Source organism: Geotrypetes seraphini, chromosome 16 (genome assembly GCF_902459505.1).
Source record: "Geotrypetes seraphini chromosome 16, aGeoSer1.1, whole genome shotgun sequence".
Lineage (NCBI taxonomy): Eukaryota > Metazoa > Chordata > Amphibia > Gymnophiona > Dermophiidae > Geotrypetes > Geotrypetes seraphini.
The window spans coordinates 51,592,222-51,712,474 of NC_047099.1; the positions used below are offsets into that span (position 1 = coordinate 51,592,222).

General features: G+C 44.7%; 3 protein-coding genes and 1 long non-coding RNA gene across 9 annotated transcripts; 3 read left to right on the forward strand and 1 right to left on the reverse strand.

Moving 5' to 3' along the window:
- Positions 1-21,667: 21,667 nt before the first annotated feature.
- Positions 21,668-81,964, reverse strand: LOC117349989. The gene is made up of 3 exons (XR_004537219.1): positions 81,905-81,964; positions 78,682-78,808; positions 21,668-21,930 (listed from the first exon to the last, which is right to left on the reverse strand). It is a non-coding gene; the product is annotated as an uncharacterized LOC117349989 (long non-coding RNA).
- LOC117349986 (zinc-binding protein A33-like) lies at positions 23,443-36,328 on the forward strand. Of its 3 annotated transcripts, none has more exons than XM_033923823.1 (7): positions 23,443-23,594; positions 25,074-25,365; positions 25,735-25,830; positions 25,949-26,185; positions 29,143-29,165; positions 32,264-32,379; positions 35,193-36,328. In XM_033923823.1, the coding sequence occupies exons 1-7, from the start codon at positions 23,467-23,469 to the stop codon at positions 35,726-35,728; spliced, it is 1,428 nt and encodes a 475-aa protein (XP_033779714.1). In that variant the 5' UTR covers positions 23,443-23,466; the 3' UTR covers positions 35,729-36,328. The 3 variants fall into 3 exon arrangements, with proteins under 3 accessions (XP_033779714.1, XP_033779716.1, XP_033779715.1); XM_033923824.1 differs by having other exon boundaries at positions 23,444-23,594; positions 25,952-26,185; XM_033923825.1 differs by lacking the exon at positions 25,735-25,830 and having other exon boundaries at positions 25,952-26,185.
- LRRC8E (leucine rich repeat containing 8 VRAC subunit E) lies at positions 52,261-76,881 on the forward strand. 2 transcript variants are annotated; one of them, XM_033923821.1, is made up of 3 exons: positions 52,261-52,462; positions 66,967-67,109; positions 72,965-76,881. In XM_033923821.1, exons 2-3 carry the CDS (start codon positions 66,972-66,974, stop codon positions 75,233-75,235), a joined length of 2,409 nt encoding a protein of 802 aa, XP_033779712.1. In that variant the 5' UTR covers positions 52,261-52,462; positions 66,967-66,971; the 3' UTR covers positions 75,236-76,881. The 2 variants fall into 2 exon arrangements, with proteins under 2 accessions (XP_033779712.1, XP_033779713.1); XM_033923822.1 differs by lacking the exon at positions 52,261-52,462 and adding an exon at positions 52,697-52,777.
- A 3,540-nt stretch (positions 81,965-85,504) lies between the features above and the next one.
- Positions 85,505-117,026, forward strand: LOC117350212 (butyrophilin subfamily 3 member A1-like). Of its 3 annotated transcripts, none has more exons than XM_033924326.1 (16): positions 85,505-86,340; positions 87,917-88,024; positions 89,002-89,349; positions 90,442-90,723; positions 94,868-94,996; positions 97,128-97,148; positions 97,614-97,634; positions 97,970-97,990; positions 104,795-104,815; positions 107,039-107,059; positions 107,519-107,539; positions 107,833-107,853; positions 107,999-108,019; positions 113,662-113,682; positions 113,763-113,789; positions 114,743-117,026. In XM_033924326.1, the coding sequence occupies exons 2-16, from the start codon at positions 87,928-87,930 to the stop codon at positions 115,273-115,275; spliced, it is 1,605 nt and encodes a 534-aa protein (XP_033780217.1). In that variant the 5' UTR covers positions 85,505-86,340; positions 87,917-87,927; the 3' UTR covers positions 115,276-117,026. The 3 variants fall into 3 exon arrangements, with proteins under 3 accessions (XP_033780217.1, XP_033780216.1, XP_033780218.1); XM_033924325.1 differs by having other exon boundaries at positions 85,506-86,340; positions 87,893-88,024; XM_033924327.1 differs by lacking the exon at positions 97,970-97,990 and having other exon boundaries at positions 85,506-86,340; positions 87,893-88,024.
- Positions 117,027-120,253: the final 3,227 nt, after the last annotated feature.

A 120,253-nucleotide genomic window follows, 5' to 3' on the forward strand; every position in this document is an offset into this window, starting at 1 on the left:
ACGGGGATCGCGGGAATCCCGCGGGTCCCGCGGGGTTCCCGTGGGAATCCCCCCTAACCCACGGGACTCCCACGGGGACCCCCCTCTGGGATGGAAGGCTTTGGAAGCAGGGTTCGTCCATATAATATAATGGACACGTCAGCCTTAGTAAAAGAAGGGATTTATAAGTTAATTACCTGAACAGAAAACAAAAAAAAGGGTTCCACCAAAGAGATTCCACAGGGAAAACAGCAGCGCAAACACAAAAGAAACTGTGGAATTGATGATCCTGTCAGAAGTAATTGCTGCTTTTTAGGGGGACGGGCAGGGATGGAGGTAATTCCTTGCGGGGATGGGTGGGGACGGAGAGGATCCTGACGGGGATGGGTGGGAACGGAGAGGATCCTGGTGGGGACGGAGAGGATCCTGGCGGGGACGGGTGGGGACGGAGAGGATCCTGGTGGGGACGGGTGGGATTTCTGTCCCCGCGCAACTCTCTAGTCTCGATCTCTGAAGTCGAGACTGACCTTCTTAAGCACAAATTTGATCCGTTCCAGAGAGCAGTGCACAGCCTAAGGTTTAAGAAAGGACCCCCAGTAAAAACAGGACCGCAGTGCATAGACACAGAAGAGAAAGACGAAAAAGAAGACGAACGAAAGGAAGGGTCAGGAACGATGTTATTGAGAAAGGCGCAGGGCAGGGTGGAGGTTTCAAACTTGCATCGAATGATCTCGGTCAGCTGGCATTAATAATCATCATAATAAAATGGGATTTTTTTTATACCGAAGTTCCTCTCAGTTCTATGTGGGTAACAATAATGAAAAGCTGAACAAAAACAGCCATAAAGTTTCATAATAACATCAGACAAATTTATCAAAGAGATAAGTTAACATTTTTCTTAAAACTTGGGTAGGAGTTAGATGCCATAATCAGGCCACTTAGGGGTCCTTTTACATTATATCCTATGGACGCGTTGCCACGCGTTAGCGCTTAGCTTGCGCTAATTTCTAGCGTGCGCTAAGACGCACTAGCGTGCCTTAGGCCCTCTTTTACTAAGAGGTGAAAGAGGGGGTTAGTAAATAGCGTTGTTAATGCCTGATTAAATAGGCCAGGTTTTTTTTAGTTCTGGTTTAAAAGCTTTGAAATGATTGTTCCAGGCGTACGGTAACAAAAAAAGCAGCCAGCATAACGGCGGGATCTGGATAGGCCCTGCTGTCCGTCTATATACTCACAGCCCCACCCTTTTCCCCTCATGACCTTCCCCCACTCCTCTTACCACAAACGCACCACCGTCTTCGATGGTAAAAATTAGCCGCAGCTCGGTTTATTAATCCAAAACACAGTAACATATCATAACTGCAATTAATTATCATAACCAAAGAGCTCCCCCCTGAGCTACCAAAATACTTAGTTCAGTGCCCTCGACCCCGCCACCTCAGCAAGGGTCCGAGGGGTGGCGTTTCCCTCATGCCCCTTTTATCCGGGTCACCTGATCCACCAGGCACGGCTCCCTGCCGGTCTAACTCCCATCACCTGATGAGCCCATGACCCAGTAGCTTGGGAGATCCGCACCTCCGAGCTATGATCAGCTGACAAAACAACGGGCGGGCGGGTGGGAAAAAGCTGCCCTGGAGGACCTCGGAAGGAGCTGAGTCCTCCACAGTCCCGGCTTTAAAACTTCGCCCCCCCGTGCGCTTCCCTGCCTCCCACCATTCAATTCAAAATTTGCCTACATTGAGGGGACAATGCCCAATCCTTGCTCACTTACTCCCCCCACCTAACAAACCCCGTCCGATGGGCAACACGAGGACCAACCGTGTTATATTCCGCCCATCAACGCGGTGGTCTCAGAGCTCCCATTTATGTCCCGTTAATTCCAACAGTGCTATTTTGGGACTTGATAGTACTAGGTGCCGGTCATTTCAGGAGCACAGGGAGGGGATTTGGTTACAATCAAAGCAGTTTAAAATATTATATCCAGGTACTTATTACCTTGGGTAATAGAGGGTTAAGAGACTTACCCAGAGTCACAAGGAGCTGGGATGGAAATCAAACCCTAGTTGATCTGGTTCTCGGGCCACTGCACCAACCACTGAGCTACTCCCTCCACGCCAGACTATGTTCTAAACCTGCCGTTAAAATCCCGTAATGCCGATAAATTTTCTGATTTGATAAAGAGACCAGCGACGCTGCAGAACCTTTGCATGCAAACAAGCTCCGCAGAGGCCTATGGAATTCCCATCCGACCCGTCATTGAAGGAAGTGACCGACATAAGGGGGAGAGGCAGTGAACTACCAGTAATCCAGGCACTGCTTCTGCAGGACATACTCTTCTCCCTCCGTATTCGCTGTGATAGGGGATTAACAGACCCACAAATAACTTTTTCATATGTTATTCGCTGTTTTCTATTATAAGAACATAAGAACATAAGAACATAAGCGTTGCCTCTGCCGGGTCAGACCAGGGGTCCATCGTGCCCGGCAGTCCGCTCCCGCGGCGGCCCCCCAGGTCCATGACCTGAAAGTGTTCCCTACCTAACCTGAAATATCCATACCCTATTCGCTCAATGTCTTGTACGGTAAACCTCTATCTGTACCCTGTTATCCCCTTCGCTTCCAGGAAGTCATCCAGTCCCTTTTTGAACCCCAGAATTGTACTCTGTCTTATTACCTCTCCGGGAAGCGCGTTCCAGGTGTCCACCACCCTCTGAGTGAAGAAGAACCTCCTTGCATTCGTTATGAATCTGTCTCCTCTCAGTTTTTCTGAATGACCTCTTGTTTTAGTTGTCCCTGCTAGTCTAAAGAATCTGTCCCTCTCCACCTTCTCTATGCCTTTCATGATTTTATAAGTTTCTATCATGTCCCCTCTCAGTCTCCGCTTCTCCAGGGTAAAGAGCCCCAGCCTGTCTAACCGTTCGGCATATGAAAGGTTCTCCATACCCTTTATCATCCTCGTTGCCCTCCTCTGGACCCTTTCGAGTATTGCCATGTCCTTCTTGAGGTATGGCGACCAGTATTGGACGCAGTATTCCAGATGTGGGCGCACCATTGCTCGATACAGTGGCAGGATAACTTCTTTTGTTCTGGTAGTGATACCTTTTTTGATAATGCCCAACATTCTGTTCGCTTTTTTTGAGGCCGCTGCACATTGTGCCGCCGGCTTCATTGTGTTATCTACCAATACCCCCAGATCTTTTTCCTGGCTGCCTTTCCCGAGTACCCTCCCTCCCATCGTATAGCTGTACATGGAGTTCCCCTTCCCTATGTGCAAGACCTTACATTTCTCCACATTGAAGCTCATCTGCCATTTTTTTGCCCACTCACTCAGCTTGTTCAGGTCGCTTTGCAATTCTTTGCATTCCTCAACAGTTCTGGCCCTGCTGGAGAGTTTTGTGTCATCCGCGAACTTGATAACTTCGCACTTTGTCCCCGTTTCTAGATCATTAATAAATATATTGAACAGCAATGGTCCCAGCACTGACCCTTGCGGAACACCACTTGTGACCCCTATCCAGTCAGAGTAGTGCCCCTTTACTCCTACCCTCTGTTTCCTGTCCGCCAGCCAATTTTTGATCCATCTGTACACGTCCCCTTCCACCCCGTGACTCCACAGTTTCTTCAGTAATCGTTCATGGGGCACCTTGTCAAAGGCTTTTTGGAAATCTAGATATATAATGTCTACTGGGTCACCTTGGTCCAATTGCTTACTTATCCCCTCAAAGAAATGCAGTAGATTTGTCTGGCATGATCGGCCTTTACAGAAACCATGCTGGCTCGATCTCATCAGATTATTTTTTTCTATATGCTCATTGATACCTTCCCTGATCATTGATTCGACCATCTTCCCTGGAACGGAGGTTAAGCTCACCGGTCTGTAGTTTCCCGGGTCGCCTCTCGATCCTTTTTTGAAGATCGGTGTAACATTCGCTATCTTCCAGTCCTCTGGGATTACCCCTGTTTTCAAGGACAGGTTGCAAATATGCTGCAGTAACTCTGCTGTTTCATCTCTGAGCTCTTTCAGTATTCTCGGGTGGATCCCGTCTGGGCCCGGAGCCTTGTCCGTTCTTAATCTATCTACCTGCCTAAGAACGTCTTCGAGGCTTACCTCCATGCATGATAAAATCCATCGTGAATAGGGTGAAACCGCGAATAACATGGTGGGAGACCTGGCCTGTTCCTGAAGGAGGGGCAAAACACGGTGAAAAAAGTGCCGGGAATCGGCGATTTTTCTCTGTAAACGCTTGGAATCGGCGATTATGCAAGCTGATGAAATTTGGGGGGAGGAACTAGCAATCTAAAAACCGTGCATAATCGAAACCGCGATTGCTGAGACCGTGAAAACGGAGGGAGAAGTGTACAGTATATGCTGCCCCTATATATATACAGTATATATATATATATATTTCAACCTCCACCTCTCATGCAATTGGCAGCTTTTATCGGATGCACGTGAGGTGCGCCTTTAAGACACCCGCGCATATGGCGTCCCCCTCCCTTCAAGTATGATAAATGCATTTTCATCTCTCATGCAATCGGCAGCCCAGACCTGTCGGTGCACATTTTTCACATACATTAACACAACGTGCTTTTAACACACTACCAGCAGCTCCTGGCCTGATGGTAATTTTGCAGCGGTACAGGTCAGCGCTTCATTTCGGGCATCGCCTGGAGTGCTCATTTTAATATTAATGACCTCGTTGTTCTACATTTGCATAGCGTTATTGGAGGGTGCTACGAAGCACGGCAAAGACTGCGCAGCCGTGATGTACGCTGGAAATTAAAATACGTTGATGCTAAACTGGCATAGCGTCAATCGTTAAAGGCACGGTGGATTTAGGTGAATAATAAATAATCTGGGATAGCTGATCCAGTGGCATAGTAAGGGGGAGGGGTCGGCTCCGGGCGCCGACACCCCCACCTCTTCTCATTCCTCCCTTCCAAGCATACGCCCCCCTTCCCTTCCCCCCTGCCTCCAGTTGAAGTTTGCGGCGGTCAACCATGTGGTCCTCGCGACCCCCGTCGGCTCTCCCGCTGATGTTGTCACTTCAAAGTGCCACGCATAGAGTTAGGGTCGCAAGGAGCACGTGGTTGACCACCACGAACTTCAACTAGAGGCACGGGGAAGGGAAGAGAAGAGGGGAGGTGGGATCTGGGAAGGAGCAGGGGGCAGAGATGGGGGCAAGGCGCCTCTCACCCTCGCTAAGCCACTGAGCTGATCCTCTGTTCTACAGGCAGCCAACGATGTTTTTATTTTTGCAGTAAGCGAGTTATATGGTCTGAGCGACGTACATGACAGAACGATCTAATGGCCGCATTTTGGAGGGTGGGTTTTATTTTTTTTAAAAACCAACCACCCAGCATAAGCTATATCACAATAGTCAAGTCGTGATTGAAGGGATCAGAGTCCGTTTCTTGGTCCCAAAACCGCCCTGCCCACACCCTGTCGCCTGGGTACAGATATCTGGAGGCATTCTCCTTAGAAAGAAAGGATACGCAGACAGTGTCCTAAAGAGTTTGCCTAATCTTTTATTAGTTTACATCCAGCTTTATATCTTTTTTTTTTTGTACAAGGGTCAGTGTAACCAATACAGGAAAAGGGGGTTGGACATGAGAGGGGAGTGGGTGGATATGTGCTTCATTGTTTAAATCTAAAGGTGTTAAAGCTTCCCTTATCTCTCTCAACTGATTGGATCTGGCGCTCAAGGTTTCCGTGTGGCTTGCATTGTGCGCACATGTCACCACGTGCACGCAAGCTAAGGAAGAGGGCACTGAGAGACTTCATGAAGAGAAGTGAGGCCCAAGAATCTTCCTCCAGCAGCCATCCTCATCGGAGCGTAGCAGCGGGGGATCCACAGACGAATCCGGTGAGGAGCCTCCAGGACATCCTGGCTCAGTCAACCCCCCCGACTGCAACTTGCCCGGTCGAGAAATCTCTCCCGGAGGTCCTGCATGCTGTCGCTAGCCGCCAGCCCCTGCAGGAAGCCGATAGGAGTCTCACCAGACCGAGAGATCTCTCCAGGAGTTCCTGCATGTTGCTGCTTACAGCCAGCCTCTGCAGGGCATGAAGAGAAGTGAGGCCTGAGAATCTTCCTCCAGCAGCCATCCTCATCAGAATGGCAGTGGGGGGGGGGGGGGGTCGAACCTCCATTGTCTCAAACAGCTAACTTCATTAACAAGATTAAATGGCCTTTTCCCAGAACATTAAGAGAACAACCACACACACACACTGTCTGTGTTTGAGCACCTCCAGCACAGACAGAGACAGAAGACTTATCCTTCCAATGTGTCCTGTCAGTGATGCTTGACTCGCGTTCGAGTTCTAGCGACTTGATGAATTACAGATCTAAAAAGAGATGGGTTTCGAGCTGGGTCGGTAAGGTCTGAGATAGGAAGGATAGTGATGAATCCAAGATGGTCCCAAGGGAGCGGAAACTTACGACCGGGGGGGGGGGGGGGGGGGGGGGGGGGAGGGAATCAGAGTTCCAAAAAGATTAACTATGAGTGTAGGTTGCAGTAAGGATTTGGTGAAGCAGCAGGCCATGGGTTTTTGTCCTTATTCAGACTGACCGTGCATACTCAAATATAAGCCAAAGTAACCAGAAAGGTTGGCGCGGATATAAACCGAACCCGCGACTGTCTCGCGAGGTTACTGTGGGAACCTGTGCCAACCGTTTTGAGTAGCGAGACTGCACGGGGCAGGAGCATAGCGAGATCGCCGTTGCCCTGGCTCGCCACTGGACCAACAGGGCTTAAGGTAGGTCTGGGGGGAGGCCTGCGATGGGTCCGCTTTATCATTCCCTCTTTGAGAAATTCCCTAACCCCCGTTTGTCTGTTTTTCTTAGACTGTAAGCTCTATTGATCAGGGATTGTCTCTTATGTTTAATGTACAGCGCTGGGAATGTCTAGTAGCGATATAGAAATGATATACAGTAGCAGTTGTAAGTCTCAAATATAAACCGAGACACCCCCCCCCCCCCCATTTTTGGGCCGTTTTTGTGGTCCAAAAATCTAGGTTTATTTCTGTATTTAGTCCAGTCTCTGGGCTCCCTTGAAGTCTCTTAGGGGCAGTCACTTTCTCTTAAAATGGGTTTTAATCTCAGGGTAAATTCGATCAAAAAGGCTCATTGGCTCCCTATAAAATACCGAATCGTATATAAACTACTTCTTACAACATTTAGGGCTCCTTTTAACATAGTAACATAGTAGATGACGGCAGATAAAGACCCGAATGGTCCATTCAGTCTGCCCAACCTGATTCAATTTAAAATTTTTTTTTTTTTTCTTCTTAGCTATTTCTGGGCGAGAATCCAAAGCTTTACCCGGTACTGTGCTTGGGTTCCAACTGCCGAAATCTCTGTTAAGACTTACTCCAGCCCATCTACACCCTCCCAGCCATTGAAGCCCTCCCCTGCCCATCATCCTCCAAACGGCCATGCACAGACACAGACCGTACAAGTCTGCCCAGTAACTGGCCTAGTTCAATCTTTAATATTATTTTCTGATTCTAAATCTTCTGTGTTCATCCCACGCTTCTTTGAACTCAGTCACAGTTTTACTCTCCACCACCTCTCTTGGGAGCGCATTCCAGGCATCCACCACCCTCTCCGTAAAGTAGAATTTCCTAACATTGCTCTTGAATCTACCACCCCTCAACCTCCAATTATGTCCTCTGGTTTTACCATTTTCCTTTCTCTGGAAAAGATTTTCTACGTTAATACCCTTCAAGTATTTGAACGTCTGAATCATATCTCCCCTGTCTCTCCTTTCCTCTAGTCTAGGGTATACATTTACTAAGCTGTGCTTAGCGTTTTTAGCGAACGCTGAATATTGGCACGCGATAACCCCTGCGCTGCGTGGAAAATACCAACGCCAGCTCTGTGGAGGCGTTAGCGCGTACTAAAACTGCTAGCGCAGCTTAGTAAAAGGAGCCCTTAAGATATTGGGAGCAGATGAGCGATTGTATCCAGCACATTTGCTGAATCCATATGTAGCGGGTAGGAATTTGAGATCTTTTTTTAAAAAAAAGCAATTGTTTATAATTTCATCGTACAAAAGAGATGCAACTTTTGCTGTAAACGGGAAAGGAAATCTTTTTTTCTTTTTTTAAAAATTCTTTATTCATTTTATAACTTACATCAAGTACAATTCACTTGAGATTTTACAATTGATCTTTATCAAATTAAATTTATCCCCCTCCCTCCCTACATTTTATATTTCATAAAATCATTGTCTTCAGTAATAAAATCTCCCCTCCCCCGCCCTATTTTTATATTGGAATTCGATCCCATCAGCAACTAAAACCCAATAACCTCAGTAGCTAAGTTTAAGGACTTATCTTTTCTCTGATGCTTATTCGCAGATATAACGGGTAGCGCTGGGACGATCTTGGGAGACTAAAGCATATCATTGATGTTAGTTTTTTGAATTTAGGTTTGTATTATGTGTTGATTATTTTCTGAATATTGTGTATTTTCAATATGGGTGTTGGAATAGGACGGATTGAGATATCCGGGTTTTTTGCATCCATTGCTTTCAACGGATGTATGGAGGACAGCGTGAAAGCAATGGAAGTAAAACCCGGATGGTTCAAGCCGTCCTCCTTTCTCTGGAGCCATATGGTAACCCTAGTGGGTGTGAGGAATGAATAAGATGAGAAAATGCAAAGTCGAGGAAAGCTCTTTAGTGGTGGGCAGGGCAAGTGAGAGGCAACGTCCGGGATGGGCACAGCCATAGGAGGTTGTGAGGGGGAAAAATCAAGTCCGACAAGGTAGTGGTGTTGCCAAAGGAGGGGGCCACGGAAGTAAGAGGGCTAGATGGGCCTTTGCCTGCTGTCATGTTCTCTCCCCAGCGAAGAGACTGCTTTTGCGAGAACTCCTACGAGGCCTACTTTGTCTGGAATTAGGTGATATTTCCTCCTGGGAGGCAGAGATGTGAGTCATACCAGAACCAGGAAGAAAATTGTTGGGTTCCTGCTGCCAGATTCCTTCAGGTGAGGCTCCCCCCTCCTTGATGGGTGGGGGTAGAGCAGAAAGATAAAGAGATATGACTAGGTAACGTATGATAGATGCCACTTTCATTCTGCTTCCCCCCCCCAGTTGCTCCACCTTGGCCCGGAGGCTCAGCCAGTTTTTAGATGACTGCATGGGTGGACCCAAGCACTTCCTCATTCTTTCCACCTCCTCCTCACTTTCTCTCTGAGCATCTCTGCAACTTTTTCTTACTCCCTTTCCATCCCTTGCTCCCCCCCCCCCCCTTCCATCTGACCCTTGATTCTGTCTCTCGTCTTTACTCCGTCACATGCCTTCTTTCCTTTGGACACAACATCCCTCATTCATTTGAGGAGACCCCGAGAGATACATTTCATAACGTGAGAGGCTTTGGATCTTTACGGGTCACTCCACCTCATCATATGACACCAGAAACATGGAGGGTAGGCAGTGCAGTTGGTTGGGATGAGGAAAGGGGAAAATGGCAAAGAGTCACGAGCCCTAGCAACTGGACTTTGGCTAGCAACTAGTGAACACGCAGACTGAAAACCAACCAAATGCTTCAAGAGACTTGGGTCACTCTATCATTAGTGTCAGAGCCCCCCCGACACTGGTTGGTCCAGTCAGACTTTGTTCTTCCTTCCAGTGTGTATAGAGATCGTGCTATGGGAGGGAAAACCCTCAACTACAAGTCCCAGAATGCAGTGCAAAGGATGCTCACATAAGAAAACCAGGACTGGACTACAAATTCTTGAGCCGACTTCTTTTCGGAAGGGATGCAGAAGAAGTCTCATCCTGGAATTAGTCACCTATGGCTGGTGTCATGTGCCGTGGATCAAGAAGACAACCTGGACTTTGCACTCTATTGCCACTTTGCAGTACCTGGATGTAAAAATAAAAATGTCAGGAGAATTTAAAGGGCACTTAAAGTAGATTCAAGCCGGGAGTCACGGGGAAGGGAAGGATGACACAACCTTGTCCCCTTGGGGACATTTCGGTTCCTTCGGTTTGGCTCTCCCATGTTCTCTTGCCACTTTTGAGTATTTTCCTAGTGGTGGTCATCTGTTCCTACAGAAACACCTCACAATCTCCTTCTAGTCAAGGTGTATGAACCTGATATAGAAATCTTGATTATTGGACTACTCCCTATTCCCCACTAATAATAAAACCAGGGGATGCAGCAAAACACCTTTCTTAGTTGGAGGGAAGCAAACATATCATCCTCCTCTTCTTACTTTCCTATTTCTACTGCCATTGGGGCAAAAGGTTGGTCATGCCAAGGGCTTGGCAATCAAGTCCTGTCACCTCCCACCATTTTGACGATATCACAATGCACACAGTGATGTCACAGAGCAAGTGAAAGTTCCAAAACCTAGTTTCTGGTTAAATGTAAGATTTTATTTTCAAGAATTGCAGCCAACGTAAGAATATTTGGATTTTCACTGAATATTGTATGCCTTTCAGTGCAAATCTCACACATCCTATGGCTATTTTTGGAAATAAATAAAAAAAAGTACTTAGGTTTTGGAATTCACCTCTTCAATTTTAAAAGCCTGGATTTGCCGTGCAGAGTAATATTACGGAGAGCACGCAAAGGGTTAACTATCTCTTTAGCAGATGTTCAGACCAAATGACGTTTAAAAAAAATCAGTTTAATAAAGGAGCAATGTGCAGTACAGGGATAATGTTTAATCAGGTGTGCTGCGGAGAGGAAAGAGAGATGAAACGTGTTAGTACAAACAGAGAAGGCGGAAACCTTCCCGGGAAGAAAGGTGTGGGGGGGGCGAGGCTGGTATGCAAACAGGAGTCTGGAAAACTGAGGAGGGGGGGGGGGCGGATCTCTGGAACCCCCTTCTAAGTATCCTCTCCCCCCAGCTGGGAGATGGAGATGTGGGAAAGGGGATCCCTCCCCGAATCACTGTCCCTATTGAGCATCCCCTCCCACCCCAAGCATCCCTCAGCTGATCTGTTGGAGATGTGGGGACAAGATGACCCCCCCATTTACCGTAAGAGAAATACCTTGCATTAAAGAATTGGAGGGTATGCTTTCTTGCTGTTTTGCAAGGGGGGGTGAAAGAAAAGTTCGGAGAAGAGAGGGGAGGGTGTTAACCGAGAAGAAGCAGGTCCCCCTATTTAGAGGAGGGCATGGGACCCAGGGGCTGGTAGTCCATAGCGCGAGAAGGAATGTTTCAGGGGATGCTGCTCTCAGACTTGGCGAAAAATCACTTATCAAAAATGTTTACGCTCACTCGGCTACTGCACAGCGGCAATGGACAGGAAAGCTCAAGATGTGTTTGCTTCTGATATTCCGTAAATCAGGATATCAACACAGCAACTGAGTATCTCTTATGGTTTAGAGTATTTATTTTTTTTACAGCAGATAACCTTGTTCGGCATGAAAAAAACAATAGAAAAATGAAAAGCTAGAAAAAAGTTAATAGCATAGGGATTGGGAGGGATGTCTCTTATTTTGTATAACAGAAGTTAATACAGGCAGGGAGGGATGTCTCTTATGATGCATAACACAAGGTAAACACCGTAAGACCTTGCCAGGAGGTTCACACTCTCTCTTATGATCTGAAGCTGTCTGATTTGTTATTTCTCCCCAGAAGGTATTTTTCAGTGACACATCATGGAAAGAACCTACCGAGACAGAAAGGGGAATGTTTTTTGGGGGGTTGGTGGCAGGTGTCCAGGTTGTGAGGCTGATTCATTCAACTTTTCTCGTCTAGGCAAACGGCTCCATTCCTCCCCGCAGCTGTAATGCCGTCCTTTGCGCCAGGAACTTCCAACCCCATGGCTCCTCCACGGTGTGTAAACACCGAGGAAAAGTTTGGGGATGCACGTGCCTGTGCGTGAGTATACACAACGCTTCTGTGTGCACGTGGGTGCGTACGCATACACATGTGAGTGCCTGTGGGTGTGGAGAGGTGGGTGGAAGGGCTGTACCTAGCCATCGGTATCTTTTATACTATTACCCAGGGCAGCATCAGCAAAGAGGCCGCAGAAACACCCTGGCTGACCTCGATGGGATCAGAGCTCCAAAGAAGCCCAGTATTTCAATCCTCTAATTAACATAATTAGCAAGTTATTTTCCCTGGAAAAGAGCCAGAACCCTTTGGAGTCATTTCAAACAGAACCCAATCCCACAAATTGCCTACAAATTTCTTATATACAAACTGCATGCTCTAAATCCTTCAGTCCTAGAGGTGACATGCTTTGTATTCCTGTGTCCATCCCTTGAACCCTCCTGTCCTACAGGTGACAGATTCTGTATTCCTGTGTCCGTCCCTTGAACCCTCCAGTCCTAGAGGTAACAGGCTTTGTATCCCTGTGTCCGTCCCTTGAACCCTCCAGTCCTAGAGGTAACAGGCTTTGTATCCCTGTGTCCATCCCCTGAACCCTCCAGTCCTAGAGGTGACAGGCTCTGTATCCCTGTGTCCATCTCCTGAACACTCCTGTCCTAGAGGCGACAGCCTCTGTATCCCTGTGTCCATCCCCTGAACCCTCCTGTCCTAGAGGTGACAGGCTCTGTATCCCTGTGTCCATCCTGAGGCCTCCAGTCCTAGAGGTGACGGACTCTGTATCCCTGTGCTTCCATCTACATACAAAACACTCTTCTTTCTGTGCTTACCCACCAAACTGTCTCTATTTTATACAGAAATTAGCTACTTTAAGGTTTATCTATATTCCGTGAACACCATTGCTACTGGCCATCCAAGCCTTGCTAAGAATATATTTATCTTAAAAGTTAACCTCTCTTGCTTCGGAACACTCCCTGGTCTTAGCAAGTGATAAAAATGGACCTCACCAAGAAAAAAACACAAAAAAACAACCCAAATAAACTCTTTTTAGGAGTCAGCTGGGAAAGGCCTGAAAAGGAGGCATTGAGGGGTGTGGAATGTTTGGTATGTTAACCGACCTCTGAAAAACTGAGATTTACTCAACCTCTCAGACCACAGCAGGAAATCCAGCGGGCCCTGATGGTTTCAGCTTCTCCTGCCAAGGAGACCAGGAGCTCCATATATCCTATCCCGCGATTAGAAGTGCAGACAGGCCCTCAGTCCTCTCTTATAAGTGAAGCATTCTCCTTTCATTCATCAACATGCAACCCCACCCCATCTCCAACATCCACCTCCCGTCTTCCCTCGCTCCCCCCTCTCCCAGCCCCCTCGGCTGAAGCTGAACAGGAGAAAAACATTCTGTTTGCTCCAACGCTGGCACTCAATGATAGACAGGCCCTATAGTGCAGCTGCTTTATTCCTAAATAGAGATGGGTTGCCCACATCTCCCCCCTCCCAAAACATCTGCGCATGCGTGGATGCCCTCCTACCCGACGTGATTTCAAGGAAGCTTTTCAAAACTCAGACAAAGTGCCAGACCCCCGAACATGTCCTCAAAAAGGACGTCTGATAACCTTAGGCAAAGGAGATCCGGTTTGCAAACATCCTACCTCAGGCCTCCTTTTACAAAGCTGTGCTAGCAATTCCCGCAAGGCAAAAGAGGCAACGCTCATTCAAGTCCTATAGGCTTCATTGCGCTTGCCGCATGCAGGGGATCGCTAACGTGGCTTTGAAGATGGAGCCCTAAATGAGGAAAGAGTTCCCATCTTAAGATGTCAACCAGAAGGTGAAGGGGTCAAGGACAGAGCCAGGGATCACCATCGGTTTCTGGATACAGTTCAAAAGTGTAGTTACTTACCTGTAACGTAGGTTCTCCGTGGAGTTATTGACTTACAAGTGCATTCACTCTGCAGCTCCTCAATTATCCCTCCTCACTTATATGCCCCCTATCCTCCCACCCTCCGTGAACTCCATAAGTCTTTAAGTCACTCCGATCCATACCCTTCTCCTCCGCTGCCGACTCCAGACGCCATCCCTTCTGTCTTGCTGCACCATAAGAACATAAGAATTGACGCTGCTGGGTGAGACCAGTGGTCCATCGCGCCCAGCAGTCCGCTCACGAGGCGGCATCCGGGTCAAAGACCAGTGCTCTAAAACAAGTCCAGCCTCACCTGTGTATCTCCCAGTTTAGCAGGAACTTGTCGAGCTTAGTGTTGAAACCCTGGAGAGGTGTTTCCCCCTCAAGCAATATTCTAATCCAAGCTCAAAGCCCACTTCTTGGACGCTGTTTTCAACTTCCGATTGACCCTCGACCTAAGATTATTGAGTGTAAATAGGAATAAACAAGCTCTATTCTGTGGCCAGAAACCAAGGACTCCTTTTATGAAGGTGGGCGAGCGATTTTAGTGCTATCTAACACCCGCGCTACACGGAAAATACTAACGCCAGCGTGTAGTGCACGCTAAAACCACTAGTGCACCTTCATAAAATGAGCCCTAAATGTGTTTCCAGATGTCTCCAGACCAACACAGTATAGGAGAAGACAGTTCCTGCAGCTCAAGACTCGTGTCTCGGCAATAGGAGCTTTATTCTTCCTTAAGTGTCCACGTAAATGTTTGGTTACATATGAGAGTAACAAGTATATTTTTGTTGATCCGTCTCAGTTGGAAAGTTTCCTACAAGATAAACCTAGATCCATGGTGAGGCCCCACCTGGAATACTGTGTGCAATTCTGGAGGCCGCATTATCGCAAGGATGTGCTGAGACTGGAGTCGGTTCAGAGAATGGCCAACCGGATGGTCTCGGGACTCAAGGATCTCCCGTACGAAGAACGGCTAGACAAATTACAGCTATACTCGCTCGAGGAACACAGAGAGAGGGGAGACATGATCGAGAAGTTCAAGTATCTCACGGGCCGCATCGAGGCGGAGGAAGATATCTTCTTTTTCAAGGGTCCCGCGGCAACAAGAGGGCATCTGTGGAAAATCAGGGGCGGGAAACTACACGGTGACACCAGGAAATATTTCTTCACCGAAAGGGTGGTTGATCGCTGGAATAATCTTCCGCTACAGGTAATTGAGGCCAGCAGCGTGCCTGATTTTAAGACAAAATGGGATCGTCACGTGAGATCTCTTCACAGAGAAAGGTAGGGAGGGTTTTGGGGTGGGCAGACTGGATGGGCCGTGGCCCTTATCTGCCGTCTGTTTCTATGTTTCTATGTAATACTAGAGCCTTCAATTGACAGAAAATCAAATGTCAAATATAGGGTTCCTTTTACTAAGGTGCATTAGCGTTTTTAGCGTGTGCTAACCACATGCTAAATCAGGGGTAGGGAACTCCGGTCCTCGAGAGCCGTATTCCAGTCGGGTTTTCAGGATTTCTCCAATGAATATGCATGAGATCTATTTGCATGCACTGCTTTCAATACACATTCATTGGGGAAATCCTGAAAACCCGACTGGAATACGGCTCTCGAGGACCGGAGTTCCCTACCCCTGCGCTAAATGAAAAATACTAACGCAAGCTCGATGGAGGCGTTAGAGTTTAGCGTGTGCGATATTGTAGTGCTCGCTAAGCCCGCTAGTGTACTTTAGTAAAAGGAGCTCATAAAGACAAGCAGGCTTGAACTTGATACGTTTGGGCCACCTCGTGCTTCCCTGGTTCTTAGTCCACTGCCCTAACCGCTAGGCAACTCTTCCACTCTAGGAGAGACCACGGGTTTGCAAGCCAAGATCTTCAGGTGGTGGAAAATTGGAAGTATTTTCAGAAAGGAGTTGCCAGGGCTTTTTAATCCCTCCCAGGCAGCACTGATGGAGTTCCTTGAGTGGAAATTCTGTTGATCCTGGAGTATCAGAACATAAGAGTTGTCATACTGGGACAGACCGAAGGTCCATCAAGCCCAGTATCCTGCTTCCAACAATGGCTAACCCAAGTCCCAAGTACCTGGCAGAAACCAAAGAGTAGCAACATTCCAGAGCTGAGATTGTGATGTCATAATGCCTCATTCCACCAATGCCTAAGAGCCAACCTCAGCAGTGATGTCACAATGGCTCACATAAGAACATAAGAGTTGCCATATTGGGACATACCCAAGGTCCATCAAGCCCAGTATCCTGTTTCCAACAGTGGCCAACCCAGGTCCCAAGTACCTGGCAGAAACCAAAGAGTAGCAACATTCCAGAGCTGAGATTGTGATGTCATAATGCCTCATTCCACCAATGCCTAAGAGCCAACCTCAGCAGTGATGTCACAATGGCTCACATAAGAACATAAGAGTTGCCATATTGGGACATACCCAAGGTCCATCAAGCCCAGTATCCTGCTTCCAACAATGGCCAACCCAAGTCCCAAGTACCTGGCAGAAACCCAAAGAGTAGCAACATTCCCGAGCTGAGATTGTGATGTCATAATGCCTCATTCCACCAATGCCTAAGAGCCAACCTCAGCAGTGATGTCACAGTGGCTCACATAAGAACATAAGAGTTTCCATACTCAGACAGACTGACCGAAGGTCTATCGAGTCCAGTATCCTGTTTCCAACAGTGGCCAACCCAGATCCTAAGCACCTAGCTAGATCCCAAGTAACGAAACAGATTCTATGCTGCTTATCCTAAGAATAAGCAGTGGATTTCCCCAAATCCATCTCAAGAATGGCCTATGGACTTCTCTTTTAGGAAATTATCCAAGCCTTTTTTTAAAACTCCGCTAAGCTAACTGATTTCACCACATTCTCTGGCAACGAATTCCAGAGTTTAATTACACTTTGTGTGAAGAAATATTTTCTCTGGTTTGCTTTAAATCTATTACTTAGTAGCTTCATCACCTGCCCCCTAGTCCTAGTATTTTTGGAAAGAGTCAACAAGCAATTCACATCTACCCTTTCCATTCCACTCAGTATTTTATAGACCTCTATCATATCACCCCCGAGCCGTCTCTTCTCCAAGCTGAAGAGCCCTGGCTGCTTTAACCTTTCCTCATAGGGAAATCGTCCCATCCCTGTTATAATTTTAGTCGCCCTTCTCTGTACTTTTTCTAATTCCGCTATATCTTTTTTGAGATACAGCGACCAGAATTGCACACAATATTCAAGGTGCAGCTGTACCATAGAGCAATACAAGGACATTATAACATGTTCATCTTTCCTGATAATTCCTAATATTCTATTTGCTTTCTTAGCAGCCATCACACATTGAGCTGAGGGTTTCAACATATCCTCAACCATGATGCCTAGATCCTTTTCATGGGCAGCGACCCCTAACGCGGAACCCTGCATCACTTTGCACTCGCTCACATGAAACGCCATCTGCCATCTTGACGCCCAGTCTTCCAGTCTCAGAAGATCCTCTTGCGATTTTTCACAATCCCTTTGCGGCTGAACAACTTTGTGTCATCAGCAAATGTAATTATCTCACTAGTTCTTCCCATCTCTAGATCATTGATAAATATGTTAAAAAGCAGCGGTCCCAGCACAGACTCCTTCACAGACATGATGGGACCACGGGTGAACTCACCACCCTTCTCTCTTTATCAGTTGGGTTCTGTCCAGAAGTAACATCTTCCTGGATGCTGCCTATGGCCACTCAGCATGTGGCGATGGGAGAAAAGGCCTTGACATTGGATGTGAATGACCAGTTGCGACCCCCCTCATGATGCGATGCCCAGACCTGCATTCCTAAGTTGAGACTCATTCTTCCTGGACCACCGGGCCAGTGATGTAATGCAGAGTGCAGACTGAGAGAGAGAGAGAGGAAGCACATCGGAGGATGAAATGATTTCCTGTCTATGTAATCAGTGGAAGATTGGAGGGGGGGGGCGGAGGGCTGGAGATGAGGTAACAGTTATAAATACACTAAGCCCAGAGGAAGGACAGCCAGCCGGACCAGCACAGATCAGCGTGTGGCCAGGGCTCTTGACTAAAGAAGAAGGGGGGGGGAGGGAGGAGAGAGGAACGGACACATTTTCATGTTTGTTATAAGCCGGGCATCACCGAATTGTAAATAAACAAAACCGGGAATGAAGGGGAGAAGTTGAGGATGACTTTAGGATTCTACGAAAATAGGATTCGGAGTCACCTTTCCTAACTGCAGCCTGGTTGAACAGATCGCTCCAGGCCTGGTTTTGTTCTATTGCTTGCTGGGAACGTAACCAGAAGCATCCCTCCAAGAGATCGGTACAGCGAAAGGCAGAGCCCTGGAAGCAGATCAGAATTCTAATCCCACCACCAGTGTGATGCACTTACCCTGCAAGGGCACAGTCTGGACTGAAAAGGGCAGGGCTTCCCAGTTCCAGGAGAAAGATTTTAGGCCAGTCGTGGATGCCTGATAAGCTCATCCTAGGGTTACCATATGGCTCCTGAAAAAGGAGGATGGATTGAAACATCTGGGTTTTAATTCCATTGCTTTCGGTAGAAGTAAAACCCAGATGTCTCAATATGTCCTCCTTTATCTGGAGCCATATGGTAACCCTAATCTTGGTGCATTATGGGACTGCAATGCTGATTTCAACAGGTAAAATCAGGGACTACAAATCCCATGCTGCTTTGGAATGTCAGGTTAAAACCAGGGCCGGCCAAAAAGTCTCCGTCCTGGCACTGGGTAATTTGGCGACTCTGCTCTTTGCCATGTTCTAAGGAGAACAGGTTGGGGGGGGGGCTTGAAGAGCCTTGTCCATCCTCCCCTCTCCCTCGGTACCCGCTGTTGGCACAAAAGCGACCGCAGCGCTAAGATCTGACATCTCAGTCAGTGAGAGATGTACAGAGCAAGGACTCACGATCTCATTCAAAAGGAATCAGACTGAGGGGGCTGGAGGTGGGGGACAGGGTCTGATCCATTTCACATTTACCAGTGTCAGATCTCCGGGCTCCAGGCCAGCAGGACATAAACACATTGTCTGAACGTACACAGCAAAAATGGAAAATTCATCTAATGCTTTCCTCTTTGCTGCCTTATTTGGTCAAGGCTGGGTGTGGGTAAGGGGACAGGGGAACACTTTCCGTACCTTATACTCGATTCAACTTGAGAATATCAAAGGGCTAAAAACGTCAGAGGAGCTCCAGCAAAATGGCTTTGAGGTCAACGTTTGGGCTATGACTACTGGGCGTGTTAAAAGGGGGGGGGCATGGAAGGGAGTTGGGGGTGACAGCTGGCTGGGGGGGGGGGGCAGTGACGTAGCAAGGGTGAGCGGTGCCCGGGGCACATCTCCTTCCCTTTCCCTATAGCTTTTTTAATTTTCCTGGTGCAAGCAACCTTACGAACTTGCTGCCCACATCGTGTCGGCAATCCCTCTGGTCACTTCCTAGACACGGGGCCCAGAAGTGATGTCAGAGGGAGGCGACACCGACGCGGGCAGCAAGTTCGTAACGCTGCTCATGCAGGGAAAATTAAAAGAGGAATGAGGGAAGGGAAGGGACGCACACGATGGTGGGATGGGGTAGAGAGAAGGGAGGGTGTCAGTGCCCCTATGCCACTGGGGGGGGGAGGGGGGGTTAAGCTATTTAAGGATCCGGATCATGGCGGGAGGAGATCAGCCCTTCTATGACATCTGACCATGGCTGCCCTCCAGAGGGACCCAGAGTGAAAACGCTTGATGTAATCCAGATGTGCCAACATCTGGACTAGAATTTCAACTTCTTCTCCACTTCTTCTCCAGGACTCCATTTATCTAAAGCACAACTTACTCAGGGGTGCTAGAGGAACCCCCCACCCCCACCATGTCAAAGGTTAATTCAGTCCTGGGGTTTACCCTCTGTGCATTCTTCCAGCAATGGGAAGAAAAGATATGCATGACTGGGGGTGGGGGGGGGGGATAAATTTTCCTGCAGTAAGGAATGCAAAAGGGTATTTCAGACCAGGAGGGGGATGAAAAAAAGATGTATTGGGAGGGTGGATAGGATGGGACAGAGGGATGCGAGCAGCTCACACCTTAGCCCCCAAAATATATGGGTCTTCCCCTCTCCTCTGTGCTCGCTTTAATCCCCATTTAAAAATCAGAATTCCTGCTGGCGGCCGGGGGATGGTAGAGGTACAATCAGATGCATTGTTAGCGGCAAATTCCTTGCACCTCTCTATGGCAATGGCTCTCTGTGGCAGACCCCCCGACACCCCCTCCCCACCACCAGCGTCTGCTTCTCATAGACACTTGGAGAGAAGACAAACCCCCCCCCCCCTCATAGAGGCTTCAGCAAGACCAGGATCAAGGGGTTCACTGCAAGTAAATTCTCCTCCTGCCCCCCCCCCCCACCCTCAGCTCTCCATCTCCTTTTCTCTGCTTACCCCCAACATTTCTCATCAGCTGGAAAAGTTTAGGCTTGGAAACTTTACTGCCCCCTCCCCCCCCCCCCCCGACTCTGAGCCCCGTTCACCACCCTGGTCTTTGGAGATTGGCACCGACACACCTAGAAACAATGTTCTCTGTCCAGTCCCCTTCGTTGGATATTTTAAGGCAAAGTGAATGAAAAAGGAGATTGTAGTCAGGGAAAAACCATTACGGGAATGATTTTATTGAATTAGGATTGCCAGCCAGCGGGACCAAGATCAGAGGCAAAGGACGGGGGTGGGGGGGGGGAAGAGAGAGGGAAGCGAGAAAGAGAGAGTCAGACTTTCACAACACAGAGAATATAAACATGCAGACAAAATCTGAACTGGAGTGCCAAGAAAAGCCGGACTCTGCCCACAGTGCAAAGAGTGTAGTGGGCAAAATCCAACAGAAAAAAGATGCACATTTCTCAAACTTAATAGAGAAAATTAAAGACCTTCCCACCAAAGAGCAAGAACTCTTTAGGATCTTGCCAGTTGCTTTTGAACTGAGTTGGCCACTGTTGAAAACAGGATACTGGGTTTGATGGACCTTCGGTCTGACCCAGTACGTCAACTCTTATGTGAGCCAAGTATAGGCCAATCAAGTCATTGTGACATCACTGCTGAGGTTGGCTCTTAGGCATTGGTGGAACGAGGCATTATGACATCACAATCTCAGCTCTGGAATGTTGCTACTCTTTGGGTTTCTACCAGGTACTTGGGACCTGGGTTGGCCACTGTTAGAAACAAGATACTGGGCTTGATGGACCTTCAGACTTTCCCAGTATGGCAACTCTTATGTTCTTATGTGAGCCAATCAAGCCATTGTGACATCACTGATGAGGTTGGTTCTTAGGCATTGGTGGAATGAGGCATTATGACATCACAATCTCAGCTCTGGAATGTTGCTACTCTTTGGGTTTCTACCAGGTACTTGGGACCTGGGTTGGCCACAGTTGGAAACAGGATCCTGGGCTTGATGGACCTTCGGTCTGTCCCAATATGGCAACTCTTATGTTCTTAAGAAGGAAAAACTGTGAGGCCCTGCCTGGTTAAATCATGCTGACCAGGTGATCCCAGATTTTCAGAGGCTCCTAACCAGACAGCGTTGCTGAAAATCCTGACAGAGCTGGTGAGTGCCAGAGCAGTCTGGGGAATATTTGTAGCAGAGCCAGGATTGATCGGGTTAACAGCGATTTTCAGTCCACTAACTGGACAAGTAAAGTTTACAAGTAAAGTTAAAACAGCAAAAAATAAGACTAGCCTTACTGGGTCAGACCAATGGTCCATCAAGCCCAGTAGCCCATTCTCACGGTGGCCAATAAAGGTCCCTAGTACCTGACCAAAACCCAAAGAGTAGCAACATTCCATGCTACTGATCCCGGGCAAGCAGTGGCTTCCCCCATGTCTTTCTCAATAACAGACAATGGACTTTTCCTCCAGGACCTTTCTTTAGAACCAGCTATGCTATCTGCTCTTAGCACATCCTCTATCAACACATTCCAGAGCTTAACTATTCTCTGAGTGAAATTTTTTTCCTCCAATTGGTTTTAAAAGTATTTCCCTGTAACTTCATCGAGTGTCCCCTAGCCTTTGAAATTTTTGATGGAGTGAAAAATCGATCCACTTGTACCCGTTCTACTCCACTCAGGATTTTGTAGACTTCAATCCTCTCTCCCCTCAGCCTTCTGTTTTCCAAGCTGAAGAAACCTATCCTCTTTAGTCTTTCCTCATACAGGAGGAGTTCCATTTCCTTTATCATCTTGGTCCAAATGATTTCAGTTCTGGGCTTCATCCTTCGCTGCCCTTATCACAGTTCTCTCAGTTCTATGTGGATAACAAAATAAGAAAAGCCACACAAATACAGCGAGCTACAAAATCATACTCAATATAACAAAACATATCAATCTGTCATCATTACTTCCCCCCAATTTTTTTGAAACAGCTAAGTCTTCAGCAACTTTCTAAAATGAAAATATGAAACAATATTAATGGTCAAAGCTCAGATTCCCAGCTAGTGGCCTGATTTGAAAATAATCGCACATGATGTGTCTGGTAAATACAGTCTTTGGGAGATGGAAATGTTAAAAAAAAAAACCCCAAATTACAATGTGAATGTACAGAAGTAAAAAAAAAAAATAAAAAAGATCCATTAGATAATTTGGTAGCAAACTATACAACACTTTGTAGCAAAAACAGCAGAATTAAAAATAACCCACAATTCCACTGGGAGCCTGTGTAATTCATGAATGTAAGGCATCGAATGTTCAATTCTACCTAAATTAAAAATTAAGTGAACAGCTGTGTTCTGAATCAAAGGGAGCCCCTTAAAATGCTGTCCACTGTTCACGCTTGAGCAAAATGTACTAAGCGCCCAATGTGGGGCATTGAAAACATGGCCGACATTAACAATTTCATGTCCGACGCTAAGTTAGCCATGCTACTGCTGATCAGCATGAGAAGAGACCTCCTTCTCTCTTAAGTATACTAAGGATCTGTAAAATAACCCAAGGGCAGTCCTAGTTTCTCTCTGAATGTATTATCATCTCTCTCTAGTGATATCACAGAGAATAAAGAGCAGAAATATAAATTTCCTTCAGCAACGGGGTTGCTCTACAGATTAGCAGAAGGACTTGAGCCTTAAGTTAAGACCGATCCAGGACTGGTTATGCCACTGGTCATTCATGAGTTTGTAATTGTTATTTTTATTTGGTTTCAATTAATAGGAACATTTGACCTCACTACATGATGCCTGGGGAAAAAAACAAACCCACAGACCTCCAACATTTTTCCAAATAACCCAGACACGTCCCAGTGAAAGTCAAGACCCTTCTGAGTACTTTATTTTTCAACGGTGCTTCAAGCTCGCAAACCAGTTCAGCTCATAATTAATGAAACCCTAGAATTCATTGAGCCAACAGCTCAGTGGCGTCAAAGACTTTGTGAATGTGTCAAGGTCGAAGGAGGTCACTTTGAACACAAATTATGAATTAACAAGGAAAATCTTATATATTATACTAATATATTTCCGAAGGTCAGAGTAAATGTTTAAACAGTCCAGTGCCGTAACCACTAAGGCACTCCTCCACTCATGCTCAAAATTCTTCTTCTTCTTCTTTTTAAACTGAAAAACTAAAAGGAACCATAGTATATTCTGAGGAAAGTGATTCTTGGTTTAGTATAGTGGTTTTTATTGAATGGCCAGAAGACTCAGCAAATGTGTACAATAGAAGGACTTTGGTTCCCTCTGGTGGTGGGAGGCAGCACAGCTGGATCCGGAAGCAAAACAGCTGCATGGGAGTGAGGGCAGGAAATCCCGCTGCGGGTCACCCATTTTGCCACCTTCCCGTGTCCTAACCCTTCATGGAGCAGATTCCGGAACTGGGCTCCTGCTCTCCAGGGTCCCTGGCCACAGATCTGAGGTGCTCCCTCTGTTCTTTCACCTTCACAGAGCCTGTGGAGCTGGCCCACTGTCAACACTTCTTCTGCAGGTAAGAACCCAGGCTGGGACTGGAAGGTGGGGGAATCAGAGAACTGCAGCTCCCAGAGGATTAAAAGCATATTACTTCTTGGCTTTCTGTTCTTGATTTTCTAGGTAACCTTTCTCTAAAGTTCCATTTTGGGCTCTTTCGCAACTAATGTGGGCAAAACAAACTTTAGTTTTCTCCCCTACCATATTGTTCATTCCTTCCCTTTCTCCAACCTTTTTTTGTTTATTGCAACCTTCCGACTTCCTCTTTTCCTCATATTTCCTTGTTGGTTTGACTGTTCAATTGTATTTTATGTTTTGATTATTTTTTTGTTCCCTCCCCTATTTAATTTATATATTCATTTATTTTAAACTTTTATTGTAAACCGCTTAGATTTACCTTTGGTTTTATATTTGCAGTACATTAAATAAATTGAACTTGGAACTTATGCAATATATTTTTTTTTACCCAGATATTTCTATTCTCATCCCTCCTTCCCTCCCCCAGACATGTGATTGCTTTTGACGTCTGTATCTCTTCGTATATCATGAATGCTTCCTTGCCACCCTCCCGCCTTCCCTCTCCTCTCTGAACCCAAGGTCCACATGTGCTCGACAGGCAGAAAAGTACAGCTCACCCGCCAGAAATTCAGTCTAGCTAAAAAAAACCCCAAACAAACCCAAATCAAAACTAAAACACAGCCCAGCTTCCTCATTCCAGCACTCACAAAAGAATTGAAGAAGGAAATTACATACCCAGGCCCCGCCTGTAAGGCCTGAGACACGAAGCATTTTTTTTTCATAGACACACAATGGGAGAAAATCTGTATTTCACAAATTTTGACATTTTGCCCCCCCTCACTCTGGAAGCTCCCCACTCCCCAAAGCCTCCTTAGTTGTTGGCAGGATTTGGGAGGGTTCAGACTGGGCTTACAATTTGGGTTATCTATTTTCTGTTCTGGATCTCGGGTGCTAAACTGAATTTCTGCGCCATGCAACACTCACAACTGATACCATCCTATGGGTTGTGCGTACTGCCTGATGACACATCCGTGACATGCCCAGCTCCGCCCACTTGTAGATGATACCAATCACATGCACAAGCACTATGATTTTATAAACTAGGTATTCTAGTGGGGCGTAAATTTAGGTTCTGGTGTATAGAATTTGCCCATATATCCTAGAACCATGATTGCAAAACTGCAAGTGCTCTGGAATTTTCCACCCACTGTTTTTAAGCGTATCTTATGCTGGGACCTCGCAAGATTGTTGCAGGAAGTCTTGGCAGCCATTTTGATTCAGCAGAGGCAGTATGGTTCCATTCGTGTGCCTGAAGACCACCAGGATTTATTAAGGTAGACTGGGGTAGGGTCTACAGATGGTCAGGCAGCCAGGAAAGGGGGGTGGGGTCAGGTCTCTGTCGGGGGGTGGCCCAACCTGTTTTCATGAAGTAACTGTTTCATATCTAAATGCTTATTTTTCCCCCTCCACTCTTTGCCAGGGAATGCATTTCACAGTACTGGCTTGAGAAAGGTCTGCACTGTCCGGAGTGTGGAACAGATTGTGAGGGAGAATCCTTGCGGACTAATCCTCTCCTATGCAGACTCCTGGAGTACCTGAGGAGTCGGGGAGGGGTCGTGGAGACGCCGGGACCTGCTTGTGAGGAGCACGGGAAGAGGCTGGAGCGGTTCTGCATCACTGACTCCGAGCTGATCTGCCTGGACTGCCGAGACTCCAGGAAGCACCTGTTCCATGAGGTGTTGAATAACCAGGACGCGGTACAGGAGTTTAAGGTACAGCCCGGGCATCCCAGCCCCAATCCCACCCCCACTGCCGTCGGGCAGGGGGGCATCTGCACATGCACGGATGCCCTCCTGCCTGACGCAATTTCGAGGAAGCGTTTCAAAACCCAAAGTGCCGGGTTTTAAAAAGCCATCCGGACCCCCAGACATGTCCTTAAAAACCGGACGTTTGGGAACACTACTCATATGAAAAAATTCACGGTATCTTTTTGGAGATGTGGTACCCAGAATTGCCCTCCAAATTCAACACATGCTAACTCTTATCCGTCATTTATTTTCTGATGAGTATATAAATTGTACGTACAAAGACAGGGCCTGTGCTGTGTCCGGCTCAGAAATGCCTTTCCTCTGGTTCCTCAGGAGCAGCTGAAGGAGACTTTGACAGAGCTGGAAGGAAAGATACAGCATCAGAGTTCCCTGAAGGAGCAGTGTGAGGCCCTGAAGGAGACCATCACCGTAGGCCTCTCTCAAACCCACACCTGTCCTTTCATTCTCTCTCTCCCCCATCCCTCTATCATTCTCTCTCTCACAATGAGAACTGACCGTTGCTCTCTCTCTCGTCCCTTTGTCCCAGCAGAAGAGATCGGAGGAGCTGGAGGCCCACGTGAAGCGCTCCTTTGGGAAGCTTCATACCTTGTTGCAGGAGGAGGAAGGCACTCTGCTGCAGGAGCTGCAAAAGGAGCAGGAGAAGCTCCAGCGTATCATGGAGGAGCGCATCGAGCGGCTCTGCCACAGCCTCGAGCTCTTGAAGGACGGCTTGCGAGAGGTACAGACACAGCTGGCGGAGGAAGACACCCACGCCTTCCTGCAGGTGAGATTTTGCACACACATCTCACGCCTTCCCGCAGGCGAACGGGCTGGCATTTAAATATGTACTCTCTCAGCGCCAGAGCTCTCCCCTCGTGCCACTCACTGCCACAGGTTCAGAAATATCCCATACTTCATTTGATATACCGCTATATCATAAGAACGTAAGAATAGCCTTGAGCATCAAACCTGGCCCATCATTGTTAAAAACATACTTATTTGGTAAATAAACTAATGGATTGCACTTCACTGTGAATGTCCAGTATCTTTACTCTGTAAACCACCCAGAACTGAGAGGTAGCTGTGGTATACAAGCAGATTCTTATGGTATGTTCTCCTTAATTAAACTCTGGAATTTGTTGCCAGATAATGTGGTAATAGCAGTCAGCTCAGCCAGGTTTAAGAAAGGTTTGGATATATTTTCTAAGAGCCCATAAGCCATAATTCTAGAATAAATCTGTTTTACTGTTTGGGATCTTGCCAGGTACTTGGGACCTGGGTTGGCCACTGTTGGAAGCAGGATACTGGACTTGAGGGACCGGCAGTCTTGTGCCATGGCAATTCTTATGTTCTTAAGCTTCATTTTATGCATTCAAAATAGTGTTTGCTATTTATGGGAGCCTGAGACCCCTGTGTTGATGGGCGGAAGGTAACACGAGGCTGGTAGAGCCCTCATGTCGCCCATCGGCTGCGGGGGAGGGAGCGGGTGTTAAAAGGGGAGAATAGGAAGTTGGGATGGGATTGGACAGTGGGCCTGTCGGTAGAGGGAAATTTAAAATGATTGGTTGTAGGCGCGAGGGGCGAGGGCTTAAAGATGGGACCCTGGAGGACTTTGCTCCTTCCGAGGTCCTCCAGGGCGGCGTTTCTCACCCGACCCCCCTTGTTTTAAGGTAGTGGAGGATAGCTCTGGGGGCGGATCTCCCGAGCTACTGGGTCATGGGACAGGTGATAAGCGTTGGGACGGCAGGGAGCCATGCCCGGTGGGTCAGGTGACCCGGAAAAGGGGCATGAGGGACATGCCACTCCTCTGACTCTTGCTGTGGTGGCGGGGTCGAGGGAATAAAACTCATTCACTGGGTAGCTCGGGAGAAGCTCTTAATATAATGTTAATAAAGTTTATGAAGTTGAAATATGTTATGATGTTTATGGTTAACAAACTGAGCTGCAGCTAAATTTTACCAACCCAAAGGCTGTTGTGTATTTATGGTAAAGCATAAGAGAGGGTTGTGAATGAAGAGGATTTGAAGTATTTAGGCAGACAGCAGGGCCTATCCAGATCCCGCTGTTACTTGCTGAGATACACAGAGGTCAATATCATCCATGTTAATACATAGCAGTTGGATATCATCCATATATACAGGAATGGATTAGGCAGGGGTGGGGAACGAAGGCTGCAATCCAGTCAGGTTTTCAGGATTTCCCCAATGAATATGCATGAGATCTATATGCATACAATGGAAGGCAGTGCATGCAAATAGATCTCATGCATATTCATTGCTAGATCTTACTCAAAAAATATTCCTCAATGAATATGCACTGCCTTCCGTTGTATGCAAATAGATCTTATGCATATTCAGTGCTAGATCTTACTCAAAAAAGCGGCGTAGAAAATATTTCCATTTATTTAACAAATCTTTGTACATAATCATTGCATCGTACTCTATAAATATTTCAGCTCTCCGTTTAACTTTATTTGAGAGCATTTTCAGTCTCCTTTTGATCTCAGCTTCTGTTGACGCCTAGAGGGTGAAACATAGTCTTGTGTTGAGCTGGACAATTACAACTTAATTGAAACATTCACTTTGGTGGATTTTGGAAACAAGATAGTCAGCACCCAATTGCAACTTTTTACAGCACACAAGATACTTTTGAATTTAAGAAGATACAAAGAAGAAGGTTATGGTTGGAAATACTGTGAGGTCTGAACATTTCACGAGACATTTATTCTGGTCCTTATAATTAGGAAGGGGACTCTAATTCTATAGAAAAGTATTTATAAATAATGTTAAGTGGATATTTGAATTATTTATAGAGTACGGTGCAATGATTATGAACAAAGATTTGTTAAATAAATGGAAATATTTTCTACACTGCTTTTTTGAGTAAGATCTAGCACTGAATATGCATGAGATCTATTTGCATACAACGGAAGGCAGTGCATATTCATTGAGGAATATTTTTTGAGTAAGATCTAGCAATGAATATGCATGAGATCTATTTGCATACAACGGAAGGCAGTGCATATTCATTGAGGAATATTTTTTGAGTAAGATCTAGCACTGAATATGCATGAGATCTATTTGCATACAACGGAAGGCAGTGCATATTCATTGAGGAATATTTTTTGAGTAAGATCTAGCACTGAATATGCATGAGATCTATTTGCATACAACGGAAGGCAGTGCATATTCATTGAGGAATATTTTTTGAGTAAGATCTAGCAATGAATATGCATGAGTTCTATTTGCATACAACGGAAGGCAGTGCATATTCATTGAGGAATATTTTTTGAGTAAGATCTAGCAATGAATATGCATGAGTTCTATTTGCATACAACGGAAGGCAGTGCATATTCATTGAGGAATATTTTTTGAGTAAGATCTAGCAATGAATATGCATGAGATCTATTTGCATACAACGGAAGGCAGTGCATATTCATTGAGGAATATTTTTTGAGTAAGATCTAGCAATGAATATGCATGAGATCTATTTGCATGCACTGCCTTCCATTGTATGCATATAGATCTCATGCATATTCATTGGGGAAATCCTGAAAACTCAACTGGCTTGCGGCCTTCGTTTCCCTCCCCTGGATTAAAAAAAAATGTCGAATAACACAGGTCCTGAGGATCATCACAGCATGTGTGTAAGATTGTGATTCCAGCTCTTTACAGATGACAACAGAGCACATGAGAAAAAGAGAGAATGCGATCGGTGATGAGTTTCAATTTCTCTTCACAGAATCTGAAAGAGACACTGGCCAGGTAAGAACCCGGCGGAGAAAGCAGCGCAGGACCGGTCTCTATAGCAAACCAGTTCTCTGCCCCTCAACTCCTAGGAACTCCAGCCCAAGATTTGAAGGACGCATGGCCCGGTGCATTCTGGGAGTTCTAGTCCTTTTCCCTCATTTCTCGCTTGAAGAACAAATCCCTGGCTCCTAACCTCTGGGGGTGATTACATGGTTTATGGTTCAAAGGTTAGCATAAATGGGGAAGGGGGTAAAACGCGGACCTGACGGACCTCGCCGATCTAAACCCGCATGTCCTTAAAAATCTGAGGTCCGTGCCGTTTGTAGTTAGTTTCTGGCTCTGACAGACCTCGATGACAATTTAGCGCTGACGGATCCGTCTCAGCATAGGGAGGGAAAAGTATTAGGATCCATCAGCGCTAAAATGTCACCGAGGTCTGTCAGAGCCAGAGACTAGTGCTGGAGTGGCTCTAAAACAGTGGTCTCAAACTCAAACCCTTTGCAGGGCCACATTTTGGATTTGGAGGTACTTGGAGGGCTGCAGAAAAAATAGTTAATGTCTTATTAAAGAAATGACAATTTTGTATGAGGTAAAACTCTTTATAGTTCATAAATCTTTCCTTTTGGCTAAGTCTTAATAATAATATTGTCATTTATAGCTAAAGAGACCAAGAAATCAAGAGATCAAGAAACTGTTTTATTTTACTTTTGTGATTATGATAAACATACCCAGGGCCTCAAAATAGTATCTGGTGGGCCGCTTGTGGCCCCCGGGTCGCATGTTTGAGACCACTGCTCTAAAACGAATTCTGTAAACTGGTTTCCTGCAGCCCCAGTAAATTTAAAAATCTGAGGTCCGCGGCTCTGACAGACCTCAATGACATTGTAGGGCTGACGGATCCTAATACTTTTCCTTCCCTATGCAGCGCTAAATTGTCACCGAGGTCTGTCAGAGCCAGAAACTAACTACATGCAGCACGGACTTGAAATTTTTAAGGACGTGCGGGTTTAGATCCGCGAGGTCCGTCAGGTCCGCGTTTTACCCCTTCCCGCATAAATGCGCCTACGGTGGATTCCAAATAATTTTCGGTGCAGATCAAAGATACGCATGCCGATGAATTAGCTAAGAAGCCATTAATTGTGAATAAACTGAAGCCAGCGTTTAATTGTTGCAGTTGTCAGAAATTGGATTATGTGCGCACATTATTCTGCGCACCTAAATCCCCCCAGTAGGCTAGGAGAATTCCAAAAACACATTGCACTTGGGAGTTATGGAGTCTTGCCATCCTCCCGCACGAATGCCGAGAGTGAGCGACGGCATTTGCAACCGGTTTCGGCTAGTGTAAATACCACACCCATATCTGGTTGCAGGAGTGCGATCCAAATGCTTTTCCAAAGCTCAGGCGACATCTACTTAAACCGATTCTACGTGTGCGCATACACACACTTGTATGCCAAAATTCCACCTAAGTGCCGTTCTGTAAATGTACACGTATCTTGCAGTGGGCGGAGCCTGGGTGGGACTCATATTTACGCATGTACCTTATAGAATAGTATGAGATATGTGGCTTAGTAAGGGGGAGGGGTTTGCCCTGGGCACCGTTTTGGTGGGGGCGCTGGCAACTGTCCTCTTTTCTATCTCCTGCTCCTTCCCACTCCTCCCCTGCCTTCACTTCCCCCCTACCATACCTATATCCTTTCGCCGGCTTGAGCAACTCTCTTGCTGATGTCACGTCCGGGTCTTGCACCTAGAAGTGACGTCAGAGGTAGGGTTGCCAGATTTTCCAATCAGAAAATCTGGACCCCTAGGCCCATCCAGTCCCACCCATCCCCGCCCTGTAATGCCCTTATCCTGCCCCTGCTGACTACTCTTATCAGGCAGGGGGGAAATCGGAGCATGCACTGATGCCAGGCATGATGTCATCATAGAAACATAGAAAGATGATGGCAGAAAAGGGCTATAGCCCATCAAGTCTGCCCACTCTACTGACCCACCCCCTTAAGTCTGTGCCCTAATGACCCAATTCCTTAACTCCACCCTCGTAGGGATCCTACATAGGTGGCATCTGCGCGTGTGCGGATTTCCTTCTTGCCCGACGCGATTTGAGGAGGTTTTTCCAAAACACGGACACGGTGCCAGGTTTTGAAACACCATCCGGAATCCCTGGGCGTGTCCTCGAAAGGACTTCCAGTAACCCTAGTCAGAGGGAGAGCCAACACCACCGCGGGCAGCAAATTTGTGCTGCTCCTTGCACTGAGAAAATTAAAGAGGCGCGGGGGAGGGGCCCATTGCAGGGGGGGGGGAGGTCAGGAAGGAACCGGGGAAGGGGCACCATGCACCCTTTCTATGCCACAGTCCAGCACGTCCATTATAGAACATGCTTCTATCAGGAGCTCCGCCATTGAACTACCCTCTTTGGTCCATAGTTTAGATGCTTTTATTGGCACCCAAGTTAAGTCCAAAATGCCATTTAGAAGCAAACTTAAGAGAAATTACAAGGTGCCTAAAAAACCAGCTCTAGAATGGCACCTCTGGAATGGGTCTACCAACGCCTAATGCCACTGTAGACATGGCATTAGGCGCAGGAGTGGCATTAGGCACTGGAAGGCACCTCCGGGGACAGATTCGCATCAAAGGCAAGGCGCTGGAAATCTAGGCTTTGAAAACCCTGGCCTGCATTTCCAGTGCCTTCCTTTGCCAGAGGTGCGATTCGCTAAACGGCGCCGTCACGTGACTGACTCGAGATCGGTGCCGTTAAGAGAATCCGGGCCTTTGCGTTTGGCTGCGTGTGGTTCTAATCACAGACTTGACTAGGTTTATGCCCTGAGGGACAGTCACTTTATCTCCCTATGTTTCAGCTCCAATCCCTGGCTTCGTCCACGATGCTCATTGCGCAGCCTCAGGGTGAATCACTTTCTCGTCTCCCACTTCTGCTCTAATCCCTGGCTTTGTCACTGACTCTTCATGAATCCTTTTATCCGCCTGCATCGATCGTTGGCCCTGCCTTGGACTCTCTGTGTTACCCTTATCTCTCTGCGCCTGAGTTCCAATCCCCGGCTCTGTTGCTCACGTCATTGCACGTCTGACACTGACTCTCCGTCTGCCTTATACAGAGCCAAGCCAGCGATAGGGGCGGTGGAGAAGACCCCGCCAGTTCTGCACGGGGAAAAGTACACCGGCCCCATCCAGTTCTGGATCTGGAAAAAGATGTTTCAGATCCTTGACGTAGGTAAGTGCTATTTGTGGGGGCAGTTTACGACTCACTATGGAACAAGTTGACTTAGGTTAGGTTATCAGCCGAGTTTAATCAGCCCCTGGGTGGGAACAAGTGTGAAATCCTCACTGCAAATCCTGGTACCGGCTCAGACTGTGATGGAATGGACGTTTTAGATTATTGCCTATGATCTATCAGTCACGTTATTCCTCCAAATGGCAAAACCATCCCTCAGCTCAGTAAATTAATCAGGGACCACTGTTCAGGCACTAGGCCTGATGGGCCGCCGCGGGAGCGGACCGCTGAGAAAGATGGAGCTCTGGTCTGACTCAGCGGGGGCAACTTCTTATGTTCTTATGGAAGATTCCCGGTTGGCATAAAACAATGCAAGGTCACTCTGAAATTTTTCATTTTCATGTTTGTCTTTTTTTTTTTTTTTTTTAATGAATGTCGTTAAGAGCACAAGACACAAATCTTTCCCAAGGAACACGCACGTGCAAAACCAGAACCCTTGCATGCACATATGCATTCTCCAGGGAAAGAGCGCATATTATCTCTCCCAAACTTAGCCGTTCAATTTGACATGTGGTTATAGAACTTGGCCAGTTATGCGCATAAAATGATTAATGGACTTGGCACCAACTTGGTAAATAGTTTTCAGCATTAACAAGCACTAATCAGAACATAAGCACATAAGAACAGCCATATTGAGTTAGACCACTGGTCCATTTGGCCCACTATCCTGTTTCCACAGTGGCCAATCCAGGTCACAAGTACCTGGCACAAACCTAAATAGCAGCAACACTCCAGAACCTCAAAAAATAAGGAAGATTCCGGAACCCTAAATAGCAGCAACACTCCAGAATCTCAAAGAGTAAACAAGATTCCAGAACCCCAAATACCAGCAACACTCCAGAACCTCAAAGAGTAAGATTCCGGAGCCCCAAATAGCAGCAACACTCCAGAACCTCAAAGAGTAAGCAAGATCCCGGAACCCCAAATAGCAGCAACATTCCAGAATCTCAAAAAATAAGGAAGATTCCGGAACCCTAAATAGCAGCAACACTCCAGAATCTCAAAGAGTAAACAAGATTCCAGAACCCCAAATACCAGCAACACTCCAGAACCTCAAAGAGTAAGATTCCGGAGCACCAAATAGCAGCAACACTCCAGAACCTCAAAGAGTAAGCAAGATCCCGGAACCCCAAATAGCAGCAACATTCCAGAATCTCAAAAAATAAGGAAGATTCCGGAACCCTAAATAGCAGCAACATTCCAGAACCTCAAAAAATAAGGAAGATTCTGGAACCCTAAATAGCAGCAACACTCCAGAATCTCTAAGAGTAAACAAGATTCCAGAACCCCAAATAGCAGCAACATTCCAGAACCTCAAAGAGTAAGTTTCCGGAGCCCCAAATAGCAGCAACACTCCAGAACCTCAAAGAGTAAGTTTCCGGAGCCCCAAATAGCAGCAACACTCCAGAACCTCAAAGAGCAAGTTTCCGGAGCCCCAAATAGCAGCAACACTCCAGAACCTCAAAGAGTAAGCAAGATCCCGGAACCCCAAATAGCAGCAACATTCCAGAATCTCAAAGAGTAAGATTCCGGAGCCCCAAATAGCAGCAACACTCCAGAATCTCAAAGAGTAAGATTCCAGAACCCCAAATAGCAGCAACACTCCAGAACCTCAAAGAGTAAGTTTCCGGAGCCCCAAATAGCAGCAACACTCCAGAACCTCAAAGAGTAAGATTCCGGAGCCCCAAATAGCAGCAACACTCCAGAACCTCAAAGAGTAAGTTTCCGGAGCCCCAAATAGCAGCAACACTCCAGAACCTCAAAGAGTAAGATCCCGGAACCCCAAATAGCAGCAACATTACAGAATCTCAAAGAGTAAGATTCCGGAGCCCCAAATAGCAGCAACACTCCAGAATCTCAAAGAGTAAGATTCCGGAGCCCCAAATAGCAGCAACACTCCAGAACCTCAAAGAGTAAGCAAGATTCTGTAACTCCAAATAGCAGTAACATTCCAGAACCTTAAAGAGTAAGCAAGATTCCGGAACCCCAAATAGTAGCTACATTCCATGAAAAATCCCCAAAGAGTAGCAAGGTTCCATGTTACTGATCCCAGAGCCTGCATTCGCGGTTGTGCAGTAACAGACTTACACCCCCTACCCTGTATACTGTGTGCCTAATTTCTCTCACACCCTAATTGAAAAGGAAGAGGGATGGGTCAGGGTATTCCGACTATTCTAACCCACGCTTTTTACAATAACTGCATTTATAGACTCCTGGATCAATGCACCTAACTTGGATGTGGATTCACCAGGTGTAAGTCTGGTGCCCATAAGTTAGGCACGAGATCCAAGCTTAAGTGCTGCTTATTAAAAGGTGCATGCCCTTTACAGAAAGCATCATTTTTCCCCCGATGCCTAATTTGGAGCACCAGTTCCAGAATCTGGCTCCATGTTTTTGCAGTGCGCATTCATAATGGCGAGAAATAGCCATGCACATCTCATGGGATGTACACATAGGGCACGCAGCCCAAAACTGATAAGAACTTGTAGCTGTCCATATTGCTGCTGGCCCCTCACCTCTCTCAAGAACAGTCAGTCACTGTGACATCACACGTTTCCCGCCGTAGATCAGTGTGCAAAAGTCTACGATGTCATAGATCAAGTGTGCAATGAGGGAGTAGTTTGAAGGGATGGTAGATCTTTGCAATGAACCTGTCCAAAATAATAACGTGGGTCTCCAGGGATTTGGGTGGCAGAAGATCAGGATGGAGGGCTGAACATTCATGTCGACCTGTTCTGTCTCCATTTCTCTAGCTCCCAAGAATCTGAAACTGGACCAAAAAACAGCCAGCCCTTTCCTGGTGATTTCAGATGGCGTGAAGGTCCGCTGTGGCGACAAGAAGAAGGCGATGCCTGACGTACCCGAGCGCTTTGACCCCGCGGCCTGTGTGCTGGGGGCCGAGGGCTACGATCGGGGACAGCATTACTGGGAGGTGGTTGTGGGTCAGAAGGCAGAGTGGGGGCTCGGGGTAGCAGGGGAGTCTGCCGCAAGGAAAGGGGAGATTCGGCTGAGCCCCAGCAATGGCTTCTGGGCTCTGGTTCGGGAGGGCGAGGAGTACGGTGCCTTCACGCAGCCGCCTACACCATTGACGCTGCAGAAGAAGCCACAGCGGGTCGGAGTGCTGCTAGACTATGAGGCCGGACGGGTTTCTTTCTACGACGCACAGCGGAGAGTCCATCTCTACACCTTTCATGCTGCCATCTTTGGGGGGAGGGTGTACCCCTTCTTTTTCACAGGTGTGAAGGAGGGAAAGGGGGATCCCCTGCGCATTGTCCAACCCCAGTTCTAGAAGAGGCCGCACAGACGAGTGGCATCGCCAAGGAAACTTGCAAGAGTTCTTGCAGCTGGCCAGGTAGCGCCAGATCCAAATTTGCTTGATCGAGGTTTCTGCGGCTTTCTTTAGGGCTGAAGGATGTTGATTAAGCAAACTCAGGCTCATGAGATCTCGTTGAGCCCCGACGTGAGAATCCCTCCTCCCAACCCTCGAGCCGCCAGTTCCCCGGGAGTGGGGAGACAGCCGGAAGTCGGCGTGAGCTCCCTCCCAGAGGCTGCAGGGAACGGCGAGATGAACATCGACTCAGGCTCACATGGATTGCAGCGGAGCCTGAGTGTGTATGAGGATGTGACAACGCTGGGGTCAACCCCGATACAGGAGGAACGGAGAGGAGAGGTTCCTGTAGCTGGTGAGCCTAATTTACCACTATTAAACTTGCAGACTTTTAATCTTGTAAAGCCCCAAGAAGTCACACTGGAGGCTTTGTGGGATTTGATTGCCAATTTGACTAGTACAGTAAATAGTAATCATCTTCAAATAGAGGGGAAAAAAAAAATTCAAGAGAAAGAAGTTCTGCAGATAAAACAAGACTTGGGAGAATCGAAACTAGATATCCAGTGTATTAAAGATCAACTTAAATCTTCCAAGCTGCTTCAGGACACTTTAATTAAGGACAACATAAATTTAAGAAGGAAGATAGAGACATTAGAAAATTTCTCTAGGAATAATAATTTAAGATTGATTAACTTTCCACGAATTTCAACAGTGACTCCAAGAGAAATGTTAAAAAGGTATTTGCTGGAGATATTGGAAGTACCGGAAGATTCATTACCTCCTTTCACCCAGGTCTATTATTTGCCTAATAAAAATCAGGATCTTCAAGAAAAAACTCAGGGACCAATTGACGTCTCTGCTTTACTTGAACTATCTGATAAAGAAGTTGCAATACCTGCTACATTGATTGTGACCCTGGCTATTACGCTAGATAAGAATTGGCTTTTGAGACTATTCTTCAAAAATAAGGAAAAAAAGTTTCTTGATCTTAAGATACAGATGTTCCCAGATTTGGCAAAAGATACACAAAGACGTAGAAAGGAGTTTCTACTATTAAAACCTGGAGTTTGGCTCTTGGGGGAACTTTCTATCTTCGCCATCCTTGCAAGTTCAATATAATTCTCAGAAATATGTTTTCTTTGAACCAAACCAGTTGATGGCCCTTCTCTCCTTGTCCCGCCTGGAAAAGGGGAAAGAATGAGGGCTTCAAGACATAAGGCGCCTGAATTTCAGTTAACCACGTACCACTTATCTTTAATAATAGTTCTATGTTTAATTCCGTTTAATTTACATCATGGATCATAATTGTGGACTTGAGAGATTATACAAAAACTTGATTTCTATGTAAATTTATGAGGTTTCATTTGTTCTTTTGATGTAATCACTTTCTGTACAAGATTTATCTTGATTTGTTAATTTGAAATTTCTAAATAAATAATTAAAAAAAAAAAAAAGCAAACTCAGGCAAGGCACTACCTGATCACCCACAGGAGCTGCTGAAGCCCGAGAACAAACTTTACAATTGTTTACAAAACCTGGTTAGATTGTACCGATCCACTGTCGTAATACAATAAAGTGAACTCTTACCTCACGCTTTTTCTGCAGCTGTGGCTTGTAACGTACTCAGGGATGACTTAGCCCTGCTCTCGCTGGTGCTCGTTTCAGTAACACCGAGTTATGCTTTGCTAATATTTCCCAGGGTGGCTGTAGCAGGCCGTGGAAGCAGCTGAAGGTGGGACAGGTCTTGCGAACTGCTGCTAGCCTTCCCGAGGATCCTCTATCTCAGTGATTCCCAACCCTGTCCTGGAGGAACACCAGGCCAATCGGGTTTTCAGGCTAGCCCTAATGAATATGCATGAGAGAGATTTGCATATGATGGAAGTGATAGGCATGCAAATTTGCTTCATGCATATTCATTAGGGCTAGCCTGAAAACCCAATTGGCCTGGTGTTCCTCCAGGACAGGGTTGGTCTATCTTAAGAGTCACAGGAAAGAGCACACAGGTGAAATGATGATGCAGCTACGGGCTGGGGGGCTTCTGCTTTGCTCCGATGTGCCACCTGTTATCAGCTGGTGAGAAATGAGTGTGGGAACGGTTGTCGTTGATCCATTTGCTGTCACCGAGTTATCTCTACAGTCCTGGGAATGCCATCCACTCCCTTCTCTACTCTTCAGACCCAGAACCACACTTTCCCCTCTGCTTCTGCAATGAATAGTTTTTGTGAGGGATTAAAACACCCAGTGAACAATGAGAGCCCCAAGGCATGTGCTCAGTCCACATATCTTCAAGAAGATGAACCTTATGGTGCTATCCTGCTGCTACCATCACCTGTCTTGAGTCACCCTGTGGAAATGACTGCTACCATTAATTTATAGTACAACTCTGACCAGTAGCAGAACGCTCGCAGCTGCCTGTGCTCCCTCCTATAATCTCTGGCCAACAGAAGAGCTCTCCCAGCTGCCTGTGGCCCTCTCACAATCTTTGACCAATGGCAAAGCTCTCCCTTGCATTGGACTTTGCATTTTGTTGGGCTCGGACTAGGCAAGGCTGTTTGTTCAATCCTTTGGCACCATCTAGTGGTGACCGATGGAAAATAAGACACCAACGGGGGAATTTTCTGTAACTACGAGGTGGGCTCTGCTGAGAAAGTCACTTTTTGTGAAAATTTGATGAGCTCAAGGCTGCCAAAAATTGTGACAAGGCAGAGACTGGAGGGATTGCCAGGGTGTACTGGGAGAGGCAGTAACAATGCACTCAAGAGGTGGAGAGTGTCCATAGTCAAATGATCTGAATGTTCTGTTCTGTTTGTTAATCAACAAAGTTGGCTGTGCTGGATCTTTCTCCTCCCCCCTCAGGCTTTGAGCTGATCAGCGCAGGCTAGCTTCTGCATGGAAGGATGCAATCACTGGTTAGATCACTTTTGTGCTATAAAAAGAGGGAATAAAAACTCTCTATAGATCTCACCTGGAGCATTGTGTCAGTTCTAGAGATGGTATAGCTGAAAGGACATCAGAATATTGCAGGGTTTACACCCCAGCGCCCCAAACTGGGCTGTGAGCCCAAATGGAGTCACAAAACTTGACTTAGGTGGGCTCTCCACAGATGCAATATTATTCTGCACACCCTGGAGGTCACACAATTTTAGTTAGCCACAATAATGCGGTCACAGCCCTCCCCCCAAAAAATAAAAATATTGAGAAGCGTTGGTCTACACTGAAAGCTCCACAATAGGCAGAATAGAAAATTTTAAAATAAATAAGGGCCTACAATTGAATACCCTTGGGGGGAGAGAGAGAGAGAGAGGATATGATAGGCACTGAATATATTTTTAAAGGTCACACAGGTCACCTCGTCATGAGAGTTTTATTCTTTCCAATCCAACAAAGTGTTGGAGAGAAATTACATGTAGTAAGGGGTCAAGAATTCATGTCTGTCCAACTCTATGTATGGGGGCAAAAGAACTCTCCAAAATTTAACAGATATAGGACTAAGCATTTGGCTTGGAACTCCCCCCCCCCCCCAAAGAAAAGATACATTGATTAAAAAAAAAAAGGGAGTTCCAGAAAAATATACTTCTCCCCGCCCCAAATAAACCAGCCTAATTAACTTCTAAGGGGGAAGTTTGGAGTTTTTTTTGAAGCATCAAAACTTTGATACTGATGCAGCTAAGGAGTTGCCATTTGGACGGTTTCCTTGCCATCTACTGTTTTACTTGTTTTTAGGGGAAACTTTCTCCCATTTTTGTGGGTCATAGACATAGTCACACATTAAAAGAAGACCATGAGCCATGCTCAGCATACTTTTCTATCTTGGGGTTTTTTCCAGCAAAATGGAGAAACGAGAGAAAGGAAGGAAACGGAGAACTGTCCTCACCTTTTTAACTTCTCTAGAATGAGCAGCATGCCCACGTTGGTGTCAGCTCACCCTTTGACATCTCTTCCTATGTGTGAGTCCCAGAAGTGACATTAGAGGGAGCGCCAATGTTGACGTGGGCAGCAACCTTGCACTGGGGATGTAAAAAAGGTATGGGGCAAGGGGTGAATGTGCGTGGCAAGAAAAGGAGTTGGGGGGGGGGACAGAGAGGAGAAGGGGTGCTGCACCCGGGATGGACCACACCCCCATTACTACATCACTGAAGTTCCTATAAAGAGTCAGTATGGATTCAGTCAAGGAAGGTCTTGCCTCACCAATTTATTTTGAAGGAGTGAATAAACATGTGGATAAAGGTGAGACAGTTGATGTAGTATTACTAGATTTTCAGAAAGCATTTCACAAAGTTCCTCATGCGAGGCTCCTGAGAAAATTAAAGAGTCTTGGGATAGGAGGCAACGTTATCGGACAGAAAACAGATTGTAGGATTAAATGACCATTTTTCTCAATGGAGGAGGGTAAACAGTGGAGTGCCACAGGGGGTCTGTGCTGGGACCAGTGCTATTTAACTTATTTATAAATGATATGGAAATTGGAACGACGAGTGAGGTGATTACATTTGCAGATGACACTGAACTGTTCAAAGTTGGTCAAAGGCTGGGCATCCAAGTGGCAGATGAAATTTAATGTGGACAAATGCAAAGTGATGCACATTGGGAAGAATAACCCAAATCATAGTTACTAGATGCTAGGGTCCAACTTGGGGAGTCAGCACCCAAGAAAAAGATCTGGGTGTCATTGTAGACAATATGCTGAAACCTTCCCGTGGCAGCCAAAAAAGCTAACAAGATGCTAGGAATTATTAGAAAATGGATGGTAAATAAAACTAAGAATGCTATAATGCATCTGTATCACTCCATGGTGGAACCTCACCTTGAGTACCGCATTCTATTCTATGTTGTTGTGCGTGGCTCCCTCTAAAGGGGGGCATTGGGGGAGTGTTGCCTGCTGAGAGAGGAGTTGGGTCAGCAGGAGGATTAACTGTTGCTGGTCCAACCCTGGTGGTCACTGTATCTAAAAATAGATATGATGGAATTAGAAAAGGTTCAAAGAAGCACAACCAAGATGATTAAGGGGATGGAACTCCTCTCGTATGAGAAAACACTAAAGAGATTAGGGCTCTTCAGCTTGAAAGAGACGGCTGAGGGGAGAGGGGAGATAGGATTGAAGTCTACAAAACCCTGAGTGGAGTAGAACAGGTACAGGAGGGCCTGGGATCGTCACGTGGGATCTCTCGGAGAGAGAAAGAGATCATGGTTACTGCGGATGGGCAGACTAGATGGGCCATTTGGCCTTTATCTGCCATCATGTTTCTAGGTGGATCGATTTTTCACTCTGTCAAAAATGACAAAGACTAGAGGACACTCAAAGTTTCAGGGAAATACTTTTAAAACCAATAGGAGGAAATATTTTTTCACTCAGACACTAGTCAAGCTCTGGGGAACTCGTTGCCAGAGGATATAGTTAGCATAGCTGAGTTTAAGAAAGGTTTGGACAAGTTCCTGGAGGAAAAGTCCCTAGTCTGCTATTGATGCAGGCATGGGGGAAGCCACTGCTTGCCCTGGGATCAGAGGCATGGAATGTTGCTACTCTTTGGCTTTCTACTAGGTACTTGTGATTTGGATTGGCCACCGTGGAAACAGAGCACCGGACTAGATGGACCATTCGTCTGATCCAGTGTGGCTATTTTTATGTTCTTCTGTTCTCCTGCTCTCTCCCCAGAGCCAAGAAAATAGCCTTCATTGTCCCAGGGATGAAAGAGATTTGCCTTTTTCCCAGGATGGTGTGGAACCAGACTCTAAACTGGCAAAAAGAACGAGAAATTTAATCTGTATGATTCAGGCAGTAATAACATTTTGTGATTTCGGATAATGAGGGACAAAAGCGAAGGCAGAAATTAGAAGCCAGGAAAAGCATCTTCACAGAAAAACAAATTGGAGCTGCTTCTCTCTCTCACTATGATTAAAATTTTTTTTAAAAAAATAATAAGTCATAGAAGGAATGAAAATGAACTGGAATGTAAATCTGACAATTCTGGATAATAATGGTTCATTTAATTGGGTATATAAATGGCTAAGAAGTGCAAAAAAAAAAAAAAGAAGTGGCTAGGACTGGAAAGGGCTTGGGCCCGCTGTCTCTGTTTCCGGGGGCTGACGCAGAAACCCGGGGTAGCATGTGGTTAGCGAGACGTCTACACGCGATGCAAAACCTCGCATTGGACACAGCATATTAATAGGAATAGGAATAGTTATGAGGCTGTTAGCTTTTTGGCCCCAGTGCAGGGAAGTACACAGAAGGCAGAGAGTACAACGCAGGAACTTGAAGTGATGTAGAAATTTGTTCTTTTGTGGTACGTTCTGTGAGCATTTCATGCCAGTTTAATCATTTTTCTCTGGAGGCGTGGCCTAGTTGTTTAGAGCAGCTGCCTTGGGACCCTGAGGAGGTGAGTTTGATTCGCACTGCAGCTCCTTGTGACTCTGGGCAAGCCACTTAAACACTTCATTGCCCCAGGGACAAAATAAGAACTTACTGGGTCAGATCAATGGTCCATTAAGCCCAGAAGCCCGTTCTCACGGTGGCCAATACAGGTCACTAGTACCTGGCCAAAACCCAAAGAGTAGCAGGTCAGAAATTGCATGTTTGAGTTCTTTTAGTACCCTGGGATATATACCATCTGGCCCAGGTGATTTATCACTTTTTAACTTATTGATTTGGCTTCTTCCAGATTCACCGAGATTTCTTTCAGTTCCTCCACATCATCACCCTTGAAAACCTGTCTAAAATATGTAAACCACTTTGATTGTAGTCACACAGAAAAAAAAATAGGACATCAAATCTCCTTTCCTTTACTGGAACAGGAGGAGACGGTCCTGTGCGCAAGTCCGAGCAGATAAAAATTATATCTGCGCATGTGCCGGAATATTTTTTTGTGCATAATTATCAGATAGCATTGCAAAAAATATATGAGCGAGAACATTATGTGAGGCTGGTATTTATCTACAGAATTATATTTCAGCTCACGCACTGTGCTAGCTGCCCTCGATGCAGAACCTTGCGTGCACGCGTCTGGTGTGCTCACTCTGATCATCGCACATGTTCTGCATGTTTCAGATTTGCATGCGATTAGCTTCCTGCATCAGTGAGCAAAACTTAAGCATTACTTTCATACATGGCTTTCTGAATTGGCCCCTCATCCCTGTCAGGTTTCTATACCTCCCCTATGATAGGCTGAAATACTGCAGAGCCCAACTGAATTCCAATAACCTGGCTGTGTTCTCTTTTCCCCATAGGGTGGGAGAGAAAAGCTATTGGTATCGCTTCTGGGTTCAATGGATCCCTGAGGAGTATCTGACATGCAGCCACTTCCTGGCTGGATAGATTTTTTTGGAATCTGGCTTGCTTGATAGTTTCGAGAGAGGTACAATACTATTTATAGCTGGAAGAAGTGAAGCATAAGGAGGTGAAAGGAATCACATCCAACAATGCGGAACAGAGCTGGGGATTAGAGCTAAGGTGTAGGGAGGTACAGCAGTTTGCAGAGGCTGCTTAAAAATGCCCAGGAAGTCTTAAACTTTACATCGATGTGGGGGGGGGGGGAGGGGGAAGAGTGATGGAAGTTACCAGACACCATTATATGCTTGGAAAAGTGAGGTGAATTGATTTTTTTATAAACCACAAGAAAGAGAAGATCGGGCCTGCGGTGGAGGCTATAATGCAGCTAATTTCCTGTTAAATTACTGATGGCAGGATTTCAGATTTGTAAAACAGTGATCATCACAGCAGGGTGCCAGTGGGGGGTGCCGTGAAAGAAGTTGGCAGTTGTGTGGGTGCAGTGGGCATTTGGGCGTATAAAGCATTGAGCAAGCTCTTTCACTGAATCCAGAGGGTGGTAATTTGCGTTGGAGATTAGCATCCACAATCGTTTGAAAAATTAGATCCTCTGGTGGGGCCGTTTCATCGTCAGGCACTCTCAGAGAAGTGCTGAGGCCAAAACACCCATTTGGCTAATGAGCTGAGCAGGGCTGTGTGCCAGGAGGAGGACCACAAGGACGGCTGGCACAGTTCTGTCTTTTGGAAGCTTCTCTGTAACTGTACAACTTTCTTCTTCACTGTGTTGTAACTATTTCCCCCATGCTGCTACATGGGCCTCTTATCCTCCAAATAGGGTTAGCAGAATTTCCCGGACACATCCTCCTTTTCGAGACCATGTCCGGAGGTCCGGACGGGTTTTGAAAAGCTTCCCGTCAAAATCATATTGGGAAGGGGCATCCGTGCATGTGCAGATGCCATCTGGGGGCGTGGCTGGGGTCAGAATGGGGCGTGACACAGGCAGAAGTGGGCGGACCAGGGGTGTGTGGCCATGGGTCTGGATTTTCCTTTGGAAAAATCTAGTCACCCTACCTGTAAATCGCCTCGAACCTGTACTGGAAAAGTGTGATTCAGAAGCTCATTGCATCTCAGGTTTCCAGAGAAACATCCCAAAGAACCTCTTAATAGTTAATAACTATTCACCTGTGTGTCCCAGGTTTTTTCTGTTGGGGGGGGGGGGGCTGCTGAATTTTACCCCATCACGAATCTCTGCTGTATGAACAAAGCTTTTTTACTAAGTCCTGTTACAGGCTTGTAAAGCACCTGGAAACAAGCAGAGGATTTTGGAAAAGGCTTATCAGATCCAATAAAACTTTAATAATAATAATAATAACTTTATTTTTGTATACCGCCATACCCCGAAGAGTTCTAGGCGGTTCACATTAGTTAGACGGAGATTACAAGTGGTTACATATCAAATTGATCATAGAGTTGCAAACAGCAAGGCGAGAGTAGTTACATAAACACAGGTAGGAGTGGGGAAATGATCGAAAGGGAGAAGGAAAAGGATTTGGGACCGAGGCACCTCCTTCCTGTCTTCTGGGTGGCACTTGCAGTGGGAACCTGGGCTAGAGATCTTTAATCTGTCTCTCCTCTTGCAATCGTCTTTCTCATGACCTGAAACCAACTCTGGAACAATCATCTATCTCATGCCCAGGGTGCCACCCCTCTCTCTCTGAAATCTGATAGAAGAAGCCCAGTGGTAGTGATTAACCCTTCCTATGATGGGGAGCAACCCTCTAGTGGGCGTCAGGGATCCCTCTGTAGCAGGGACATTGTGACTGTCCTAGTTTTGCAGAAATATGTTTAGACAGGGTGGTATTATTTTCCAAAAGCCTGGAGATAATCATAACTTTGCCGATGATTATTGTTTTGTTAAATGCGAGGGATTATGTTTTGATGCTTTGAGGTGATTACTGTTTATATAGCAACTTTGTAGGTCTGGTTGGAAGCTGCCCAGAGTTAGAGACGAAGCAGGATATACATTTCCAAAATAAATAAAAATGAATCCAGAAAGATGTATGGGACACAGAGCAGTGAGGTTGACGGAGGGAAGGTGCAGGAATGTTTCTGAGAATGACACAGGGACAAAATTTTACCTGTCCCCGCAGGAACTCATTATCCTATCCCGTCCCTGCCCCATTCCTGCAAGCTCTGTCCTCATCAGAACAAGCCTCAAACACTTTAAAACCATAAGTGTCCGAGGCTTGTGCAGTTAAGGAAGAGCTTACAGGAATGGGGCAGGGACAGCGACAGCGACAAAACTCGCGGGGACGGGATGGGGAAATTGAATTCCTACGAGGACAGGGACAAATTTGTCCCCGTGTCATTTGTCCCCGTGTCATTCTCTACACTGCACCACTCTAGACTGTAGTAAAAGTGAGCCAAGCATAGGGACAGTCAAGCCATTGTGACATCACTGATGAGGTTGGCTCTTATTGGTGGAATGAGGCATTATGATGTCACAATACCAGCTCTGCTTATCAGAGGTTGAAGCTTTTCACTTTCAAATCCTAAGTGTCCGAGGCTTGTGCGGTTAAGGAAGAGCTTACAGGAATGGGGCAGGGACAGCGACAGCGACAAAACTCGCGGGGACGGGACGGTGAAATACATATTTGCATGCCTGTCTCCTCCATTATATGCAAATCTCTCTCATGCATATTCATTAGGGATATCTTGAAAACCCTAGGACAGGGTTGAGAACCACTGCTCTAAGTGGAGGTGCCTTTATCTTGAGGAGGACTTCCAGAGACTCTAGGCCAGGGCACGGAGTGGGCTCATGTAGCCACTAATGCCTGCCTAAAGGTTCCTGAGGGTGCAGCAGCCTCTGCCTCTCAGTCCTGGCAGTGTTGACTGAGCTAGACAGGCAGAAGCAAGAGAGTCTCTGTACCAGCAAGGCAAGTGGAGAAGGGATCTACCATACCATACTCAAGGATACCATACCATACTCAAGGATCTACCATACGAAGGGACTCAAGGATCTACCATACGAAAAACGGCTTGACAAATTACAGCTATACTCGCTCGAGGAGCGCAGAGAGAGGGGGGACATGATCGAGACGTTCAAGTATCTTATGGGCCGCATCGAGGCGGAGGAAGATATCTTCTTTTTCAAGGGTCCCACGACAACAAGAGGGCATCCGTTGAAAATCAGGGGCGGGAAACTACGAGGTGACACCAGGAAATTCTTTTTCACTGAAAGAGTGGTTGATCGCTGGAATAGTCTTCCACTACAGGTGATTGAGGCCAGCAGCGTGCCTGATTTTAAGGCCAAATGGGATCGGCACATGGGATCTATTCACAGGGCAAAGGTAGGGGAGGGACATTAAGGTGGGCAGACTAGATGGGCCGTGGGCCCTTATCTGCCGTCTATTTCTATGTTTCTATGTTTCTATGAAAGGCGGTCCCTGCCTTGAGCAGATCTCAAAGACTAACCCTCCCCTTTCCTCCATTTAATCACTTCGGATAGGCGATTAAGGCCCATGACCCTTATTGGCCTGGGACCTGGACCACTGACAATATGCCCCTACCTGCAGCCGTAAAGATTAGGAAGAAGATTGGTGAATACAGAGAACCAGACCGAGGGGACCAAAAAAATGCCCATTTGTGGTCCCTTGGGGCAAACTTGCTCCTGCTTTAACCATGCTTGGTTTTCGGTGGCATTTAAGCTCTGAAAGGAAGGCGCTCCCTGGCTGTGTTTTTTAAATCTTTATTGATTTTCCATTACTAACAAAAAGTGCAACGTAATATTCATATCAGTATCAGCTCCCTGGCTGGTATTTTGTTTTTTTTATCTTTATTGATTTTCCATTACTAACAAAAAGTGCAACGCAATATTCATACCAGTATCGGCTCCCTGGCTGTTTTGACGTGGTTCTTCTCTGCTCTGGTTTTAGCATGTTCCCATTTTCCTGCAGGTGAGAAGTTGCATCTGGAAAGAGAGACCCTGCACACCTATATTCCCAGTACTGTCATCTGCATTTCTCCCAGAGGCAGCCTTCCCTCTTCTCTACCAAAATCTCCAGATGGGGGTAACACATCATTACAGGTAAATTCACTCTTACTCACCTCCCCTTCAAGGATGAGACTGCGGGCAGTTTCCAGGGGAAAAAATGGAGTTGCACCCTGTATCTTGAACCCCAGATCTCAGAAGACCTCTCTTCTCTCACCAGCCTCCCTCCCACCTTCTCCTGCATCTGCCCAAGGGATTTCCCCCCTCTCATCCTTACTTTTTTCTTGGCAGCTCCAGGGGGTACAGAAGTGCCAAGGCAAAGTGGCTGGTTAATTAGAGAAATAGACAAAAGCCAGCATACAGCTTTTGGGAGGGAAACAAGGGACTGTGATCCTTTGCCCGGGGCATAGAACTGGTTTCAGATACTTTTGGGCACCAGATAGGCAGGGAGTCGTTAAACCAGTTTGCATGCAAAATACTACAACAAAGGTTATTGCAAGAAGTGAAACCTGAGGGGACAGAAGGATGGGGCAGAGGGAGGAAGGAAGGAAGATGTCATTGTCCTGAAGTGCAGGCTTGGCAGTGTGGGATCCTTCCCCTGCAATATGTCTCTCCTCCCTCTCCCACCCTCCTCCTGTCTTTTCCCTCCCCTTCCTCATCTCTAAATGTCTTTCTCCTCTTTTGCCTGCAGCCTTCTGATGGCTTTCCAACCTACTCCACACAAAGCTGGCATATAACCATGAAGCAAACTAGACATCTGACTAGGGAGGGAGCAAAACAGTGGCAGCGAAAAGAAAACAATGGATCCTGAGAACCACACATCTCAGAGAATCAAAAGTTTATATATTTACCTATGGTGGGGGGAGGGGGAATTTTCAAATAGTCCAAGTAATTGCTTTGGAAACTGCCCTCATTGCCAAAAAATGTAAATTGATGCATCTTGGAAGCGGCAATCCTTGCAGGACTTACACCTTGAACGGTGAAACCTTAACAAAAACTATGGTAGAAAGGGACTTGGGCGTTCTCATCCAGGACGATATGAAAGCTGCTGATCAAGTGGAGAAAGCTTCGGCAAAAGCAAGACAAATGCTGGGTTGCATCAGAAGGAGCTTCCTCAGCCGAAAGCCTGAAGTCATACTGCCACTGTACAGATCCATGGTGAGACCCCACCTGGAGTACTGTGTCCAGTTCTGGAGGCCGCATGATCGAAAAGATGCGAGGAGACTGGAATCGATCCAGAGAACGGCCACTAGGATGGTCTCGGGACTCAGGGATCTGGAACGTCTGACCAGACTACGCCTATATTCTCTCGAGGAGCACAGAGAAAGAGGGGACATGACTGAAACATTTAAATACATCACGGGCCGCATCGAGGTGGAGGAAGACATCTTTTTTCTTAGGGGGTCCCACGGCAACAAGAGGGCATCCGCTAAAACTTAAAGGGGAAGATTTCATGGAGACACCAGGAAGTACTTCTTCACCGAAAGGGTGATTGATCGATGGAATGGCCTTCCACGACAAGTGGTAGAGGCCAGCGGCGTGCTCGACTTTAAAAGACGTTGGGACAGACAAGTGGGGTCGCTACAGAGCCATGCTTAAAGGACGGACTCATGGAGAGGAGGCTCTAGAGAGGGCATTTTAGCTGAGGGAGGGTTCTGGAGTGGGCAGACTTGTTGGGCCGCCGGTCTGTTTCTATGTCTAAATGCAAAACAGAGTTTTATGGAAGCTCAGAGCCACAGCCAGTACTAGTGACACCCAAAACTTCAGTTGTTTGTAGACATTCAAAAAAAGCTGGGGGTTAATTCAGTGCCATTAGTGGGTTGGAGGGGAGTCTCAGGTTAAAGCTGGAAGAGCCACAGGAACTTCATTTGATCCTTCACTAGTCAGAAGGGATTTCTCAAGCATCAGGACTCTAAGTTTATATATATATCTAAATAAAACATACAACAGAAGCTCTCTGTTCATTTTCCAGGAACTCTAGCTGGTAAGGAAATCTGTCGACGCCAACCAGAGGGCACTGGGCATTCATGGGCTCCTCCGACACCAGGATCTCCGGGGCAACACAGCCTCCAAATCACAGGGCCTGGGTCTGGTGAATGGACCAGGCGGCCAGTGCACCAATAAACCCTATTAGGTTGTAAAACCGGGGCTGGTTCGGGCCCCTTGGACTCAAGGAGTAGCCAAAGTCAATGGCCGCCCAGTTCTCTCTATATCCTCGCTCTGATTTTTAATGTCGTAAACTTCTTTCATGTGTCTGAATGGCTGACTCATTCTGTCCCAAATGATCTGGAGGTGGTTAAGTGACCTGCCCGAGTCACATCCCAGTAGAAAGCTGGTGGTGAAAGGTCCATTCCCACTGGTCACTATGCTAAATTTGTTCCAGAGAAACTGGATGTCCAGGCATCTGTAATGAATGGTGCAGTGTGTTTAGGTGTGATTAACTCAAATTAAGAGGGGGTGGGAGGAAGGGAGAGGGTGATGGTAAATGCCTTCCCTGGGTCAGACCTATGCTGAAGAGGGAATGCTACCTGGCTGTGTCTTGGAACAGCTCCTTCAGAGGGCCTCCACTCTGTCTCTCCGGCAGGCTCCGGCTATTTTAAGATAATTGACACTCTGGATTTTTTTTTTTTATGGTTGATTTCCTTTTACACCCACCAGCCCTGACTGGGATTTGGACGTCACTCTCTGAGGACTAGCAGGGGAGGCTGATGAGGATGTGGTGGGTAAGAATAAGGCTTCCACTTGCAACTCACAGGTTTTAAAGGCTACCTAGGCCGGGCATGATCTGAATGCCCCCAAGTGGGTCTCAGGACTGCAATATCAAGGGATGCTGAAGGCAGGAGTGAGGTGCTGGGGTCTGGGGGATGCTTCTCTTCACTGGTGTACCTGGGGAAGGCGGAGGGCTGTTGTTTGCTTGTACACTTGAGATGAACTTCGTTTTGGAAACTAAACCCGCCTCTGGACAGGGAGATGGAGAAGTGGAACCTCAGTGCCGATGGTCCCAGCAGATCCCACTAATGGCTTCTGGGAGGTTCAGGTCTCATAGCTGCCGTTAAATGTGAGGAGGAGGACTCCAGAGCGTGATTAGTGTGAACATAAAACCCCAGAAGTGGTGCCTCCATCAGCGATCGGCCCAAGTGTGGCAACTGTCTGTTAACTCCTTGGGTGTGGCTTCATTTTGTTAACCTGGGTAGGGGGCAGGAACGGTCACTCAGGGCCTGGCCCGTGAAAATTACACTTTTTTTGGGGGGGGTGGGAGGGAGGGAGTAGAGAATGACACGGTGACAAAATTCATCACCGTTCCTGTCCCCGCGGATAACCGCAGGAAATAATCCCATGTCATTTTCTAGTGTCTATTTCAACCTCGGTCCTTCTACACCAGCATTCTTCAAAGCAAAGCTTGAGGGTCAGTGGTTGTGGCCATTCATACTCTGGTTCTTATGGGAGCCAAGGATAATGAAGCCATTGTGACATCACTGATGTGATTGGCTCTTAGGCACTGGTGGAATGAGGCATTATGACATCACAAGATCTGCTCTGGATACCAGAGACTGTCATTCTGTAGTGTCTGTTTCAACCTCAGTCCTTCTACACCAGCACTCTTCAAAGCTAAGCTTGCGGGTCAGTGGTTGTGGCCATTCATACTCTGATTCTTATGGGAGCCATTGTGACATCACTGATGTGATTGGCTCTTAGGCACTGGTGGAATGAGGCATTATGACATCACAATATCTGCTCTGGGTACCAGAGACTGTCATTCTGTAGTGTCTGTTTCAACCTCAGTCCTTCTACACTAGCATTCTTCAAAGCAAAGCTTGAGGGTCAGTGGTTGTGGCCATTCATACTCTGATTCTTCCCTCTCTCCTTAAAGAATGACATGAAGATGGTTTCCCCCGGGGATGGGAACGGTGATGAATTTTGTCACCGTGTCATTCTCTAGGAGGGAGTCTAAGCATTTCTGATGATCAGAGATTATTAGGCTCTGAACAAGGAAACTGGATGGGAACAAGGAATAGCCATACTGGGTCAGACTAATGGTCCATCCAGCCCAGTCCCCCGTTTCTCACAGTGGCCAGAAATACCTGGAAGAATCCCAAAGAATGACAAGATTTCGTGCAGAATTCCATGCTACCGATCCCAAGGACAGCAGTGGGAAACACCCTTACAATGACCAGAGCGTCTTCTAGGAAAAATTTCGGAAGGTGCTGAAGATGGTCTTCCTCTTGCCTCCCCGAACTCGGAGCCTCACTGGTAGCCTCAGTCTTGTAGAGCACATGGGTCGTGCACAAGGCCCGCAGCAGCGCTCCCAGAATGTCCCCTTCTCAGGGCCTTCCCGTGCCGGTCCAATATCACCATCACACTGATACGTCTGCCGGCCTCGGCAGCGATTCAGCAACGTCGTCCGCATCTCCCTCGTCCAGCTTTCCGTCTGCCGTGGTCCACCCGGGCGGAAACAGGAAGTTGCGTCACGGGCGCCAAGCTCACAGGAATATAATGGATGCCTTAGAGTTTCTCGTGCGCTAATCTTTAGCGCACCTTAATAAAGAGACCCCCAAGTATCTTCATAAAAAATTTGGCCCACGACTTAGCCTGTGTTTTAGATTTCGGCCCCTTATGTGATTGAGTTTGACACCCCCTGTTGTAGAGTCTTGGCTCCCCCTCTTTTTTTCCCCCCTGAATTTCTATTTCATAGAAGAGTCAGTCCCCTTCCCCCAGTTACCTTAAGATGTAACTGGGTTCCCCCCCCCAATGCTCCCCCATTCCCCTTTCTCCCCTAGCCCCCTCGTCTTCTCTCTCTGCAGCTTCTCCCCCTTTCTCCTTTCCCAATATCACCCACCTTAGGCTCTGGGAGGGGCAGGCATAAGTGCCAACATTTCAAAATGACTGGGGGAGGGGGGCAAGGTGCCAAGCACAATACAAGTTATCCCTCCTGGACACAATGAAGCAGCGTGCTCAGCTCCCACTGGTACCCCCAGAGTTGACTCCTAAGTGCAGCAGATCCTGCCATGCTTCCTCCTGGACTGGGACCAGTAACCTCTGCCTCCTCTCCTGTCTATTTATGGAGCACTCTATCATTCGAGCTCCCAGTAGCCCTCTCTCCCCCACCCCCACCTCTTCCCCTGCTGCCAGGCTCTTAATTGCCCTCAGATATAAAGAAAGAATAGGGTTATTTTTCATTTTGGCCCCTCCCTGAACCAGCCCATTTCTGCTCCCTCCCTCCCAGTTGCCAGATTCACCGGAGCTGAGAAGAGAAAGAGTTCGGCTCTAGCTACGGCTGAAACTAAACTCAGACCTGGAGAGGCAGGGGAGGACCCCCCCCCCCAATCCCTCCCCACTCTATGAAGCCCACTGTACTGCCACTATGGAGTAAACACGTGCTGTCCAGGGCATCTCCTCGCTGACAGCAGTGCCCGGGACCTGGCATGCTGAATCCACAGGGCTGGTGAGTTACTTTAGACTCGCTTGAATTCGCCTTTTCTCATTTTAACCCAAGCCAAATTCTGTTTAGGAGGAATGGAGGGAGGGGGGGGGTTGAAAGACCTCTTCCCCCCAAACCAGAGAGACGTGAGTCCAGCTCCCAGGACTCTCATCTGAAGATGTGGAAGGGACTGGGCCAGATGTTGGCAGCTTCCTGGTTCCAGAAAAGGGCTTTGTCTGTCCCGGTTGTGATTTCCACTGAGACTCTGCTTTGAGTCTGATCCAGGCTCAGGATACAAAGCTGCTTCTTACCCCAATGAAGGGCACAGTGTTGGCGGAGGTATGGTTTCAGTGTATAGTGAGAAGCTGGTTGGGTGGGGGGGGGGGGGGGAGGGAAGGAGAAAGTGGCATCCTAGTTTTAGTGGACAAGGAGACCGGTTTTATGCTGTGAGGGATCCCAATTAAGCTTTTGGCTACTGATGTTGGCACTGCCAGGGAGTCTGGGGGAACTCTCGAGCTTTTGTTAATGTTCTGGGATGCCTGGATGGCAAAGGGGCTGCTGAGCTCAAATCCCAGGGGCTGGTAAAGGCATCTGGGACCTGGGCACCCTGCCTCTGCCAGCATGAGTCTCTCTCCTTCTCTCATCTGACTCTCACACACAGGATCTTTCTCCTCCTCGCCATGGTGCAAGGCCTCCCTAGCATCTGACTCTCAAGAAAACATTGTCCCTTCCCATTCATCGGCGCTCTTTTCTCACTTTATGTCTGGCTCTCATCAGGGAGCCATGGTGCACTGCCTTAGCGAGACACCTAATATAGGGCTCTGATGAAGATGTTTTTCAGCTGTTTGTGCTGTTTTCATGCTTTGTGTGCCTCAGTGTGACAGCTTATGCAGGGCTCTGATGAAAAGATCTATTCTTCAGCTATCTGTGCTGTATTCCTAATTTGTATGCCTCAGTGCGACACCTACTAGAGGGTTCTGATGAAGACCCACAGTTGTTTGTGCTGTATTCATACTTTACCAAATTTCCTAGTTTTAGAAGGGAGACTTTTTTGACCAGTTCTAGGTTTGCATTTACATTCCAAAGCATTGTGGTACATGTAGTCCCTAATTCCACTCATTCAGATCAGCAGTGACGATCCACTAAAGCACCACAGGGGGGTTGTCAGAACTTCAGAACTAGCCTAAAATTTTCCTCCTGGAACTGGGAAACACACAGCTCAGCAGTATGACTCCTGAATGAGTTCTCATGAAGGTTTGTTCTTCAGTTCTTTGTGCTGTATTCATGCTTTACATGTATCGAAGTGACAAATATTTGGAGCTCTAAAGAAGATCCACGTTTCAGCTGTCCACGCTGTTATCAGGGTAACACCTGCATGGGGCATGAAGAAGATCCACTCTTCAGCTGTCTGTGCTGTTTTCATTCTTCACATGCATTGTGACGGCTGCATGGGGCTTGAAGATGATGATCCACTTCAGTTGTCTGTGCTGTTTTCATGCATTAATGTGACATCTGCATGAGAGTCTGGTAAAGATCTCCTTTTCTGCTATCAGGGCAACTCCAGCATGGTGCTCTGGTGCTGTTTGGTCCGATGACGATCAGCACAGCAGCATCATTTCTGATTTTAATCCATGGAAAGTTTTTGGAAAATATCTTTCTTTGCATGAAATAAAACCCCTGGGGGGGAGTGCTGCATCCAATCCTGGGAACATTTCTTTTGTACTTTTTGGCTCTAGTAAGGATGTTTTAAGATGGCGTCTCAACCTGGTTTAAGCTGCTCCGGAGGCAGAAACCTGTAATCCTCCTGTGGAAGACGGCAGGGTGGAGACACCTTTTGGGTTGTCTTAGAACGGGGGAAGATGAATTCTTTTTTTTGGACAGGAGCCAGGCAGCTGATGTAAGTATCTAACAAACAGTATACAGAAAAAGGTAACTTCCCCTGCCATGTTAAGTGATGATCTGGACCATTTCTTTCTTCACCCTCTGTATCAGTGCCACAGGCCTAAACCCTGTTACAAGCTTAGTTATTGTCTTCTAGGCTAGTCTCTTTCCCTCCTCTCCTCTCTTCTCCATTCACTTTATCTTCCTGTATTCCGTTCTGGGCTCTTTTGAGAGGATGGGCTAAATAAATGAATATTATCTTCATAAGAATACCCTTACTGGGTCAGACCCATCAAGCCCAGTAGCCTGTTCTCACGGTGGTCAATCCAGGACACTAGTACCTGGCCAAAACCCAAGAAGTAGCAATATTCCGTGCTTCCAGGGCAAGCAGTGGCTTTCCCCCATGTCTTTCTCAATATCAGACTATAGACTTTTCCTCCAAGAACTTGTCCAAACCTTTCTTAAAACCAGCTACGCTATCCGCTCTTACCACATCCTCTGGCAACGTGTTCCAGAGCTTAACTATTCTCTGAATGAAAAAAAAAATGTCCTCCTATTGGTTTTAGAAGTATTTCCCTGTAACGTCATCGAGTGTCCCCTAGTCTTTGTCATTTTTGACGGAGTGAAAAATCGATCCACTTGTACCCGTTCTACTCCGACTTCAATCCTATCTCCCCTCAGACCATACACCCCAGAGGTGGCTGCAGAGACATTTGATAGCATCTAGCTTCTAGTAAGTTCTGTGGAACAAGTAGAACACTCTAGAAATGTTCACCAGTGATCTGGCACAGGCCACGAAAAGTGCATTTTTTTTTTTTTTTTTTTCAGCCCTCTGTCTGACACAGGACAAGGCAGCGGGATTTTTAATGCCAGTCCTTGGAATGTGAAAAATCGGTGGTTTCTCGTTCCGCCAAGTTATGGCGAGACGCTGTTGCTTTCTGTGTCAACCTTAGCCAGCAGTAGTTGACGTGAAACCTGTTATATAAATTGTCAAACCCTGGGGCAAAAAAATGGTGATGATATGCTGAAAATAAACACACAAAATCTCTGTTACACACTTTTTTTTTTTCCACTTTTGCTGTGGAAAATTTCTCTAGCAATTAAGGCATTAATTACAGATCGGCTGCAACCTGTCTTCCAGCTCTGGCCTGCTCCATAGACACCTTCCGCCTGCCTCCTGCGATCCAACTACGGATTCAGAAAACCTTTCACGGGAACCCTTTGGTATCAGAATTAAGGCCTGTTTAAATTTATCTAAACTTGTATAGGCCTGTGGAGGGCTGGGGTTGGATGGCAAGAACATGGTTGAGTTTCATCTCACTGCACTGGTTTAAAATAATGCCGTTTGGTACTGCAGAGTGGAAGAGGACCTATAATCTCAGGATGTGTTCTGTGCTGCCCTTTTGTACGAGGGCACAGGGCTGGTGTAGGGGCATTGCCGACCCAGGAACAAATATACCCTCCTATCCTTTGATAAAGGAAGGAGCGGTGGGTTTGGCCCATCTGGACTCCAGTAGAGCTACTGGGCCAGTACTGGGCTGCCAGCGCTGGTTTAAGTAACAGACCGCAGAGAGTAGCGGTTAATGGGAGTCCTTGGAAGTGAAGGGCCAGTGACCACTGGGGTACTACAGGGTTCGACGGGAGATCTGGTGCTTTTCTGCGTCACGGAGGGACTTGAAATAAAATGTGCTTATTTGTAGGTGATATAGAAATCCTAAAGTCGGGCAGAGACACGGGAGAGAGCTCTGAAATCAAAGAGTTATTATTACATATTATCTCTATAGCGCTACCAGGTGCACGAAGCGCTGTACATTTAAACACAGAAGACAGGGTCCTTGCTTGCAAGAGCTTACATTCTAATTGGAAGGGCTGGTGCTTCAGTTCAGTAAGTCACAAAATCCTACCGCTTAAACAGGAAGGAGACCTGGGAGTCATCACCTCAGACGAACTGAAGGCACCGGTAAGCTGTACGTAATACGCCTTCGGGGAAATCTCATCGAATGCTTTGGATGCGTTAAAAAAAGTGTTATCCAGCACTGGAGTTTGGACCATCAAGGGGAGGGTTCCCAAAATAGTAAAGACCTCTCTCATGGGAGGAAAAGAAAGGAACGGGGGAAATGCTTTTAGGTATCCTAAAGTACAGAGTGAAAGCTCTACAGGTTGTGCAAAACACCGCAGTGCGATGGATTTCCGGGGTATTAGATACGAGCATATTTCGCCAGCGATAAAACAGCTACACCGGCTACCGATGGCGTTTATGACTGAATATAAAGTTTGGGCAATTGTGTATCAGACAGTCTATGGCACGGCACTTTGGTATTTAAGATCTGAAACAGCGATGCGACTGTCGATTGAGTCAGTTGGGGGAGGCTCGTTATAAAAGGACCCAGGCGGCAGGTTCTTATAAACATTTTAGAACTCAAAATACTTGGCCAAATAACTCTTCCAAGATATCGTTCGTAATCTTTTGTAAACCGCGTTGAACTTACGGTTACGCGGTGAAGAAGCACGATGCTACGTTATGTTGTGGAACCAGTCGCCAGGTCATTTGAGATGATGCAGGGAGTTGAAATCTTATTTATTTGTACAAGTTTGTTTGTTTTTTTTTAGGGCGAAATGTTGCGAAACATTCCTTTTAGACTGAAATGTCTGCGCGAGATTTTATACGTGAAATTTTTGAAGAGGTCACTTGGTGCAGTTTGTTTTGTTGTGAAGATGATGTGAAATATTCGGTGTTTGTTTTATTGTAAGGTTGTGGGCGGAAAATAAAATTTTAAAATAAAAATATTATGCACAAGGGGGTCGCACTGTTTTAAATCACCAACAAAGTTAGCAGATGTGAGCTGCAAGCCACAGAGCGGTTGCCCTGGCTCGTTCGGAACTAGCCACTTGCCTGGAAAAGAGCTTCTGTAGCCAAGTGCCTTTTATCAGCGTGTCCACCTAGCCTGTTTACTCTCCTGGCAGGTACCAGGTGCTGGCTCCGCTGCTCCCATACTTATGCAAATAGACTGGGAGAAAGTTCAGATAAAGCAGGCTTTGTGAGTCAGTCCAGTGGCTTCCAAATCGGGCTGATAAAATGCCAGGGAACGTAGGCTGGGACTCAAAGAGACATCCGGGGAGTGGGCACATCCCGGAAGGGCCAGCCGGAGGTTCCGCCATCTGCAGCAACCCGCTGGCTTTGGGGATGTGGATTTCATAGACTCGACCCATGGGCTGAATTTTTCTGCAGAAACAGCTGTGTGAACCAAATGAAAGGGACAAGGAGTCGTACCAATAGCTATACTGGGTCAGATTAATAGTCCGACTGGACCAGTATCCTGTTTCTACTGTGACCAAACCAGGGCAGAAACCTAAAGAGCAGCAACATTCCAGAATCTCAAAGAGTAAGCAAGATTCTGGAACTCTACATTGTAGCAATATTCCATGCGGAATCCCCAAAGAATAACAAGGTTCCATGGCACTGATCCCAGGGCAAGCTGTGGCTTCCCCCGTGTCTGTCTCAATAGCAGACTATGGGCTTTTCCTCCAGGAATTTGTCCAAACCTTTCTTAAACCCTGCTACGCTAAATGTTGTATCCATATCCTCTGATGTCCATATCGTGTCTAAAGTTTGTAAAAGTTTCCTCTGGTTATCTATATCCAGCATTGTAAATCTGAATCCATTAGGAAGGAGGGGGGGGGGGAGAAATGGGGAATTGCTAAGCTAATTAGCACCAGAATAATCCAGCAGTATATAAAAAGATTGAATACAGCACAGACGACTGAAGAGTTGCTCTTTATCAGAGCTCCATTCAAGCGTCACACTGATAAACGTGACGCATCAGGATCCTTTTCAGGGGTCGCGTTGATACATGTAAAGCATGAAGAAAGCACAAATAGCTGTCAATTATACGCCAGAATAATTACGTCTTTGATATGCACACTAGAGTTTTGGGAGTTCAGCTGGATACTTTATTGACTATGGAACATCAGATTAAGTTGGTTAATAGGAAAGCTTTTGGCCTTTTAAGGAAACTGCGGGCAGGACGTAGACATTTTGATACAGGGGTGTTTGCAATTATAGCTCAATCACTTATTTTTTCTTTGATGGACTATTATAATATAGTATACCTGGGACGTGCAAAGGGAGCTGTACAGAATCCTGCACTCCGGGGTGGTCTTTTCAATCTCTAAATATGACACAATTGCATTATGAAATTACATTGGTTGGCAGTACAAACAAGGATAGATTTTAAGCTTCGTGTGCCAGTCTTCAATATTTTATATGCTCAAGGGCCATCGTATCGGCTGGAATTTAGTCTCTGTATTACCGTAGCAGGTAGATCAGGACATGCTTCAAGGAAGCACTTTTACCTTTCATTTCTTATTTATTTGTTCATTCACTTTTCTATAACCCCCCCCTCCCCCAGGGGAGCTCAGCACGGCTTACATGAATTTATTCAGCTACTCAAGCATTTTCTCCGTCTGTTCCTGGTGAGCTCACAATCTGTCTAATATACCTATGGCAATGGGGGGATTAAGTGACTTGCCCAGGGTCACAAGAAGCAACATGGGGTTTGAACCCACAACCTGTAGCTCTAACCACTGCACCACTCTAGAAATCAAAACATAGCAAAAGTGAGCCGAGTCTAGGACAATCAAGCCATTGTGACATCACTGATGAGGTTGGTTCTTATTGGTGGAATGAGGCATTATGACATCACAATCTCAGCTCCGGTTATCAGAGGCTAAAATGTTTCATACTATTTATTCAATATTCTATACTATTCTCCAAGGGGAGCTCAAAATGGTTTACATGAATTTATTCAGCTACTCAAGCATTTTTCCCTCTCTGACCTGGTGGGCTCCCAATCTATCTAATGGACCTGGGGCAATGGGGGGATTAAATGACTTGCCCAGGGTCACAAGGAGCAGCGTGGGATTTGAACCCACAACCTCAGGGTGCTGAGGCTGTAGCTTTAACCATTTTAACACTCTAGAAATCAAAATGTAGCAAAAGTGAGCCAAGTCTAGGACAATGAAGCCATTGTGACATCACTGATGAGGTTGGCTCCTATTGGTGGAATGAGGCATTATGATGTCATAATACCAGCTCTACTTATCAGAGGCTGAAACTTTTCACACTATTTATTTATTCAATTTTCTATACTATCCTCTCAGGGGAGCTCAGAATGGGTTACATGAATTTATTCAGCTACTCAAGCATTTTCCCCTGTCTGTCCCTGGTGAGCTCACAATGTCTAATGTATCTGGGTCAATGGAGGGATTAAGTGACTTGCCCAGGGTCACAAGGAGCAGTGGGGGTTTGAAGTTTGAACCCACAACCTCAGGGTGATAAAGCTGTAGCTTTAACCACGGTGCCACGCCCTCCCCAAAACAAATTAGGTCACTTACGCAATGGAATGCAACTTTTTATTATCAGGCACCTCTAATCTGGAATGATTTACCGTTTTTTAATTAGATCAGAAGTTGGTTAAATGTTTTTAGGGAGCTTTTAAAAACATTTTTATTTGTGCTTAGTTTAGTTTAAGATATGTCGAACTGGGTCTGTTTGCAGTAGTTGAATTTATTGCGATCCGCCATGAACTCTTTAGGGCTTTGGCGGAATCCAAATGGAATCCTCGTTGGAACCTCATGGCAGTACGCAGAAAGCCTGAACACAGCAAAGATAGCTAGAGAATTTAACAAAAGAAACACTTTAAAAGCCTTGGTGGGGAGAGCTTCATAAAAAGGGACATGTTTATATTACCCGTAAAAGCGTAAAATCGTGCTAAAATATTTCAGAGCAAAATTATAGGAGCGATAAGGCTAGCAAAGGAAGGCGTTTCACTGCGAAAGAGGCAGCTGGTGGTTTCAGACATCTGCTTTCCGTGAGCATTGCATCACTGCCGGGACTGTTTGGAAGTCTCGGCTATCCCTGACTCACTTTTTCCAGTGATTTGGTTTCCGCCACTGGATGTGTCTGTGCAGGGGGAAGTCGGGAGCTGAGAAACCACAGTGCTGGCAGTGTCTCTCCACTTCGTCCCCCCCCCCTGCCCTGATGACATACCAGGAGATTCCCAGGTCAGCGGGCTCAGGCCAAACAAATAATGGGTTTACACACATTGTGTCTCTGGATATTTGGGGGGGGGGGGTTTGCTCCAGTTTTAGGGTGTTGGTAGTGGGAGGGGGGGGGGGGGAGAAAGAAGACTGAGTACTAGCAAAGCCTGTCCCTTGTGGTCTAGAACCATCTGGAATTCTGGGTGGAGCTGAACTGATATAGCCACATAACAGAGGTTAAACTGGCTCCATGGAAAATTGATCAGGTGGAAAAGTTTCTCACCTCTCCTCCGGGAATACATAAATACTACACTTGGTCTATTATTTTTATATATTTAAAAGCATAAGAATTGCCCTACTGGGACAGAGCGGAGGTCCGTCAAGTCCAGTATTCTGTTTCCAAAAGTGGCCAACCCAGGTCGCAAATATCTGGCAAGATCCCAAAACGTAACACAGCTGTACTCACTCGAGGAACGCAGAGAGAGGGGGTGACATGATCGAGACATTCAAGTATCTCACGGGCCGCATCGAGGTGGAAGAAGATATCTTCTTCTTAAAGGGTCCAGCGGCAACAAGGGGGCATCCGTGGAAAATCAGGGGCGGGAAACTGCACGGGGACACCAGGAAATTCTTCTTCACCGAAAGGGTGGTTGATCGCTGGAATAGTCTTCCACTTCAGGTGATTGAGGCCAGCAGCGTGCCTGATTTTAAGGCCAAATGGGATAGACACGTGGGATCTATTCACAGAGAAAGGTAGGGGAGGGTCATTGGGGTGGGCAGACTGGATGGGCCGTGGCCCTTATCTACCGTCTATTTCTATGTTTCTATCTCGATAATGGCCTATGGACGTCTCTTTCAGGAAATTATCCAAACCTTTTTTAAACCCTGCAAAGCTAACTGATTTCACCATTCTTCAGCAACGTATTCCAGAGTGTAATTGTGTGAAGAAATATTTTCTCCAGGTTTGTTTTAAATCTACTACTTAGTAGCTTCATCGCATGTCCCCTAGTCCTAATATTTTTGGAACGAGTCAAGAAGCGATTCACATCTACCCTTTCCACTTCACTTCTTATATACTGCTTCTATTCAAAAGCGGTTTACTTTGAGGTACTCTAGGTATTTCTCCCTATCTGTCCTAGTGAGCTCACAATCTAACTAAGGCACCCACGGGTAACAAGGAAGGCCAAGGGGATTGAACCCACAACCTCAGGGTGCCGAGGCAGGGGTTCTAATCACTCCTCCCTAAGCACAGAACTGGATAAGAAGAGGTGATGTGAGATTCCTTCCATGTAGAGCTTCTTGGCTAAGCTTGGCCTGCTGAAGGATCACATTGAGAGCGTTGGTGGCAGAGTGGGATTGGAACTTGGATCGGCTCTGAGTTCCAGACTCTGTAGTCAAGATTTCAGGGACTTGGGACGTGGTATGACCGCACCTGATCTGCGAGAGAGTTTGGTTTTAATCATCCTCAGCCCTACTGAATGCAAAGTCAGTAGCCACAGGAGCTGAAGGAGAGCCTACAGCAGTTGAGGTGACAGCAGTAATGTCATCATACTGTTTGTTTGTTTTAAAGGTGACGTGGTTGTCCCTCTATGGAGGAGCTGGCAGGCAACCGCAGGTTTTCATGACCTCCATCGAGTTCTCCTGCCATGGCTCCTGCTGGCTCAGAGCCCAGGAATCCCAGACCACTTCCGTCTTTGGACAGAGGCAGATGAAGGACGAAAACGCTGAGTTTCTTTTATAATATATTGATCTGCTATTTTTCGTCTACTGACTCTGCCCTTCGGCCTCTGCGGGCAGGGAGATGGCTCTTGGCTCCGATGACTGCCGCCAGCGCACTGGCTGCCACTCCCAGATGCAAAGGGGCAGAGGCTCTGGCTTTCAAATGCAGCTTTTTGGTCACTAGGATGTGGCTACGAATGGTTGCTGAAAAGTGCAATTCTGACCACTACTTTGTCACTGTAGCTGAAAAGAGTGTTATTTTGCAAAGTGCCAATACCTACAGGTACAGCTTCAGCTACTAGTGAAAAGGGATGGCCTAAATCCCCAAACCTCAAGAAAGATTGACCAGGGATAAGAGGTGAGGGAGTGACGGGTAACGCCTGGGCTACGCAGAGGATGGTTATGTGTTTGTGGTAAATCCTGGCGTGGATTCAGTGGAGCCTGAGCAATGCGGAAGGTCTGGTGCTTTGATAACAGAGATATAGACTGGATAGATCTCATCGGGGCTTTATCTGCACTTAAATTTGCTGTTTCTTGGAAAGAGAGAGAACTGGGAATCTGCTGCCCTGTTGGGAGAGGCACTTGCATTAGTGATGGACATTATTTATGGTTTTCTGTTAAATTATTTTCTGGCACGTCCGAGCTTTCTTCTCTTTTGGACTCTACTTTGGCTAAAAGCTCTCATACTAAATCCATTAGAGACTTTCAAGTGCTGTCCAGCAGATTAAATCCTGAAGCAGTCCCCCATGTCTTAAGCAGGGGAATCGATGGCAGGAATTTGGCCACACTAAAAATGATAAAAATGCTGAACCAGAGCGGGCTGGCTCTGTATCCCTGGGACCATCTCCTGAACCCTCCAGGCTCTGTATTAAGAGAATGCTAGGAATGATAAAGAAGGGGATCAAGGACAAATCAGAGAAGGTTATCATGCCGCTGTACCGGGCCATGGTACGCCCTCACCTGGAGTACTGCGTCCAGCACTGGTCGCCGTACCTGAAGAAGGACACGGTACTACTCGAAAGGGTCCAGAGAAGAGCGATTAAGATGGTTAACCCTTTCAGGACCAAGGGACATATTTGTCCCATAACTTTAAAATCCTATAAATTTTGATTGGGATAGTCTACAGTTCTAAATTTGATATGTATGGATTCCATATGATACTGCCTTTATGTAAACAAACTGGTTCCGACATTCATTCATTAGCGTCGTTGCTAGATTGACGAGAAGATTCACTTGCCACACTGTCCATAAGCCAGAAGTGTGATTTTTTTAAATAAAAATAATGATATTTCACAAAAAAAATCAATTTTTTGGCATCTGCAAGCCCTTTTTACCATAAAAATGTCGTCAAAACCACAAAAATTGGCCTACGATCCTTATGGTCCTGAAAGGGTTAAGGGGTTGGAGGAGCTGCCGTACAGCGAAAGATTAGAGAAACTGGGCCTCTTCTCCCTTGAAAAGAGGAGACTGAGAGGGGACATGATTGAAACATTCAAGATACTGAAGGGAATAGACTTAGTAGATAAGGACAGGTTGTTCACCCTCTCCAAGGTAGGGAGAACGTGAGGGGACTCTCTAAAGTTGAAAGGGGATAGATTCCGTACAAACGTAAGGAAGTTCTTCTTCACCCAGAGAGTGGTAGAAAGCTGGAACGCTCTTCCAGAGGCTGTTATAGGGGAAAACACCCTCCAAGGATTCAAGACAAAGTTAGACAAATTTCTGTTGAACAAGAACGTGCGCTGGTAGGGCTGGTCTCAGTTAGGGCGCTGGTCTTAGACCAGAGGGCCGCCGCGTGAGCGGACTGCTGGACATGATGGACCACTGGTCTGACTCAACAGTGTTAATTCTTATGTTCTGACACGGGGACATATTTTTCTCCATCCCCGCGAGAACTAATTTTACCGTCTTATCCCAGCGAGTCCTTTTCCTGCCCCATTCCTGGAAGCTCTTTCCTCATCTGCAGAAGCCTTAAACACTTTAAAACCGTAAGTGTTTGAGGCTTGAGCAGTTAAAGCAGAGCTTACAGGAATGGGGCAGGGACAAGAACAGCGACAAAAATCACGGGGACGGGACGGGGAAATCTGAGTTCCCACAGGGATGAGGAAAAATTTGCCCCCGTGCCATTCTCTACTCTGTATCCCTGTGCCCAACTCCTGAACCCTCCATTCCTAGAGGCGACAGACTTTGTACCCCCGTGTCCATCTTCTAAACCAGTGGTCTCCGACTCAAACCCTTTGCAGGGCCACATTTTGGATTTGGAGGTACTTGGAGGGCCTAAAAAAAAAAAAAGTTAATGTCTTATTAAAGAAATGACAATTTTGCATGAAGTAAAACTCTTTATAGTTTATAAATCTTTCCTTTTGGCCAGGTCTTAATAATAAGAACATAAGACTAGCCTTACTGGGTCACACCATCAAGCCCAGTAGCCCGTTCTCACGGTGGCCAATCCAGGACACTAGTACCTGGCCAAAACCCAAGGAGTAGCAATATTCCAGAGCTGAGATTGTGATGTCATAATGCCTCATTCTACAGTGCCTCAGAGCCAACCTCATCAGTGATGTCACAGTGGCTTCACTGTCCTATATCCAAGGAGTAGCAACATTCCACGTGGAATCACCAGAATAGCAACATTCCATGCTACCGATCCAGGGCAAGCAGTGGCTTCCCCTATGCTTTTCTCAATAACAGACTATAGACTTTTCCTCCAGGAACTTGTCCAAACCTTTCTTAAAACCAGCTACGCTATCCGCTCTTACCACATCCTCTGGCAACGCCTTCCAGAGCTTAACTTGAGTGAAAAAAAAATTTCCTCCTATTGGTTTTAAAAGTATTTCCCTGTAACTTCATCGAGTGTCCCCTAGTCTTTGTCATTTATAGCTAAAGAGACCTATGATCAAGAAACTGTTTTATTTTACTTTTGTGATTATGATAAACATACTCAGGGCCTCAAAATAGTACCTGGCGGGACGCATGTGGCCCTCGGGCCGCAAGTTTGAGACCACTGTTCTAAACCCTCCTGTCCTATAAGTAATGGGTTCTTGTGTCCATCCCCCCAAGTCCTCCAGTTCTAGAAGTGACAGATGTTCCCTTCACTTCTTCTTTCCGAGCTAATTTCGGCATCTGAGCCCTGGGAGTGCAAATTACCTAAGAAAAAGCAGCTACAGAGCTAGCAGAAGAGTGAATTTTCTACCGAATTCTGCCCTTGCTACAGCATAAGTAGTTTCTCTCTGGCTTTCACTTCCATTACAAGTAGCGCCATGCCTGATGGGTTGAGCTGGGCAAGATAAGAGCCCTGCTGTGAACTGGGAATGTCCCCTGTCTACCACCAGATAAGAGACCCATCCTGTCTTGCCTCTTGGAAGAGGAGGGTAGGGGGAATCTTAGCCAGTGTAGCTTCCCGATAAGACTTTCACGAGTTACTTTACCTAGTGGAAGCTCTCAACGCGAATAGCAGAAATCATATTTTTTTGGGGTGGGGAGGAGCGAGAATAAAGTAACGAGACGGCACAAGTACGTCCCCAAACGGTCACTGGTCATCCTCCCTACATCTCACACACACTCTTAACGGCACTCTGCTCTGTTTTTATGAGATAAGAGGCAGCGCATCCTACCTCCACCAGCAGCGCTGCTCGTTCTGAAGGGCTGTTGACATTTTATTTGTGGGATACTGCTTGAGATGGCTATAGACGAAGCTGATTTTATAATTTTGTTTTTATTCGTTTATATATAACCTGCTTTTTCCAGAGCGGCTCGCAATAAAACATACCCAGTAATTAAAACACATAAACACATCTGATACACGATTGCGCACCAGCCAATCAGCGGCCAGCGCTTACACTGTTACAATGTTATTAACTAATTACGTACATACATAAATGCGACTTCTCTTTCCTTACATCTTTTTGCCCTCTGCTCCGGTCACTCTGCCCCCTTCTCCGACACCGGCTGCTACTGCCCCCACACTGTGGTTTCCCAAGTTTTTCAGCCATGAGGTTTTTCACACCCTTGCCCTGGCGGGAACAGAGCTTACAGTGGGAGGGTGTGCAAGTCCCAGCCTATCCTGAAACTCGGGGCTAAAAGATCTCTCGTACGAAGAGAGACTGAACAAATTGCAGCTCTATACTCTCGAGGAGCGTAGGGAGAGGGGAGACATGATTGAGACATTTAAGTACATCACGGGACGGGTCGAGGTGGAAGATGATATCTTTCTTCTCAAAGGACCCTCGAACACAAGAGGACATCCGCTCAAACTCAGGGGAGGGAAGTTTCGTGGAGACGTCAGGAAGTACTTCTTCACGGAACGAGTGATAGAGCATTGGAATAGAGAATGACACGGTGACAAAATCCATCACCGTTCCCGTCCCCGCGGATAACCGCGGGAAATAATCCCATGTCACTTTTTAGTGTCTATTTCAACCTCAGTCCTTCTATACCAGCATTCTTCAAAGCAAAGCTTGAGGGTCAGTGGTTGTGGCCATTCATATTCTGATTCTTCCCTCGCTCCTTAAAGAATGGTATGACGATGGTTTACCGCAGTTATCCGCGGGAACGGGAACGGTGATGAATTTTGTCACCGTGTCATTCTCTACATTGGAACAAGCTTCCAGTACAGGTGATCGAGGCCCGCGGTATCCCAGACTTCAAGAATAAATGGGATACTTATGTGGGATCACTGCGAGGGTCATACCAATGAATAGGGTCGCTAGGATATTGACTTAATAGAGCAGGTCAGTAGAGATAAGGGGGCCAGTAGACTTATAAGGGTGGGTCAATGGTGTGGGCAGACTTGATGGGCGGTAGCCCTTATCTGCCGTCATCTTTCTATGTTTCTATGACAATTGTGGGTCTGAAACCAGGATTTAACTTCTCTCTCTCTCTGCCCCTTGCAGGAGTTATGATTCCCGTGGCGGAGTTCAAGCAGTTCACGGAGCAACAGCCAGCCTTCAAGGTCCTGAAGCCCTGGTGGGATGTCCTGGCAGAGTACATTACCATCGCGATGCTTATGATTGGGGTCTTTGGCTGTACCCTACAGGTAGATGATGGAGGGGGGAAAGTAAACTGCTCCCTGTCAGTGTACACTGTTTGTACTCCTCAGAAACAGCCAACACAATCCTGTTATTATACTGGACATCACAATACAGTCTTACTGACAGATGCCACTCCTAAAGGAAAAAAAAGAATAACCCTTAGAGAATGACATGGGGACAAAGTTTGTCCCTGTTCTCATCCCCACAGGCACTGTCCCTCTCCCCATGGGCTCTGTCCTCATCTGCACAAGCCTCAAACATTTATAGTTTTCTTAAACTATAAAAAAAGACAATATTCTGTACAACTGTTTATAAATCACAAACAGAGCCTTCCATTTCGATCTGCTTTTGGTACAACCTTCCCAAAGATTCAGTTGATTTTACATCCCCTGGGAAGGTAATTGGATATCTTTCAGATATGGGTGTAGAAGAGACCTAAACTGTGTAATGGATGATCAGGAAAATAAGTGTCTATTAAATGCTGGAAATGTCCTTGATGCCAGCACCGAGGGATGAATCTGTTGCAGTAACAGTAAGATGCTTGAGCAGCTGGGCACATGATGGAAGGATGTTGCAGATGGCAGACAAGACACAAAGGATGTCACTGAACTCCAAAAGCAGCTTCAGCAGTTTGGTTTTTAATCATTGAATCCAGTTGCCAATTGTCTATGACTTGTTAAATTTTTACATATTGATACGAGTCTCAAGTTTTTAAGATAGTGATACTATGACAAAGTTTGCCCCTTTTCCCACCCCCATGTCATTCTCTAACGCCAACCACATCAACAGCATTATTTTCTACAAGAACTCATCCCTATGTCATTCAATGGTGTCACCCTCTTCAATCTCTCTTCCCCACATCATTCACTCCATAGACATCAGTTACCATATGGCTCCAGAAAAAGGAGGAAGATTTGAGACAACCGGGTTTTACTTCCACTGAAAGCAATGGAAGTAAAACCTGGATATCTCAATCCATCCTCCTTTTTCTGGAGCCATATAATTCTCTTAAATATCTCATCCTCATATCATTCACCCCCTTAGACTTCAATGGTGTCACCCTAAAATCTCATCCTCACATCATTCACCCTCATAGACTTCAATGGTGTCACCCTAATATCTCATCCCATCATTCACCCCCGTAGACTTCAATGGTGTCACCCTAATATCTCATCCTCACATCATTCACCTCCATAGACTTCAATGGCATTACCCTGGTAAATATTTCTTCTCCCCATCATTTACCCCCATAGATTTAAATGGCGTCACCCTAATATCTTATCCCCACATCATCCACCCCCGTAGACTTCAATGGCGTCACTCTAATATCTCATCCTCACATTATTCACCCCATAGACTTCAATGGTATTACCCTGTTAAATATCTCTTCTCCACATCATTCACCCCCATAGACTTCAATGGTTTCACTTTCTTAAATATCTGTTATTATCATCATCACCTACCCCCCCCCATAGAATCAATGGCATTACCCTCTTAAATATCTCTTTCCTGCATTATTTACTCCCCCCTGCCCTAGATTTCAACGGTAATTAAAATGTCCTATAGAGCTCTGAAAACTTTAGCAAATATAGATCTTGATGACCTGGTTTGGTTTTTGAAGGGAGGGGGGTAGGACAAAGCTCATACTATGTGCTCCGTGGCCTTGCTGTGGAACTGATGCCAAAATTGAAACATAAATTCACTTTATTTATTCCCTTACTGTTCCCAGACAGAAAGGAGTCCACAAACCCAGTAAATTAACAGAGACACACATAATTAAAATAAAATGGAGTGTAATTTAAAAAAAAAGTATCATGGTTTTCATTTTAAAAGAATTCAGGGATATCTGGCAAGGAGTCAAGATGGCTGCCAAGTGCGGCCTATGTGAGAAGAGTTACTAGCGATAGGAAGGGTACAAGCAGGCAGAGAGGAAGTGTGAAGTGCCAGACGGTGGGTCAGTTCTAAAGTGGCATTTCCTGCCTGTGCTTTATAACAGGACAAACTGGTAATAAACAAGCCTGAAATCTTGCTTAATGAGACTCTGGAGAGGAGGCGTAGCCTAACTGGTTAATGCAGCATCCTGAAACCCAGGGGAACTGGGTTCAATTCTCGCTGCAGCTCCTCGTGACTCCAGGCACATCGCTCTTAACCCTCCAATACCCAGGCACAAAATAATTACTTGTACGTAAACCACTTTGATTGTAACCACAGATCCCCACACCATTTTGCCTTCTCATCCTCCTCCGAGTATCTCCTGTTTTAAAGATCCTGGGGAGGGTTTAAATCAGAGTAAGGGAGCAAGTGTCACTGTCTGTGCCTCTTATGTTGCGGTGGAGGACTATGGTCTGCACGCCAGGGGGTGAAAAGTGTCAGACATCTCCACTGAGTCTCTCCTTCCATCCCGCGGAGGGAGTGTATGATGGGAAAGGGAGTAGCGAGCGACATAGCCCTTGATACGCGCTGTGGGGTCTCCTTCTGGCGAGTCCGGTTACTTGCAAGCGGGGCCTCATCAGAAATCCACACCTGTGACACACAGACTTTACACATGCGGCATTCCTGGAGCGTGTGCATGCAGGCCTGCTCACTGCGCTCTGGGAAGCTGCTGCTAGGTGGGTGGGTGCAGGCATTTCTTGCCGGCCCCAGGCCCTCTGCTCTGGGCACACCCATGATCTCTATACTTAGATCCTGGGCAGGCACTGTGTAGCCAGGGGACAATCCCTCCAAGTGTATTCCTTTGATCTTTTTAATGACCCCTCTGCACGCTGCAGGGAATAATTAAAATTGTTTTCCCAAATAACAGGAGATCTCTAATGAGGATGGCACGTTGAGCTGTGTGTGCACTCATGTGGGTGGGTGTATGGTAACACTGTGTAATAATAAACTTTAACAGTTTGTCACCTGCCTTGCTTTCTTCTACTGCAGAAAAACTCTTGCAGCCCTGTTTGTGCATGCAGAATGTGTGTCTGTTTGTGGAATTTGCTCACTTCCATAGTCTCAGGGCCTTCCAGCCACACCTCAGTTCGAGCCACACTATAAGCAGGGGACTTCTTGGACCTTCATTCCTGGCAGCTAGGGTTCCTTCTCCTTCCCGTTTAAATCCCCAACCTATCCACTGAGCACTTTCTCATCTTTCCAGCCGTGCAAACCTTTGCTTCCTTCAGAGGCTAGCTCAAAAGCACCCTCTGTCGGTGGCTAGGCCTTTCTGTTTAGCAAAATTCAGGGTTCCCTCCTCATCCGAGACTGTGAGCTAGAGCAGTGGTTCCCAACCCTGTCCTGGAGGAACACCAGGCCAATTGGGTTTTCAGGCTAGCCCTAATGAATATGCATGAAGCAAATTTGCATGCCTATCACTTCCATCATATGCAAATCTCTCTCATGCATATTCATTAGGGCTAGCCTGAAAACCCGATTGGCCTGGTGTTCCTCCAGGACAGGGTTGGGAATCACTGAGCTAGAGAATGACACGGGGACAAATTTTCTCCCATCCCCACGGGAACTCATTTTCCCATCCTGGCAATTTTTTTTTCCCATCCCTGCCCCATCCCTGCAAGCTCTGTCCTCGTTTGCACAAGCCTCAAACACTTTGAAATCATAACTGTTTGAGGTTTGTGCGGTTAACCCTTTCAGGACCATAAGGATCGTAGGCCAATTTTTGTGGTTTTGACGACATTTTTATGGTAAAAAGGGCTTGCAGATGCCAAAAAATTGATTTTTTTTGTGAAATATCATTATTTTTATTTAAAAAAATCACACTTCTGGCTTATGGACAGTGTGGCAAGTGAATCTTCTCGTCAATCTAGCAACGACACTAATGAATGAATGTCGGAACCAGTTTGTTTACATAAAGGCAGTATCATATCAAATTTAGAACTGTAGACTATCCCAATCAAAATTTATAGGATTTTAAAGTTATGGGACAAATATGTCCCTTGGTCCTGAAAGGGTTAAGGCAGAGCTTACAGGAATGGGGCAGGGACAAAACTGGATGGGGAAATTGAGTTCCTCTGGGGACAGGGACAAATTTGCCCCCGTGTCATTCTCTATTTCTTAACACAGTGAATCAGAATTATGTAGTACAGGGATCTCAAAGTCCCTCCTTGAGGGCCGCAATCCAGTCGGGGTTTCAGGATTTCCCCAATGAATATGCATTGAAAGCAGGGCATGCGCATAGATCTCATGCATATTCATTGGGGAAATCCTGAAAACCCGACTGGATTGCAGCCCTCAAGGAGGGACTTTGACATCCCTGATGTAATATAACATCACTAAATTAATATTGGCTTAATTGATCTTCAATCCGTGCTGTGCTTGGTTGGCCCAAAGACTAGAGGGAAACGCTGTCTGCTGCTAAGAAGGACACCTGGGTTCAATTCCCAGCCCCTCCTTCTGCCCTACATCCTAGCCACGGTTCGAGATGCCGGAGAGGCAGCGCTTACGGCCACCTTGCAACAGAGGTACCTAAGGTAGAAGTTCAGGGTCCTGGAGGAAGTCAGAGTCTGTAGGCTCCGGCCAGGGAACAGAGAGAACAGAGACAGAACCCTTTGAAGTTAGAAAGATAACTCAGCACACAACCATAGATACGAGTATAAGTGCTTTGGTGTCAGGGCGCCCGAAAATGTTTTTAAAAAGCACTTATAATTTATTACTAATAGACTGCCTTTAATAAGGTGGATAACACATTCACACACACAATAAATGTGACAAGACAATAAAAATACATTAACATCAATATCCATATTTCAACTTACAAAATAGGTGACTTTATAAAAGCAAATAGACGCTTACATGTCTTTCTAAAATAGACTACAGTATCCCCTAGAGCAGAGGTCTCCAACTCCAACCCTTTGCAGGGCCACATTTGGGGATTTGTAGGTACTTGGAGGGCCTCAGAAAAAAAATAGTTAATGTCTTATTAAAGAAATGACAATTTTGCATGAGGTAAAACTCTTTATAGTTTATAAATCTTTCCTTTTGGCTAAGTCTTAATAATAATATTGTACTTTATAGCTAAAGAGACAAATGATCAAGAAACGGTTTTAGTTTACTTTTGTGATTATGATAAACATACCGAGGACCTCAAAATAGTACCTGATGGACCGTGAGTTTGAGACCACTGAGTTAAAGGGAACGGTTAATCTGCTGGCTGGGTGGGAGGGCAGAGGGGAGAACAGGACAATCAAGCCATTGTGACATCACTGATGAGGTTGGCTCTTATTGGTGGAATGAGGCATTATGACATCACAATCTCAGTTCTGGTTCCCAAGACAAACAGGATGTCATGGTTACAGTTAAGGAAGTGGTCTCCAACTCCAACCCTTTGCAGGGCCACATTTGGGATTTGCAGGGACTTGGAGGGCCTCAGAAAAAAAATAGTTAATGTCTTATTAAAGAAATGACAATTTTGCATGAGGTAAAACTCTTTATAGTTTATAAATCTTTCCTTTTGGCTAAGTCTTAATAATAATATTGTCATTTATAGCTAAAGAGACAAATGATCAAGAAACGGTTTTAGTTTACTTTTGTGATTATGATAAACATACCCAGGGCCTCAAAATAGGGCCTGGCGGGCCACAAGTTTGAGACCACTGCCCTAGAGGGTACTGCAGTGAACATCACATTAAAAAGTCCCAGGCACACATGTCACTATAACCTGCTTATATAGGAGCGTTAGCAGAGGCCCGATCCTGATTGAGGTCGAAGGTCAGAGGAGCAGAAGAAAACTGCCTGATCTCTAAGAAAGCTTTCTTTGCATCTCTTTTACCTGAAATGTATAGCATATCCCAGACAGGTCTGAATATTAACGAGGTCAAGCTCCAAATCTAATTTGCTCACATGCCCTTCTATTTCTTCCATCTTCCAGGTCATGCAAGATAAAATTATCTGCCTTCCCAACCATATCTCTGCCGATGGCGTTGCGGACATCACGTGTGAGGAGTTTACCAAGAGGGCATTTAATGTTTCAAAGCAGACCCTCTCCGACACGTCCACCAAGGCGGAAGTGCGAGAGATGAATGGTCTGAAGAACAATCTGGACATCCAGCAGTATAGCTTCATCAACCAGATGTGCTACGAGACAGCTCTGCATTGGTATGCCAAATACTTCCCCTACCTGGTAGTCATCCACACTCTAATTTTCATGATCTGTGGGAACTTCTGGTTCAAGTTCCCTGGGACCAGCTCTAAAATTGAGCACTTCATCTCCATCCTGGGCAAATGCTTTGACTCTCCGTGGACCACTCGGGCCCTCTCTGAGGTCTCAGGAGAGAACCAAGATAAAGTGAACGTAGACTTGGAAAGGGACTTCAAGCCAAGCACCCTGGAGAATGCAGAGATCAGCCCCACCAAAGATCCATCCATTGTGCCCGTCCCTGATAAAATTGTAGCAGAGACCTCTACAGCAAGTCTGCTGGACAAAAAGGAAGGGGAACAGGCAAAAGCCTTGTTTGAGAAAGTAAAGAAGTTCCGCTTGCATGTGGAAGAAGGTGACATCCTCTACTCCATGTACATGAGACAAACCATCCTCAAGGTGTGCAAATTTGTGTTGATAACTATTTATAATGCAGTTTTGGTTAGGAACATCCACTTCATAGTTCCCTGCAGTGTCAAGATGGAAGATATGACTGGCTATGACAACTTTTGTTGTAACCACACCAAAGCCCACCTCTTCTCCAAGTTGGCCATCACCTACATCTGCTTCCTAGGAGTATATGGTTTGACCTGTTTTTACACCCTCTACTGGCTTTTTCATCGGCCCTTGAAAGAATACTCATTTAAGCTTGTGAGAGAGGAAACGGGCATCAGTGACATTCCAGATGTGAAAAATGACTTTGCTTTCATGCTCTACCTAATTGACCAGTATGACTCCCTGTACTCAAAGCGTTTTGCTGTGTTCCTGTCTGAAGTCAGTGAGAACAAGCTGATGCAACTGAACCTGAACCATGAATGGACAGTGGATAAGCTCAGACAGAAGCTCCAGAAGAACCTGGAGAACCGTCTGGAGCTCCATTTGTTTAAGCTCTCAGGTCTCCCAGAAACCATCTTTGAAGTGACAGAGATAGAGGCCCTCAAGCTTGAGCTGATTACTGATATTACAATCCAACCTATGATTTCCAAGTTGGTCAATTTGGAAGAGCTGTCGCTATATAACTGCCCAGTTAAGCTCCAGTATGCCTCTTTGACTTATCTTAGGGACCACCTCAAAGTAGCTAGGATAAAATTTGAGGATATCAAGGAAATTCCACTATGGATTTATAACCTCCGGAGCTTGGAAGAGCTCCATCTTATAGGATTTTTGTCTCAAGATCTGTCCAGGACAATCTCTCTTGATAGTCTTCGTGAGCTAAAGAATCTCAAAGTACTGGTTCTCAAAAGTAACCTGTCAAAAGTTCCTCCCACCATCACAGATGTGGCCACCCACCTCCAGAAACTTTGCATTCACAATGATGGTACCAAATTGGTGACAATGAACAACTTGAAGAAGCTCGTCTACCTCCGGGAGCTGGAGCTGATCCATTGTGAACTGGAGAGGATTCCCCATGCTATCTTCAGTCTGACCAATCTGCAGCAACTAGACCTTAAGGAGAACTGTCTCAATACCATTGAAGAGATTCTAAGCTTCCAGCATTGCCGGAAACTGACCAGCTTGAAGCTTTGGTGCAACAACATTGCCTACATCCCTGACCATGTCCGGAAGCTCAGAAGCTTAGAGGAACTGTACCTCAACCGTAACAAGATTTTAATTTTACCTACACAGCTTTTCCTTTGCAACAAGCTAAGACATTTGGATGTATCCAATAATGAAATCCGTGAGATCCCCCCCGAGGTTGGAATTCTCCAGTGCCTCCAATATTTTGCTGTTAGTTCCAACAGAATTGAGACATTGCCCAATGAGCTTTTCTTCTGCAGGAAACTAAAGACATTAAAGGTTGGGAACAACAAAATTACTATTTTGTCTCCGCGGATAGCCAACTTGACTTTGCTGACCAAGCTGGAGCTGAAGGGAAACCAGCTGGAGGTTTTGCCCTTGGAGATTGGTGAATGCACATCACTCAAGCGCAGCGGTCTCACTGTTGAGGACACTCTTTTCGACCTACTGCCTTCTGAGATTCGGGCACGCATGAGTGAGGAATAAAGGAGTTGACCATGCATCCTAAAGAACTAAATTATATACCTAGTGACCAAAAAGGAAAAAAACAACCCAAACAATCTTAACCTTCCTATAGGCAAGGAACACTCAGTATTACAGGGCATTTTTTTTTTTTTCTTTTAATTGTATTTATCAGTAAGGGTGATATGTTTTATACAGGTTTCACTGGAACTCGTTACTGTCCTGAAACATTCACTTTATTTAATATCAGATCTACATTGTTTTATGACTATGAGAAAATTAACTCTCTGTGTCAGTCAGTGGCATAGTGACGGTGAGAGGCGCCTCTCCCCTGCCCTCATCCCTGCCCCGCCCCTTCCCAGCTCCCACCTGCCGCACGCGCCCCACTCTTTCCCTTGTACCTCTAGTTGAAGCTGTTGCTCGCGGCGGTCAACAATGCACTCCTCGCGACCCTGTCGGCTCTCCCTCCCACGCCACTTCCTATGCGCGGCACTTGGAAGTGACGTCAGCGGGAGAGCTAACGGGCTCGCGAAGAGTGCGTTGTTGACATCTACGAACAACAACTTTAACTAGAGGTACGGGGGAAGGGAAGAGGGGTGTGCATAGCCAAGGAACTATGCGGGTAACATAAAACCGTTCATAAAAGTTACAAAAACAGGACAAAAAACCAACAATACACATTCCCTAATACAATCTATTATTCATCATATAAATAAAAAAAACCAACAGTAAAACATAGTAACATAGTAGATGACGGCAGATAAAGACCCGAATGGTCCATCCAGTCTGCCCAACCTGATTCAATCTAAAAATCTGTTGGTGGTGGTTTTGTTTTTATAAACCTTTAAACCTGAGAGGGCCCTTTTGAAAAATGTAGGCCTTCAAGATCTTATGGAAAGATATGAAGGACGAGATCTGTTGAACAGTGTCTGGGAGAGCATTCCCTAATTGCGGGCCTACCACACTAAAAAGATACGGGAACGATTCATTGCTTTTGCTTCCAATCGTATCGACGGAACGATTAATAATTGCTGTGAATGAGACCTTAAGGGACGAGAAGGTTCATTTAACGTCAGCAAAGAGGCTACTACTTTTGGTAAAATTTAATGATCAAACAGTACCTCTTCCCCGCAAAGAAACACATGAGGGGGGGGGACTTTGGGACTCATTTAGTGGTGACCAAACTGTGCATACCCCTTCAGCTCTTAAGGGAGGGCACATACATGATTTGTTTAATTATTATTTAGCACACACCTTTCTCAGTAGTTAAAAATCAATTACATTCGGGTTCGGTAGCTCGTTTGCTGATCCCCTGAGGGCTTGCAATCCAAGTTTGTACCCAGGCCAGAGGAGGGTTCAGCGACTTGCTCAAAATCACACAGAACCGCAAAGGGATTTGAACCCCAACTTCCCTGCTTCTTACTCTGCTGCTCTAATCATTAGGCTACTGTACCTGGGGGTGCAATAAAAAGGGTCTCTGATATGAAATCTAGGGAGGCAGGAGGGAGCCTGGTCTTCCAGTAACAGCTGAAATCAGTGGAATGACAGTTGATTTATAGAATGACAGGGGGACAAATCTGTCCCCGTCCCCGCAGGAACTCAATTTCCCCGTCTTGTCCCTGCAAGTTTTTTCCTTGTCCCTGCCCCATTCCTGTAAACTCTGCCTTAACCGCACAAGCCTCGAACACTTATGATTTTAAAGGGTTTGAGGCTTGTGCAGATGAGGACAGAGCTTAGGCATTGGTGGAATGAGGCATTATGACATCACAATCTCAGCTCTAGAATGTTGCTACTTAGGATTTTAAAGCGTTTGAGGATGGAGCTTAGGCATTGGTGGAATGAGGCATTATGACATCACAATCTGAGCTCTAGAATGTTGCTACTTAGGATTTTAAAGTGTTCGAGGCTTGTGCAGATGAGGATGGAGCTTAGGCATTGGTGGAATGAGGCATTATGACATCACAATCTGAGCTCTAGAATGTTGCTACTTAGGATTTGAAAGTGTTTAAGGATGGAGCTTAGGCATTGGTGGAATGAGGCATTATGACATCACAATCTGAGCTCTAGAATGTTGCTACTTAGGATTTGAAAGTGTTTAAGGATGGAGCTTAGGCATTGGTGGAATGAGGCATTATGACATCACAATCTGAGCTCTAGAATGTTGCTACTTAGGATTTGAAAGTGTTTAAGGATGGAGCTTAGGCATTGGTGGAATGAGGCATTATGACATCACAATCTGAGCTCTAGAATGTTGCTACTTAGGATTTTAAAGTGTTTGAGGCTTGTGCAGATGAGGACGGAGCTTAGGCATTGGTGGAATGAGGCATTATGACATCACAATCTGAGCTCTAGAATGTTGCTACTTAGGATTTGAAAGTGTTTAAGGATGGAGCTTAGGCATTGGTGGAATGAGGCATTATGACATCACAATCTGAGCTCTAGAATGTTGCTACTTAGGATTTTAAAGTGTTTAAGGATGGAGCTTAGGCATTGGTGGAATGAGGCATTATGACATCACAATCTGAGCTCTAGAATGTTGCTACTTAGGATTTGAAAGTGTTTAAGGATGGAGCTTAGGCATTGGTGGAATGAGGCATTATGACATCACAATCTGAGCTCTAGAATGTTGCTACTTAGGATTTTAAAGTGTTCGAGGCTTGTGCAGATGAGGATGGAGCTTAGGCATTGGTGGAATGAGGCATTATGACATCACAATCTGAGCTCTAGAATGTTGCTACTTAGGATTTGAAAGTGTTTAAGGATGGAGCTTAGGCATTGGTGGAATGAGGCATTATGACATCACAATCTGAGCTCTAGAATGTTGCTACTTAGGATTTGAAAGTGTTTAAGGATGGAGCTTAGGCATTGGTGGAATGAGGCATTATGACATCACAATCTGAGCTCTAGAATGTTGCTACTTAGGATTTGAAAGTGTTTAAGGATGGAGCTTAGGCATTGGTGGAATGAGGCATTATGACATCACAATCTGAGCTCTAGAATGTTGCTAGTTAGGATTTTAAAGTGTTTGGGGCTTGTGCAGATGAGGACGGAGCTTAGGCATTGGTGGAATGAGGCATTATGACATCACAATCTGAGCTCTAGAATGTTGCTACTTAGGATTTTAAAGTGTTTGGGGCTTGTGCAGATGAGGACGGATCTTGCAGGAATGGGGCAGGGACAGGAAAAGAACTTGCGGGGAAGGGGAAAAATTTGTCCCTGTGTCATTCTCTAATTTAATTAATGCAGCAGGCCTTCTTGAATCAACACGGTATTGCTTTGACTTGAGCCAAGAGGAAGCTCCGTCTTAATCTGTTTAACAGACAGGCCGTGCTTGGCTCGGAACTGACCAAACTGCGATCCGGTTGCTCTGTGGGAATCTGTACACCAGAGGATATATCTCAGATCTAGGGTCAACTTAAAGTTAACGATGCAAACAGTCAAGGAAAGCAAGAAGGAATTATCACACTCACCCCTCCCAAAGAAGGCATTGGATCTAGGAAGCTATTAGTGAAAGCTTGGGTTTGCATGGATGCATCAATCAGGCATGTTGATCCAGTCCTGGTTTTGCACCACTGCATGCAGGGAGTGTCATTCTGTCTTAGGTAAGGAAAGATCAAGAACAAATCAGCCCATTTGGTCGACCTTATATGAGTTAGCAACCCCTACAATCAGCCCATGTTCACTCATTATACCACATCAGCTCCTTGGAGGGATGGTGAAAAGTCACTACAGTAAGCGCAGCACTCTCTCTTGATCACTGCCAGCCCATGACGGATGAGGTGCCCAAAAGCAATTCCTCCTGTTTAGTGACTGTAGGGAATAAATTTATCCCCACTTTTACTAAGCTGTGGGTAGAGGTTTCCTAAGCAGCCCAGAATGCTAAATGCTCTAACGCAGTGATTCCCAACCCTGTCCTGGAGGAACACCAGGCCAATCGGGTTTTCAGGCTAGCCCTAATGAATATGCATGAGAGAGATTTGCATATGATGGAAGTGATAGGCATGCAAATTTGCTTCATGCATATTCATTAGGGCTAGCCTGAAAACCCAATTGGCCTGGTGTTCCTCCAGGACAGGGTTGGGAACCACTGCTCTAACGCAGGGATCTCAAAGTCCCTCCTTGAGGGCCGCAATCCAGTCGGGTTTTCAGGATTTCCCCAATGAATATGCATTGATAGCAGTTCATGCACATAGATCTCATGCATATTCATTGGGGAAATCCTGAAAACCCGACTGGATTGCGGCCCTCAAGGAGGGACTTTGAGACCCCTGCTCTAACGCTCATAGGAAATCTATGAGTGGCTGAACAGCATCCATACCACGGTGGAAACTTCTACTGTGGCTTAGTAAAGAGGGGGAGAGGGGAATTAGTATATACCTAAGTTCCACGAGTTTCATCAGTCTACGGCTGGGATCTCAAAGTCCCTCCTTGAGGGCCGCAATCCAGTCGGATTTTCAGGATTTCTCCAATGAATATGCATTGAAAGCAGTGCATGCACATAGATCTCATGCATATTCATTGGGGAAATCCTGAAAACCCAACTGGATTGCGGCCCTCAAGGAGGAACTTTGAGACCCCTGGTCTACGGGGACAAAACTTGGTCTGGTAGCTGCAGAGCAAAATAAAGTTTCCAAAAGTCTCTATTGACATGGTATGCCTTTAACCAGTCTTACTGTAGAAAAATGTGTAATGGTGGGGTCTAGATCTTCTAAAATTAGAACTATTTTTTCACTTGGAGGCTTTTGGAAATCTTTGAAAACTCTATTATTTCAGGAGTCTTTAATCGATTCCAAATCCTGTATTAGTATTGGTAGTCACTTATGTTTTAAGTATTTTACTGTAAACTGAGTCAAGCCCTATATTAGGGATGATTTGGTAAATAAATCTAAGGACTGGATGGGTCTGTAACTTTCTAGCAAAAATGTGCTCAGTTTTGACTGGTTAAAATCCTTGGGTAATGCAGTGTGAAAAAGAGAATGCCAAAGTTTACGTTTATGGGAATCTGTGGCATCTGACTACAACGAAGAAGTAATAGGACGAGTTTAAGATAACTATGCAATAACAAGGGGGGAAAAAAGCTCCAACATTTCAGCTTATTTACTGGTGTGACATCCCTGGTGGTTAGGGTCCAGGCACAAACTTTCCCCCTACTGCAGAGGTGTCAAAGTCCCTCCTCAAGGGCCGCAATCCAGTCGGGTTTTCAGGATCTCCCCAATGAATATGCATGAGATCTATTAGCATAGAATGAAAGCAGTGGCTGCAAATAGATCTCATGTATATTCATTCGGGAAAACCTGACTGGATTGCGGCCCTCAAGGAGGGATTTTGACACCCCTGTCTTAGGGAGAGGAGCAGATGCTGCAGATGGGCCACTGGATGGGTCATTTGGCCTTTACAGTATTTGCCATCAGGCTTCTATAATCACAAAGCCTTAGTTTATACCAGGGGTAGGCAGTTCCGGTCCTCGAGAGCCGGAGCCAGGTCAGGTTTTCAGGATTTCCCCAATGACAATGCACGAGATCTCTTAGCATAGAATGAAAGCAGTGGCTGCAAATAGATCTCATGAATATTCATTTGGGAAAACCTGACTGGATTGTGGCCCTCGAGGAGGGATTTTGACACCTCTGTCTTAGGGAGAGGAGCAGATGGGCGACAAAATGGGTCATTTCGCCTTTAAAGTATTTGCCATCAGATTTCTATAATCACAAAGCCTTAATTTATACCAGGGGCAGGCAACTCTGGTCCTTGAGAGCTGGAGCCAGGTCAGGTTTTCCCTAATGAATATGCTTGAAATCTATTAGCATACAATGAAAGCAGTGCCTGCAAATAGATCTCATGTATATTCATTTGGGAAAACCTGACTGGATTGCGGCCCTTGAGGAGGGATTTTGACACCCCTGTCTTAGGGAGAGGAGCAGATGCTGCAGTTGAGCTACTGGATGGGTCATTTGGCCTTTACAGTATTTGCCATCAGGCTTCTATAGTTACAAAGCCTTAGTTTATACCAGGGGTAGGCAGTTCCGGTCCTCGAGAGCCGGAGCCAGGTCAGGTTTTCAGGATTTCTCCAATGACTATGCACGAGATCTATTAGCATAGAATGAAAGCAGTGGCTGCAAATAGATCTCATGTATATTCATTTGGGAAAACCTGACTGGATTGTGGCCCCTGAGGAGGGATTTTGACACCTCTGTCTTAGGGAGAGGAGCAGATGCTGCAGATGGGCGACTGAATGGGTCATTTCGCCTTTACAGTATTTGCCATCAGGTTTCTATAACCACAAAGCCTTAGTCTATACCAGGGGTAGGCAATTCCGGTCCTCGAGAGCCGGAGCCAGGTCAGGTTTTCAGGATTTCCCCAATGACTATGCATGAGATCTCTTAGCATAGAATAAAAGCAGTGCCTGCAAATAGATCTCATGCATATTCCTTGGGGAAATCCTGAAAACCAGACTGGACTATGACACCCCTGCCCAACTGAGAGAAACTGGCAAACCAAGCCAGGTGCTTGATGATTGCAACAGGTGGCGGTGCCCAACTTGCAGATGAAGCTCGGGAGTGTTTGCCGTGCACAGAAAGAAGCAGCAACTGCAATTGCAACTCTTAGCCAATCTGCTTCAAAGCCCCGGGGGCTGCTAAAGCTCCCGCCATTCTGCTTCTATTTGGGCGGGGAAGAGAGAAGTAAAGCACGGCTGACCTGCAGAGCCGCGTCCGGTCCCGGGAACGGAGTTTCTGTCCCGCCCAGAGGAGAGAGATCCTGCGCACAGGACAAGGAGTCGAGCAGGAAACGTCGGCAGGCAGAAGCGGTCGATCGGGATCAAGCGGGCGGGTGTCGTGCCGGGCGATGACGTCATTGACAGTTAGGCTGCAAACCGCCAAAACAGGCCCAAATGCACAAAGCTGGCTTTTGCAAAACATTGAAAATACGGTATAGATACATTTTTTCCTTGGCATTTGATATAATATCACAGTTAAATATGAATTCCTCCCTTAGTGCATCATTTTCTTGTCCTTTCAGTTCCTGTCCTTTATCCCACTTTCTCTTCAGTCTTCTCCATTTATTATTTTAGCAATCCAAATGATGTAAAAAAAAATTTTATATATCAAAAATATTCCAGATCAATATACCATCAAATAACATTTCTCAAAACAATTGATCTGGATAAATTAATCTTTATAACCTTAGACCTCAGCCCCGCCATTCCACCGCTAATAAATGTTAATAGAGGTAATTGAGGCCAGCAGCGTGTCAGATTTTAAGAAAAAATGGGATTGGCACGTGGGATCTCTTCACGGAGGGAGTGGGACATTGGTATGGGCAGACTGGATGGGCCGTGGCCCTTTTCTGCCGTCAGTTTCTAAGTTTCACTTATCATTGCCTTAAATACTTTCAATACTTTCAATTTTTTATGTATAACAATTTTTATTGAAAGAATCAAATCATCATAAGCACATAAGCATTGCCTCTGCTGAGTCAGACCATAAGTCCATCACGCCCAGCAGTCCGCTCCCGCGGTGGCCCCCCAGGTCAATGACCTGTAGTGATCTATTACTTTACAGCCTCCAGTACTGTATAGTAACCCTTTAATTGTACCCCTGGATCCCCTTTTCCTTCATAAACTCGTCCAATCCCCTTTTGAACCCCAAAGTCGAACTCTGCTCTACCACCTCCTCTGGAAGCGTATTCCAGGTGTTCACCACAATAAGATAGTACAAAAATACACTCAATACAATAAAAAATCATAATAATAATATTTCATACAAATTTAAATCATTCTTTCAAATTTAATTTCCATATGAACTAATTCAATCTTATCTATACCCTCCTTAATTCCCCTATCCCCTATCTTTCCCCTAAATGAAATCCCTCACCCTGGATAAAAGTTGACTAAAATAAAAAATTAAAATAAATAACTGGAATGTAATTATTAAACCTAATTTTCATAATAAATCATTTATAACCTCAATTTTTTATATCTCAAAAAAGTATACTTTATAACGGTTCTCAGCCACTTATCTTAACAGCTGGTCTGACCCGGGAGGAATTGACCCAACATGTTTCGCACAAACATGCTTTATCGAGGGTCCCCCGTGGCCGCTAATGTCATCCGACTTGCAAGCAAGTATTGAAAGTATTTAAAGCAATAAGTATATTTATATGGCTGATAATGATGGCCCACATAATTCTCTGCGCTATTAACATTTATTAGCGGTGGAGTGGCGGGGCTGAGGCCTAAGGTTATAAAGATTAATTTATACATATATATAAATTTTTTTATCCAGATCAATTGTTTTGATTGTGTCCATTTATTCTTTGACATTTTTCTTCCCTTGTTTTCCTCATTTTTCTTCTCCTCTTCTTCATTCCTAGTTAACTTTTATCCTTCATTTTTCCCTTCAGGCTCTCACCTCCTACCAGCTTCCAGTCTCTCACTTCCAAGTCCTTCTATTGTCTTCTGTCTCTTTCATTCCCAGCCTATTCTTTCCTATTTGTATATTGTAAACCATTTATTTATTTAGGGGGTCTTTTACTAAGGCGTGCTAAATGCCAGCGCACCCATTATATTCTATGGACATGTAACATTTAGCAAGTGCTAAATCGGCTAGCATGCCTTAGTAAAAGGCCCCCTTAATTTGTTTTCTATCCCGTTCTCCCCAAAGATCTCAGGTTAATATGCATAATATACAGTTAACAGGTTATAATTTGCCATCATTATAGTACATTTTTTTTATCGGTACAAGTTTTTACCTTTATAGCATAACATCCATAACTGCAGGCCACTCCCTCTTCCTACTAGAACATAAGACTTGCCATTACTGGGACAGACTAAGAGGAAGATTCTCAAAACTCGCAGGTAAAATGCAGTGCCTGTAGTGGGAGTGACTTTTATTTTACGGGCAATTCTCAGCATAATAGTATGTAAATTATATGCTTGCTATTTATGTAGAGAATCACCAATAAAGAGCGAGAGGAACTGTGCTCAGAAGAGCAATCGCTAAGCACAGCTCCTCCCGTCAAAGCTTCTCTCCCTTCCCTGATCAACTGAGCCGCAGACCTGCTGGCTCAGCTGATTAAATGGTAGGTAGAGCAGCAGAAAGAAGATCCCCCTCCCGCCGACACCCCCTTGCCCCCCAATACCCTGTACAAGATCAACAGGAGTGATATCCACTCCCTCCTGCTTCTGCCACCGAGGTCCCCCGCCACTCCCCACAATGCCCCACCACCATCGAAAAGCCCCTGGCATTCCTGGCAGGAGGATGCCCACTCCCTCCTGCCACTGATATCTCCTGTCCCCGACAGTGCCCTGACACCTCCCCTGACACTCCCAGCAGGAGGGATGCCCACTCCCTTCTACTGCTGGTGATCCCCACACCCCCTGATAAACCCCCCTGCAGGAGGAATGCCCACTTCCTCCCATTGTTGAGGTCCCCTGCCCTGACACCCCCATATCTTTCCGATGAATGCTGGCTGAAGGGATGGCTACTCCCTTCGGCCAGCAGGCCCACCTCTTCAAAATGGTGGGCCTTCATCTTCCAGGTGCATCATAAGACACTCATTGGCCCATGCACATAAGGCCTTTCCTATGGGACATCTCAGGATGTTCCAGGAAAGGGCCTAAGTCTTAGGCACCTGGGCCAATCAGAGCCTTAGGCTGTACCCCAGCACATCCCAGGATGCACCAGGAAGGCGACCTTAAGTGCCTGGACCAAACAGCACCTGCCCGGTGCAAGCAGACATGTTTAAAATGTTTTTGTATAATTATTTTATGAATTAGATATGGGAAGGGATAAAACACAGACCTCGCAGATCTAAACCTGCATGTCCTTAAAAATCTGAGGTCCGTGCCACTTTTTATGTGTAATCAATTTTTATTTTCAAACAGAAAAGGAAACATGGAATAACAACAGAGTAGAACCAGAATACAAAATAGACTAACCCAGCACCCTGCCACTTTTAGTCTCAGCCTAGGTTATGGCTCTGACAGACCTCCATGACACTTTAGCTCTGACAGACCCTAATGCTTCTCCCTCCCTATGCTGAGACTAACTCCCTCTTCTACAAAACCGCACTAGCGGGTTTTTAGTGCAGAATGCCGCACTGAATGGCCTTCGCTGCTCCCGATGCTCACTGAGTTCCTATGAGCGTTGGGAGCAGTATAGCTCTCTGCGCTAAAAACCGCTAGCATGGTTTGGTAGAAGAGGGGTAAAAGTGGCAAAACTTTTGCCCTGTGCCACATTTAGTCTCAGCACAGGGAGCTCCATCAAAGCTAAATTGTCATAAAGGTCTGTCAGAGCCACCACCTATGCTGAGACTAAAAGTGCCACTGACCTCAGATTTTTTAAGGACATAATGGGGTTTAGGTCCGTGTTTTACCCCTTCCCATTAGATATGAGCTGTTGTGAATGCCATGGACCAAACTGGTGGAATAGAAACTTTTTAAACAAATAATTACTTTAGCCTTTTTGTGGTGCTCTTACTCCCGTGTGTGAGTACATTTCACGGTCTATTAAAATATTGATATACCACCTAGCCTACTTTGATTAAGGTGGTTTCAATGAAACCTTAAAAATAAAGGAACGGCATAAAACCAGATAGAAAAGTCCTAAGCCATCTACTCATAAGGGAAGAGAAAAGATATAAAGTAATGTAATGTAATGTAATGTAATTTATTTCTTATATACCGCTACATCCGTTAGGTTCTAAGCGGTTTACAGAAAATATACATTAAGATTAGAAATAAGAAAGGTACTTGGAAAATAAAGTAGGTTTCTGTAGACTCCTTAGTAGGTTAATAATTTTCTATTCTGCACTGGATGAGCAGTGAAGGTTTCAACTGTATAAATTACACCTACCATTAAGTAAGAACAAAAGGTCAAAGTCCAGAAGTCTCAGTTCCTTTCACTTTCGCTCAGAAAAGTAAGGAAAGCACATTTAAGAAACAAGTAAAGTTTATGCTGGAAAAGGTAGAACAAAAAGACTGGATGACATCCTGGAGTTCTAAACATTTAAGTGGACAAATATGTTCCTGTTTATACATTTCCAAACTACTGGGATATGATGGAAGGAAGACAGGACAGCTTTGAGGGACTTGATCTTCCTGAGACTTTCTCCGTGAAGACTGAGCACAAGAGGTAGGATGAATCTCTCTCCCCCCTCCCCCCCAATATCCCCTATTCTTCTGCTAAACCTCGCCACATCCTATTAAGCTCTCAGTAGACCTACAAAAGTAGAGCGAGGAGAGGAAATGGGGTTTTGCTGCTGTCAGCAGAGTTTAGTAGTTGGGTTGGATGGGTGGGACTGGATAAAACAAGGATCCTGTAGACCTCACGGATCTCTACTGCACGGCCTTAAAAAGCTATCAGTGTGTGTGTGTGGGGGGGTGTCTTTATTTTCAGAAAAAAAAAGATAGCAGCTGTAGCATGGGGTCCTTAGGGATCCTTGTTTTAACTTCCACGGACCTCCTGGATCCTGCTCATCCCAAGTATCCTCATCTTACCCCCCTCCAGTGGCATCCGTGGCAGAGATTAAAATGAGGATCTGTAGAATGAATAAGATCCATGAGGTCAAAGGGAGTTAAAAAATGAGGCTCTCTGGAGACCCCCACAGCCGCTTCTTAAGGCCAAGTGTTTTTAATTCTGTGAGGTCTGTGTTTTAACATCTACCTTTTTGCTGGTTTCTTTTCTGTTTGTGGTTGGGATTGCCAGTGCTGAATACTGCAAGAATTTCCTGCTGCCTCTTCCTAACTCTCCCTTTTGTTGTGCCCAGCTTTTCTACACCCCAGTGTCCCAAATACCTTCTACCTGGAGGTCCCTCACAGTCTTAAAAAGAAAGCGGCCATGGTGTGGGGTCCACAGGGATCATCGTTTTAACTCCCGCGGACCTCACGGATCTCGCTCACTCTACGAATCCTTCTTTTAACTCCTTAAGGATGTGCGGTACAGATTCTTGAGGTCCATGGAGTCTGTGGGATCCTCGTTTTACCCAGTCCCTGGATGGGCAGACTGGAATAGTCCATGTGGTCTTTATTTTCTATGCTCTTATGAGTGACTGAATGTGTGTGGCGTCCAATATGCTAGTAACTGTAGGGTGAAAATTGTCTCTTCCAAATAACTTATTTCCTTAAACCAGAGATCTAACCCAGTACAGGCTCTGAATATTGACTAGACCTAGGTAACTTCTGACAACCATGAAAGTCCCAGATATTTTCCTGGTGTCCAGATACAGAATATCCAGGGGGAAGCTCTTCATTAAGGTGGTTAAGATATCTAAATAAATAAATTAATTAATTAATTCAGCTGGTGGTCAGTGTTTAAACTAAAACCTAAACTAAAACTTAATTTTATAGACCAGATCTTCAACTAAAACGAGCTTGATTGGGTTTACAATAATGTAAGCATAATATATAAACATAGAGTTTATACAAATGCTGGCTGAATATGGTGGGTAAAAAGTATAACAGGAGAAAAGCATTTAAAATATAAAAACACCTCTCACCATTATCCTGCAGCCCCCCCCCCCCCCCCATCCCGGCTCCCTCCTCTCCCAACTGTTCTAGTCCTGAGGTCCTCCTTCCCCACCACAGCTCTATCAAAACATCTCAGTCACATTCTTCTGGAACCTTCTCCTGCCCCTGAGCCCCCAGAACTCTCTATGTCAGAGTAACTTCATTTCACTCTCTTCTAGGGAACATAATTGTATTCTTCTCAGGACTACTGGAGATGGGTTTTCCTGAATCCCTCTGGAGGATGTCTCTGTCCTCTCTTCCCGGATTGATTCTTCTGTTGATTTCTCATCACTTCCAGACTGGAAATGCAGGTAAGAGTCACTTCAAGATTTGCTGGGTTTTTCATATCAGGGGGAATTCTCAGAAAGTGTATTTTGGCACAAATCTGTGAATTATTTTCATGCAAGGTCTTTGCACGTGAGTGTTTCTCTGAATTTTCCTAAAATTAAATGTATGTGCAGTTACTTACACCAGCTGTTTGAGTGAGCTAAAATTTTGTGCATAAATAACCCTCTCTGATCTAAACATATCTTGTTTCCACCCGCTCTCCCTTCGGATGCTCCCTGTGACCTTGGGCAAGTCACTTCACCCGCTAGTGCTTCAGCTACAAACTACGGTTTACTAAATTTTGCTGCCATGTTAGTGTGTGCTAATTACATTAGCATATGTTAATAGGTTCCACTGCATAGAATAGGACTTCGATTAAATAATGGACATTAGCATGTGCTAATATGACAGGGCCTTTTACTAAATGTAGCCCTTAAATCGTCAGCTCTTTAACGACCTGACTTTATAACTGGCCTTGTGCTTGGTTTTGGAGAGGTGAATAATAAAACCTTAGTCTGTTATTGAGAAAGATATGGGGGAAGCCACTACTTGCCCTGTATTGGTAGCATGGAATGTTGCTACTCCTTGGGTTTTGGCCAGGTACTAGGGACCTGGATTGCCCAAGGGAGAATGGGCTACTGGGCTTGATGGACCATTGGTCTAACCCAGTAAGGCTATTCTTAATCCAACTAACTCTTTGTTGACTGGGTCAGGACAAGGGATTCTCTGTGCCCCCCTCTGGCTCATTCTTCCGCACTTGAAACTGTAAATAAGTTCTTTCAGTCTAATAAGAACATTTTAGAGATTCTCCTGATTTATGGAATTAGGAATCATTTTCTTGACACAGGACTTTTGCAATTAGCATGGACAATCCTACATGTCTTTAGCTGTCTCACCCATCCGTCTCATATTGACTATTGCTAATTAATATCTTTCCATTTATTTATCCCATAACTAACAGAACACTTCAAAGTCCTTGGCCCTGATCAGCCAGTGGTTGTCATTCTGGGTGAAGATGCCGTGCTACCCTGTCACCTCTCCCCAGCCCTCAATGCAGAAGACATGCAAGTGAGGTGGTTCCGAACCAGTTTCGACTTCCTTGTTCACCAGTATGAGAATGGGATGGATCAGAACGAGCAACAGAACTCGAAATACAGAGGCAGGACAGAACTGATCAGAAATTACATTTCATGTGGAAGCGTGTCACTGAGGATACAAAATATTGGTCTTGAGGATGAAGGAAGATATTCATGTTACTTTGAATTTGATACTTACTATGACGAAGCAACAGTGGAGCTGAAAGTAGTCAGTAAGTGGAAATTTCCATTCTCTTCTGACTTTTCTGTCTTTTTCCTATTTATTTTAATATTGATTGAAAGATTCAAGGACACTTTTTGGCAGCAGACACCACACTGCAGAGCTGGTGCCAGATGAACAGACAGTCTTTACACCCCTCATGTGGAGGGGCATAATAAAAAAAAAAAATCTAAGTCCCCTCTTGGCCTAAGATTGTAGGCGATATATAAATGTGTTAAATAAATAAATAGATAGACTACTTATAATAATTTATTTATTTTTCTCATGATTTGGTTCCCATACCCTGGAAAGATGCCCCTGTTTTTCCTCTCGTACAAAACCTTCCTTAGATCAGGATTCAGCCCAGTATCAAACTTGCCCTTTGCTTCTAAGATTCTTGAGAGGATTGCTTCTAAGCAATTTTTAGATTTTATTGACCGTAACAGCATTCTTCATTCCCTCCAATCTGGGTTCTGTCCTGGCCATAACTAAGAAACCATTCTCGCCAGCTTGCTTAGCAATACTATGTCTTAGATGATGGGGACATTGTACTTCTAATCTCCTAATATAGCAAGTTAGATCTCCACTGGCTACTGCCACGATGCCCCCCCAACAAGACTGCCCACTAGGCCATCCATACCCCCCCCAACAAGACTGCTCCAGGTACCCATCCATTCCCGCCCCACTCACACACACATTAGACTCCCCATTAGGCCAGCTCTGTTCACCATGTATTTCCTGCTTCCTTTTTTTTGCACCCTATGTCTCCCTGCAAGTTTGAACCCTCAAGCATGAGAGTTCCTGTCAGATAGGTATACAGTACAGAAAAGAGAAAGTTCTTGTTTCGGATTCAGCGGCTGGAAAAAAGGAATAAAAATGCAAGGCAAGAAAACCATAGGTGCCAGGGAGTCAAATCATGCCCCAACACCTGAAATTTGTCAGGCTCTGGCTTCAGGGCTCTGGACCTCTAATATTTCCACAGTTCTGCTGGTGATCAAGATTTCTGAGCCTGTTATCTCCATCAGCTACAGATGGTAAAATCTCAATCCTGTTTCATATATGTCACTATCATAAAATGAATATATAACGTTCTGTTTTCCTTTAGGACTGGGCAGTGCTCTTTTCATCTCAGTGAATGACCATCAGGACAGAGGGATAAAGGTCATGTGTGAATCTTCTGGATGGTATCCAGAGCCTGAAGTGACCTGGAGACAAGAAGATGGACAGAGTCCGATAGCAGCATCTGAAACAGAAACACAAGAGCAGAATGGTCTCTTCAAGGTCAAAACTTCCCTTCTTCTGAAAACAAATCAGCAGGGCAGCATTTCCTGTCATATCAGAAACGTCATCTTGAGCCAAGAGAAAACATTCGTGATCTCTATAGCAGGTCAGTTACAGAGAGATCTACTTTATGTCCCCTATAAAGGGTGCCAAAATTTAGATACACAATTTGCTGTGCACTTATAGAATGGGGTCAGTTATGTGCATAACTTAATTTGCTAATCAGCCCTAAATTGCCACTTAATTGGTGATAGGTATCAATAATCGGCCTTATCAAGCACTAAATGGCACTTTGTGGTCACATATAGTATATAATTGACTTAACACCCATGTTCTATAAACTGAACATATAGTTTCTATGGTATGCAACTCTAAAAGGGGCGGGGACTTGGGGGAGGCATGGGTGGGTCGGGGTGTGGCAAACAAGTGGGTGTGTTAAGGGATACTGTCATTTACACACCCAACTACCAGTACTTAGGCGCAGTGGTGTAGCAAGGGTAAGAGGCGCCTGGAGTGATGCCCCCCCCCCTGTTCTCCTCTCCCCTGCCACATCTGCATGCTCCTTCCCTTCCCCCGTGCCTCTTTAACTCCTCCGGTGCAAACAGCATCACCAACTTGGTGCCCATGCCGGCTTTCCCTCTAACATCACCTCCTAATCACAGGACCCAGAAATGACATCAGGAGAGCAGACACCAGTGCAAACAGCAGGTTGGAGTTGCGGCTCACAGCAGCAAGATGCTAGATCAGGGGTGCCCACACTTTTTGGGCATGCGAGCTACTTTTAAAATGACCAAGTCAAAATGATCTACCAACAATAAAAATGAAAAACAAATAAAGCACACCGTACGCAGAGAAAATGTTAATTTTCATTTATATTCCGGGTTTTTTTTCAAAGAGGTCAAGGCAGATGACTTTATGCAATGTCACCTCAGTAACAACTATTCAAAAATAGACAAATATACCCCCTCCCTTTTTACTAAACTGCAATAGCAGTTTATAGCGCAGGGAGCTGCGCTGAATACCCTGCGCTGCTCTCAACGCTCATAAGCTCCCTGCGCTAAAAACCGCTATTGCGGGTTAGTAAAAGGGGGCCCTAGTGCAAAATATAGACAGCAGATATAAATTCTCAAAACGGACACATTTTGATCACTAAATTGAAAATAAAATCATTTTTCCTACCTTTGCTGATGATTTCATGAGTCTCTGGTTGCACTTTCTTCTGACTGCATCCAATGTTTCTTCCCTTCTTTCAACCTTCTGTATGCTTCGTCTCCTCCAGACCTCATTCTCTCCCCCAACTTTTTCTTTCTTTCTCCCTACCCCCTTCTTCTTTCTTTCTCTCTCTCCATACCCCCTTTCTTTATTTCTTTCTCCCTGCTCTCCCCCAAGCCACTAGATTGCTGCTCCCGCCGCCATCAGAGAACAGACTCCCAAACTACTGCCGCCCCGAGCTCTCCCTGTAGAAGCGGCACGCTGACCAGCATTCCACTCCCTGGCGTCAATTCAGACGTCGGAGAGGAATTCCGGGCCAGCCAGGCAGCGATTGACTGGCCCAGAACTTCCTCTCCGACGTCAGAATTGACATCGGGGAGCGGAATGCTGGTCGGTCCGACACTTCTCCAGTGAGAGCTTGGGGCGGGGGTGGGGGACATTAGGGAGAGGAAGGCTGATCGGCCAGTAGATCAGGACGGCAACACAAGTCTATCATGGAGCCCAGGATGGGCTCCACGATCGATTCGCGTTGCCTTCCCAATCTACCGATCGATCGCGATCGACGTATTGGGCACCCCTGTGCTAGAGGTATAGTGGAGGGGATATGAAGGCACAACTGTGGTGGGGAGAGGAGTGGGAAGGAACGGGGGCAGAGAGGAGAAGAGGTTCTGGCGCCCCCACCAAAATATACCCAGGGTGGCCTACCCCCACTACCCGCACAACACCACTACTTAGGCATGAGCATTTACTCCAGCCCTTGAACCTCGTGGAACTGCCTTTAAAGAATGCCATTTAGTGCCCAAATATTTAAGAATATAAGAGTTGCCGTACTGGGACAGAGTAAAGGTCCATCAAGCCCTGGATCCTGTTTCCAACAGTACCCAACCCAGATCCCAAGTACCTGGCAGAAACCGAAAGAGTTGAGATTGTGATGTCATAATGCCTCATTCCACCAATGCTTAAGAGCCAACCTCAGCAGTGAGGTCACAGTGGCTTGATTGGTCTATATTTGGCTCATATAAGAACATAAGAGTTGCTGTACTAGGACAGACTGAAGGTCCATCTAGACCGCCATCCTGTTTCCCACAGTGGCCAACCCAAGTACCTGGTAGAAACCCAAAGAGTAGCAACATTTCAGAGCTGAGATTGTGATGTCATAATTCCTCATTCCACCAATGCCTAAGAGCCAACCTCAGCAGTGATGTCACAATGACTTACAGGATCCGAGGCAACATGGCTTTACAAAAGGTAAATCGTGCCAAACGAACCTGATTGAATTTTTTGATTGGGTAACCAGAGAGCTGGATCGAGGACATATGCTAGATGTAATTTACTTGGATTTCAGCAAAGCCTTTGATACAGTTCCTCATAGGAGGCTGTGGAACAAACTTGAAGGGCTGAAGTTAGGACCCAAAGTGGTGAACTGGGTCAGAAACTGGCTGTCGGACAGACGCCAGAGGGTGGTGGTTAATGGAAGTAGCTCGAAGGAAGGAAAGGTGACTAGTGGAGTCCCTCAGGGTTCGGTGCTGGGGCCAATCCTGTTCAATATGTATGTAAGTGACATTGCTGAAGGGTTAGAAGGAAAAGTGTGCCTTTTTGCAGATGATACCAAGATTTGTAACAGAGTAGACACCGAAGAGGGAGTGGAGAATATGAAAAAGGATCTGCAAAAGTTAGAGGAATGGTCTAATGCCTGGCAACTAAAATTCAATGCAAAGAAATGCAGAGTAATGCATTTGGGGATTAATAATAGGAAGGAACCGTATATGCTGGGAGGAGAGAAGCTGATATGCACGGACGGGGAGAGGGACCTTGAGGTGATAGTGTCCGAAGATCTAAAGGCGAAAAAACAGTGTGACAAGGCAGTGGCTGCTGCCAGAAGGATTCTGGGCTGTATAAAGAGAGGCGTAGTCAGTAGAAGAAAGAAGGTGTTGATGCCCCTGTACAGGTCATTGGTGAGGCCCCACTTGGAGTATTGTGTTCAGTTTTGGAGACCGTATCTGGCGAAAGACGTAAGAAGACTTGAGGCGGTCCAGAGGAGGGCTACGAAAATGATAGGAGGCTTGCGCAAGAAGACATATGAGGAGAGACTGGAAGCCCTGAATATGTATACCCTAGAGGAAAGGAGAGACAGGGGAGATATGATTCAGACGTTCAAATACTTAAAGGGTATTAACGTAGAACAAAATCTTTTCCAGAGAAAGGAAAATGGTAAAACCAGAGGACATAATTTGAGGTTGAGTGGTGGTAGATTCAGGGGCAATGTTAGGAAATTCTACTTTACGGAGAGGGTAGTGGATGCCTGGAATTCGCTCCCGAGAGAGGTGGTGGAGAGTAAAACTGTGACTGAGTTCAAAGAAGCGTGGGATGAACACAGAAGATTTAGAATCAGAAAATAATATTAAAGATTGAACTAGGCCAGTTACTGGGCAGACTTGTACGGTCTGTGTCTGTGTATGGCCGTTTGGTGGAGGATGGGCAGGGGAGGACTTCAATGGCTGGGAGGGTGTAGATGGGCTGGAATAAGTCTTAACAGAGATTTCGGCAGGTGGAACCCAAGCATAGTACCGGGTAAAGCTTTGGATTCTTGCCCAGAAATAGCTAAGAAAAAAAAAAAATAAAATAAAATAATTTTAAATTGAATCAGGTTGGGCAGACTGGATGGACCATTCGGGTCTTTTTCTGCCGTCATCTACTATGTTACTATGTTACTATGGCTTCATTGTCCTATACTTGGCTCACATAAGAACATAAGAGCTGTTGTACTGGGACAGACCGAAGGTCCATTAAGCCCGGTATCCTGTTTCCAACAGTGGCCAACCAAGGTCCCAAGTTGGGACATAACTTCAACCAACCTTTCTTGAATTTAGCTCTATATCATGAATTTGGTTGCACCTCCTGAAATCAGATCTGAAGATAGTTGTTACCATGTGTTTCCTCAGGTCTAGTTCCATGATCAGATTAGGGATTGTCATTTATTAAGTGCAATATCCTAGAATAATTGAAGTTCACGTCTCTTGATTTAATCTCTTTTTCAGACATATTTTACCAGCGGGTGTCTCGTTGGATGGTCTCTCTCTCCCTCATTTTGATATCTGTGCTAATCCCATGTGGTTTGCTGGTCATGTTGGTCATTTACCACTTGAGAAAGGAAAGAGAAGAGAAAGGTACAGTAAACCCCAATTCTTGACAATGCCTCGGGGGCCTCACAGGAAGAGAGAGGAGGATGGGAGGGTCCCTGCGGAGATTAGCTATTGAACTTTAGTTGAGACCTGTCAGCTTCATTCAAGGGTAAGAATCTATTCAGGGCCCTCATTAGCACAGAGGCCTGATTCTATAAATGGCGCCTAAGTGACCCTACATTGTAGACACCATTTCACGCAGTTGTCCATCAACTTCTAGGCATCTGTTATAGAATCGGGCCTAGTGGCAGCTAGGTGTGTTTAGATGTTGCTAGGCATCGCAGAAGTAGGCACTGCTATATTAGGCCAGGGTTTACCTGGCCTAATTTGCAGCATCTAACTCTGATGTCTAGCAACACCTAAGTCAACCACACCTATTCTCCAACCCCAACCCTTCCTACTTTTCAGGTAGGCGTGTTAGGCATTAAAGGGCACCTCGACTTATGCATTGCTAGGTGCCACATGGAATTCTGCACTCAACTTTCAATTGTTTTTTAGGGTGTTTTAAAATTCTTTATTCATTTTTACATTTTACAACAAGTGTGTCAGAAAATAACATTTCATTTGATTATCTGTCATAATCAACTTAAATTATAATATTTAAGCCCTCCCTCTCATCCCTACTATTTCATATGTAAACACATATATCATATAATATATTATATAATCTTTTCTGTTAATCTAAACATTTAATACAAGATTAGAAATCCCTCCTCTCCCACCCCTCACTTTGCAATTGTACCAATAAAGGAAAAACGATATTTACTCATTACAATATTCTATTAATGGACCCCAAACCTCCTGAAATTTATTAAAATTTCCTCTGTGTGGCTAACGTTCTTTCCATCTTATATATATGACACAGAGAATTCCACTAGAAACTGTAGTTAAGTCTACTCCAGTTTTTCCAATTAAATGTAATCTGTTGAATGGCAACTCCTGTCATAATAAGTAAGAGCTTATTATTTTTTGAAGAAATTTGACTTTTTTTCCTCATTGACATTCCAAATAAAATAGTATCATATGATAAAGCCACCGGATTTTCTAATAAACAATTTATTTGGCCCCATATCGATTTCCAAAAACCCAAAATAAATGGACAATAGAATAATAAATGATCTAAAGTCCCTGCTTTGAGATGACAATGCCAACATCTATTAGATTTAGAGCAATCTAATTTTTGTAAATGAACAGGGGTCCAGAAAGCTCTATGCAACAGGAAAAACCAAGTTTGTCTCATAGATACAGACATTGAACAACTCATCCTCCAAGACCAAATTCGTGGCCATTGAGATGCAGTAATTTGATGCTTTATCTCAGTGCTCCAGATGTCCCTAAGACCAGTTTTTGGTTTTTTATTCATAAATCCAGATATCAATTTATACCACTGTGCGGCCTGGTGTTCCAGGAAGTCCATCTGAAAGCATAAGAACTCCAAACTATATTGATTATTAAAGATTTTTCCATTCAGGGAATCCCGCCTGAATGGCCTGCTTCAGTTGCAACCATCTAAAACTTTGTGATTTATCAAGACCAAATTTATGTTGCAACTGTGAAAAATCAAGCAGTTTACCATTAGATATTGGGGTTTTTTAAAAATTAAACCTCATTCATTTTTTTCATACCTATAACTGGAGCATAGGTTTGCCCACCAAAAAGTAAAATTGAGGCTATCCCAATTCTTCCAATTATGTGTTTTCATCTGCATGGCTATCCCAGTCATAATTAGGAAGAACCGGAATTTATAACGATCCATGGGGGGCTTAATATGTAATAATGTTCCACATATGATGACTTCATAAGTCAATGGAATTGATGACTCAAGTACAACATTAATCTGACCCCATATCAACTTCCAAAAGTTTAGTATCAAAGGACAATAGAACAACAGATGATCCAGTGTCCCACTGTCTAGATGACAGTGCCAGTGTCTATTAGATTTAGAACTGTCTAACTTTTGTAACCTAACAGGGGTCTAAAAAGATTTGTGTAACAAGAAAAACCAAGTTTGTCTCATAGATGAAGGTTTGGTTGTATATAAGAATAAAAATTATTATTAAATTATTATTATTATAAAAGAAAAAGAGCAATGATTCTCTCATTTGTTTTCTTGTAGGACAGCTTTCTGCAGATAAAAGTGAGTAATTTTATAAGTATTTCCTTTGTCTGAAACTGTTCTATTCTCTAAATGTGTGCATATAAGTAGGATGATTGATTTTGGCATAAATGTGCCGGTATTAAAAATCTCTGTATTGTAACACCTCTACAGAAGCTCATGTAAACCGTGGTATAGAAGCTCTCGATAAACATAAATCAGCCTTTAGAAAGAGCTGGATGAACCAATAAGCCTGAGGTTTTCTTGCTATCTTGCCTGCTTGGATGGAAAGTGGAAGAACTCAGTCTCACCTGTTAGATTTTTTTTGAGTGCCAGGGAGGAGCTAGTTGTCATGGCACATAGTGGTACCAACAGAGGAAAGTTCTGGAAGACAAATTTAGAGATAGGGGCCAAGGTGCACAGTGAATGCGTTTCACCTCTGTTCAAATCCTCTATTAATGTTGCTGTCTCTCAGCACTGATATTTCTATTTCTTTTTTAATTGTAGAAAACCTTTCTGCAAAAGTTGGTAAGTAATTGTATCATTATGTTGTGCAGTTCCTGGTTAGAGGGTGGTGGATCTCAGAAATCATCTAGATAAGATTTTAGGGAATGCTGGGAAGGGGCCAGAGGTACCACACCACACAGAGGCACCAAGATCAGAGGATAATTCATGAGGGAGGTTCTGGAAAGCAAGTTACAGTATATGGGGGATGAGGCCCAAGGTCCACATTGAAAGCATTTCACCTCTGGGAGTAAGTCTTAAAGGAAAGTTCACATACTCTAATGGCTTGATTGTCAACCAAGGCATTCTCTAATGTTGCTGTCTCCCAACACTGATTCTTCTCCTTTTTTTTCTTGTAGAAAATCTTTCAGCAAAAGCTGGTAAGTAATTGTATCATTGTTCTATGTGGCTCTAACTATCCCAGTTCCTAAATCAGTCCTTAGGAATGTAGAGAGGCCAATGGATGCAAGGACTGCTCAGAAACTTGAGGGTGGTGGATTTCACCTAGATAAGATTCAGGGGAATGTTGTGTAGGAGCCAGCTGTCACACCACATATACTGTAGGTACTGTAGTACCTCTGCAAGGCCAGCAGTGGTGGGGATGAACACATCAGTGCCTTCTGTGCACCCAACCAGCCAAATCTAAGAGTCCACATTTCTTTTCAATCAGTCTCGTCCTTGAGACTATTACTAATGCATTCCTCAAATTTCAAAGACTACTAATCATTGGAGATATTAACCTTCACATAAACGACACCACCAACAAGGATGTTATCGATCTCAACAACTTCCTCACCTCTTTAGGCTTCCCCCCCCCGGCTCTCTCCCCAACCCATGAAAAGGGGCATACGTTAGACATCATCAGCTTCCTCGACCTCACCGAATACAAAACTTCGGTTGACGACACCCGCTGGGAACCTGTCCCTTGGTCCGACCATTTCCTAGGGGCTTTCTGCCTCCCCATTTTAATGTCACACCTCGAACCACCACCACTCATCCCCAATCCCATTACCTTCCGAAAAAAAATTGCGAGCGACCTGTTCTGGAACAAATTCCTCAACCTATTTTCCACCATTCCCAATCCTCCAAGCCCTGAATCCAACTGGCTCAGTTGGATCACCCTCTCTGAAACCACCTACTGCTCCCTTGCTCCACTATCCACTAAAACTGTCTCCTTCTCCCGCAAGGCCCCCTGGTACCTTCCATACCACAGACATCTGAAACAGAAATGTCGAATACTGGAACGCAAATGGAAAAAATCTAAATCCCCCATCGACAGACAGTCCTGGTGAGCGAATATTAAGTTCTACAATACTGAATTAAAAAAATCAAGGAAGAACTATTACGGCAACAAAATCTCCAGATCCAACAACCAAAGTAATACACTGTTCAACATTTGGCGTTCCATATCCTCCAAACACGATTCCGCCACACCCCCCTCCTCTCCATCCGCCGATGAACTAGCAAAATTCTTCAATGAGAAAGTCACTACCTTATGATGCTCCTTCCCTCCAACATCCTCTTACAACTCCCTGGTGCTCGCCGCCTCCAACCCCAATCTAACCGATGCCAACCATATCCCAGCCGATAGATCCTGGACCGCCTTCGATCTCGTCTCCGATTCCCAGGTCTCCAAACTCTGCCTCAAGTTAAAATCCTGCAACTGTACCTTGGATCCTTTCCCCTCCTACTTATACGAAAATATTCCCACACAAGCCATCTCATCTCTCACCAAACTTATAAATTCCGCTCTACTCTCAGGCCTATTTTCTGCAGAAATGGGAGACATTGCCTTATCCCCTCTTTTGAAAAAAGCTGAGCTAAACCCCTCCACACCGTCCAGCTATCGCCCATTAGCTAACATTCCTCTCCTGACCAAGATGCTGGAGTCCATCATAGCTACCCAACTCTCATCCTATCTTGAGAGATTCTCCATTCTACTACCCTACCAACATGGCTTCAGACCCAACTTTAGCAACGAATCCCTTTTGGCCTCTTTAATTTCAAAAGTCCAACATCTTCACTCTTGCAACAAGTTCGCTGTCCTTCTCCAATTTGATCTTTCTGCAGCCTTCGACATTGTCCATCATGACATACTAATCCTCCAACTTTCTGAAATTGGCATAAACTCCACAGTCTTAGATTGGTTCTCAAAATTCCTACGTTCTCGCTCCTACTTCGTTAACATGAACGGTACCTCATCCTCCCCTTGGAAACCAATTTGCGGAGTTCCTCAGGGTTCACCTCTATCCCCGATTCTTTTCAATGTTTATATGTCCTCCCTGAAACTCCTCAAACTTTCCCCCTTTGAGACACTCTACACCTACGCCGATGACATTCTTGTCCTCCTCGAGACCGACTCCAACCTCACCAACCTCTCTGATAACATCTCTTCTTGTATAACGAACCTCCAATCCTGGGCTCTCACCGTTCAAATGAAACTTAATGAGACCAAAACAAAACTTCTTTGGCTAGGCCCAAAATTAGATCATCTGCCCACCCTCATCCCACTATCCTCTGGCGCCAAACTGCAGCTTGAGCACTCAAGCAAAGTTCTGGGAATCATCATTGCCTCTACACTGTCCTTCAACGATCACCTCAACTCCTTAGTAAAAAAATGCTTTTTCAACCTTCACATGCTAAGGAAAGTCAGATCCTGCTTCCACCAACAACACTTCGCTGTCCTCGTTCAATCCATTATTCTATCTAGATTGGATTACTGCAACTCCATCTACTTAAGCCTAACAAAGAAAAGCCTTCTCAGACTCCAACGGATTCAGAACACCGCGGCTAAATTAATTTTCGCAAAAAGCAAATTCAACCACGTCTCCCCGCTTCTATCTAAGCTTCACTGGCTCCCAGTTCTCCTCAGGGTTCACTACAAATGTGCCTGCCTAACCTTCAAGTCTCTACACGGCGTCCTTCCTCCCCTGTTTCCACTATCTTGGCTCTCCATGAATCCTAACTCCACCAGATCCTCTCAAAAATTCATACTATCATTCCCCTTTTTAAAAGGTATATCCCATACAGGAAAGCTTGGATCATCCCTCCTCTTCAAGATCACCGAGCTGTGGAACAGCTTATCTGCCCCTCTCCGGAGCGCGACCTTTTCTCCAATGCTTCAGAAAACATTTGAAAACTTGGCTTTTCTCTAAAATGTAACCACTCCCTCCCTCTCCTCTTCACTTAGTCCCATCTTTCTTCCCTTTTTACCAAGCTCTTCTTCTCCCCATTGGAGTTCCTTTCTTTTATAATTCCTGTAAACCGTGTCGAGCTCTACTTCTGTGGAGATGATGCGGTATACAAACTTAAGATTTAGTTTAGTTTAGTTTAAATAAATTTTATTCATCCACTTAAACTGGAGTAGCTTGTTACTTCTTTTAACACAGAGTAAATCACTCAGGTGGGAAGCTTAACAAAATCCCCCTTCTGCTCTCACAGGGTTTCCACTTTCCCCAGGTTCTTCCAGCAGCCTAGGGACTGTGCAAAGTAGGATCACCTTTCTGTCCCTGGTGTAGCCTTCTCCCCCTTGATTTGGCTTCAGATTTCTCTCTCAAAAAGACAGTTAACCAGCTTTCAAAGCACAGCACTTACATAATTCACTTTTAGCCAGCTGTACAGCTTCTATCCCCCTTCTCTGTCTCACCAGACTCCTGGGGAAGCTGGGGTCTACCCTCCAGCTAGCCATCAGGAACTACCATTACCTTCTTAAGAACATCCTTGGGATCCACCTGCTGCCGGACTCTCTACGTCTCACAGCTCCTTGGGGAAAAATCCCTTTTCATTTGGACAGGCTATGGCTCGGGGCTCCTTCTCCAACTCCTTCTCTCCTCTGCATCTGGGAGCTTGTATGCCTTCCAACAACTCCTTCCTTTCCTCTGGCCTCTGAGGAAACCAAGCCCTTCTATACACTGGACCTCTTTGCTCTGCTGGCTTGTTCCTTTTAACTGAGTGTGTTCTCTAGCCACACTCTCATTTTCTCTCTGGGGTTGCTGAGAAACCCAGGGTCACACAGGCTTCCCTGAGTAGGATCCTAAAACACATACCCTACCTATTTCTTACAAGGTAAATATTGGGATTTTCTTTCCATCTTGCAGCATTGTAAAACAGTAACACCACTGATTATTATCAAACAAATATAATATTAAAACAATTTTTAAACTTTTATAAGGATCTATATTCTTCCGAACCTTATTTGGAGAAACAAAAAGATGGAAAAAAATTTTTAGATTTAATTAATGGACCTAAAATTCCTGATCATATAAAACGAAGTTTAGAAGAACCTATATCATTAAAAGAATTAGAAACAGCATTGAGATCTCTTAGAGTTGGATCCGCTCCAGGTGGTGATGGTTACACAGTAGAATTTTATAAAACATTTCAAAATATCCTCTCCACACATTTATTAAAATTATATCAGACACAACTTATAAAAGGTAATATAAAAGGTACTATGGCTGAATCAATAATAATTGTTTTGCCTAAGCCAAATAAAGATCCTACTTTGGTTTCGAACTACAGGCCTATATCTTTGATAAATGTTGATAATAAACTTTTGGCGAAAATTTTGGCTTTGAGATTAGCCAAAGCTCTCCCACATATTATAGATATGCATCAAACGGGTTTCGTTGCTAAAAGACATTCCTCCAATAACTCTAGACTATTATTTCACATGCTAAACTTATCAAAAAAAATGGATGAACCGGCTTTTACAGTTTCATTAGATGCCGAGAAAGCATTTGATAGGGTAGAATGGAATTTTATGTATCAGGCTTTAGAATGGTTTGGTATAGGTTCTGGATTTATACAAATGGTAAAAACATTGTATAGCTTCCCGATTGCAAGATTAAATATTAATAATATGATATCTGATGGTTTTCAATTGCAGAGGGGAGTTAGACAAGGCTGTCCTTTATCTCCTTTGTTATTTGATGTTGTATTAGAACCCTTATTGTTAGCAATACAGCAAACGAGGGAGATACAAGGTATTCCATATTCAGATATGGAATATAAAATTTCGGCTTATGCGGATGATATTTTGCTTTATTTGAGAAATCCAGAGTCTACCTTATCTTCTTTATTGGAATTAATTGATAAGTTTGGCAAATTTTCAGGTTATAAAATTAATTGGAATAAATCTGAAATTATACCCTTGAATGTTTACTGTGTAAAAGGATTATTTGATACTTTTCCATTCATATGGAAAGAAGAAGGATTTAAATATCTAGGCATTCAAGTTAAAAAAACAATTGAAGATACTGTAAAAGAAAATGAAAAATATGTATTAAAAAAAGTAACGGAGTTATGTGAGCAATGGAACCCATTACATATTTCTTGGTGGGGAAGAGTTCAAACTATTAAAATGATGATGTTGCCTGTAGTTTGCTACCAAATGAGTATGATACCTATTTATTTTCAGGGGTCCTTTTATAAAAAGCTTAATAGAATTTTAACAAAATTTCTTTGGCTTGGTAAAACACCTAGAATAGCTTTAGTAACCTTACAAAAATCAATTAAGGAGGGAGGGGTAAATTTTCCAAATTTCTATAGGTACCATCAAGCCTATATTCTACGTCAGGGTATGTATTGGATCCTCCCAGAACTTATAGATAATGCACCAGATTGGTTATATTTGGAATGGCGCCTTATGTTTCCCCTAAATTTAGTTCATCTACCAAGTATTAATATACCTAAAAGATACAAAGAAAATAAAATAATAATGGATACTTGGAAAACATTGAGATTTATTGATAAATTAACACCCATCCCAATATACAAATCAACTAATCAATCCATATGGATAAACTCCAAGATCAAAATTGGCGGAGCTCAAATCCTTTGGAAGAACTGGATTATTGCAGGCATTAGATCTCTAGATGATATTATTTCAGAAAGTAAACTGCTGGATTTTCCACAATTGCAACACAGATTTGGTTTCAATAAAACACAAAGTTTTAAATGGTTGCAATTGAAGCAGGCCATTCAGGTTGGGTTCCCTGAATGGAAATCATTAAACAATCAATATAGTTTAAAGTTCTTATGCTTTAAAGCAGACTTCCTAGGACATCAAGCCGCATTGTGGTATAAATTAATATCTGGATATTTAAATAAAAAACCAAAAAATGGTCTAAGAGACATTTGGAGCATTGAGATTGGACATCAAATTAATGCATCTCAATGGCCACTAATTTGGTCTTGGAGAATGGGATGTACAGTGTCAGCGTCTATGAGACAAACATGGTTCTTTTTATTACATAGAGCTTTTTGGACCCCTACTCGTTTGCAAAAATTAGACAGTTCTAAGTCTAATAGATGCTGGCACTGTAATCTAGAACCAGGGACATTAGATCATTTATTATATCATTGTCCTTATATTAAAATTTTTTGGAATTCAATTTGGCCACAAATTAATAAATTAATGGAAAATCATATCGCAATATCATATGATACAATTTTATTTGGAACAATGATGAGAAAAAAAAGTCAAATTTCACCAGAAAATAATAAGCTTTTATTAATTATGACAGGGGTTGCCATTCAACATATAACTAACAATTGGAAAAATTACAACAACCTAAATTACACATTTTGGTGGAATACAATATGTCATATTTTTAAAATGGAAAGAACAATAGCAATACAAAAGGGGACATATAATAAATTTATAAAAATATGGGGGCCATTGACAAAATACTGTAATGAATAAATAATATGATGTTTTCTTCTTCTTTTCTTCTTTTAAGGAATTTTTTTTTTTTTTTTATGACACACATAAAGGGGGGGTAAGAAAAATTAATTTATACATAGTATGTTATAATATATTATACAAAATGTAACGTATGAATAAAAGGTAATAAAAGGGTGAGGGGAGGGAAATGGGACAAAAATTGTTTAGATTATATTGTATTAGATATAAAAAAGTTATTGAATATTTATCAATTGTATTCTAATATGTTGTATACTTTTTATAAAAATTTGAAAATTAAAATATTATATTAAAGTAATGAAAGGGAGGGGGGAGGGTGAGGGGGAAAATCAAATTCAGATATATAATGTATTAGATATAAAAGTGATAATATGCATTTATCAATTGTAATTTATTATTATGTACACTTTATGAAAAATTAGAAAATAAAAAATAATGGAAAAAAAAAAGATTATTATCTCCTTTTGTTTTATTGTAGAAAACCAGTCTGAAAATGTTGGTAAGTAAATGTATCTTTATTTTGTGTGGCTCAAATGTTTCTAGTTCCTAAATCAAGTTTATTAGGTGTTTATATACCGCCTATCAAGCTTATCTAAGCGGTTTACAATCAGGTACTCAAGCATTTTCAGTCCTTAGGAATGTGGAGAGCTGGATGGCCAATGGTTGCAAGGATTGCTCAGTATCTTGACTTCCTGGTTTGAGGGTGGTAGATTTTGCCAAGATAAGATTTTTGGAAGTGCTTTCTATTGATTTTTTCCATAATTCAAGTCAGTTCATTATAAGAAAATGCTAGGATTATTTTTTCTTATAAAGCAGTTCAGACTTGGAATGATCTTACTTTATACTTCTTTTAATTTTGTAATTATTATTTCACATGCTGAGGAAAGTTAGATCCTGTTTCCATCAAAAACATTTTACCCTCCTTGTCCAATCCATCATCCTCTCCAGATTGGACTATTGCAACTCTATCTTCTTAAGCCTAACTAAGAAAAACCTCCACAGACTCCAACGGATTCAGAATGCCGCGGCCAAGCTCATCTTCACTAAAAGTAAATTTGACCATGTCTCCCCGCTCCTGGCCAAGCTCCACTGGCTTCCGATAATCGCCAGGGTCCACTATAAATACGCCTGTTTAACTTTCAAAATCCTATATGGTATCCTCCCTCCCTTTATCCCTCTTTCTTGGAATTCCTCAAACCCTAATACCACCAGATCCTCCCACAAATTAAAACTATCCTTCCCCTCGCTAAAAGGCATTTCCCACACAGGAAAGCTAGGGACCTCCCTCCACTTCAAAATCACTGAGCTCTGGAACAACCTTACCTCCCCTCTTCGGAACTTGAGCTCTCTCCAAGTTTTCCGCAAACATCTGAAAACCTGGCTTTTCTCAAAAAATGTAAGTCTCCCTCCAACTTAGGAATCAAGGAAACTCTTATATCTTGGCATCCCAAGTCCTCTAACTTTTCTTCACACTTCTACCTCTAACCCTCTGTTGTAGTTCCTTCCTATTTCTCCTACTGTAAACCGCGTCGAGCTCTACGAACGTGGAGATGATGCGGTATACAAACCTAAGGATTAGATTATCGTATTTTCACGCATATAACTCGCGCGTTATACACAATTTTACAAACCGTGCATAACCTTGCGCGTTATACGCATGAGCGCGTTTTACAACTTTTTTTTTTTTCAATCCGATTGGCATCCCCCCTGCGAACCGGCATCCTCCCCCCCCCGCTCGCGTCACCCCCCCTCCCCCGCGATCCTACATCCCCCCCGCACCGCAAAACATCTCTTACCCGATTGGGCACCGGCACCAGCACCAATGCACAGGACGTGCCAGTGCCCGAAGATCCTCCCTCGTTGGTTTGGGCTGGGCTGGGCGGTGCGGTGCAGGAGAGATCCTCCTTCTTCCTGCGCTGGGCTGGACTAGGCTTTGAGCATTTGCGCATGCTCAAAGCCTTCTGGTCTCGCTCTCTACGAGATTATCTTGAGATTATCTGCCCCTTCCCGGTGTATTGTGGGACGCACCGGGAAGGGGCCTAGTGCCTGATTGGCCCAGGCACCTAAGGCCAAGATTCGGATGGCCCATGTGCCTAAGGCCCCGCCCATAGGAGGGGCCTCAGGCAACTGGCCCAATTCCGGTTGGCTCCTCCTATGGGCAGGCCTTAGGCGCCTGGGCCAATAAGGCCCTAGGCCTCTCCCTGATGTATCCCACAATGTACCGGGAAGGGGCAGGCCTGCCATTCCGAGGATGGGCTGGCCAAACCGGGGACCTGTCCAGCCAGCCAGTAGAAAGGTTAATGGGGGGGGTTCCAGGGTAGTGGGGGGGAGGGTGCCGTGCCATCTTTGGCAGGAAGGCTTGAGATCCCTCCTGATGATATTTGGGGGGAAGGGTTTCGGGGTGCTTTGCCGTCTTCAGCAGGAAGGCTTGGGATCCCTCCTGCTGATAGTCGCAGATACTGTACATTAATGAACTTATTGTAAACTGCTTTGGGGGTACAGTGGTTTATAAGTGTTGAATTACATTAGATTTTGCCATTTCTGGGGGTGATTCTGCTCTATCTTCATAAGTGATACTGCAGAAGTGTCTATGAGGAAAATTCTGTCTCTTTGCAAATGATCTGGAGATCTATAACAGGTGGGCACTTCAGATGAAGAAGAAGAAGAGAACTGTACAACTCATTATTGTTCAATGATTCTCCCCTCTTTTGTTTTCTTGTAGATAAATTTTCTGCTGATAATGGTGAGTCATTGAATAATTATTTACCGCAACTAAAACTATTCCAAGTCAAACCTTAGAAATGTAGGTAGGTGAGTGGCTGGTGGGTGTAAGGATCCCCTGGTGTGGAGGTGGAAGACCTCACATGTCATCTAGATAATATTTTAGAAAGTGTAAAAGAGGAACCGGCTGTTGTGGTGTATGTGAGTAAGGATCTGAGGTATACAGGGAATGAATTTTATCCCTTGACAGTAAGTCTTGCAGGAATTTTCAAGTCACTATGTGCATTGATGTTCTCCTCTTTTGCTTTTGTGCTATTGTGGAAAACCTTTCTGCCAATAATGCTGAGTAGTTTTATAATTATTTTCTGAGGCTAAACTCTTCCACTTCCTATGTCAATGAATAGAAATGTAGGAAGTTGGGTAGCTGATGGACATGACCACTGCTTAGTAATTGATTCATTCCTCTTTTGTTGTCTTGTAGCAAAGCTTTCTGTTGATAAAGGTAAGTCATTATATAATGATTTATTGTAACGTAAACTATTCCAAGTCAATCCTTAGAAATGTAGGTGGCTGGTGGGTGTGAGGATCCCCTTTGTTGTAGAGGTGAAAGACCTCACATGTCACCTAGATAATATTTTAGAGAGTGAGGGAGAGGAGCCGGCTGTTGTGGTGTAAGTGAAGAAGGGTCTGAGGTACACAAGGAATGAATTTTATTCCTTGAGAGTAAGTCCTGGAGAAATTTTCAACTCATCATCTGATTGTGTATAGTGATTTTTCCCTCTTTGTTTTATTTAGAAAATCTTTCTGCTGATAATGGTGAGTAATTATATAATTACTGCATTTTCTGAGGCTGAAACTTTTCCAGTTCCTAAATCAATGAATAGAAATGTAGGTGGTTGGGTGGCTGATGGACATAACCATTGCGTAGTAAGTGATTCTCCTCTCTTTTGTTTTCTTGTAGCAAAACTTTCTGCTGATAATGGTGAGTAATTTTATAATTTACTGCTATTGACACTATTCCAGGTCCTAAGTTAGTCAGTCAGTTGGGTGAGTTTAGGATTTCCTGGTAACTTATCAGTATAGTGAAAAGATAGTGACCCTCTTAGATAGAGCTGAGGAATTGGTTGTTATGGTAGAGGTGGATACCAACGATGCAGGAGAGAGGTTCTAGAAGGCAAGTAATTTGTGGGGAGAGTCTGTGACATATGGGTAATGAATTTCATCTCGAGGAGGAGGACTTGAAACAATGTTCAAATCCCTCTTGGTGTCATGTTTTGGTGTGAGCAGTGATTCTTTCCACTTGTTGTTCTCTTGCAGAAATGCTTACTACAAATAAGAATAAATACTTTCCTGTCTGTAACAACTCCAGTTCTTAAGTTTTGCCCATTACTCTGATATGTCCTGATTTATAAATGTCTTATGAATGTCTCTCTTCCTGGTGATGTAGATGGTCAGAGGTGGTCTCAGCTAGAATTGTATCATTGGGTGATTCATATGTTGGACCAATTAAAATGATCCCAGACTGCAAAGAGTCCAGAAAACAAGAATAAAGAAGTACAAGTTACCCAAACAGATCATGGGATTTTACTTCCTTCTCCTCTGCTCCATGGTCAAATTTATCCAGACAAACAGAGGCAGAGTTAGACGTGATCTAGGATGCAGTCTTAGTTTAGCTAAACCAGGCTTTCTTTCTGCACTGTCCAACTAAATGTACTCGCATAAGTCTTGGTGGATATATTCAATAGCAAGAATTATGAAACTAACTCCCCTTTTAGCCAATATATTCAGCACCACACAAGCAGGGGAAACACAGGCACACTGTATGGTGTCATCATCTGATGGACCCAAGGTGCCCCAGTTCTCCTGTACTCAAAACATCCTCCTTGCAGCCCTGAGACCCTGAAACATCCTCCCTTCAGCCCTTGCTTCTCACAGTGGGTTGCATCCAATGGCCAAGATCCATTCGCTTGCCCCCTGGGGCAAGTCTTGTCTTCACCTCCATCATTCTTCTCACACTCTCTCATGTCCTGCATCATGAGTAGTCTCCTAAAAAATAAAACTACCAGTGTGGGGCCTGCCACCAGCCTGGGACCTTAATATTGTCTTCATTTTGCCCATTGAGACCACTCTTTGGCACTCTTTGAACTGCTGGGACCAGTTCCTCACCTGGACTACTCTTATCCTGGTTACTGTAATATCAGCCAAGATGGATCAGCAAACTGTAGATGTTACTGACTTTTCTGTCATATACTCAGTTCTTCCCCAACAAAAGTAACTCTACACACCTATTCCAAATTGCTATCCAAGATTATCTCAGAATTCAACATCAATCAGTTCATTTACTATATCGTGTCGCGAGCTAGGCCTCTATTCAGGACAGCAGGGGGCGCTAGCTGTGACCTTTGTAAGTCTGTTCTAAGGGAGCTGAGGAAACCCTTCAGGAAGGTTCAGTCTAGGCATCTGCCTAAGGTAACTAAAGAAACTGTGCAGTGCATAAAAATGTCTTCAAGGAACAACATTCAGTTAGAGGTTATCAGGTTTTTTATTCTGACCTTCAGCTGGTCGTAAATCAGGATAGCCAAACTTCCCCAAACACACAAAAAAACCAAAACACTTTCTTTCTGTTGATCCAAAAGAAATGCAAACCTCTTTCAATTGCTCCTGAGCTTTCAGGCTCAAACAGGTAAGTCCTTTTCACCAGGGCAAATGAACCATAGGTCGCTTTCATTCATAAGTAGAATTTCTTCACAGAAAAAAGAACAAGAAAAGTTCAATACACAAAAAGATAAAGCTTCCACTGCTTTAAGCATGTATTCCAACTGCTGCCTATATTGTGAAAAATCGATCCACTTGTACCTGTTCTACTCCACTCAGGATTTTGTAGACTTCAATCCTATCTCCCCTCAGCTGTCTCTTTTCCAAGCTGAAGAGCCCTAACCGTTTTAGTTTTTCCTCATACAAGAGGAGTTCCATCCCCTTAACCGTCTTGGTCGCTCTTCTTTGAATCTTGAGATAAGGAGACCAGAATTGAACGCATGGAGCGATACAGGGGCATTATAACATTCTTAGTTTTGTTAAACCATCCTTTTTTAAAAATAATTCCTAGCATCCTGTTTGCTTTTTTGGCCACCGCCGCACATTTCACTTTTTAAATGATTCCATCCACCCTTCGTCAGTTTAAGAAGGTGACCTTCAGCTTGGGAATCACCATAGAGCGTGCTTGCATGTCTCCTATAGAGAAAGTGGAATTGCTTCGCTGGGATTCTCTGCAGACATCAGGGGAATGCAGCCATTCTTGTCCATGTTCCTTCCCTGCTAGTGATAGCACACTCCAGATAGCCAGGATATAGACTGGTGGGATGGAAGATGAACCCAATTCAGTGCAGGACAGAACTGCCAGTGAACACTCAGAAGGAAACTAAAGGCTTCTCTTGAGCTACAGAAGAGCTCTGGCATGCTGTGGCTGCATTCTTCTGTCTGTATAGAATCTGCATTACAGGTAAGCAACTCCACTTACCCTGATAAATCTTGTAATTAAATATTATCTGATCAAATCCATCCAAATATATTTAGCTGGACAGTGCTGAACTAAACTGTGACTGCACCAGGATCCATTCTAATGCCACCTCTAGTTATACAGCTCTCTGGTGAGTAGTGGTGATGGCTGGCTGGTAGGGGGTGCTATAATGCTGTAATGGAATGGATAGTGTGCAAGACATGTTTGTGGAGTATGTTGTAGATTTTTCTACATATGAGATGCCACCTTTTCATATGGTCCTGGGTAAATCTAGTTAGATGCACGTATATATGTTAGTTAAGGCCACACCCAATAGAAATTTATGAAAAGATGGTAAACAAATATAAACAAATCTGAATATGGATTGCAGCCAAGGCCAGAAAAACACTACAGATTAATATTAAGGAAAAGCATAATAATATTCTTTTTATGTATTTTGCTATTAAGCCAAATCATAGAGGAAATCTGGTATTAGATATACAATATACTTCTAGAGGTATTAATGATTCCATTTTGTATTAATCTTCCTCCATTTTGGTTTCTGTCCTTCTTGATGCCTGTTCTTTGTTAAAGGGATTGCGCCAAAAGATCCTCATGGCCTAATTGATAACAGATGTTCTTGAGCTTGTTAGTTTGAAGCATATCTGCTTTTACATTCCAATGCTGGGTATAGAAGAAACTCTTTCTTGAATAGACTTTGAAAGCAGTATTGAATATGAATGAAATATGGCGTGTGGCTGTGAGTGACTGTATGAGATCCCATGTTATTTGTGTGAATGTATGTTTAAACATGAGAATTGGTTTTGAAAACATATTTTAAACTTGAAGAAATCCTGAGAAGACATCTGCAGTTTGACCTCTCTGACCTTTAAGCTAGGCAAGTCTCTCTACACTGTGACATTCTAGGAGGCGGTTTCAGGGCTCTTTTAAGCCCATATTAGGAAATTCTCAGTAAGGGGGGTCTGGGTCTTTTTGTTCTTGTATGTGTCAGTGAAATTTGAAGCTGTCAGATTTTTCCAAAGCACAAGTTCCTGATAGAGAACTTGGTTTGGATTCAAACTTTTCCTCTAATGTGTTATACATTCAGAAATTGCTGTGTATAATTTGTAAAACTTTTCTTTGAGCTGGTAACTATGTTAAAAGGAATTTCTTTGTTCATACCTAATGACGGCCTCTCTGTTGGCTGATTGGTTGACAAGTGTGATGTCATACCAGGCATTGCAAAAGTATATAAATTAACCTTGTGGGAGTGGTTCTTTGAGATCATGTATTGCTTCAGGAGAGATGCAATTTTCATGCCTGACGGGTCTCCATCACACATATGCCTTTTGATATAAGAATGTGTGGTTAATATTAATAAACAATATTGGACTGGTAATATATGTGCGATTGTCATTATTCCTGGACAACTAGGACAGGGTTTGGTAAGTTACTCTGTTCACTGGTTAAATACATATGTCAAGACAACATTTAACCATGGTGTAGGGCCAGTCTTCTTCCTCCAGTGATACTTTTGAAATTGTTTTCTGCTCTTTGGGTGGGGGGACGTCTTCCTGCATTCTCTCTCTTCCTCCTGGTGTGTGGTCATCTCCTACCTCATCTTCGTTTTTTTCTGTTTTTGCATTGGTGTCTTCTCTCCTCTCATCCAGGCCTTCTTCCTGGGTTTCCTGGGTAAATCTTTCCAGCCCTGGGATCTCTACGTGTTGCTGGTGAGCTTCCTCTATGAATTTTCTAGTTCCTTGACCTTGTTTGGACTGAACTCCACTAGAAACTTCTCCTATTCTCGGATTCTGTCTTCAAAGATGAGAAGTTCTTTTAGTTCCATCACTGTCTCCTCCAGTAGTCAAACTTGCTGTTTCAAGCTATCCATTTCCATGCATTGACTGCAAATGTATGCCTGGATCCCCGAAGGGAGGTAGTCATATATATTGCAGCCGATACAGAAGACAGGAAAGTTCATCTTCTGACTTCCTTGGGCTTCCATTTCTTGCTTCCCTTGTGAGTTGTCCGAGTGATTTGTTGTGACCTTCTGTCTCTGTAGACTGGTTGTTTTCCGACTTCCTGTCTGCTGTCTTCCTGTTTGTGGTGAGACTGTTCATGTTGTTGTGTTGGGACCTTTGTGTGTTTGTTTCCCTTTTAGGTGTGTGGTACTGTGCCTGCCTCCCTTTATCCTACTGTTCCTGCCTCCCCCTTACCTTCTGACTTCCTGTCTGCTGTCTTCCTGTTGGAGAGAGTCTGTTGGTGTTGCTGTGTCTGGACCTTTGTGTGCTTGTGTCCCTTGTAGGTGTGTGGTACTGTGCCTGCCTCCCCTTTTCCTACTGTGCCGGCTGCTTCCTTATCTTGCTTGCCTTGCTGCCTCTCTTGTGTGTGCTATCTTCACTCTACCTCGCCTTGATTGTTTGTGTGAGTTTGTTCCTTTTGTGTATGTCTCTTCCTTACCTTCTGTGCTTGCCGCTTGTTGCTTCTTACCTTTCTGTCCTCCTCTGGTGTTCTTGGTAGTAGTGACTCGTCCCTTCCAAAGGCCCTTCGCAAAGGCACTCTTGCTAAGGCGAGCACCTTTGCCGCGTGCCAAACGGCTGTGCGCCGTTGGCTCCTCACCTTTTCAAGGAGGAGTCCGGTGCTGCCTCTGACGTGGTGGGGGTGGGTGGAGTGTACTCTCGCTGCTTCCCCGAGTCTTCAGCTCCCTCTTGACTCCTTCTTGACTTTCCCCGACTTCCTTCGCTCTCTCTGGCTCTGGCTACCTCCGCATGCTGCTCCTTTCTCCTCCTGTGCTCGGCACCAGCCTGCGTGTGCCGCGTTGGCTCCTCCCTTTTTCAAGGGGGAGTCCGGCACTGCCTCTTACGCGGTGGGGGTGGGCGGAGCGTACTCTCGCCGCTTCCCCGAGTCTTCAGCTCCCTCTTGCCTCCTTCTTGACTTTCCCCGACTTCCTTCGCTCTCTCCGGCTCTGGCTACCTCCGCACGCTGCTCCTTTCTCCTCCTGGGCTCGGAGCATGAGAGATACCCAGATAAATCTTTTGAATAATGATTTTGTTAAGAGTAGTAAAGTGATGGACATTTATTTTACAAACTGGCTTCTTTAATTTTTATCTATTTTTATTTTTATGTAGAATCTCTTCGTGCAGAACTTGGTAAGTTTCTATTCTTAAGTATATCAAAGTGTTGCTTTAGGATTTTCTCAGCTCTGACTGTTGTGTTTCTCTGATTTCAGAGTGGAGGAGATGCTGTAGCTATGCAGGTAAGAGTCTCACACAATCTCAGTTTCAAAGTGAATTTCCATCTCTTTGCAGCTGTTTTCGGGTTGGTCTCACAGTACAGCCTTGTACAGGTGGTGTCAGCAAAGGTATCTTCTATGATAGAGAAGCTGTATGTTTCTTGATCATCCACTGCAGGGTCAGGGAGTGATCCCTCTGGTAAGGAGGAAATAGGGACAGAATATTTCTCTGTTCTGCTAATATTGAGTCATTTCAGTTGCTAAATGCCAGATATTATCTGTATGTTCGTGGACTGTGTTTGAAGAGAGAAGGGAAAGTGACTTGTATACTGCCTTTTTGGCATTTCAAAGCTGACATTCAAAGTGGTGGGCACTGGAGGATTGAATGACTTGCCCAGGGTCATAGGGAGCAGCACTGGGATTTGATCTCACAATCTCTGGGTGCAGAGGCAGCATCTCAACCAGTGAGCCACACCTTCCCCACACAGAAGACAACAAATTTATTTGGATAGTGGAAATATTTCCCGCCCAAATGTCAGTCTAAACTGCACCGATAGTATCCGCACAATTACCACACTATGAACAGTAGCGCTGAGTATATGGACAGCAGTGTTTCATTAAAGCCAGTGACACTGCTGGCTGAAAGGTTATCCCAATCTGCTTGCATCGGGCTGAAAGTTTGGCTCAAAGATGGAGCAAAAGGAAAAGTTGGCAGAGGTCACCACAACCCCTGAGCTGATCCTGCAAATGAATCAAGTGGGCTGAATTGGACCTAACGGCCAAAAGGGCTGCAAGATTCTCTGAGCTTTATTAGTGAAGGATGGCCAATAGCAGAGCTCCTTTCATAAAATAAGTGAGTGGACAGCCAATACTAGCTGAGAGGGCCAATGAGGGTCAGAGATGGGTATATGAGAGCTAGTGTGAGCAGCCAATGAGGAGCATTTGCTCATGTTTATTTATATGTCTTCTCTCTGCAGTGAATGTGACTCTGGATCCCAACACTGCTCATCCTCTACTCATCGTGTCTGAGGATAAGAAAACTGTCATATCAGGAAACACAAAACAGATATTTTTTGACAATACTAAGAGATTTGACAGTGAGCCATTTGTGCTGGGGAGTGAGGGTTTCTCCTCTGGAAAACATTACTGGGAGGTGCAGGTGGGGGATAAGAGTGACTGGAAGGTGGGGGTGTGTAAAAATTCTGTAAGGAGAAAGGGGCAGATCACACCATCACCTGGGGAGGGATACTGGGCAGTGGAGCTGAGGATTAAAGATAAATCGGTATACTTGGCTCTTACTGTCCCTGAGAAAGAGCTGCTCCTAAGAGAGAGACCCCAGGCAGTGGGGATTTTCCTGGACTATGAGGCAGGAAAGGTCTCATTTTACAACGCAGACACTAAATCTCATATCTACACCTTCAGTGACATCTACAGCTTCACAGAGACCCTCCAACCTTTCCTCTTTACTTGCACATCTCTGAGAATCCGGCCAGTGGCAGCCTGGGAGTGAGAGAACTGGGCTCAGGATTAACATCTCCAGGGTCTCCTTTCTGGTTTTCAGTTTCAAAAAAACTTTATTAGTCTGATAAATTCTACATTCATAAATGGCAGAAAGACACGCATCGCAATTGTAATGGTCACAGTCCTACCATGTGTACCTCATGTGTTATGCAAAAGCAATAACAAAGACTATTACATGTCTGCCTGAGCCAGTCACTGTTCCAAAATCACTTGATCAGCTTATTTTTGTACCCTTCAAACATGATTGAAATAGCCTCAACAGTTTCAGGATACATTCTACTGTGTTGTGACATAATTAAGTGCCGAGCATTGAATGCGCTGAAGTGTTTCTCACATTCAGCTGAAGACGCTGGATCATCTAGCCTCAAAAACTCCACGCAATTCAGCCGTCTTCACAGCAGCTCTATCCCCTGGTGAAATATTTGTACCAGGAATCTTCTCAAACCGATAAATCAGTGTTTTCCTGCCTAGTCTGGCAACAGCGCATGACTTCATACGAAATGTCATATTTTTGTCCTATACTGTTTAATCGATCCTTCGTATGACCTCGACTTGGACAGTAGACAGTTCAAACAATTCACACAGGCTGCCCAGCCAAAAGCCTGATCACGTGTTTGTGATTTCAACCAATCTGAACATTTTCCAACATTCAGCATTGCCATCTGCATTTTCTTTCAGAACAACAGAACCATTTCAAATCGCATTATAAAAACTGTCTGATGTCCACAACTGAGATGGTTTACAGTCATTCTTAGACACTTTGACTGGTATTTTGCTACTCTTTGATTGCCCAGGTCCACCCAATCTCAGCTCAGTATGCCAATACTGGGGAATGAGCAGTCCGCGTCAGGGTTGGGCTGTGCCTGCTCAGTCTCATTGTGGTTTTCTTTTTCCCCGTGGGCACTGCTAGGTTGTGCAGGCATTTTCTGTGGCAGCTTTGTGAATCCATGCTAAATTGTCTCCAGTAACAGAAGCACTCCACTCCCCTGCCACAGCCCAACAGGCTTTGTAGGAGGGCCACTGCCCATCCACACTATCTAGTATCCCATCTATCCCTTAGAGATCCCCATGTTTCCTTTTAGATAGGTAAAATCCTCATCTCCATCACTTTGACTATAAGTTCAGGGAGTGATTCCTCTGGTAAGGAGAGAATATTTCTCTTTTGTGGTAGAGATGAGTGTTTGCATTTTTCCTGATCATACACATCAGGCAGTGGCATAGTACAGGGGGCAGACCGTTCTGGGCGCCGTCATGGTGGGCTGGAGAAGCTGCTCACGCTGGTGAAGATTTAAAGTGGTACAGAGGAAGGGAGAGCATGAGTGTGGCATGGTGGGTGGGAAGAAGCAGGGGTAAGAGGAGGGTGCAAGGGCACTACCACCCCAGGAGCCTTCTACCCTCGCTTCGCCACTGACTTCAGGGTCAGAGAGAGATCCCTTTCATAAGAAGAGAATAAGGTCAGAATAGGGTGTGTGCGTTTCCTTTGAGCATACAAGTTGAGGTTAAGAAATGATTCCCTCTGATAATACATATGCTGATGGGACAAATGATGGGATTTTATCACATAAAATCTTATTTTTGTAAATGCTGCAGCTTATTACTTGCCAGTGTGGTTGTGATGATTACAAAGAAAAATGGGGAGACCCAATAATCCACAGTGAAAACAAGAACAAAAACTGTGGATACAGATGTTCTGGAGATAATTTATTAAACACTGACATATAAAACCATGAAAATTCAATGAAAAAATTACAATGATACAAAATACAGTGGTAAAAATCCAACCGGACCCTACACGGTCCATGTTTCGGCGAACACGCCTTCCTCAGGGGTCCAATGGTTTGCAAACTCACATATTTTTTTTGCTACTTCAGCTTGTCTGCGGTTTTTTTGCTCACATGTTTAAAGACAAGTTTTCAGTCCAATTCTTTATATGTGAGTTTGCAAACCATTGATATGTATAATGTCTTCTCAGGGGCGGAAAATTTCATGGCAACACCAGAAAGTATTTCTTCACAGAGAGAGTGGTTGATCATTGGAACAAGCTTCCAGTGCAGGTGATCGAGGCAGACAGCGTGCCAGACTTTAAGAATAAATGGGATACCCATGTGGGATCAAGATAAGGAAATTGGGTCATTAGGGCATAGACAGGGGGTGGGTAAGCAGAGTGGGCAGACTTGATGGGCTGTAGCCCTTTTCTGCTGTCATCTTCTATGTTTCTATATTATTACATTGTGTCACATATCTCTTCATGTTTTCAAAATCAGACACGCACTATGGTTTCTTTATCCTATTAACTTTTCATTCTTATGGCTTCTCTATAGATTTCTGTGCTTAATCTTATACTCTAATACACACCATGGCACTTTTGCTTCTCGGCCTTTTTTGGCACATTTTTTCCTCTTATGTCTCTTGTCGATGTTTCAAGCCTCTCTATATAGCATGATCACACTTGGCTCACTTGTTTTATCTTGCAGTCGAGTATAGACACTAATATGCATGCTCCAGATTGGCATCACAGTCACTTCTTATCTTTCTATCTTTTTATCTTTCTCTTTATCATTATTCATCATTACCTCTTCCTTTTAGGACCCCTGAGGAAGGCGTGTTCGCCGAAACACGGACCGTGTAGGGTCCGGTTGGATTTTTATCACTGTATTTTTTATCATTGTACTTTTTTAATTGAATTTTCATGTGTTTTTTTTTTTTTTTTTTTTATAATTCTTTATTCATTTTCATATTTTACATGAAGTGTACAAAATATTGAGTTACAACTAATGAATACACAATATCACTTTTATATCTATTACATAATATTCTGAACAAATGTTTTTAATCCCCTCTCCCACCCCCCACCCTTCAAGTACTTTCCAATCACCTTATACATATTGTATACCATATTATAACATGTTATGTAAAATTATTTTCACTACCCCCCCTCCATGTGTGCCATAAAGAAGACAAGAAAAAGAAGAAGATAAATCCTACTATTCATTCAGTACAATACTTTGTCAATGGCCCCCAAATTTTTATAAATTTAGGATATGTCCCTTTTTGTATTGCTATTACTCTTTCCATTTTGAATATATGACAAATTGTATTCCACCAAAATGTATAATTAAGGTTACTATGATTCTTCCAGTTATTGGTTATATGCTGAATGGCAACCCCTGTCATGACTAGTAAAAGCTTGTTATTTTCTGGTGAAATTTGACTTTTTTTTCTCATCATCATTCCAAATAACACTGTATCATATGATATTGTTACATGATTTTCCATCAATTTATTAATTTGTGGCCAAATTGCATTCCAAAAACTTTTAATGTAGGGACAATGATACAGTAAATGATCCAACGTCCCAGGTTCCAGATTACAGTGCCAGCATCTATTGGACTTAGAACTATCTAATTTTTGCAAACGTGTAGGGGTCCAAAAAGCTCTATGTAATAAAAAGAACCAAGTTTGTCTCATAGATGCTGACACTGTACATCTCATTCTCCAAGACCAAATTAGTGGCCATTGAGATGCAGTAATTTGATGCTTAATCTCAATGCTCCAAATGTCTCTTAGACCATTTTTTGGTTTTTTATTCAAATATCCAGATATTAATTTATACCACAATGCGGCTTGATGTCCTAGGAAGTCTGCTTTAAAACATAAGAACTTTAAACTATATTGATTATTCAATGTTTTCCATTCAGGGAACCCAACCTGAATGGCCTGCTTCAATTGCAACCATTTAAAACTTTGTTTTTTACTAAGACCAAATCTATGTTGCAATTGTGAAAATTCCAGCAGTTTACCTTCCGAAATAACATCATTCAGAGATCTAATGCCTGCAATAATCCAGTCCTTCCAAAGGATTTGAGCTCCGCCAATTTTAATCTTGGAGTTTATCCATAAAGACTGATTAGTTGACTTGTTTATTGGGACAGGTGTTAATTTACTAATAAACCTCAACGTTTTCCAAGTATTCATTAATATCTTATTTTCTCTGTATCTTCTAGGCATGTTGATACTTGGAAGATGAACTAAATTTAGGGGAAACATAAGGCACCATTCCAAATATAACCAATCCGGTGCATTATCTATCAGTTCTGGGAGGATCCAATACATACCCTGACGTATTTCATGTTTTTATATGTCAGTGTATAATAAATTATCTCCAGAACATCTGTATCCACAGTTTTTGTTTTAGTTTCTTTGTATATCCTTACTGCACAGTAAAAGTGCCATAGAAAGCTGAGGATGTGTTTTTTCTCCCACTGTCATATTTTGAGCTTTGTATTGTGTTGTCTTTGTACAGAAATTATTCCTGAAAATGTATCAGCTCTTCTGTGTTGTGGATGAAGCTGAAGCTCCTCTGTGAATTATGTGGTTAATAAGGTCCTTCCTATGTTTGTTACCAAAATGAAAAATGCATAATAGAGGACAGGGGATATGGTGGTTTTACAACTGCTGGTTTATTATGAACTTGCAGCTGGATGTGCTTATTTCTGTTGTGGTGGGTGATCAATCAAGTGAATGAAGTCATGTGGAAAGGAACCAGGACTAATGATTTCTTATATGGTTTATACTCAGTGTATGGGAAAAACTGAACCCCTTACAGAGTTTCAAAATCTTTGGCATCACTGAGCTGTTGGCTCAATAAGTTCCGAGGTTTCATTAATTAAGAGCTCAACTGTTTTGCGAGCTCAAAAAATAAAGTACTCAGAAGGGTCTGCTTAGAGAAATGATGGGGGGGGGGGGGGGGTTCTGTTTTTTCCGGACACAGTGTAGATTAGTTTATTGGAGGGATGAGGGAATTTATAGCTTAGGCCTTTGTACTGTGAAATGTATATTTGGGAAAAAGATAAACAGTTACTCATTGTAAACCTGTTAGATATGTTATTTACTTGTGGTGTTTTATATAAAGTTGAAATATGAAAAGTGAAATTTGTGTTTGCCTTGTCAAAGTCATGAGCACATAA

What these genes read in the sequence shown, in the direction of transcription:
- LOC117349986 (XM_033923823.1), top strand. Translation starts at nt 23,467, where the DNA reads ATGGAGCAGATTCCGGAACTGGGCTCCTGCTCTCCAGGGTCCCTGGCC. An exon ending in ACACCCACGCCTTCCTGCAG is followed by an intron (nt 26,186 to 29,142) that starts GTGAGATTTTGC and finishes TTCTCTTCACAG; the next exon opens with AATCTGAAAGAGACACTGGC. An exon ending in CTGAAAGAGACACTGGCCAG is followed by an intron (nt 29,166 to 32,263) that starts GTAAGAACCCGG and finishes TGCCTTATACAG; the next exon opens with AGCCAAGCCAGCGATAGGGG.
- LRRC8E (XM_033923821.1), top strand. Translation starts at nt 66,972, where the DNA reads ATGATTCCCGTGGCGGAGTTCAAGCAGTTCACGGAGCAACAGCCAGCC. An exon ending in TCTTTGGCTGTACCCTACAG is followed by an intron (nt 67,110 to 72,964) that starts GTAGATGATGGA and finishes TCCATCTTCCAG; the next exon opens with GTCATGCAAGATAAAATTAT.
- LOC117350212 (XM_033924326.1), top strand. Translation starts at nt 87,928, where the DNA reads ATGGGTTTTCCTGAATCCCTCTGGAGGATGTCTCTGTCCTCTCTTCCC. An exon ending in ACAGCTTTCTGCAGATAAAA is followed by an intron (nt 97,149 to 97,613) that starts GTGAGTAATTTT and finishes TTTTAATTGTAG; the next exon opens with AAAACCTTTCTGCAAAAGTT. An exon ending in AAAGCTTTCTGTTGATAAAG is followed by an intron (nt 107,540 to 107,832) that starts GTAAGTCATTAT and finishes TGTTTTATTTAG; the next exon opens with AAAATCTTTCTGCTGATAAT.